The 126586-nt window shown below is 39.1% G+C and overlaps 1 protein-coding gene and 1 long non-coding RNA gene across 6 annotated transcripts; one reads left to right on the forward strand and one right to left on the reverse strand.

Moving 5' to 3' along the window:
- Positions 1–25496: 25496 nt before the first annotated feature.
- Positions 25497–81304, reverse strand: TMCO1 (transmembrane and coiled-coil domains 1). 2 transcript variants are annotated; one of them, XM_086393857.1, is made up of 7 exons: positions 81085–81304; positions 80594–80671; positions 71933–71992; positions 63785–63831; positions 62119–62186; positions 45344–45488; positions 25497–26082 (listed from the first exon to the last, which is right to left on the reverse strand). In XM_086393857.1, exons 1-7 carry the CDS (start codon positions 81152–81154, stop codon positions 25984–25986), a joined length of 567 nt encoding a protein of 188 aa, XP_086249983.1. In that variant the 5' UTR covers positions 81155–81304; the 3' UTR covers positions 25497–25983. The 2 variants fall into 2 exon arrangements, with proteins under 2 accessions (XP_086249983.1, XP_086249984.1); XM_086393858.1 differs by lacking the exons at positions 25497–26082; positions 45344–45488 and adding an exon at positions 46299–47306.
- Positions 81305–81342: 38 nt separating this feature from the next.
- On the forward strand, positions 81343–117562 carry LOC147377085 (uncharacterized). Of its 4 annotated transcripts, XR_015161318.1 has the most exons (5): positions 81361–81491; positions 82744–82833; positions 101789–101978; positions 110728–110961; positions 115243–117562. It is a non-coding gene; the product is annotated as an uncharacterized LOC147377085 (long non-coding RNA). The 4 variants fall into 4 exon arrangements; XR_015161319.1 differs by lacking the exon at positions 101789–101978; XR_015161320.1 differs by lacking the exons at positions 101789–101978; positions 115243–117562 and adding an exon at positions 113091–114432.
- Positions 117563–126586: the final 9024 nt, after the last annotated feature.

Consider the following 126586-nt stretch of genomic DNA (forward strand, 5'->3'; position numbering starts at 1 on the left):
AGTCAATGAAGCAGAAGTAGATGTTTTTCTGGAATTCTCTTACTTTCTCTATGATCCAGTGGATGTTGGTAATTTGATCTCTGGTTCCTCTGACTTTTCTAAATCCAGCTTGAATGTCTGGAAGTTCTTGGTTCAGGTACTGTTGAAGCCTAGCTTGGAGAATTTTCAGCATTACTTTACTAGCATGTGAGATGAGTGCAATTGTGTGGTAGTCTGAACATTCTTTGGCACTGACTTTCTTTGGGACTGGAATGAAAACTGACCTTTTCCATTTCTGTGGCCACTGCTGAGTTTTCCCAATTTGCTGACATATTGAGTGCAGCACTTTTACAGCATCATCTTTTAGGATTTGAAATAGCGCAACTGGAATTTCATCACCTCCACTAGCTTTGTTTGTTGTGATGCTTCCTAAGGCCCACTTGGCTTCACTCTTCAAGATGTCTGGCTCTAGGTGAGTGATCACACCATTGTAGTTATCTGGGTCATGAAGATCTTTTTTATATAGTTCTTGTGTGTATTCTTGCCACCTCCTCTTAATATCTTCTGCTTCTGTTAGGTCCATACCATTTCTGTTCTTTATTGAGCCCATCTTTGCAGGAAATATTCCATTGGTATCTGTAATTTTCTTAATCTTAAGAAAGACTTAAGGAAGAGATCTTAGTCTTTCCCATTCTATTGTTTTCCTCTATTTCTTTGCACTGATCACTGAGGAAGGCTTTCTTATCTCTTCTTGCTATTCTTTGGAACTCTGCATTCATATGGGTATATCTTTTCTTTTCTCCTTTGCCTTTCGCCTCTCTTCTTTTCTCAGCTATTTGTGAGGCCTCCTCAGACAACTATTTTGCCCTTTTGCAGTTCTTTTTTGTGGGGATGGTTTTGATCATGGCCTCTTATAAAATGTCATGAACCTCCTTCCATATGTCATGTGAGTGTATGTTCCTCGGTTCTTTGTCTCGTCACAACAAAGATTTGGAGTGATGGACATTGAAGCCCCCTCGGCGTGTCACAGCTCTCAGGTCTTGGATAGACCGTGTTATAGCTCTCAGGTCTCCAATGGACCATGTTATAGCCCTTAGACAAATCAGTGTTACAGCTCAGTGTTACAGCTCTATTTTATTTAGAAGATAGCAGGAAAATCCATCTTCGAGGTGTGAGGGCACGTCGATCCAAAGACACGAGGAGAAGAGCGCCCCAGTGTGTGGGAGAGAGAGAGAGAGAGAGCGTTTGCTTCTCTATTTATATGTTTATCTCTCCCTGGGCCTGTCCTATGTAAATTGGGCCAGCCAGGAGTGTTGTTTGTTTTACCTGAGGTCCTCACTCCGGTCCTCGGACCTTCTTTTGTTCTATTTTTGCGGCCTTTTCCCTTCCTTGTCTTTTAGCCATCTCCATTTTGGACTCCTTTTCCCTATTCTACCTACCTAACACATAGTTAGAGTATGTAGAATATATAGAATATATATATACCTATATATAGAATATATAGGTAGAATAGGCAGGAATCCCTCAGAAGAAATGGAGTGGCCATCATGGTCAACAAAAGAGTCCTAAATGCAGTACTTGGATGCAGTCTCAAAAACGACAGAATGATCTCTGTTCATTTCCAAGGCAAACCATTCAATATCACAGTAATCCAAGTCTATGCCCCAATCAGTAACGCTGAAGAAGCTGAAGTTGAATGGTTCTATGAAGACCTACAAGACCTTTTAGAACTAACACCCCAAAAAGATGTCCTTTTCATTATAGGGGACTGGAATGCAAAAGTAGGATGTCAAGAAACACCTGGAGTAACAGGCAAATTTGGCCTTGGAATACGGAATGAAGCAGGGCAAAGACTAATAGAGTTTTGCCAAGAAAATGCACTGGTCATAGCAAACACCCTCTTCCAACAACACAAGAGAACAGTCTACACATGGACATCACCAGATGGTCAACACCGAAATCAGATTGATTATATTCTTTGCAGCCAAAGATGGAGAAGCTCTATACAGTCAGCAAAAACAAGACCAGGAGCTGACTGTGGCTCAGATCATGAACTTCTTATTACCAAATTCAGACTTAAGTTGAAGAAAGTAGGGACAACCACTAGACCATTCAGGTATGACCTAAATCAAATCCCTTATGATTATACAGTGGAAGTGAGAAATAGATTTAAGGGCCTAGATCTGATAGATAGAGTGCCTGATGAACAATGGAATGAGGTTCGTGACATTGTACAGGAGACAGGGATCAAGACCATCCCCATGGAAAAGAAATGCAAAAAAGCAAAATGGCTGTCTGAGGAGGCCTTACAAATAGCTGTGAAAAGAAGAGAAGCAAAAAGCAAAGGAGAAAAGGAAAGATATAAGCATCTGAACACAGAGTTCCAAAGAATAGCAAGAAGAGATAAGAAAGCCTTCCTCAGTGATCAATGCAAAGAAATACAGGAAAACAACAGAATGGGAAAGACTAGAGATCTCTTCAAGAAAATTAGAGATACCAAGGGGACATTTCATGCAAAGATGAGCTCGATAAAGGACAGAAATGGTATGGACCTAACAGAAGCAGAAGATATTAAGAAGAGGTGGCAAGAATCCACAGAAGGACTGTACAAAAAAGATCTTCACGACCCAGATAATCACGATGGTGTGATCACTCACCTAGAGCCAGACATCCTGGAATGTGAAGTCAAGTGGGCCTTAGAAACCATCACTACGAACAAAGCTAGTGGAGGTGATGGAATTCCAGTTGAGCTATTTCAAGTCCTGAAAGATGATGCTGTGAAAGTGATACACTCAATATGCCAGCAAATTTGGAAAAGTCAGCAGTGGCCACGGACTGGAAAAGGTCAGTTTTCATTCCATTCCCAAAGAAAGGCAATGCCAAAGAATGCTCAAACTACTGCACAATTGCACTCATCTCACATGCTAGTAAAGTATTGCTCAAAATTCTCCAAGCCAGGCTTCAGCAATACATGAACCATGAACTTCCTGATGTTCAAGCTGGTTTTAGAAAAGGCAGAGGAACCAGAGATCAAATTGCCAACATCTGTTGGATCATGGAAAAAGCAAGAGAGTTCCAGAAAAACATCTATTTCTGCTTTATTGACTATGCCAAAGCCTTTGACTGTGTGAATCACAATAAACTGTGGAAAATTCTGAAAGAAATGGAAATACCAGACCACCTGACCTGCCTCTTGAGAAATCTGTATGCAGGTCAGGAAGCAACAGTTAGAAATGGACATGGAACAACAGACTGGTTCCAAATAGGAAAAGGAGTACATCAAGGCTGTATATTATCACCCTGCTTATTTAACTTCTATGCAGAGTACATCATAAGAAACGCTGGACTGGAAGAAACACAAGCTAGAATCAAGATTGCCGGGAGAAATATCAATAACCTCAGATATGCAGATGACACCACCCTTATGGCAGAAAGTGAAGAGGAACTAAAAAGCCTCTTGATGAAAGTGAAAGAGGAGAGTGAAAAAGTTGGCTTAAAGCCCAACCTTCAGAAAATGAACACCATGGCATCCGGTCCCATTACTTCATGGGAAATAGATGGGGAAACAGTGGAAACAGCATCAGGCTTTATTTTTCTGGGCTCCAAAATCACTGCAGATGGTGACTGCAGCCATGAAATTAAAAGACGCTTACTCCTTGGAAGGAAAGTTATGACCAACCTAGATAGCATATTGAAAAGCAGAGACATTACTTTGCCAACAAAGGTCCATCTAATCAAGGCTATGGTTTTTCCTGTGGTCGTGTATGGATGTGAGAGTTGGACTGTGGAGAAGGCTGAGAACCGAAGAATTGATGCTTTTGAACTGTGGTGTTGGAGAAGACTCTTGAGAGTCCCTTGGACTGCAAGGAGATCCAACCAGTCCATTCTGAAGGAGATCAGCCCTGGTATTTCTTTGCAAGGAATGATGCTGAAGCTGAAACTCCAGTACTTTGGCCACCTTGTACAAAGAGTTGACTCATTGGAAAAGACTCTGATGCTGGGAGGAATTGGGGGCAGGAGGAGAAGGGGACAACAGAGGATGACATGGCTGGATGGCATCACTGACTCGATGGACGTGAGTCTGAGTGAACTCCAGGAGTTGGTGATGGACAGGGAGGCCTGGCGTGCTGGGATTCATGGGGTCGCGAAGAGTCGGACATGACTGAGCGACTGAACTGAACTGAACACATAGTTCTTCAGGCACTCTGTCTATCAGATTTAATGCCTTGAATCTATTTCTCACTTCCATTGTATAATCATAAGGGATTTGATTTAGGTCACACCTGAATGGTCTAGTGGTTTTCCCTACTTTCTTCAATATAAGTCTAAATTTTCAATAAGGAGTTCATGATCTGAGTCATAATCATGTCACAGTCAGCTCCCGGTCTTGTTTTTGCTGACTCTATAGAGCTTCTCCATCTTTCGCTGCAAAGAAAATAATCATTCTGATTTCGGTATTGACCATCTGGTGATGTCCATGTGTAGAGTCATCTCTTGTGTTGTTATTACAAAGCATTTAATCTATCTGCTTTTATTCAGTTCCATGTCCCAGGGGCCATACTCAGAGTTCTTAGAGTCCTTAATCTGTTTCAGCACGTTGCTTCCTTGCCCCCAAGCTTCTTTTTCTCAAGTTAATGGTAGTTGCCTTGAAACCATCTGAAAGAACTGCAAATTTAAATGAGCTTTTTGTCTGACTAGATGTCTTAATGAGTGGCTTCTAAGCAGCAAGTCTTGTCTCTTGCTATTTATGGTTCTGAAGCAGTTGGCTTATTAATATCTACAAGGTCCAAAATTTCTAGGTTCTTTATTCCCTTATTCTGCCTGCAAACCAGTAGATTCTGGTGTGAGCACATTTCTATTTTGTAACGCCTAGATAAAAACAGGAAGCAGCATTACAAATAATAAATGCTGGAGAGGGTGTTGAGAAAAAGGAACTTTCCTATGCTGTTGATGGGAATGTAAATTAATGCAGGCACTATGGAGAACAGCATGGCGTTTCCTTTAAAAACTAACAAAAAGAGCTACCACGTGATTCAGCAATCCTACTTCTGGACATATATATGGAGAAAATCACCATTTCAAAAGGTACATGCGCCCCAGTGTTCATTGCAGCACTATCCACAATAGCCAAGAAACAGAAGAAAGCTAAATGTTAACATGAGTCCAGAGATGGATGGATAAAGAAGATGCAGTATGTTTATAGGATGGAATACTATTCAACCATAAAAAGAATGATGAATTAATGCCATTTGTAGCAACATGGATGGATATACAGATTATCATATAATTATGATATCACTATGTGTAGAATCTAAAAAAAAACACAAAAGAGGGAATTCCCTGGTGATCTAGTGGTTAGGATTCTGCAATTCTTCCACTCTAGGGGGCCTGATTGACTCCCTAGCTGGGGAACTAAGATCCCACAAGCTGTACACTGTAGCCGAAAAAAAGATACAAAGGAACTTATATACAAAACAGAAGTAGACCCACAGACATAACAAACTTACGGTTCCCAAAGAGAAAAGGGGGGCAGGGAGATATAAATTAGGAGCTTGAATTAACCGTTAACACCCTACTATACATAGAATAGATAACCAAAAGGACCTACTGTATAGCATAAGGAACTAGAGTCAATATTTTGTAATAACCATAAGTGAAAAGAATCTGAAAAAAAAATAACCTAATCATTGTGTTGTACACCTGAAACTAACGCAACATTGTAAATCAATTATACTCCAAGTTTTTAAAAATTTAAAACCTTTGGGCAACTCATGCATTCTGGATCATTCTGTCAGGCAAGTGTATGGTCCTCAGCTCTTGTCTCGTCACAACAGAGACTTGGAGTGATGGACATTAAAGCCCCGTCAGCGTGTCACAGCTCTCGGGGCTTGGACAGACCGTGTTATAGCTCTCAGGTCTCGAATGGACCATGTTATAGCTCTTAGACAAATCAGTGTTATGGCTCAGTGTTACAATTCCAACCACCTTCCCTCACACTACTGGCACTGTAAGGAGTGTGTCTGCCTTTCAAGTTATCATAGCATCAGTTCTATCAAAAGCTTTGCCATGGCAGAAGAGGAACCCCTGTATTCTCAGGCAGTGATGCCAGTCTCTAACTTCCTGCTATGCATCTATTAAGCCAATGCCCGTCTTTTATTTTTCTATTTTATGTCACACCAGCGCAGCTCATACCATTTTAGTTACCTGATCAGGGATCAAACCCTGGCCCTTGGCAATGAAAGCAAGGAGTCCTAACCACTGGACTGCCAGGGAATTCCCTAGGTGTTTATCACTCCACTTCAAAGTACTGATTTCTCTATTGTGTGTTAGTCGCTCAGTCATGTCCAACTCTTTGCGACCCCATGGGCTGTAACCTGACAGGTTCTTTTTCCATGGGATTTTCCAGGCAAGAATACTAGAGTGGGTTGTCATTCCCTTCTCCAGGGGATCTTCCCAACCCAGGGATCCAACCTGGGTCTCCCGCATTGCAGGCAGATTCTTTACCATCTGACCCAAGGTTGGGGAAGCGTATGCTAAATTAGTTTATGAAACAAATCCAAAATGTAATAGCTTGAACACAATAGAAATTTATTTACAACTTACCTAATAGTCCAGGGGTATTTAGGTTAGAATGTTTAAGATCTGTGAGGCTAGATGCAAGGAGGTGGGCACTTGAGTCCCTACAGTTATAGAAGGACCCAGGATGCCATTTGCAACACATGGTTTCCAAGGATGCCCTCTGTGTCACCTGGCCAGTCATTCAGAAAAGACACAGAGCAAGGAGGTGTAATGGGTCAGGCATGGAAGTCATTCATATTACTCGTCTTCCCACTTAAGTGGGGAGAATTTAGCTGCATGGCCACACCAAACTGCAACTCGTCATTGGTTACCTAGGAGAACAAAATATGGATTTGTGAAGACAAGTATCCATTCCCATCACAGATATTCTATTAGTCAGGATTCTTCCTAGAAACTGTCAGGGCAGTATAATCTCCTTGGTTCTGTCTCGTCTCAACAAAAATTTGAAGCGACAGACATTAAAGCCCTTGGCGCATCACAGCTTTTGGATAGACTGTGTTATAGCTCTTAGACAGATCAGTGCTACAGCTCCGTGTTACAGCTCAGTTTTATTTAGAAAATAGCAGGAAAATACATCCTAGAGGCGTGAGGGCATGCTGACCCAAAAGACGCGAAGAGGAGAGAGAGCCCCGGCCCTTTGGCCCCTCTTTTTATATGTTTTTCCTCCCCCTGGGCCTGCTCCGTGTAAATTGGGTCAGCCAGGAGTGCTGTTTGTTCTACCTGAGGTCCTCACTCCGGTCCTCGGACCTTCCTCTGTTCTATTTTTGTGGGCTTTCCCTTCCTTGTCTTTTAGCCACCGCCACTCTGGACTCCTGTTTCCTATTCTAACTACCTAACAAAACAGAATCAAGGTTATAATTCTATAGATGAAGTGAGGCAGAGAGAGATTTTAAGGAACTGACTTAGGTCAGAGGATGAAGGGGCTGGCGAGACTGAAGTCCTTAGGCTGGTGGGCAGGCTGATAATTCAGGTAAGAGTTGATGTGGCATAAACTATAATGGAAAATAATACGAAATACAATGTGTATATGTATGAATAACTGAATCACTTTCCTGTACAGCAGAAATTAACACAACATTATAAATCAACTATACTTAAAAAAAAAGAGAGAGAAAGAATTGAAGATTGAAGTGGCAGTCTTGAAACCAAATTCCACAGGGCAGTAAGCTGGAAACTCAGGCAGGGTTTCTATGTTGTCATCTTAAGGAAAATTTCCTCTTATTTGGGAAACCTGATTCTTTGTCTTCAGCTGTTTGCATGAGGCTCCAATCGTATTATGGAGGATGATCTGCTTTACTCAAAGTCTACTAACTGTAAATGTTTATCACATCTAAAAAGTATCTGCACAGCAACATCTAGGTGTGCCTTATCCAAACAAGTGGGCGCCATAGCCTAACCAAGCTGACACATAAAACAAACCATCACAGATATCCAAGTGTCAACAGTGGTTATTTTGGAATAGGCAGCGAAGGTGAAGGAAGACATAGGGAAGGGAGGCATAGACTTTTGCTATTTTTATATCTTTATAAATATTAGATGTTTTACTATGTGAATATATTAGTTTCTTTTTTGAAAAATTATTTTTTAAGAAGTGACATAAGACATTAGACTAGTAAGTCTGAAAAGAAGACAGGCTTCTTGAAAAATAGAGGGTATGGCAACAGGAAGCTAAGAGCATATCATCCCATCCCTTGGTTCTCAGATAGGAGTGTCAGGGAAACCGTAGCCTCTGTTCAAGAGAGTTGTGAATTACCATGTATTACCAAATGCATGTATGTAATCATATTTATATTTCCCTCATGAGAAAGTCTTCCCTGGTGGCTCAGACAGTAAAGCGTCTGCCTACAATGCGGGAGACCTGGGTTCGATCCCCGGGTCGGGAAGATCCCCTGGAGAAGGAAATGGCAAACCATTCCAGTTTTATTGCCTGGAAAATCCCATGGACGGAGGAGCCTGGTAGGCTACAGTCCATGGGGCTGCAAAGAGTCGGACACGACTGAGCGACTTCACTTTGACTTTCATGAGAAAGTTAGGTTTCTAGTTAACGTGGCTGGGGTATTCTGTGATAAAATTGAGGCTGCAGCGAAGTCTAAGCAAAGAGCAAGGCGTCAGAGGATTCGATGAACAGGAAAGGGGAAGCAGAAGGAAGAAGGGCTTGGCTGGAAAGAGATGGGCAATAAGAGAAGAAACAACGGTCGGGCCGCCAGTAGGTAAGGGGAAACTTTATGGGTCCACTTGCTCTCGTTCTCTCCTATTTTACCAAGCCAAGTCAAGTGACCAAGTCAAGGAAGGAACAAGTCTTTTGGGGGTATTGTTGTTATTCTTTTTTCTTGGAAGCACATTGAGAGGCTTGAGGAGTGGTGGAGAGTTTAGGAGGGGGAAAAAGGTCATACTTGCCATGCATTTATGAGATCTATGCCTTCATGCTCAACTACAGGGAGCCTCCCACTGGCCCTATTTGAGCACCCATTCTTGAATCTTCTCAGTGTGTGGTCCCTTCTGCTGTAGAGGGGCCAGGAGGCTCCAAGGACACAGCAACTCATTCTTCTGCAGAGCCTGCAGAACCCATTCTTACCACCAGGTGGCACACACACATAAGCCTGTGGAAAGAATAAAGTTAGACAAGGAGAAAAAGCAAACGCACACAGCAAAGAAGGAATCCAGGAATGAAGTCCACAGATTCAAATATCTATTGCATTTTCCAAATCTTGACCACCAAGTGGCATCTTCCGGAGTCCCCAGAATTGAGGCTGGATTCTGGGTCAAGATGGAAAGAAATATCTTTGTATCTGTGTTTATGCTCAGTCATGTCTGACTCTGTGACCCTATGGACTATAGTATGCCAGGCTCCTCTGTCCATGGGATTTATTAGGTAAGAACACTGGTGTGGGTTTCCATTTCCTTCTCCAGAGGGTCTTCCCAACCCAGGCATCAAACCCACGTCTCCCGCATTGCAGACAGATTCTTTACCCTTGAGCCACCTGGGAAGCCGTCCTTGCACCAGGTGGCAGCAAATAGCAAGATAGAGAATAAGAGAAGTTGATGACCCATTTAGGGCCACATTGCCCCCTCAGGCAGCCCAATTCTACCTTGAATGGCCTCCCTGAATCATTACCCACATTCTTAACTATTTATGTCCCACACAAAGCCATTTCTCCCTTTTTCCAGGCTTAAAGATCCTGGATTTTGTTCCAGTGTCTAACTCCTTTGCCACATAACTAGGGCAAATCATGAGTAGACTAAGCCAACAAGGATTGTCTTATTCCCTTTGGCACTGATGGGCTTGGGGGTGAGAATGTGACCCAGATCCAGCCAATGAGCACTACAGAAGCCAGGAATCTAATGAGAAAAGATTTCCCAGCTCTTAAAAAAATCCCCAATATGTAAGTTGGACAGCTTAATGTAAATCAATAAAGTTAGAACACACCCTCACACCATGCACAAAAATAAACTCAAAATAAGTTAAAGACAAGCATAAGACATAACACTGTAAAACTCCTAGAAGAGAGCATACACAAAACATTCTCTGACATAAACTATACCAGTATTTTCTTAAGTCAGTCTCCCAAGGCAATAGAAATAAAAGCAATAAAATAAAATAAACAAATGGAACCTAATCAAACTTACAAGCTTTTTCAAAGCAAAAGAAACTATAAAAAAAAAAAAAACAGAAAGACAACCCACAGAGTGGGAGAAACTATTTGTAATGATGCAACTGACAAGGGCTTAATCTCCAAAATATACAAACAGCTCATACAATTCAACAACAAAAAAACAACTCAATCAAAAGATGAGCAGAAGACCTAAATAGACATTTCTCAAAAGAAGACATACAGATGGCCAAACAGGCACATGGGATGAGTTCAATGTTGCTAATTATTAAAGAAATGCAAATCAAAACTACAAAGAGGTATCACCTCCAGTCCGAACGGCCATCATGAAAAGTCTGCCAATAACAAATGCAGGAGAGGGTATGGAGAAAAAAGGAACCCTCCTACACTGTTCGTAGGAATATAAGTTGGTGCAGCCACTACGAAAAACAGTGTGGAAGTTCCTCAGAGAACTAAAAATAGAACTACTGTAGGAACCAGCAATCCCACTCCTGGGCATATACCTGGACAAAACTATAATTCAAAAAGATACACGCACCCTTGTGTTCATAGAAGCGCTATTCACAATATCCAAGACATGAGAACAATGTAAATATCCACGGACAGATAAATCGATAAACAAGATGTGGTACATATATGCAATGGAACATTACTAAGCCATAAAAAGAATGAAATAATGCCATTTGTGGCAACATGAGTGCAACTAGAGATGCTCAAACTAAATCAAACAAGTCAGAGAGAGAGAGAGACAAACACCATATGATGAGACTGTTATTAGCTCAGTCATGTCTGACTCTTTGCAACCCCATGGACTATAGCCTGCCAGGTTTCTCTGCCTATGGAATATTCCAGGCAACGATGTGGAGTGAGTAGCCAATCCCTTCTCCAGGGGATCTTCCAGGCTCCCAGGAATTTCTTGCATTGCAGGTGGATTCTTTACCGTTGCCCGAGCCACCAAGGAAGCCCGATCTAAAACATGACACATGTGAACCTGTCTCTAAAACAGAAAGAGACTCGCAGACATAGAGAGCAGATCTGTGGTTGCCAAGGAGACCAGGGGGATGAGGAGGGACGGACCTCGAGTCTGGGGTTGGTAGATGCAGACTATTACATTTAGAATGGATAAATAACAAAGTCCTACTGTATAGCATAGGACACTATACCCAACTACTGGCATAAACCAAAATGGAAAAGAATATAAAGAATGCATATGTGTGTATAACTGAGTCACTTTTCTGTACAGCAGAAACTAGCACAACATTGTAAATCAGCTACACGTCAATTAAGAAAAAAAGGAGAGAGAGAGAAAAGGCCTGATGCAATAAGGACCTTTATTCTTTTTCCCAACAGCATGGAAAATAAGTTTGTCTAAGCAAGGAAGAGGTTTATCAGAAAGTCAAAGAAAGGGGCAAAGGGGAAGAAAGGGAAAGAGGAGAAAGAGTATCCTTTTGTTCTTAGTGGGTGGGACCCAGGGAGCAGTGAAAACAGGGATGCTCCTGGACATGGATAAGCGGCTGTGAAGCTCCCGTGCCGCTTCAGAGCTGAACCCGAGCCAGGGCTGTGCCCTCTTCCCGTCCCCTCCGCTTCTCTTTCCCAGCTCTCCGCATGTGGGTAGATTGAGCCTCAGCACTGATGTAGAAGAAGCCGAGCAGGGCTGGCCCCACAGAGCCCCTCTTGCCTCTCCCCTATTCTGGTTGCTTCTGAGGAGCGCGGTGCGGAGCATCCCAGCCGTGTGGCTCCAGGCAATCCCCGGACCCACGTGCCACACTGAGCTCAGCCAGTACTTGAGTTACTTCTTCAGCCTTTAAACAAATCCATGTTCCTCTCATCTAAAAATAACAGTCCCCTTCCATCCTAGCCGTGTGTCTGTCTAGCTGCAGATCTGTATGTCTCCTTCCTTCAGAACCAGGCTGATGGGAAAACAGTACACCTGCTGTCTCTACTCCTTCATCTCACATTCACTCCCTAATCCACGGTCCTCCCCTGCCACTCTGTTGAAGCCTCTTTGAATAATGCTGTCATTTTTAATTGGAGGATAGTTGCTTATCAATGTTGTATTTGGTTTCTGGACAAGGTGTTAATAATCTCCATCCTGCAAAATTCAGTGGATGTTCTTCTGACGTTTTCATATTGACAACTGTTGTGTGTGGCATTTGACTCTATTAACCACTTACTCATTTGTTCAGTAAGTGTTCATTAAGCCTCAACCATGCAGCAGTCATTGTTCTAGGTTCTGAAGATACATTAGTGATAAAATAGCCCCAAATGCCTGTGTTCATGAAGCATATAGTCTAGTGGGAAGAGATGGGCAATAAAATAAATCAATAAGAAACTTATATGGTACATCAGAATGTGCTAAGAGAAAGTGCTATGGTGCATCAGAAGGTGTATGGAGAAATATGAAGCACAAAATACGATAGAGTGTGAGAATGGTTTGAATGTAGAGTGTTTTAAGTAATGGGGCCAGAGAAGGGCTTACCGAGATGATCTCTGAGCCACGAAATAAAAGAAAGAAAGAAAGTGATAAAGAAATGCATGCAGAAAACTAGGGGGAAGACTTTTTCAGACAGAGGGGAAAGCAAGTGCAAAGGGGCTGAGGTAGAGTGTGCTCTGTGTACAGAGAACAGTCTGGAAGGCCCCCTGTTAGGATAGGAATGAATAACAGAGAGAGAATAGTAAGGGAAGCTGTCAGAGAGTAAGGAGAGGTGGTGGGGCTGGGGAGAGGGAAGAGGAGGGGAGGACACGTTTGTAGAGTCCAGTAGGATCTTTGCAAAGACTTTGGACTTAACCCTGAGTTGGGAAGTGTTATGGGTTCAATTGTGTCCCCTGGAAAAGAGAATATGACCTTATTTAAAGATAGGGTCTCTACAGAGATACCCAGTTATTAATAAAATGACGTCATTAGGGTGGGCCCTGGTCAGGAAGATCCCCTGGAGAAGGGAATGGCAACCCACTCCAGTATTCTTGCCAGGAGAATTCCATGGACAGAGGAGCCTGGTCCATGGAGTCAAAGAGTCGGACACGACTGAGTGACTAACACTTTCACTTTAATCCTATATGACTGTATCCTTTAAAAAAAAAAAAAGGAGAAATTTGGACACAAAGACAAGATAGGCACATAGAGAGGAGGCCTTGTGAAACAGGAGCTACGTTGCCACAAGCCAAGGAACTACCAGGAGTCAGGAGAAAGTCTTAGAACAGGTGCTTCCCTCGTGTCTTCAGGGGAACATGGCCCTGCCGACCCTTTGATCCTGGACTTCTTGGCTCCAGAACTGGGACACAACACATTTCTGTTGTTAAGCCACTAAGTTTGTGGTACTTCATTATGGCAGCCCTAGACATCGAATACAGGGAGACAGTGGAGGGCTTTAAACAGAGGATCTGCTGACTTTGTAAAGGAAACACACATTGTTGCTGTATTAAGACCAGAAGAGTGGAATCAAACGGACCCACTGCGATGCTAATGAAACAGCCTGGGAGAGGCAATGGTAGACCATTGTTACAATCTAGGTAGAAGTGATGAGAAAAGCACAGCCAACAGAATATGCTGGTTGATTGGGTGTGAGGAGAGAGAGAACCTAGAGTGTCTTCTTGTTAAAAACTTACTAATCTTCGGATGAATCATCTTCAGATGGCCTCCTGGGTTTCCTCCTTATTATTCTGTATAGGGCATCTTTGCCTCTGTCTCTTCTGTAAATGACAATGTTCCCCTGTATTTGTTCTTCTTTCTCAATCAGTAGATTCTCCTTGTAGTTCACAGCCAAACTTGAGTTCACCTTTCACTTGTATTTCAGTAACCCGAATGCACAGCTCCATCTTTGATTTCCCTTCTATGCACCAGAAACACACGTCGAGACCCTATTAGGCATTCCCAGCTAGCCTAGCTGCCCAAACTTCTTCCATCCTTTTCGTCTAAAGTTGGACTCACTTTCTCTCCAAAGCATGAGCCTCTTCCTCCTGTATTCCCTTCAGTGTAGCTGGAAAGTTCAAAGCTTTAGGCATAGTTAGATACAGAGGCCCAAATAACATTGCCAAAGCCGTTGTTTGTTTTTTTCTTTCTCTCTCTCTCTGCTCTATTTCTATAAGTTTATTGGATCCAGTCTCTGGTTCTCTACATTTATGAGGAAAGATGGTTCAAGCCATCGATCCTAAATAATAAGAGGCTGTCTCCTTTCTAGCACCACATATTCAATACCAGAGTAGTTACTGCTTGGTTTTGTTTGTCCACATGCCCCGCCTGGAGCCTATGCCCTGGGCCAGGAGGACACAGCATTCTAATTGGCTAACCCTGGTTACGCACCCACCTTTTAGGAAGAAGGAACAATGTGACCGACATATCACAGGGAGTCGGGAAGGTATGGTTCCCCAAAGAAAATTGTGAGAAGGAAGAAGGAATGTTAGGCATGAGCAACAGCAGAGATGGACCACGGTCGCACTGTCCTACTTTATCACAGTGATTATTTAGAATACTTATATTTTGTAATGGAGAGGAAAATGGCAACCCGATCCAGTATTCCTGCCTGGAGAATCTCATGGACAGAGGACCGCGGTGGGCTACTGTCCAAAGGGTCGCAAGAGTCGGATATGACTGAAGCAACTGAGCATGCTTCAGTGCGTGCATATTTTGTAAATAGGTATTCTTTTGACACCTACTGACCCCATTAGGATAGAACTCCATGAAAGTATAATCATGTATGTTTTTGATAACCACAGTATCCTGGCCCACAATAGGTATTTAATACACATGAGAGGAGAAGGCGATGGCAACTCACTCCAGTGTTCTTGCCTGGAGAATCCCAGGAGCGGGGGAGCCTGGAGGGCTGCCGTCTATGGGGTCGCACAGAGTCGGACACGACTGAAGTGACTTAGCAGCAGCAGAGAGGAATGGATGTCTTCCTAACTTGTTCACAGACTTTCTCTTCTTAATCTCTCTTCACCCTGTACCAGAGTGAGCTTAAAATGGAAATCTGATCATGAAAATTCTTCTTGTAATCGATGGCTTGTGTTTAGTTGTGCTTGTTGCTCAGTCATGCCTGACTCTTTGCAACCCCGTGGCCTGCAGGCTGCCAGGCTCCTCTGTCCATGGATTTCCCAGGCAAAAATACCAGAGTGGGTTGTCATTTCTTACTCCAGGCGATCTTCCCAACCCAGGAATTGAACCCACGTCTCCTGCATTGGCAGGCAGATTTTTTTTTTTTTTCCACCACTCAGTGGCTTAGAGCTTCCAAACTAAACCCTTAACTGGTCAGGAATTCGCTTCATGGCTTGCCAGTTCCCTGGGCATCCCCAAGGCTTCAGTCACCCAACTGCCTACTCTTTCTTGCTTCCTTCCTTACTTGTACATTATTTTTTCAGTCTCCAGTGGTTTTCCTTCCAATTGTTTACCAGCCAACTCTACTAATGACTCCGGAATTTGGTTCTTATCGCCTCTTTCAGAACCCCGACTTTAGCTGTGTTAGGCGTCCTCTGTGTCCTGTAGCACATTATGTTCGTCTCCGGTTGCCGTGCTTGGTTGAGTCAATCAAATGCTACCCCACCGGTACTGTAAGCTCTTTGAAGGCAGGGCTTTTGCTTTACTACTTTTTGCTAACCTGTTTCCTCAAACAGAATCAATGGTCTCCTCTCCATGTAGCTACCTCTATTGCAATATACACCACAGTCATTAGTGTTATTCATCCTTGCTTCTAGAGGATACTATGTATTATTAATCCCTGCACCTCCCTGGTGCTGTTGAGTTGCTCTGATGTGACTGACAAAAATCACCTTTGGGAGGTGATATCCACATTGTTAGAACCTTTAAGGATTGAGTATTACCAGAGTTATACAGATTATGACCTCTCTATCTGTAGTCATGTACTTTTTTGACAGCAGATCTAATAGTACTTTATTTTGAAGACTGCTGGGTGTTTTATTGTGTATCAATAAATCCTATCTACTGAGATAAGCAAGAAATTGGTTTATTATCATTTTTTATTGGAAGATAAGATTTTTAATTATCCTACGGATATGGGGTACAACCAAGATTAGAAGGAAATGAAATTTGTTCATCCACAAGTCTAGTGCTATTTATCAGCAAGATTTCACTAAATACAGTTACAACTTTTAGGCAAATTAACTTCAGAAATCTAGAGTTATATTACAAGTTGATGATTACAGGGGAAGAAAAACAAATTGTCAAATGATTGCTTAGTGTCTATAGAAATAAAACAAATGACCATTTTACTTAATGATTTTTTATTAATGTTCCCTTATCATTTACCAAGTATATATCTACTCCTCATTTCATCTCTGTAACAGTTTTGTGAGCAGCAGCCCACTGAAGGAATTACCATCCTCTTTTGTTAGATAAGGTAGCTGATATGGTAGTCACAAATTGTCAGTTGTTTGAACATAAAATCCTACTCACCTCACCTTTGTAGCCACTGTTCCCAGTCTTGCAAAAAGATGGTGCTGTTTGTGTGCTTGGTGGGTGGGTGAATGAATGTATATAATTATGTCTTGACATTAATTTCAGGTTCCTCTGTTTTCTCACCTTCCAGAAAGTGTCATTCCATCATCCCAGCATATCTGAGGAACGAACTCATACTTTGGCCATAGTCTTTCCAGGAACTTGATTGTTCTTCATTTTAGAGACCCAATTACTGATTAACATAATATAGTCAGAAAGTCTTAGATGAGTCCAACAATATCTAATTTGAGCAGTGTTCTTCTCTATTGCCCCAAATTTGGCTTCAGCCAAATTTCTTAATTCAACTTCTAAAAAGATCTTGCTTTCTCTGTGTCTTGTTTTTTTTTGGTTTTCTTGTTTGTTTTTTGTTTCCTTCTTCAAACTTCCTGGTACCACCTACTAGTAGGTGGTAAAAATCAATAGATTGAGACCCAAATTTTTTGCACATACAGTATTTTTATAGATTAAACAGAAAAACTGATGTGGACATGGAGAACAAACAGAATTTTAAAGGGATCTCTTCAGCAAGCTTTTTAAATGGCATTTTTATATTTTAAATATCACCCCTGAGTCAAGGGATATAAATGGAAATAGGGAAGCCAGTGGAATTTCCATTTTCCTGCCCAAGCTAACTTAACTGTTTATATCTGAGTATTCTTGGAGCAGTGTTACCAAAAAAGAGCAGAATTGCATTTAAAGAATGTAACCAATGTTTTTGAAAAATGAAACAGTATGAAATCATCAAAGAGCATATAGGAGGTAAACACTGTTTCATGAAACCTCAGTGTATGGGTTGCATAATGGTATTCCTCACCATGGATTGTGGTCAAAAAATTTTTCAAAATCACTGCTCTAAAGTTATCATCTTATTTTGCTTAAAAATGTGAAATTTCCTCTAGAATGGAATAGTCTGTCACCAGCTCAAGCAGGTTTCAGGCTTTTTCAACCTTCTTGGTATGGTCTCTATTTATGATCAATGACTTTTTTCAGCAAATGGTTGCAGCATTAATTACAAACCTAAAAATCACGTGTATAAAACAGGCCCTTGATTATGTTCACAAGGCCATGGATCCAAATATAATTTTCTGAATTTAAATATGTTTAGCTTCCCATCTGTAGAAAGCAACCATTCAAAATATCATCTCTGTGATAAGCCACAATGGAAAAGAATATGAAAAAGAGTGTATATATTTGTATAACTGAATCACTTTGCTATGCATCAGATAATAACACCTTGTACATCAACTACTTCAGTAAAATACATTTAAAAAATTAAAAAAATTTAAAAGCAATTTTGAAATTAAAAAACAAAACTAACTGTATCTTAGACTTACATTTATCCTCTTCCATATTCATCTGTGACAGCTGGGCAATTTCCTAATTGATTTAATAATTTAAAAATTTCTTCTAAGATTCACAAAGTCTTATCAATATGTACCATTCAGATGGTGAAATAGGAATATGGGAAAGGTTTTTAAAAATAGAGGGAAAAGAGATAGTGATAGTCACTTAAGTAATACTCCCTGGAAAGCCCAGCTTGCTTTACATGAAGACATTTTGCATACAGGGTACAAGTCCAGCAGGATTCCAGCTCAGCAGTCTCATATTGTAGATCCAGTGGAGTCAGCCTACTGGGTGCTCTGTAGGCTGAGAGTATGAAAGAGTATCCATACTCTGAAAGAGTGTGGATCCTGAAGTCTAAGGTTCTTCCTGGTTCTGCCACTTATTGTGATCTTGGAAACACCATAACATCTCATAACCTGATCTGTCACATATAAAATCCAGATAATAAAAAGATATCCTGTCTACCTTATAGGATTGCTGTGTTTGAAGATCAAATGTTTTTAATATGCCAGGCATAAAGTCAGTTGCTTTATATAATCCATCAGAAACAGTGTGAGGGAAAAACCCACGTGGCTGATGTGACTAGAACCAGTAATCTGTAGGTTGATATAAAAAGTTAATTACAGAATCATGAAAAAAAAAATTCTTATGTATTTCAGAAACTTTTATTTTAACTTATAACACATATATACCTCTTTACTTTTGATACAGAGCCAAGGCCTTTTCCCTGAATGCGAGTCTATTGCTTGGAGTCTCATTATTATTATTATTTTTTGTATATACCAAGCCTATAATGTATCACCTCTTGTTTGATTCATCATGATTGGCTCATTTATTTCAAAGAAACCTCTTCTTTGTTCTTCATGAATATTTTATAGCAATAAAACAATAAAATCAAACATCCGCAACTCAAAGCTTTCAAATATTGGAAGAACTGAAACAAAATCTGTCTTTTAAAATTAATTTATTTTTCTGTTTTGTTTTTTTGGCCATGCTATGTGGCAAGCAGGATCTCAGTTCCTCAACCAGGAATTGAACCCAAGCCCCATGAAGTCAAAGTGCAGAGTCTTACTGCTGGACTGCCAGGGAAGTCCCAAAGCAGAATTTGTGATAATGAAAACTCCATGTTTTGTGGTTAGGCATTCTTAAAATGTTTATAAGACCAAAATGTATTGCCTCTGGGGACTTCCATGGTGGCCCAGTGGCTAAGACTCCATGCTCCCAGTGCAGGGGGCCCAGGTTTCGTCTCTGGTCGGGGAACTAGACAGCATATGCCACAACTAAGACCCAGTGCAGCCAAATAAATAAAATAAATATTTTAAAAAATGCATCACCTCATTTCCAGTCTTGGTACGTTTAAAGTGAGGTATGGACTAAATAAAACACTAAGAATTAATGAGTCCTGAATCTTTCTAAACTTCTATTACTTCTTTTTTAGTTCCTGCAATTTTACCCATATGTTAAGTCAAAGCAATTATTTTTGGCAATTTGCTTTTACTGATTCATTTCAAACCATTCAAATTAGTTTTCATAGACACAATTCTCTTTTTTGCTTCATATTTCATTAATTTACATAATACTCAGTCAACATATATAAAGTTAACAAGTAAAACGAGTAATGTTTTACAATTCCCTGACAAGAGCTAAAGTGCATAAGCGCAGCTGACAGCATCCAGTGTGCTGTGGGCACCAGCCAGTAGGCTTTTCAGAGGGAACGAAGAGAATCTAGCTGAAGATTCAGAGAAGCGATGGTGGACATGAGAGTTTTAGTTGGAGGACTCATCTCATTTTTTAGATGAGGCCATTGAAAGTAAGAGATTTGCCCCCCTTTTTTTTTCTTAAAAAAATTTTTTTTTTTAATTTATTATTTAACTGAAGGTTAATGGGTGTACCTACAACAGATTCTAGTTGATGTTTGACAGAAAACAACAAAATTCTGTAAAGTAATTAACCTTCATGAAATTTGCCCATTTTTTATCAGTGACTTGTATATGAAATGTTCAAAGAGATACAGGGAAAAGAAACCTAATATGGCCACATAGAGACCAGAGAAAACCTTTAGGAGGAAGAGATGCTTAAGCGGAGTTGAGAAGAAAACATGAGAAAATCAGGCCAATAAAAGGAAGAACATTCCAGGCAGAGAAAAGAAAGGTAGTAAAAAGTTTTAAAAGAATGTGAAAAATGCAGAATTTAAAAAATAAATCTGCTTGACCAGAGCCTAGGATATAGGCAAGAAAGGAATAGGAGAGGGGTTGATCCTTGGGGTGAGACAGCCTGGAGATCCAGGATAGGATGATTTCCTATGCTAAATAGCTTGAGTTTACTTACAGGCTACTGGGAGCAAGTGGACAATTCTCCTTGGAAAAGCAAAATAATTAGGTTTATATTTTAGAAAGGTTATTTGCCTTTACAGGGCGAATGATGGAACAGAACCAGGAGAGACCTGAATAATGGAGACTAGCTGGGAGGCTGTTTCAGAGAAATTGAGGGGACAGTGATGAGGACATGGAAAAGTGAAAGCATCAGTCACTCAGGCACATCCAGCTCTCTTCCACCCCATGGACTGTAGCCCACCAGGCTCGACCCATGCAATTCTCCAGGCAAGAATACTGGAGTTGGTAGCCATACCCTTCTCCAAGGGATCTTCCCGACCCAGGGACTGAACCAAGGTCTCCCACATTGCAGGCAGATTCTTTATCGTTTGAACCACCAGGGAAGACATGAATGAGAAACTGAAAAAAGAAACTATTTCTATAACTTGAAACCTCAGTAACCTGCAACAGTGGGATGTATTTTAAAGAATCCCCTCACCACAAAAAAACTTCAGTTATTTTTCAGTAATTGTATTGTTGATTGATAGTAACATTGGTATTGATACTCTGAGACTTTTGGGTGGATATTGTGGGTTATGCTAATGACTAATTATATGGTATTCCATCATTTTTAGCAATGAAAACTGGTATTCTTAGCATGAGAATTAAAAGACATAGGTCAAAGAAAATAAGGGAAAACTCTGTGGCCCTAAATTTAAGTGAGACATAGAATATTAGCATAAACTCATGATGTATTTTATCTTAAAATACAAAACATATTACCTATCTTAGTCCACAAAAAAGGCCTAGAAACCTAGTAACCCAGTCTCTAGGAGAATCTTTAACGCTTTGCATTCTCCAAATACCATTCCCCATTAAAAAGAAACAGGCCTCCCTGAAGAAAGCATTGTCTTCCAGTCAGGCAGGAAATGTGAGGTGATACTGAAACATCCTATCCCTTAGCAAGGATGCCACCAACGAAAACTAAGGTCGTCAAACGGCCCCAGAAGCCAATTTAAAAAGCCTCTCACTAGCCAAAAATAGGACAATTTGAGCATCCATAAGAAAAATAACTTCAGTGAAGTGAAGCAAGTATGTCTAAACCTGTGAACTGCACGCACACACACACACACACACACACACACACACACACACATCTTGTTCACCCCTGGAAGATTAAACAGCTCTTTATTTTAAAATCACGCACTTATTCTGCTTTTCCTAAAAAATTTCAGTTCAGTTCAGGAAATAGCAAAGAATGAATGAGCAAGTGACTGAATCTGAAAACTATGGTATGTTCCACAGGTAACTAACTTAATTTCTAAGAGATACCACAGGTAACTCTTAGGAGAAGTATTCAAGGACATATAGGTGGGTTTCAATTTATTTTTATCATTTTAATTAAATGTAGTGAAAATATTGTGATCTACACAGTCACAGGCTTTGGCATAGTCAATAAAGCAGAAATAGAATGTGTGGATCACAATAAACTGTGGAAAATTCTGAAGGACATGGGAATACCAGACCACCTGACCTGCCTCTTGAGAAACCTGTATGCAGGTCAGGAAGCAACAGTTAGAACTGGACATGGAACAACAGACTGGTTCCAAATAGGAAAAGGAGTATGTCAAAGCTGTATATTGTACTCTGCTTATTTAATTTATATGCAGATTACATCATAAGAAATGCCAGGCTGGATGAAGTACAAGCTGGAATCAAGATTGCCAGGAGAAATATCAATAGCCTCAGATATGCAGATGACACAACCCTTATGGCAGAAAGTGAAGAGGAACTAAAAAGCCTCTTGGTGAAAGTGAAAGTGGAGAGTGAAAAAGTTGGCTTAAAGCTCAACATTCAGAAAACTAAGATCACAGCATCCGGTCCTATCACTTCATGGCTAATAGATGGGGAAACAGTGGAAACAGTGGCTGATTTTATTTTTCTGGGCTCCAAAATCACTACAGATGGTGATTGCAGCCATGAAAATAAAAGACACTTACTCCTTGGAAGGAAAGATATGACCAACCTAAACAGCACATTAAAAAGCAGAGATATTACTTTGTCAACAAAGGTCCATCTAGTCAAGGCTATGGTTTTTCCAGTGGTCATGTATGGATGTGAGAGTTAGACTATAAAGAAAGCTGAGTGCCGAAGAATTGATGCTTTTGAACTGTGGTGTTGGCGAAGACTCTTGGGAGTCCCTTGGACTGCAAGGAGATCCAACCAGTCCATCCTAAAGGAGATCAGTCCTGGGTGTTCACTGGAAGGACTGATGTTGAAGCTGAAACTCCAATACTTTGGCCACCTGATGCGAAGAGCTGACTCATTTGAAAAGACCCTGATGCTGGGAAAGATTGCGGGCAGGAGGAGAAGGGGATGACAGAGGATGAGATGGTTGGATGGCATCACCGACTCAATGGACATGGGTTTGGGGGGACTCTGGCAGTTGGTGATGGACAGGGAGGCCTGGTGTGCTGGGGTTCATGGGGTTGCAAAGAGTTGGACACGACTGAGCGACTCAACTGAACTGAACTGAAGATATATTTTATTATTTTAACGATTCTTTCCCATATATTATTGTATAAGTATTTCCCAACACTATTAAAATTCTCTAAGCATATTTATTTAAAAATTGCAAAGCAGGAAATGAAAGAGAGATGGTGGGGAAGTAAAATGTGAGTGGACTTTAAACCAGCCAATATCAATGTCACCTTGGAATTTTTTAGAAGTGCAAATTCTCAAGCTCTATTCAGAAACTCTGCAGTGGGGCTCAGGGGACTGTGGTTTAACAAGACTTCCAGGTGATTCTAATGTATTCTAGTTTGAGAATCACTACAATAGAAGAGATTTACAACACTTATCAACCAACTACAATATGGCAATCTAATATTTGCTCCAGATTAAAAAAAAAAAAACAACTGTAAAAAACTTTAACATTTATCCTATCAAGGAAGTGCTAAATTTTTAAAGTGTGAAAATGGTACTGAGATACAGAGATATAAATGTAGATAGATATTTTTTAAAGCCTTGAAATATCTGAGTAAAAAATACAATGCCTAGGATTTGTTTTAGAATAATGTAAGAAAAACAGAAGCAAGTAAGGGTAGACCTAAGATTGGCCACGAATGTCATCTCCATTAACTTGGTGATGGTCTGGATTTAGAGTCATCCAAATGGCTAGTCTTAAACATTTTTTGGGGCAAGTAATTAAGAAAAAAAAAAAAAACCGCAACAGCAAGGCTCCAGTAGCCCTTAAAATCTCCTTGAATTTACATTCCTGTGATGTAACAGCTTTGTTTCCAGTGTATACATCGTTGTTATTGCTTCCTTTTAGGAATAGGGTGAGTAGATGTTATTTCTCTTCCTTCCTTCTCCCTTTTTATTTCTCCGTCTTATTTATCCTCTTCCACTGAAATTTATAAAAACCTCAACATCCATTAGAAATCTGCCTAGAAAGCATCAGCTTCAAAACCTAAGAGGGTGAGTGGTAAGATGAACTATATATTTTCATTTTACCAGGTGATGGCAGAATTTTGAGGGTGGTTTCTTATCATTTTATGTTTTATTTTAGATATTCCATCATTTGTCATCATTGTTTTTATGATCATCACTTCCTTCATTGTCACCTTTTTAATTTTTATTTTGCCTGGAACAGTTAGTGATATGGAGAAAAAACCATTAGAAGTCATCACCATCCATTATCAGGCAGCTTTTTTGACAGGTGTTAGTCGCTCCATTGTGTCCAACTCCTTTGCAACCCCATGGACCATAACCCGCCAGGCTCCTCTGTCCATGGAATTCTCCAGGCAAGAATACTAGAGGGGGTTGCTCTCTCCTTCACCAGGGGATCTTCCAAACCCAGAGATCAAAGCTGCATCCCCTGTGTCTCCTGTATTGGTAGGTGGATTCTTTAACTGTCTGAGCCACCAGGGAAGCCCCCTTTTCTGAAACAGATTTCTGCTGCATTTCATCTGCATCTAATGAGTTCCTGCGGTGCTCTCTCCCACCATGGGATGTGATGGCTTCAAGGAAACAAGAACAAAAGAAGACAAAGCACCAGCTTTGGAGCTCGTATCTTCTGAGGAGATAAGGTAACGTGATGGGAAAAGACTCACCACATACTATATGGGGAAGTTATAATGCAACACAGCATTGGAGAGCTTGGGCTAGATGGCTTTTAACTGCTTGGGTTCAAACCCTAACTCTGCCACTCACTAGCTATGTGATGCTGATCAAGTTATTTAACCTCTCTTGCCTCAGTTTCTTCATCTGTTAAATGAGTGTGAGAACAGTATAATCTTGTGGTGCTGCCTTGAGATAATCCCTAGATAATCCATGAAACATTTAACTTTATCCATAGATTTTATCAATTTCTGTGTTGACCATTGTGCTTATATCCCACACCTTTCTCCTGGTATTTTTTTGTGTGTCTGAAAATACATCCTTTAATAATTCAACTATCTTGGATACCGTAGCTGTCAAAATACTGTCCACAGTTTTGCCCCCAAACTTATGGTTTAGCTGTACATAAAATTCTAGGTTGATAATTATTTTGTCCAGCTTTGAAAATATTATCCCACGGTCTTCTGGACTTTATGCAATTGAAAAGTCTGATGTTGGTTTACCAGCTGTGACTTTCTTACTGGTAGAAAACGTGCATCTGAGGACACTACTGATTAATGTAAATATTTTAGTAACTAGAGCTATCACTCCACACAGGATTTCCAATTCCACGGATCATGGAGGAAGATCATGGTATAAGCATTCTCTCATCCTTTATAAAGAAGCACAGAGGAACTGAAGGCCACTGTGACTACAAGGAAGCTCTGCAAATTAACCACATGCAACCATAAACTTGCCTCCAGGGGGAGAGCTAAGAGTGGGATCAACTTGAATCTTCTCAAGAACCCAACAGATTGTACTGGGATATGAAGGAAACTGCTGAGGAGCTCCACTGTTATACTCCCGTGAGTTACTACTTTCCTTTCCTCTTCTGCTTTCCAGTTCCTATAACAGGGCAACTTTATATTTGAGCATATGAAGCAAGAGTGATAAAATATTACTCTCAAATACTGCCCCATGGTGAGGCGAACGGGAGAAAAAGAATAAAAACAAAAACAGCATTGCCCCTTTCTGGCCAATGTTTACCCTTACGTTCAGATCACTAAAAATATGTATCTAGAAATATGGCAAATCAAAACAGATGTCTCCTTGTAGATGAAATAAGTAAAATTCTAGCCTCTTTTATTAGATCTCAGGTCATGTATTCCGCTTAAAAAAAAAAAAAACACACACACAACATATAGTTTCAACTAAGAGTTACATAAACTAAATTTTTCTTCCAGATCTCAAAATGCTCATGGAAAGCCAACTTCCAAGATACATGGCACACAGCACATACTTGAAAGTTGACCCCACAGATATATTCATGTAAGCAAAATACGAATTTGTTTCTCATTACATAAACATCACCTGGGCTTAATTAATCAACACACTTGTTAAAAAAAAATTAATCTGTAACCAAAAGCACTATCCCGTTTGTTAGGTACCATTCTTATTCAAATTATACCCCCCAAAAAGCCTAAAAATAACTCAAATCTAGAAATGAGCCCAAGTGCTAAGGCTGCCTATGGCTCTTGCTGTAAAATAGTTGCTGGGTCTGATTTGAATATCTGAAAAGAATGACAGAAATATAGGGTTCTTCTTGATTTCAAGAGAACTTCCCAGAAGGAGGTGGAGGGCCAAGAAATCCACCTGCCTGCTTTGTGGCAGCTCGCGAAGGGGCAAGGCCAAGAATCTTCTGGATGTTCTGTGAAGGAAACAGAATAAAAACTGGGTTTTAATATGAGATATAGAGAAAAGTATTTAAAATACATCTCATAAAGAGAAGTCTTACAAATAAAAAGTACTGATATCACCTAAAATAGAATGATTACTACTGTGTTATTTTTCTGCCTTTGCTGAGCCTTATAGCTGAATTCAGTCATTACTGCAACACCTGAAGCTAAAAGTGAATAGTCAGTATCAACATCTTCAAATAAGTGAAAGAATTAAGAATCTTGCAAAGAGATCTGAGTCCAGAATCCACCTATATTTTTAGCACAGCCCCTCATCTTTTTCAGTTGTCCCACTTAAATCTAATTCAATAGTTTTTTGGGTTTTTTTTTTTAGGAACTCAACTTTATGAAACTAGAACTCATAAAAAAATTATTTTTATATTCAGATTTCATCAGTTAATATAACATTAAATTAAATCACATAAATACAACAATGAGTAAAACTAACAAAAACAGTTTGGGAATAAACACATGTGGCTCTTGAAGGACAAGGACTCAACTAGCGGGAGCAGAGAGGTGCAGGAGCTCTAAAGAACAATCAGGAGTGGATGGTGTGATGTGGGGAGGAACTGGTTTGCTTTAAAGGTAGAGGAAAGAGGTAAATGGATTTGGAGGGGTAAGTAAAGGTCAGTTAAGATTTTGTACAGCATTTGTAAGAGGGAAAAACCTTAAAGATATCTAGTTATGCTTGCTAATTCCTTCATTTAATATTTGAGAAATCAATTAAAACCTGGAAGAATAGAAAGGCCTGTCCAAAATTATTGATAAAGTCCCACAAGCCTAAAAGCATGGCCATAGAGAAATAAATAATAAAAACAAATCTAAAAACAAGAAGAAAAAGAACCATTAGTAGTTCAGGTAAGTTTTCCTCAGTAAAGCTGGAGAATATTTATATTACTTTCATAATAAAAGTAGCTCCTTCATGCCCCCCTTAAAAATCCACTGCACAAAGCAGTAAGAAGACCAAATAACAGAATGCCACTCCTATTTAATCAGTAAGTAGTTCCTGACCACCTACAATGTATCCAGCAAAGCAAGGCATGATGGGAAGTTAAAGATAAAATCTAAAATAGTAAGGCATTACAGAATTAGCTACTGATAAACACATCTGTCTAGCTGACAAATACATTAATATAATCTAGAGAAAATGTACAAAGTATCCTTGCTCAGTTATTCTGTAGAAGGGTCAATTAAGTGAGTCCTTATCATTTTAGAGATAAAGACCAGTGTAAAAACTTCTGAGGCTCTTTAAATCACAGGTTTACTGTGATTTAAAGAAGACAAGTAAAAGGAAAATAGGAAATATTTCAAAGCACAGATTGAAAGGGTAGACTGTTGACAATCTCATTATGAATTTAAAACATAAATGACTACTGGACACAAGCCACTGTTCTGGATGGAAAACAGCCCTAACAGCAATGACCACGATGGTAACAGAAACGTTAAAACGAGGCACTTTGGTAGCCAAGACTGAAGTTCATGTATATCCAGGCAGGTTTATGCTTTGTTCTCCTCGTGGATCTCATTTCAGACTTCCTTTGTAAATACCAAATCAAGTTTATCAGTGGTACATTACTCAAGTATTTGTATTTTAATACCAACATTCTGCATTTACTATATGCAATTTTATCTTTTAGTGAAATTCTAAAAATGAGTTTGAATTCCTATCCTCTCACAATTGAACCCACAATATTTTATTTTTAATGTTTACTTATTTATTTATTTTTGACTGTGCTGGGTCTTTGTTGCTATATGAGCATTTCTCTAGTTGCAGTGAGCCAGGGCTACTCTCTGGGCTTCCCTGGTGGCTCAGATGGTAAAGAATCTGCCTGCAATGCAGGAGACCTGGGTTTGATCTCTGGGTTGGGAAGATCCCCTGGAGAAGGAAATGGCAACTCACGCCAGTATTCTTGCCTGAAGAATTCCATGGACAGAGGAGCCTGGTGGGCTACAATTCATGGGGTCGCAAAGAGCTGGACACCACTGAGTGTCTAACACTCTCACTTTCAGGGCTGCCCTCTAGCTGTGGCGCACAGGCTTCTCACCGCACTTGCAGTGGCTTCTCCCGTTGCGGAGCACAGGCTGAGGGGCACGTGGGCTTCAGTAGTCCCGGCTCCTGGCAGCTACAGAACAGGCTCAGTAGTTGTGGGTGCATGGGCTTAGCTGCCCCACAGCATGTGGGATCTTCCCTGGATCACGCATCGAACCCGTGTCTCCTACATCGGCAGGCAAGTTCTTTACCACTGAGCCACCAGGGAAGCCCCTCTCTACCTTAAAAAGAAAAAAGGTTTATTTTATGGACTAGTTTTTCTTAGATAAAAAGGTTCCCTGCTTCTCTGTCTATGAAGTCTTTTCCTCTAAAACATGGCTCGAGGCCATGGTTCTCTCCACAGTAGTAACAACATTCCATGTTTCTATAAATTCTAAGTGTGCAAATAGTTTTAAGGACTAGACATCAGTCCTTAGTTATCCTTGGTTTTGAGATGAGAAAGCTGGGGCAGATGGAGGTTATAACTCAGACACAGTTTTCCTCTATTAAACCACAACTCTCTAAAGGATATTTATCTTAGGAAGTGAAAAATCTTATAGCAGGCCTGACCTGTTAAAAACTTACAATTATGAAGACTATATAAGACTATAAAAGAAAAAATACATTACATTGTTAAGTGAATAAGTGCATATAAATCAAAACCCATAGAATGTACAACATCAAGAGTGAACACTAATATAAATTATGGACTTTTGAATGATGATGTGTCAATGTAGGTTTACTGACTGTAAAGAAATGTACCACTCTTTCGTAAGGTGTTGACAGTAGAGGAGGCTACGTGCAACTGGGGGACAAGGAATCATAGGAAATCTCTGTACAGTCCATTCAATTTGGCTGTGAACCTAAAACTGCTCTAAAAAAGAGTCTATGAAAATGCATATAAAGACTTAAGAATATATGAAAAAATAATAATTGTATTAAAAATAGTTATAAATCACTTTCTCATTCCTTGTCTTCAAGTTTTTACAATATTGCTGAACAGGATAATTTAAAATGAGAAATATCTCCATAGGTGCTATCTCAAAGTGGTAGGCATTGTTCTAAGCAATCCACATGTACATTCTCATTTAATCCTCACAGCAACTCAGTGACACATATTATCCTTATATGCAGATAAACAAAGGAGATCCAACTGTCAGGCGGTAACTCAATAAATGCTCACTGAGCTTCACACTGTATAGCAGGTTCATTTATATATATTTTCTCCTTTATATCTTTCAAGAACTTCATTAAACTCGACCGGACTGCTTTCCTATAGTCTCTCAATTCTCCTCCAATTTTTCAGGCCTTCTTACAAGATACAGTTTAGAAATATGCATTATGCTAAAAGATAAGAGTTTCAATATATTAAGAAGATGATACAGAAGACTGCTTAACAGAAATACAAAATATAAGATGTGGTCATGCTTTGGAAGTTATTTTTTGGAAAAATTATTTTGAATTTCTGTCTAGTCCTGTGTAATCGGGTAACAACTGAAGAGTGTGTGTCAGAAGGGAAAAACAAAGGAAAACCATTTTCCCGTAATCATGCCTTCTTTTGGCAGGAAACTCAGAAAAATACCACTACAGGATTTGCGTTCCTTCCTCTCTGCAAAGGATAAGGACTGGTGATCAAGAAAAGGAAGTTGTTGGTTGCTAACTGGATATTTTGGGAAGACACAGGTCACTGGCAATAAACACATTCTGCTAAATTTTATTTCTTAGTCATTTAGCTAAAATAACTCAAGCCATAGCCACCCTCACTTTGCTCTTTGTCAGTTTCTCTGGCATCCGCAACCAACCTTCCGTTCCAATTGATTACAATTTCTCATCAAGTTCCCATAACATAATCTTTACTTTATGCATAATGCTGCCTGTAAATCCAAACACCCTGAATGGCCCCATTCAACAGTCCCAGGATTTTCACAGGTTTTCACATTCAATAGTCCCAGGCTATTCAGGAGGATGACAAAAAGATTAAATGTTTAATGACAGTATAACACTTACGTAGCTGAAAGAGTACTGGGTAACAGTCAGAAGACTTGATTTCCAATACTGGCAAATTATGCAAAACAAACAAACAAACAAAAAAACAAAACCCAATACGCAATATCTTTTTATTGTACCAAATCTCCATTTTCCTTATGTTTAAAAGAAGAGGGCTTACTAGATCAATTATTTTTAGACTCTTTAGTCACAGAACCCTTTCTTTAAACAAAATCTCATGTAAAAAGTCAACAAAGAAAATTGATAAAATAGTTTTGGGAACCTGAAGCCCCTTGTTGGGCCCATCAAATTTTCCCACCAAGCACCTTGAAAGAAGCCACAGTCCTGTGTGGCTGTGGCACTCTAACATTCTTGAACACAGTTATGTTGTAATAGATTATATTGCTGACTTCCACACATATCTTGCAAGGTGAAAATCAAAATTCTAAAAGGATAAGTATATCAAATCTGCACCAGAATAACATCATTTCCTTCGTAAAGTTGAATGAATGAATATTTTTCTCTCCTTAGGTTGTCCAAAGGCCTCTTTTGTAAATAGGATCTCTTTTGGGAAGATTAGGGGATCAAGTGACAATTTGAATCAGTCAAGGAGAATGTTCTGAATTTTAGTTTTGTGTAAGAAGATAGATGTTCTATCCTTTTAAAATCTCATAACAGATAGTAGAACCCAGCTGGCACTATGTGGGGTATCGAAAACTCAGTATGAAATTGTAGTCTTACTAGTTTGAAGTACCAAAGGACAGAGTTTTGGGCAACCGTGAATGTGAAAGTGTTAGTCACTTTGTCGTGTCCAACTCTTTGTGACCCCGTGGACTGTAGCCCACCAGGCTCCTCTGTCTATGAAATTCTCCAGGCAAGGATACTGGAGAGGGTTGCCATTTCCTTCTAAACCATAGCAACTGAAAAAAATTCCTGGAAAATAGAGTTAACAGGGCCCTGTAAAATTCTGCATCTAAACTCTACCCAGGTGGCGCTAGTGGTAAAGATCCTGCCTGCCAGTGCAGGAGATACACGATGCAGGTTTGATCCCTGGGTCAGGAAGATCCCCTGGAGAAGAAATGGCAACCTACTCCGGTATTCCTGCCTGGAAAACCCCATGGACGGAGGAGCCTGGTGGGCTAGTCCATGGGGTTGCAAAGAGTCAGATAAGACTGAAACAACTTAGCATGCAAACTCCGCCCACTTCTCTGGTTAACTCTTAAGCTATTCATGGGAGAGACTGCCTTCAACCAAATAAGACTAAAATAACTTGAGATTTCCTAGATGTCTACCACAAAGAAAACAGACCTTGGAGTTTGAAGCTTTGAACCTTGGAGCCAACTTAACTGTCCACTTAAACAAACAAACAAACAGAAAAAAACACCCCTCTCTGTTAAGAATAACAGAATCTAGACTCTCTATGCCCACTCCAGTGTTCTTGCCTGGAGAATCCCAGGGATGGGGGAGCCTGGTGGGCTGCCGTCTCTGGGGTCGCACAGAGTCGGACATGACTGAAGCGACTTAGCAGCAGCAGCAATAGACTCTATAGCTTATCATTTACAATGCACATGATACAATCCAAAATTGAGACATACCAAGAGACAGGAAAACATGACCCAGACAAAAGAAAACAGGCAACAGAGTTCAACCTTGAGATGATCCAAACTTTGGAATTGTAAGCAAGGTTTTAAAGAAGCTAATTAACCATGACAGGGGACATAAAAGAAATATATTCATTCACAATAAATGAACAAATAGTAAACTTCAGCAAGGAAGGAAAAAGACTAAAAAATAACCAAATGGAAATCCAGGAGCTAAAAAATACTATGACAAGCTTAGGGTTAAGTCAGATTAGGGATAAAAGAGGAGTGTTGAAACTCCTTTTTTAGATTAGAGATATAAGAGAGGAGTCTGTGAACTTGAAGACAGATTACAAGAAATTATCCTATCTAAACAACAGACAGAAAAAGACTAAATAATTGAATAGACTCAGTTTTCTATTGGACAATACTAAACAGACTATAAGTAAATGGAATTAAGAGATAAAGAATGGGGCAGAAAAAAATAAGTGAAGAAATAATCGCTGAAATTCTCCCAAATTAAAAAAAAAAGCCATAAGCTATAGAGGGATAATTAAAAAAAAAAAAAAATACCCTTGGGGGGGCGGGGTTCCCTGCTGGTCTAGTAGTTAGGATTTGGTGCTTTCACCATGGAGGCCCAGGTTCAAGCCCTGGTTGGGGAACTAAGATCCTGTTAAGCTACCCAGTACAGCAAAAAAACAAAAAGTTACATTACAGTACCCTTAGGTACATAATAGTCAAATTGCTAAAAACCAAGCTTAAAGAAAAATATCTGAAAGCAGCCAGAGAAAAGTTATTATTATCTACAGGGATACAAAGACATAAAGGTCTTCTCATCAGAAATACCTGAAGCTGTTTCACCAGTGGCCACGGGGGCCACACTGTCCTGATTTCAGAAGCGACGGCCCTGCGCTTCCCTCTGGGTGAGAGCTCCCGGGCCCCGCAGCCAGGCCCTGCCCAGGCGATGCTGCCCGAGTGTGCTTGTCCCAGCCCCGGCCTGGTCACCACCACAAGCGATGGCGCACTGCTCCCGACTGCTCACTTGCTGCGGCCCCACTGCCGCTCCAGGGAGATGTCCCACCCCACCAGGAGCCAGGCTCAGGCTCTCCTGTCTGTCCCCGCCTCATCCACAAACGTGTTCTTTCTTGTGATCAGGTATAGGTTTCAGAATATAAGATCCGACTGTATATAATTGTAATAAATACGGGTTGCCACTATTAAAAGAAAATAAACCTGAAGCTGAAAGGATTAAAACAAACAAAAGCAGTCAATCCAGAATTCTATATCCTATGAAAATATCCTTCAAAAGTAAAGATAAACAAATATTTGGGGATAAATGAAGAGTAAGAGAATCTGTCGCCAGCAGACTTAAACTACAAAAAACACATGCAGGGAGTTCCCTGATGGTCCAGTGGTTAGGATCTGGCACTTTCGCTGCTTGGGCCTGGGTTCAACCCCTGGCCAGGAAACTTAGAGCCCATACGTCACATAACAGGGCCAATAAATAAAGGAAAAAGAAACACATAGAAAGAAGGAAAGAAACACAGGGAAAAGTCACTTACCACTGTGCTGTGAAGTACAGACATTAAGCAGTGACATTCACCAACAATTCTGGACTCGGTGATCTCTATGTTTATTATATACTTTCAAGCCTTCATGTTTTTACTCAAACTATGCTAAGAAAATTCTGATAAAATTGGAAAACTCCTACTCACCCTTCAAGATACAATTTAAATGCCCCTCCTGTATAAAATCTTAGTTTCACAGAACTAATTCCTATAGTGATTTCACTTCCATAGCACACTTTCCCCCCTCCCAAACCATTTTATATATGTATACATACACAAAAGTTATCAATCACATTCTGCTATTATTTATGGATCTGTCTTCCCACATAGACTGTGGGTTTCACAAGGGTAGAGATAATCACTCCTTGCTCTTGCATCTCAGCATCAAAGAATTCCTGGCATAGTGAAGAACTTGAATTATTCTTCAACAAAGACAGGAATATTCTAAATGAAGCCTTAAACTCACTGAAACAATTCAAAGGGATCAGATTAAGATGATGCCTGAATAATCTGTTCTCACTTAGTACTTACCTATCACTTTTCAAACAAAATGCATTCTCTAACTGATTTAAAGTTAAATACTACAAATGAAAATACTTTGCTTAAAGATGAGCTATACTGGAATTAATGAATTAAGTTCTAATCCTTAAATAAAGTGACATAAATTAATGATGAGATGCAGGAGATGGCAGGCATCTACCATTTTGATGACTTTAAGATAAACTGACATGACATAATTAGAACCTGTCCTTACAGACATACAAGCCATATCAAAATTCTTTGCCCTACGGAAGCCAAAAGTGTGATAAAAAATTAAACTTACTTATTTTTATCCCTGTCCTAAGCACATATACCTGTTGAAGGAGACAATGACAAATTCTCACTGACATTTCTTCAGATCATAGCCATATATCCATATGGTTATACATTAAGATGTGGGTGACAAAGGAAAAAAAATATAAGAAACTCTTTCTTGTACTTTTCCTCATAAACATTAATTCTTTTTGCTTTTGAAGTAAAGAGAATTCTGTCATGGCTTTAACTATCATATACATTTATAAGAAGAGACCCGTTTTCCCTTAGCTGTTTACCAGGTAAATTTGCTGGGATTTTCACTAAGATTTAGAATACTTTCTATAGAGGAGATCATTTACTCAATCCATTACTGACTCATAATAAGAAAAGAAAAAAAAAGCAAGTTTTTTATTTTAGGAATTAAGAAAATTTCCTTTTATTCTTAAAATCCGTCACTACACTGGACTAACTTAACACCTCTGATAAAAGCTGGCAGACCTACCATTTCCGCTGTTACAAATTCACACAAAGGAAACAGTGATGTGAAGGTCAAGGCAGCTAATCACTAATCACCACACATTAAGGAAGTAAACAAAAGGAGAAAGATAAAACAAGGAAAGGTAATTAGATTTATTTTCAGTTAATATGACATATTACCACCATGTTTTAATCTATGAAAAGAACCAGTCCTATCTTGGGCTGGGAAACAAACACTAATTTAAAAACATCCCAAGGGCAGGGGCAGGCGCTAACTTGTTAAAAAAAAAACACAAAACACAAAAACCTACCACTTTAAGAATAACAGCTAACTTTCTATATCATTGGCATCTGATTATCATGATGTGGTGAGGTTGCACACTAAACCCTAAACCTGATTTCATTTTCGTGAAAATTGAGACTCAGAGCAGTTATATGACTCCCAAGGACATTAGGCTAGTAAGTGGCAATAAGAATCAAACCTTGGTGTTTTACCTCCAAATATTGTATTTCCTTAGGCTTAAAGAATCCACCTGCAATGTGGGAGACCTGGGTTTGATACCTGGGTTGGGAAGATCCCCTGGAAAAGGGAAAGGCTACCCACTTCAGGCCAGAATACTTCCCGATCCAGGAATCAAACCTGGGAAACAGGGAAAAATTACCGAAGCAGATAGATATCCTTATTCAACTTAATATTATACCTCTATAATAATAAGGGGGCCTATTATGATAAGTAAGTGTTAGTAGCTCAGTCATGTCTGACTCTTTGTGACCCCCATGGACTATAGCCCACCAGCTTCTCTGTCCATGGAACTCTCCAGGCAGGAATACTGAAGCACGTTGCTATTTAGTCCTCCAGGGACCTTCCTGACCCAAGAACTGAACCCAGGTCTTCTGCATTGCAGGCAGCTTCTTTACAATCTGAGCCAACGTTGTAAAGGGAAGCCCTGATGTTATTATAATCGTGTGACAATGCTATATAAGTTAGCAGTTGTTGTTTTTGTTTGTTTGTTGCAGTTGATCTTGAGGTGATGCTCTCTTTTAACCAGTTAGTACACTCCTACCCTTGGGGTATTGTCATGAAGGGACTAGAGCTAGTCTATTCAATCACACTATCACTCGCAGTAAAGGAAGTGGATTCTGGTTAACACTGTAGAGATGTTATTAACTGATATACGTAAACGCCATAATCTTTCATAAGATTATGGTCTCAAACTGGTGGTAAACTGAGACTTCAGATTAACAGTGCTGGGTGAAAATGGGGACCAGTTATGGAAAACAGTGTGCTGATGTCTCAGAAAAATTAAACACAGAATTGCAGTGTGACGGCAGTTCTACCTGTGGAGTATAAAGGAAAAAGAAGCGGAAACAAGAACTCGGACATTATATACCTGTGTCCACAGTAGAATTTCTCACAACAGCCAAAAGGCAGAAGCAGGCCTTTGGCAAATGAATAGATAAAAAAACGGTATACACACACATTGGAAAGTTTGTTCACTCTTAAAAAGGAAGTAAATTCTCACATATGCTACAATATGGATGAACCCTGAAAACATTCCAGTTACAAAAGGACTTAAGTATGATTCTACATTTATGAGGGCAAATTCACAAACATGAACAGTCAAAAATCACAGAGATAGACATTAGAATGGTGGTTGCCAGGGACTGAGGGGAGAGGATAATGGAGATTTAGTGTTTAATGGGCACAGATTTTCAGTTTGGGAAAATGAAAAAATTCTAGAAATGGATAGTGGTGATGGTTGTACAACAACACGCAATGTACTTAATGTCAAAGAAATGAACAATTTAAATGGTTAAAGCAGTGTATTTTAAGTGATATTTATTTTACCACAATAAATGAAAAAGATTAAAAGTACTGGAATTACTGAGTACAGGAAATCAGAAAGTAGTTTCTGGGCATAAGAGAGCACTGCACTTTCCTTGGGAAAACTGCTACCAGGGCAGTCACACTGACAAATTTAAACCCTGAGACTCTCCAAGTATGACATGTATGTTCTGACCCACTCCTTCATACTCTTTTACTCTAGGATCTCAGATAACATTGTTTAACCCATCCTACGGCACCCAAATCCAAAAGACCTGATTATCTACACTAGGTGTGAAGAAAGGAGGAGCATCCCTAGTCAAACACAGATGTTCAAATTTCAAAGAGAAAATATTAATTAATAATTTGACAGGGATTCACCCTATTCAAATACACATCAAATTCAACAATTATCATTCACCTCACTGCATCTTCCGACCCTCTAGCTTCTTGGTCTTTGAAAAAAACGGGGAGGCAAACTTTGATCTCAAATGAATCCATATTTTCACGTTTTTCCTCATAAAAATCACACAAAAGTTGGCAAAGAACGAAAGAGAAAAGAAAGAATAAATGAGGTATGCCAGTATTAACTCCAAATGGACTGAGCCATGACTATATAAGAAACTAACAGATAGTGGTAGAAAACAAAGATGAATTTCTGTATAACTTTAATAAAAGACTAATAAGAAAAAAAAAAAAAAAAAACTCCACCAAATAAAATTTTGCATGGCAAAAACCATACTAAGTAAAACTGAAACACAAACAACAGTTTGCAAAAATTATTAGTAACTTAGAGCACTCAGGGCTAAACTCCCTAAGAGCTAAAAACTAAGAAAATGACCCAATAGTGAAATAGGCAAAAAGCATACACAGTGTCCCACCTACCAAAGAAAGAAAAAAATACATGAGTAGCTCTTAGACAAATAGAGATGCTCAATCCAAATGCAAATTAAAACTACAATGAGATAGCAATTTTTACCTAATACACAGTAAAAACGCCAAAGTTTGACAATTTCTACTGGAGGTTGGGGGCAATTATGAATTTTCACACATAGCGATAGGGAGTAAAAAGTGGTATAACCTCAATTTGCCAAGTTTATAAGTTTATATTTGGGTATAGTATCTACTGTTTTGTTTCACACATGCCTTTTAGGTGCATACTATGTACTCTATATAGATTCTTTAAGGTATATACAGGAAATTAAAAAATCTCTACCTTAAAAGAATTGGGGAGGAAAGGATAACATAAATGAAAATTACAAGTAGACAAAAACAAATTAAAAAATCTTGTAGTGTAAGGCAGAGTATGACCAACCACTATAGAAATTTGAATCATTCTGTGTTAGTTTCCTCATCACTTAATCAATTTAACAACCTCAACACAAAAACAATTCATTATGTTCTCTCAAAACTACTTTATGCTACAGTATATATCTGAAATTAAGTGGCCTATTTCTTTGCCTAAGAATGGTCTCATTGAGGGAATTGTATTCTATACTCTGAAAGCCTCATATTTTATGATGGCTTGTTTCACAGGCATCTACAAAGTCAAATCTTATATAACCTAAGATCCTAAAGAGCAAATAAAACAACAAAAGAAAATATGGAAAGAGCAAATGAATAAGGATTTTAATTAAAAGAAAGAAGCATATATTCCACTGAAAAACTTCAAATACTGAACTATTTCAGACTGGATATAAGTTCATAATCCTCCTGTTACATACTAAGAAGTGGGGAAAGGAATATAGAAACTTTTGGCAGCTAATAAGATAAAAATTATAAAAGTAGGTCATTTTAGGGATTTTTAAAAGATTTTTAATATCTCAGAATACCTATACTATAGCTCTATATGCTGCTGCTGCTGCTGCTAAGTCGCTTCAGTCGTGTCCGACTCTGTGCAACCCCATAGACGGCAGCCCACCAGGCTCCTCTGTCCCTGGGATTCTCCAGGCAAGAATACTGGAGTGGGTTGCCATTTCGTTCTCCAATGCATTAAAGTGAAAACTGAAAGTGAAGTCGCTCAGTCGTGTCCGACTCTTAGCGACCTCATGGACTGCAGCCCACCAGGCTCCTCCGTCCATGGGATTTTCCAGGCAAGAGTACTAGAGTGGGCTGCCATTACCTTCTCCGATAGCTCTATATACTTTTCTCTTATTAATATCAGTGCAGAGAACTGGACAAACAGAAATTAAAAGTATGAACATACATCCTCCTTGGCTGAAAAGAAATACTGAGTTTTTTTTTTTTTTGGCTGCCCATTCTCGCCTCCCACTCTTTTTGGAGTATTCAGTAAGCAATTACTTCATTAAGCTCTACCAGTCTAGTATCTGTAGATACTCTAACTTTATAGCACACATTACCAACTCTTGGTTCTCGGAGTAGCGTGGTTGGCTGCTCTATCGCCTGTTTTTAGAAATAAAGTTCCACTGGAATACAGCAACACTCATTCACTTACTTATTTTCTAGGGCTGTTTTCATAACACAGTGGAAGAGTTTGCAAAAGTCTGCCTGAACGCTGTTGCCTGTTTTTGTAAATAAGGTTTTGTTGGAACACAGCCCCACTCGTTCCTTTACATATTGTCTAGGGCTGTATTCATATTATAATGGCAGAGTTGAGTTGCTGTGATAAAAATTGTATGGTCTGAAAAGTAAATACAAAAATATTCATCACCTAGACCCATACAAAGTAGTGAGTAAATACAAAGTTTGCTGACTACCATGGAAAATGACCTCATGAAATTAACTGCTATACATATACCTCACCAGAATTTCTGAAATAACTGAAAGCAGTTTAAAGACTAGCTTGAGCTGAACTTTCTCAACAATCATTCTTAACATTTATTTCACTTAAGAAAATGCTACAGTTTTCAGATGGTGATTTCTAGGTAATGAAGTCCAGCTAGCAGTACAAATCCGAACAGGCAAAATGGTTTTCTCAGAAGGCCTTACAAATAACTGGGAAAAGAAGAGCAGTGAAAGGCAAAGGAGAAAAGGAAAGACATACCATATGAATGCTAAGTTCCAAAGAATAGCAAGGAGAGATAAGAAAGCCTTCCTAAGTGAATAATATGAAGAAATAGAGGAAAATATCAGAATGGGAAAAACTAGAGATCTCTTCAAGAAAATTAGAGATACCAAGGGAACATTTCATGCAAAGATGGGCACAATAAAGAAAAGAAATGGTATGGACCTAACAGAAGCAGAAGATATTAAGAAGAGGTTGCAAGAATACACAGAACTATACGAAAAAGATTTTCATGACCCAGATAACCACGATGGTATGATCACTGACATAGAGTCAGACATCCTGGAGTACAAAGTCAAGTGGTCCTTAGGAAGGAAGCATCACTATGAACAAAGCTAGTGAAGGTGATGGAATTCCAGTTGAGCTATTTTAAAACTTCAAAGATGATGCTGTTAAAGTGCTGCACTCAATATGCCAGCAAACTTGGAAAACTCAGCAGTGGCCACAGGACTGGAAAAGGTCAGTTTTCACTCCAATCCCAAAGAAAGGCAATGCCAAAGAATGCTCAAACTACTGCACAACTGCACTCATTTCACCTGTTAGCAAAGTAATGCTCAAAATTCTCCAAGCTAGGCTTCAACAGTACATGAACTGAGAAATTCCATATGTTCAAGCTGGATTTAGAAAAGGCAGAGGAAGCAGAGATCAAATTGCCAACATCTGTTGGATCATAGAGAAAGCAATAGAATTCCAGAAAAATATCTACTTCTGCTTCACTGACTATGCTAAACCTTTGACTGTGTGGATCACAACAAACTGTGGAAAATTCTTAAAGACACAGGAATACCAGACCACCTTACCTGCCTCTTGAGAAACCTGTAAGCAGTCAAGAAGCAACAGTTATAATTGGACATGGAGCAACGGACTAGTTCAAAATTGGGAAAGAAGTATGTCAAGGCTGTATACTGTCACCCTGCTTGTTTAACTTATATGCAGAGAACATCATGCAAAATGCCAGGCTAGATGAAGTACAAGCTGGAATTAAGATTGCCAGGAGAAACATCAATACCCTCAGATATGCAGATGATACCACCCCCATAACAGAAAGCAAAGAGGAACGAAAGAGCCTGTTGATGAGGGTTAAAGAGGAGACTGAAAAAGCTGGCTTAAAACTCAACATTCAAAAAACTAAGATCATGGCATCCAGTCCCATCACCTCATGGCAAAATAGATGGGGAAACAATGGAAACGGTGATGACTTTATTTTCTTGGGCTCCAAAATCACTGCGGCTGATGACTGCAGCCTGAAATTAAAAGACGCTTGCTCCTCGGAAGAAAAGCTATGACAAACCTAAGCGAAGTGAAAGGTTCTCAGTCCTGTTCGACTTTGTTTGTGACCCCGTGGACTACACAGTCCATGAGATTCTCCAGGCCAGAATACTGGAGTAGGTAGACATTTCCTTCTCCTAGGGATCTTCCCAACCCAGGGATCTAACTCAGGTCTCCCTCACTGCAGGCAGATTCTTAACCAACTGAGCTACAAAGAAGCCCAAAAATATTGGAGTGGGTATCCTATCCCTTCTCCAGTGGATCTTTCTGATCCAGGAATTGAACCAGGGTCTCCCGCATTGTAGGTGCATTCTTTACCAGCTGAGGTACCAGGGAAGTCTAGACAGCATGTTAAAAAGTGGAGACATTACATTACTGACAAAGGTCTGTATAGTCAAAGCTATGATTTTTCCAGTAGTCATATATGGATGTGAGAGTTGGACCACAAAGAAGGCTGAATGCTAAAGAACTGATGCTTTTGAACTGTGATGCTGGAGAAGACTCCTGAGAGTCCCTTGGACTGCAAGATCAAGCCAGTCAATCCTAAAGGAAATCAGTCCTAAATATTCACTGGAGGGACTGATGCTGAAGCTGAAGTTCCCATATGTTGGCCACCTGATGAGAAGAGTCAAGTCATTAGAAAAGACCCTGATGTTGGGAAAGGTTGAAGGCAGGAGGAGAAAGGGATGACCAAGGATGGTTGGACGGCATCACCGACTCGAGAGACATGAATTTGGGTAAGCTCTGGGAAATGGTGAAGGACGGGGAAGCCTGGCATGCTGCCGTCCATGGGGTTGCAAAGAGTCAGACACGACTGAGTGACTGAACAACAACAACTACTGTGAGTTTCCTGGTGGCCTAGTGGTTAAGATTCTGTATTTCACTGATGTGCTGAGTTTAATCCCTGGCCAGGGAACTGAGATCCCAGAAACCTCGAGAGATGGCCAAAAAAAAAAAAAAACAACCCTGGCCTTCCTTGGTGGCCTAGTGGTAAAGAATTCGCTTGCCAATGCAGGAGACACAGGTTGGATCCCTGGTCTGGGAAGATCCCATAGGTGGCAGAACAAAACTCAAACTGAGTGCCACAACTATTGGGCCTATGCTCTAGAGCCCAGGAACTGCAACCATTGAACCCACGTGCCACAACTACTGAAGCCTGCATGCCCTAAAGCCTGTGCTCTGAAAAAAGAGAGGCCACTGCAGTTAAGAAACCTGCACAATGCGATGAAGAGTAGCCCCTGCTTGCTGCAATTACATAGAGGCCCACACGGCAACAAAACCCCAGCACAGTCCAGGTTTGATGTAGGATACAGGATGGTTGGGGCTGGTGCACTGGGATGACCCAGAGGGATGGTACGGGGAGGGAGGTGGGAGGAGGGTTCAGGATGGGGAACACATGTACACCCGTGGCAGATTCATGTTCAGTTCAGTCGCTCAGTCGTGTCCGACTCTTTGCGACCACATGAATCACAGCACACCAGGTCGCCCTGTCCATCACCAACTCCTGGAGTTCACTCAGACTCACGTCCATAGAGTTGGTGATGCCATCCAGCCATCTCATTCTCAGTCATCCCCTTTTCCTCCTGCCCCCAATCCCTCCCAGCATCAAAGTCTTTTCCAATGAGTCAACTCTTCGCATGAGGTGGCCAAAGTACTGGAGTTTCAGCTTTAGCGTCATTCCTTCCAAAGAACACCCAGGGCTGATCTCCTTTAGAATGGACTGGTTGGATCTCCTTGCAGTCCAAGGGACTCTCAAGAGTCTTCTCCAACACCACAGTTCAAAAGCATCAATTCTTCGGTGCTCAGCTTTCTTCACAGTCCAAATTTCACATCCATACATGACCATTGGAAAAACCATAGCCTTGACTAAATGGATCTTTGTTGGCAAAGTAATGTCTCTGCTTTTCAATATGCTATCTAGGTTCGTCACAACTTTTCTTTCAAAGAGTAAGCGTCTTTTAATTTCATGGCTGCAGTCACCATCTGCAGTGATTTTGGAGCCCCCCAAAAATAAAGTCTGACACTGTTTCCACTGTTTCCCCATCTATTTCCCATGAAATGATGGGACCAGATGCCATGACCTTCGTTTTCTGAATGTTGAGCTTTAAGCCAACTTTTTCACTCTCTTGTTTCACTTTAATCAAGAGGCTTTTTAGTTCCTCTTCACTTTCTGCCATAAGGGTGGTGTCATCTGCATATCTGAGGTTACTGATATTTCTCCCAGCAATCTTGATTCCCGCTTGTGCTTCTTCCAGCCCAGCGTTTCTCATGATGTACTCTGCATAGAAGTTAAATAAGCAGGGTGACAATATACAGCCTTGACGTACTCCTTTCCCTATTTGGAACCAGTCTGTTGTTCCACGTCCAGTTCTAACTGTTGCTTCCTGACCTGCATACAGATTTCTCAAGAGGCAGGTCAGATGGTCTGATATTCCCATCTCTTTCAGAATTTTCCAGTTTATTGTGATCCACACAGTCAAAGGCTTTGGCATAGTCAATAAAGCAGAAATAAATGATTTTCTGGAACTCTCTTGCTTTTTCAATGATCCAGCGGATGTTGGCAATTTGATCTCGGCTTCCTTTGCCTTTTCTAAAACCAGCTTGAACATCTGGAAGTTCACGGTTCATGTATTGCTGAAGCCTGGCTTGGAGAATTTTGAGCATTACTTTACTAGTGTGTGAGATGAGTCCAATTGTGCAGTAGTTTGAGCATTCTTTGGCATTGCCTTTCTTTGGGATTGGAATGAAAACTGACCTTTTACAATCCTGTGGCTACAGCTGAGTTTTCCAAATTTGCTGGCATATTGAGTGCATCACTTTCACAGCATCATCTTTCAGGATTTGAAATAGCTCAACTGGAATTCCATCACCTCCACTAGCTTTGTTCGTAGTGATGCTTCGTAAGGCCCACTTGACTTCACATTAATATTTTGTCTCTAGTTATAATTTTAATATCTCATTCTTAATCACGTTTAAGAGCAGTATTCTAGTTATCAATGACCTCTATTAAACCAACAAAAAGAATCATGTTGTCACTGTCTTGGGTTTTACCTTGGATAAGCCAAAATGCTAAAGATGCTGGGAAAGACTGTGGGCAGGAAGAGAAGGGAGCGACACAGGATGAGGTGGTTGGATGGCATTACCGACTCAATGGACATGCGTTTGAGCAAGTCTGGGAGATAGTGAAGGACAGAGGAGCCCACTGTGCTTGCAGTCCATGGGGTCACAAAGAGTCAGACACGACAGACTGACTGAAGACCACCACAAGAATACAGCTTCCTGCTGGACACACTCACTTAACTGCCCCACAGACAACTCGAACAGCATCTTCCTACCAACCTACTTCTCTTTCTTCTTTTCGCATCCTCCATTTGGTCACCAAAGCCATAATGCTGAAGTCACCTTAGTTTCTTCTTTCTCACATTGAATCAATCATTAAGTTCTGCTAGCTTACCTCTATTTCTCAACTTTGTCCCCTCTTCAATCATTTCAGCACTGTAATAATTTAGAACAAAGTGATTTTTTACTAGACTACTCTAATAGTTTTCTGTTATTTCTGCATGTGGTCATGTCCCCCTCACATCTATCCTTCAGAAGCAGTAAGTATCAGAAAATGATTCCAAGAAGCCTGAATACTTGGTTGCATTTAACATGCAAAAGAAGAAGGTGGGAAACATCCAAATAGAAGAAAGAGTATTCACAAAAAGCAAGTCTGGGTGAGTGGAGAATGAAAACTGCCAGATACGTCAGAATGGCTGGAGTGCTGGATGAGGTGAGAGATGAGGTAGGGAGAGCATTAAGTGCTAAGATCATGAAGATCTTTGTGAACTTCTAATTAGAATTCCATTTCCTACTGATTCACACGTCAGACCAATCAAAAACCTGCTGCTGCAGACAATATTCAGAGGAAGAAGAAAAACAACTCTGGATCATTTATGCAACAAACATTGAAATAATCATGTTCATACTTGCATGTGCCAACCTCCCCAATATAATGCCTACTGAATGACAGTATGTTCAAATACTGAATAATGCCCTGAAATATGAAGAGTTCTAGAGCAAGAGACTTTAACCTCTCTTATTTTTTAAAGTCCCATCTCAAAAACCACTTTATTGTTTCAACCTTGCTGCCTGAATAGTCTGCCACTAACTGAATGCTAAGTCTCTCTTCCAGGCTCTCACAATACTATCTGACTTAGTTCTCACTCTTTTTCACTATGAATATCTGATCATCGTGTTGCCTGAATGTAAACTCTACAATGCAGACTTTACCTCAACTGTGACTAACTTAAAGTCACCAAATTATTGTTTACTTGTGTTCCTGAAGAGCCAAAAGGCACTGGTGAATAATAAAGAAGTAATGATAGTGGGAAGGCAAAGTCCACTCTTTACTTTTCTACCCTTAGATAGCCGCCATAAAGAAGAGACTTGAGAGCGCTCTTCAAAATGAGATGAAAACCACGTTTGACTTTATGACCACTTTCCATCCCTAAGGATCGGGGATCTAAACTATATACATTTAAAACAGTTTCAGATGATATGCTGGAATTCTGAAACAAGCAACTGAAAGATCTCAGTAGCAACAGGTAGACACTTCCAGTATTACAGAAATAGGCATTAATTTAGGGTGTGAGAGCAAGAAAGGATGTACATATGCAACAGATGATGTGGGCACTCACCTGTCGAATTGACATGGTACAGAGAATATACAGGAAGATGAAGGAACAGTCTGTGGTGTCATCCCCGAGCAGATTTCGGTGAGACAGTCCCTGGATGTAGGACAGGGGGGTGAAAGGCAGCTTTGCCACCACTCTGCCATCAAATCTAAAGAGGAAAGAACAGAGGACTGTTATTTTCAGAAGGCTGACAAACTTAGTTCCGGAGAGAATCTGGGACAGAAACAGAACTTTAAGTCTCTTGATCTCTAAAAAACCAAGAAATGGTGATATTCTAAAAATATATCTGTAGTATAAGGATATAAGGAGATTTTTTTCCCATTAATCTTTTTCTAAACTAGAGATTCTTAGTTTTTTCAATATCAGGATATTTAACATGCTGAAAAAGTATTGAGGACTCCAAAAAGGTTTTATTTAGAGGTTTCATCTATTATCAATATTACTATTTAATAAATTAAAACTGAGAAATTTTAAAATACTTGTCAAATCATTTAAAAGACAGTAATACTCAGTATATGTTAACACAAGTATTTTTATGGAAAATAACGTTATTTTCCATACAAAAAAAGAATTCACCAAGAAGAAAGGCTTCTTCCTTCCTCCCCCTCAATGTCATAGCTGCTTCATTACTTGGGCTGTTACAATATTATACACCCTATGAAGCCTTTGGAAAATTCCACCATACATTCATGAGAGAATGAAAGTGAAGAAGGCAAGGAAAAAAATCTTAGAATTATTACAATAATTTTTACCTCAAGGACCTCCTAAAAGTCTGAAACTGCCAGCATTCCCCAAACCATACTTTTGAGAAGCACTGTTCTAAACCATGAGATCAATAAGATTTTAAGAATCCTCTTTTCTAAGAGTCAAAGATTCCCAGTATACACCTTAAACATGAAATTCATGGAATGTACACAGTGGTGAATGAAAAATAGTATACATAATATTCTGAGATAACTTTTTTGTTTTAATAAAACTTTATTTTTTTAAATTTAAATTTATTTATTTTAATTGGAGGTTAATTACTTAACAATATTGTATTGGTTTTGCCATACATCAACATGAATCCTCCACAGGTGTACACATGCTCCCCATCCTGAACCCCCCTCCCACCTCCCTCCCCATACCATCCATCTGGATCATCCCAGTGCACCAGCCCCAAGGATCCTGTATCCTGCATCGAACCTGGACTGGCGATTCATTTCTTATATGATATTATACCTGTTTCAATGCCATTCTCCCAAATCATCCCACCCTCTCCCTCGCCCACAGAGTCCAAAACACTGTTCTATAACTTTTAACATACTTCTAATATTTGAAATTAATTCCTTTTATTTTTTCTAAAACAGAAAAGAAAGATGTTTTGAAAAGAGGAAAAGCTTATAAAAAAGCTAGAAGTACATATCACTGTTTATTTTGAGGTGCTGGGGATATGAGCTTTTTTTATACTTTTCAATAAGTTGTATAATCAGACAAAGAGAATTATAAAATTAATGTGATTAAGGATAGTGATACTTCACAGTATTAGAAAAGTATATGACTGCCATCAGTTAAATTATCCAAATAAAGTCTCTACTTCCAGTTAAAATGTCTAGAACATTTGCTTGTAGAAAATATGTATTTATCTTATTCATCTTTGGTTGTGCTAGGTCTTCATTGCTGCCTGTGAACTTCCTCTAGCTGTGGTGAGCAGAGGCTAGTCTCTGGTGTGACACATGGGCTTCTCATTGCGGTGACTGCTCTTGCTGCGGAGCACAGAGCTGGACGCAGACTTCAGTAACTGCAGCAGCTGGCTCAGCAGTTGTGAAGCATGGGCTCTAGAATGCAGGTTCAGTAGTTGTGGTGTATGGGTACCGTTGCTCTGCGGTATGTGGAATCTTCCCAGACCAGGGATCCAACCTGTGTCCCCTGCACTGACAGGCAGGTTCTTATACACCATACCACCAGGGAAGTCCAAGAACATTCCCTTAAAAAAAAAAAAATGCTTGGTATTTAGAATGTTTCTATAGAGGGAGGGGGAAAAGAGAGGTAGCATTACTATCATTTCCTTTGGAGAAAAAAAATTCCTAAATATCCATCCATATAAACTTGTGAGTTTTGAGGCGCCAGAGATATGGAGCTTTATAAATATATAATATTTTATTTCTATATATTTATAAATATTATATATTTATAAATGTATATTATAAAATATAAATATTGCGAGCTTCATACATAGCTGAACTCCACAGAAAATAGAACAGAATGAAATAGACACATTCTATAAATATATATGATTATACACTTACTACTTTGAACTGCCTTCCTAGTATATATTTACATAGGGAAAGGGCTCAACCATAAAGTGCTGTTACTTGGATATGACAAAAAATATTGAAAGATCCATAAGAAGTAATCATTCTTGTCTACTAAACTCATAAAAGCAAAACAAAAGAAATAACTTTTCCAGGAGGAGATATTCCCATTTACTCATAAGAAGTATGACATATAGTTGTTGCGATATTTCCTTGTTATATATATGCTGTTTACAGTATGCTGGTTCTACCTGGTTCTACATATGACACTCTACTATTTTTCTATAGAGTTAACTGTAAGAAGCAGGGCTGAAATAAATATAGACAAAAATGTTTATCCTTCTTATTGCTAACATATGCACACCCAAATTCACCTTCTATAGTCATTTTATTTCTTGTTATTTTTAATTTGAAATTGTAACCAAAATGAAAACCTTTTACAACTAATAAATGAATTCAGTAGTTTCAAGACAGAAATCAACCTAAAAAAATCAATTGCACGTCTATGTGAAGTGAAAGTTGCTCAGTCGTGTCCAACTCTTTGCGACCCCATGGACTATACAGACCATGGAATTCTCCATGCCAGAATACTGGAGTGGGTAGCCATTCCCTTCTCCAAGGGATCTTCCCAACCCAGGGATCAAACCCAGGTCTTCCGCATTGCAGGTGGATTCTTTACCAGCTGAGCCACAAGGGAAGCCCAAGGATACTAGAGTGAGTAGCCTATCACTTCTGCAGAGGATCTTCCAGATCCAAGAATCAAACTGGGGTCTCCTGCATTGCAGGTGGATTCTTTACCAACTGAGCTATCAGGGAAGCCCTACACACACACACAAAATCCCATTTACAACAGCATTATTAATGTAATTAACTTATTTAATCAAAGTTAATCAAGGAAGTGAAAGATACGCTAAAAACTGTAAGACACTGATAAACTGAAGATGACACAAATATATGGAAAGATATCCATGTTCACAGATTGGAAGATATAATATTGTTAAAATGTCCATACTGGGACTCCCCTGGTAGTCCAGTGATTAAGAATCTGCCTTTCAATGTGAGGGCTATGGGTTTGACCCCTGGTTGGGGAACTAAGAGCCCATGTGTTACAGGGGAACTAAGCCTGTGCACTACAACTACTTAGCCTGAGCACCCCAACAAAGATCCAACCAGCAGAATAAATAAATAAATAAATATTAAAAAGAAAAAACATGTCCATACTATCCAAAGTATCCCTAGATCCAATATAATCTCTTATCAAAATTCTACTTTTTACAAAAATAGAAAAATTAATACTAAAACCCATAGGGAATCACAAAAGAGCTTGAATAGGCAAAGCAGTCTTGAGAAAGCTGGAGGCATCAAACTTCGATTTCAAATGTGCAGTCACCAAACAAATATGACACTGGTATAAAGACAGACATGTGGACCACTGGAACAGAATGAAGAGCCCAGAAATAAACCCTGTCAACTAGTATTTGACAAGGGAGCAAAGAATTCTCAAGGAGAGAAGAATAGTCTCTTCAGTAGATGATGCTGGGTAAACTGGATATTCACACACAAAAGAATAACACCAGACCCCTATCAAAAACCACCCACAAAAATTAGCTCAAAATGGATTAAGAATTTAAACATGAGATATGAAACCATGAAACTTTCTAGAAGGAAACATTGGGAAAAAGCTCCTTGACACAGCTCTTGGCAAAGATTTTTTGGGTATGACACCAAAAGCACAAGCAACAAAACTCAACAAATGTGACCACATCAAACAAAAAAGCTTCTGCTCAGCAAATGAAACAACAAAATGAAAATGCAAACCATGGAATAAGAGAAAATATCTGTAAACCATATATCTGTTAAAGAGTTAATATCCAAATTATATAAGGATCTGTACAGTAGCAAAACTCTTCCAAATAGTCCAATTAAAATGAGGGCAGAGGATCTGAATAGGCATTTTTCTGAAAAAGACATACAAATGGCTAAGAAGTACATGAAAAGATGATCAATACGACTAACCATCAGGGAAATGCAAACTAAAGCCACGCGATTTCATCTCTCACTTGTTAGAATGACTATTACCAAAAGGACAAGAGATAACAAATGCTGGGCACTGTTTGTGGGAATGTAAATTGGTACAGCCACTATGAAAAACACCATGAATGTTCCTCAAAAAATTAAAAACAGAACTACCATATGATTCAGAAATCCCATTTACAGCTATTTAGCCAAAGAAATTGAAATAAACTACTATCTCAAAGAGATCTGTACTCCCATGTCACTGCAGTAGTATTCATAATAACCAAGATATGGAAACTACCTAAGTGCCACCAACAGATGAATGGATAAAGGAAATGTATATATATATACACACACACACACACACACACACACACATCTATACATGTATATATATACTGTGTACACGTCTGACAGAGAAAGACAAATACTGTATGACATCACTTATATGTGGAATCTAAAAAAAGCTTAACTCTTAGAGAAATAGATTGGTGGTTGCCAGAGGATGGGAGGTGAGAGAAACAGTATGAGACTTTAGACCAGCCACAAAAATGAATAAAATGAATTAAAAAAAAAAAAAACCCTTCAAATTAAGTTTTTCAGGAGATTGGAAGCTTGCTACAGGAATAGCTAAGTGAATTGGTGTCTAGCCTAATAATGAAAAGAGTTGGGGAGAGAAAGAAAAAGTACAGAGAGAGACATGGCTTATAATAGGTTGATTATCTCTCCAAGTGTACTTACTCTCTGCAATTCCAAAGGGAAGGACCACTACTTATGAACAGAATAAGAAGGTGTATTTTGGCCCAATAAAAAGAACCATTTTCAAACCCTACATACTACTGATAAACTATATTATGTTAGAAACCATCAAGCTCCTCACTGTTGAAAATAATTAAAAAGAGGATGGAAAAGTATCTGCTAGAGGTATTATTGGAGGGATTTCTGTACTGACATAGAAGTAATGTGTTAAATGACTTTAAAGATCGTTTCTCTAAGATTATAATGTTTTGACTGTATGGAAATAATCCAGAAGAGAAATTAAATAGAAATAAATAATTGATAATAATTAAATACAGTGCCTCCTATTGCTTCTCTTGCAATCTAGGAGCTCAAGTCCTTCCCATACAGTCTAAGCTGAGGCTTTTTTCTTATCAACACATTTTAAGATGAAAATGGGTATTACAGGTAATATATTCTATTCTACAATAAACAGATGATCAAGGTGAAACTAAGAGAAATTATGCGAAAGAACAGTGATTGTTCAGTACAATCAAAATATGTACTAGACCTTTAAGACTTTTTTTGATGTGGACCATTTTTAAAGTTTTTACTGAGTTTGTTACAATATTGTTTATGTTTTGGGTTTTTTTGGCTGCAAGGCATGTGGGCTCTTAGTTTCCCAACCAGGGATCGAACTCACAACCCCTGCACTGAAAAACAAAGTCTTATACTGGGGAAGTCCCAAAATATGCATTAGATTTTTAATTTCACATGAGGGCCTATAAAAATAGTTACAGCCTTTAACTTCTAGGTGCTCACAATCCTAGACATGAGAAATATATATGTACAGAATAGTAATTATATTTAATATTATTGTATTATATACTTGAAATTTGCTAAGAGAGTAAATCTTAATTAGTCTTACCACCACCACAACAAACTGATATTTATGTGAAGGATTTGTTAACTGATCTTATTTGGTAATCATTTTGCAATATATGCACCAATGTATGTATCAAACTATCACTCTATACATCTTAAACGTACGTAGTATTCTATATTATATGTCAATTATATATCTCAATAAAGCTGGAAAAAGGAAGCATTATTCATAACTGCCAACTGATAAGTTACGATGGTACTTTACTATTACCCAAACTCCATAGTTTACATTAGGGCTCACTCTTGTTTCTTTCTTTTTTTAGCACTTATTTACTTATTTGGCTGTTCTGGGTCTTCACTGTGGCATGAAGAATCTTTACTGGTGGCATGCAGGATCTAGTTCCCTGACCAGCGACTGAACCAGGCCCCCTGCACTGGGAGTGTGGAGTCTTAGTCACTGAATGACCAGGCAAGAACCATTCTTGGGTTTTAATAAATGTATAGCAAAATGTATCACCATTAAGTATCACACAGAATAGTTTTACACTAAAAAAAAATCCTCTGTGCTCTGCTTATTCCCTCCCTCATACCTGATTCCTGGCAACCACTGATCGTTTTACTACTATCTCCATAGTTTTGTCTTTTCTATAATGTCATGTAGTTGCAATCATATAGTATGTAGCCTTTTCAGATTGATTTATTTCACTTAATAGTATGCACTTAAGGTTCTTCATGTCTTCACATGGCCAATAGCCTATTTCTCTTTAGCAATGAATAATATTCTATTGTATGGATATTCCCACAGTTTATCCATTTATAAACTGATTGCTTCCAAGTTATGACAATTATCAATAAAGCTGTATCAAAGTTTCTGGGTGGACATAAGTTTTCAACTCATTTGGGTTTACTTTCACTTTTTATTCTATATTATTCTATATTGTGTGAATTTTTTAGAAGTATTTGTGTCTCACTAGCCTAAGAAAATCCTTGTTTTAGAATTTTGGAACCAAAATTCTTTGGTTCTGATGTACATTCCTGGTTAAGATCTACAGCATAAGCTTTAGAAGCTACGTGATATAAACTAGTCATTTCAAATCATCAGGGAAAACAAATTATTTACTCCCTGCCTAGTACTGACAACAGCAAAGAGCTTGGTAAAGTTGGAAACTAAACACCAAAATAAATTACAGATGAAACAAAATTTATTTAAATATAAAAAAGAAAAAACTATATAATCGGGTATAAGAAAGGTACTATTTATACAACGGAAAAGTGACATAAAAATAAATATTTTCCATGTATCTTCAAAAGGAGAGTTTAATATGTAAAGAAGAGTCTTAATATGTAAAGACTTCTTATAAAAAGAAAATAAGGGGAAGAACATGAACTAGAAATTTAGAAATAGTAAAAGCATAATAAATAAATGAAAAGATGCTAAACATCACCAGAAATTGCAAATTAAAAAAACATATTATTTTTCAACTATTAGATTTACAAATACTAAACAGATACATAATTTCTAGTGATGACAAATATATACAGAAAGAACCATTCACAAGCCCAGAGGACAGTAATCTAAAAACATAAATTAATAAAAACTTTTCTAGGGGAATTTCCTGGTGGTCCAGTGGTTAGGGCTCTATGCTTTCACTGCCATGGGTCCAGGTTCAATTTCTGGTTGGGGAACTGAGATTCCCCAACACCACAAAGCATAGCCAAACAAAAAGCAACATTCTGGAGAAAATTTCTATCAAAACTTTACCCAAGCAATATTTGTAGGATATACATGGGGAAAAAATAAGTATAAGCATACCGGTGTATATACTACCTGTGAAAATTCTGTGTGAAGATTTATAGAAGATTATATAGGTAAGGGTACATCCATTCAATGGAATACTTACAGGCAATAAAAATGATATGCAAAGTTCACATGTACTGTATTTTGAAAGACAACCGTAGGGGGACTTCCCTGGTGGTCTAGTGGTTAAGAATCTGCAGTGCAAGGCAGGGGATGAGTGTTCAGATCCCTGGTTAAGAGCTAAGATCCCACAGAGCAACTAAGCACATGCCCCACAACTACTGAGCCCACGTGCTCTGGAGCCTGCACACCACAACTAGAGAGTCCGCGCACCATAGTGAGAGAGTCCGCGTGACGCAGTGAGAGTCCGACATACTACAGCTGACGCCTGACATGGCCAAACAAATACACGTTTTAAAAAATTAATAAAAATTAACAATTACCACAGGTAACTATAGCAGACTACAAAACAGCCATTTTGGGTTATAAAAATTAATACATACAAATATCTAAATGTTTGTATATATACTGAAAAAATACAAGCCTGGAAAGGACATTTCACGAAGGCAGAGTGATTTTTACTTTATATGTTACACAATTATACTCTACTGGAATTCTTCCAGTAAGAACCTATTCAATAATAAGAGAAAAAATGCACTAAGAGATTCCATTTTGGAGGAAAAATATGACATTAGGAGAAAAATACATTGGAGGGACTTCCCTGATGGTCCAATGGTTAAGAATCCACTTTGAAGTGATAAATCCAAGAAGATACAACAATTATAAATATTTATGCATATAATATAGGAGCACCTCAATACAAAAGGCAAATGCTAACAACCATAAAAGGGGAAATTGAGAGTAAAACAATAATAGTTGGGGATTTTAACACCCCACTTACACCAAAGGACAGATCATCTACACAGAAAATTAATAACAAAAGCCTTAAAGTACACATTATACCAGATGGCCCTAATTGATATCTTTAGGACACTTCATCCCAAAACAGCAGAATCCACTTTTTTTCTCAACTGAACAAAGAACATTCTCCAGGACAGAGCACAGCTTGGGTCACAAATCAAGCCTTGGTAAATTTAAGAAAACTGAAATCCTATCAAGTATCTTTTCTGACCACAATGCTATGAGACTAGATATCAATTACAGGGAAAAAAACCTGTAAAAAAACCCACAAATACAAGGAGGCTAAACAACACACTTCTCAAATAACCAAGAGGTCACTGAAGACACTAAAAGAAAATTTATAAAATACCTAGAAACAAATGACAATGAAAATATGACAATCCAAAACCTAGTGAAAGTTGCTCAGTTGTGTCCGACTCTTTGATCCCATGGACAATACAGTCCACGGAATTCTCTAGGCTAGAATACTGGAGTCGGTGGCCTTTCTCTTCTCCTGAGGATTTTCCCAACCCAGGGATCGAACCCAGATCTCTCACATTGCAGGCACATTTTTTACCAGTTGAGCCACAAGGGAAGCCCAACGATACTGGAGTGGGTGGCCTATCCCTTCTCCAGTGGATCTTGCTGACCCAGGAATCAAACCAGCGTCTCCTGCATTACAAGAGGATTCTTTACCAACCTAGAGGATACAGCAAAAGCAGTTTTAAGAGGGAAGTTTATAGTAATACAAACCTACCTCAAGAAAGGAGAAAAATATCAAATCAACAACCTGATCTTACACCTAAAGTAACTAGAAAAAGAAGGACAAAAAACCCCCAAAGATAGTAGAAGGAAAAAAATCATAAATATCAGAGCAGAAATAAATGGGAAAAAATGAAGAAAATAGCAAAGATCAATAAAACTAAAATAACTTTGAGAAAATAAACAAAATGGACAAGCCACTAGCCAGACTCATCAAGAAGAAAAGGGAGAAGACTTAAGTCAATAAAATTAGAAATGAAAAAGAAGATGTTACAACAGACAATGCAGAAATACAAAGGATCATAAGAGGCTACTAAGAGGAACTATATGCCAATAAAACAGACAACCTGGAAGAAATGGACAAGTTCTTAGAAAAGTACAACCTTCCAAAACTGAACTCAGAAGAAACAGAAATCATAAATGACCAATTACAAGCACTGAAATTGAAACCGTGATAAAAAATCTTCCAACAAACAAAAGCCCAGAGCCAAATGGCTTCACAGGTGAATTCTACCAAACATTTAGAGAAGAGCTAACATCTATCTTGCTCAAACTCTTCCGGAAAACTGCAGAGGAAGGAAAACTCCCAAATTCATTCTATGAGGCCACCATCACCCTGATACTAAAACAAGACAAAGATACCACCAAAAAAGAAAACAACAGGCAATATGAACATAGATGCAAAAATCTTCAACAAAATTCTAGCAAACAGAATCCAACAACAGATTAAAAGGATCATATACCAGGATCAAGTGGGGTTTACCCCAGGTATGCAAGGATTCTTCAATATATGCAAATCAATCAATGTGATACACCACATTAACAAACTGAAAGATAAAAACCATACGATCATCTCAACAGATGCAGAGAAAGCTTTCAACAAAATTAAACACCCATTTATGATTAAAAAAAAAATCTCTTTAGATTAGGCCTAGAAGGACTCTATCTCAAAATAATAAAGGCCATATATGACAACCATACAGCAAACATTATTCCCAATGGTGAAAATCTGAAAGCATTTCTTCTAAGATCAGGAAAAAGGGTGCCCTCTCTCATCACTATTTGTCAGCATAGTTCTGGAAGTCCTAACCATGGCAATCAGAGAAGAAAAATAAATAAAAGGAATACAGATAGGAAACGAAGTAAAACTCTCATTGTTTGGAGCATCAGTTCAGTTCAGTTCAGTTGCTCAGTCATGTCCGACTCTTTGCAACCCCATGAACCACAGCACACCATGCCTCCCTGTCCATCACCAACTCCTGGAGTCCACCCAAACGCATGTCCATCAAGTCAGTGATGCCATCCAACCATCTCATCCTCTGTCGTCCCCTTCTCCTCCTGCCTTCAATCTTCCTCAGCATCGGGGTCTTTTCCATTGAGTCAGCTCTTCCCATCAGGTGGCCAAACTATTGGAGCTTCAGCTTCAGCTTCAGCATCAGTCTTTCTAACGAATGTTCAGGGTTGATTTACTTTAGGATTGAGTGGTTTGATCTCCTTGATGTCTAAGGGAGTCTCAAGAGTCTTCTCCAGCACAACAGTTCAAAAGCATCAATTCTTCCACGTTCAGCCTTCTATACAGTCCAACTCTCACATCCGTACATGACTACTGGAAAAACCATAGCTTTGACTATATGGACCTTTGTTGGCAAAGTGATGTCTCTGCCTTCTAATATGCTGTCTAGGTTTACTATAGCTTTACTTCCAAGGAGAAAACATTTTTTAATTTCATGGCTGTAGTCACCAGCCACAGTGATTTTGGAGCCCAAGAAAATAAAGTCTCTCACTGTTTCCACTTTCCCCCATCTATTTCCCATGAAGTGATAGGACCAGATGCTGTGATCTTAGTTTTATGAATGCTGAGTTTTAACCCTGCCTTTTCACTCTCTTCTTTCACCTTCATCAAGGGGCTCTTTGGTTAGTTACTCTTTGCTTTTTGCCATTTGGGTAGCATCATCTGCATATCTCAGGTTGTTGCTATTTCTTCCAGCAATCTTGATTCCAGCTTGTGAGTTATCTAGCTGGCATTTCACATGATGTACTCTGCATATAAGTTAAATAAACAGGGTGACAATATACAGCCTTGACATACTCCTTTCCCAATTTGGAACCAGTCGGTTGCTCCATGTTCAGTTCTAATTGTTGCTTCTTGTCCTGCACATAGGTTTCTCAGGAAGCAGGTAAGGTGGTCTGGTATTCCTATCTCTTTGAGAATTTTCCACAGTTTGTCATGATCCACAAAGTAAGTCTTTAACGTAGTCAATGAAGCAGAAGTAGATGTTTTTCTGGAATTCTCTTGCTTTTTCTATGATTCAATGGATGTTGGCAATTTGATCTCTGGTTCCTCTGGCTTTTCTAAATCCAGCTTGTACATGTGGAAGTTCTCAGTTTATGTACTGTTGAAGCCTTCAAAATCCTTCAAGCATTCTGATCATTACCTTGCTAGCAGGTGAAATGAGTGCAAATGTGCAGCAGTTGTAACATTCTTGGGTACTGCTCTTCTTTGGGATTGGAATGAAAACTGACCTTTTCCAATCTGTGGCCACTGCTGATATATGGAAACACAAAAGATCCTGAATAGTCAAAGAAATCTTGAGAATGAAAAATGGAGCTGGAGGAATCAACTTTCCTGACTTGAGACTTTACTACAAAGCTATAGTCATCTAGACAGTATGGTACTGGCACAAAAACGGATATACAGACCAATGGAACAAGACAGAAAGCCCAGAGACAAACCCACGCCCCTCTGGGCACCTTATCTTTGACAAAAGAGGCAAGAAAATATAATGGATAAAAGACAGCCTCTTCAATAAGGGGAAAATGGACAGCTACATGTAAAAGAATGAAACTAGAACACTTCCTAACACCATACACATAAATAAAGTCAAAATGGATTAAAAACTTAAATGTAAGTCCAGAAACTATAAAATTCTTAGAAGAAAATGTAGGCAATACACTCTGACATAAATCACAGGAAGATCCCCTTTGATCCGTCTCCTAGTAATGGAAATAAAAATAAAAATAAACAAGTGGGACCTAATGAAACTTAAAAGCTTCTGCACAGTAAAGGAAACAATAAACAAGATTAAAAGACAACCCTCAAAAATAACTGCAAATAAAGCAACTGACAAAGATTAATCTCCAGAATATATAAGCAGCTCATACAGCTCAATATCAAGAAAACAAATAGCCCAATCAAAAAGTGGGCAGAAGACCTAAACAGACACTTCTCCAAAAAAGACAAACACATAGCAACAAACACATGAAAGGATGCTCGATATCAGTAACTATTTGAGAAATACAAACCAAAACTACAATGTGGTATCACCTCACACCAGGCAGAATGGCCATCATCAAAAAATCTACAAAGAATAAATGTTGAAGAGGACATGGGGAAAAGGGAACCCTCCTGCACTGTTGGCGGGAATGTAAACTGATACACTCATTATGGAGAACAGTACAAGGTTCCTTAAAAAACTAAAAACAGAACTACCATATGACCGTGCAATCCCACTACTGGGCATATACCCTGAGAAAACCACAATTCTAAAAGACACATGTACCCTAATGTTTACTGCAGCACTATTTACAATATTATTGCCAGGACATAGAAATAACCTAGATGTCTACTGATATATGAATGTATAAAGAAGATTTGGTACATATATACAATGGAATATTACTCAGCCATAAAAAAGAACGAATTTGAGTCAGTTCTAGTGAGGTGGATGAACCTAAGAGTCTGTTACACAGAGTGACAGAAGTCAGAAAGAGAAAAACTAATATCACACATTAACAGATATACATGGAATCTAGAACAATAGTATTGATTAACTTCTTTGCCGGGATGGAATGGAGACAGAGATGCAGACAATGGACTTGTGGACACAGTGCAGGAGGGAGAGAGTGAGACGAATGGAGACAAGTAACACCGACATATATACACTATCACGTGTAAAGTGGATGGCTGGTAAGAAGCTGCTGTATAACACAGGAAGCCCAGCCTGGAGCTCTATGATGACGTAGAGGGCTGGGACTGGGGGAGGGTAGGGAGGCTTAAGAGGAAGGCAATATGTGTCCAATTATGGCTGATTCTCATCATTGTCCCGCATTCTCTCAAATGCGGGAGACCAGGGTTCAATCCCTGGGTTGGGAAGATCTCCTGGAGAAGGAAATGGCAACTCACTCCAGTATTCTTGCCTGGAAAATCTCATAGACGGAGGAGCCTGGTAGGCTACAGTCCATGGGGTCGCAAAGAGTCAGATATGACTTCAGTTCACTCATTGTTGTATGTTAGAAACCAATACAACATTGTAAAAATTTTAAAACAAAGAAACAAACAAAAAAAGAATCCCCTGTGAAATGCAGGGCACATGGGTTCAATCCCTGGTGGGGAGAACTAAGATCCCATATGCCAAAGGGCAACTAAGTCTGTGCATCCCAAATGCTGAGCCCATGTGTGCCACAACTAAAGAGTCCATGTGCTGTAACAGAACATCCCACACGACACAGTGAAGATCCCATACGCTGCAACTAAGACCCAACACAGCCAAACACATAAATATTAAATATATATATATATATATATTTGAAGCAGATGTCCCTTCCATAGATCAGCCTTTCACACCACAATATGTTCACAAATAACATTAAGAAAGGGAATTACATGATTATAATATAGCATTATATTCATGTGATTCCAAAGAATATTCAGTACTGATTTCTTTTAGGATTGACTGGTTTGATCTCCTTGAAGTACAAGGGACTCATTCTCAAGTCTTCTCCAACACCACATTTCAAAAGTATCAATTCTTCTTGCACTCAGCCACCTTTATGGTTCAACTCCCACATCCATACATGACCACTGGAAAAACCATAGCTTTGACTCTATAGAACTTTATTGGCAAAGTAATGTTTCTGAGTTTTAATATATTGTCGAGGTTTGTCTTTTCTTCCTAAGAGGAAGCATCTTTTAATTTCATGTCTGTATTCACTATCAGAAGTAATTTTGGAGCCCAAGAAAATAAAAGCTGTCACTGTTTCCATTGTTTCCCCATCTATTTGCCATGAAGTGATGAGACCAGATGCCATGATATTAGCTTTCTGAATGTTGACTTCTAAGTCAGCTTTTTCACTCTCCCCTTTTACCTTCATCAAGAGGCTCTTTAGTCCCTACTTTCTGTCGTAAGGGTGGTTTCATCTGCATATCTGAAGTTATTGATATTTCTCCCAGCAATCTTCATTCTAGCTTGTGAATCATCCAGCATTTTGCATGATGTACTCTGCATATAAGTTAAATAAGCAGGGTGACAATATACAGCCTTGATATACTCCTTTCCCAATTTTGAACCAGTCCATTGTTCCATGTCTGGTTCTAACTGTTGCTTCTTGACCTGCATACAGGCTTCTCAGGAGTCAGGTAAGATGGTCTGATATTCCTATCTCTTTAAGAATTTTCCAGTTTGTTGTGATCCACACAGTTTACTAGTTAACTTACTAGTTAAGCTTCCTCAGTTCAGTTCAGTTCAGTCACTCAGTGTCGTGTCCGACTCTTTGCGACCCCATGAACCACAGAACGCCAGGCCTCCCTGTCCATCACCAACTCCAGAGTCCAACCAAACCCATGTCCATTGAGTCGGTGATGCCATCCAACCATCTCATCCTCTGTCGTCCCCTTCTCCTCCCACCTTCAATCTTTCCCAGCATCAGGGTCTTTGCAAGTGAGTCAGCTCTTCGCATCAGGTGGCCAAAGTACTGAAGTTTCAGCTTCAACATCAGTCCTTCCAATGAACATCCAGGACTCATCTCCTTTAGGATGGACTGGTTGGATCTCCTTGCAGTCCAAGGGACTCTCAAGAGTCTTCTCCAACACCACAGTTCAAAAGCATCAATTCTTCTGTGCTCAGCCTTCTTTATAGTCCAACTCTCACATCCACACATGACCACTGGAAAAACCATAGCCTTGACTAGACAGACCTTTGTTGGTAAAGTAATGTCTCTGTTTTTTAACATGCTGTCTAGGTTGGTCATAACCTTAAGCTTGCTAGTTTACTATAAAATCTTTCAGTGTTTGGTTTGACTGGTAATCCATGGTGAAATATATCCAAGAAAGAAGAGAAAGCATAGCAGTGAAAAAGAATACTGAGATTAGAGTTTTAAATTAGAAATTATGAGACTTCTATAATTATGAGATTTATATTTCTATAAGTTAGAAATTATGAGACTTCTAATTTCTATTAAGTTAGAAACTATGAGACTTTCTAACTTTCTCATAAGTTAGAAATTATGAGACTTCATAACTATGGGCAAGTTATTTAATCTTCCAAAGATCCTTTTCAAAATCACAAGTGGAAATTTTGTATTGAAATAATTTTGGACATTTCCTTTCGTCTCTCACCTAACCAGTCCCCCTTTTCCCCCTACTATACTTCATATACACACGTCTGGTAACATCCATTAATGTATTGATTTATCGGTCTTTCCTTTCCATAAAATTTTGATACTATTGAGGGCAGGAAACACATCTTATTTGTTATATTCTGATACCTAGCACAATTCCTGGCACAAAGTAGGTACTTAACAGGTGTGAAGAGAACAGACTAGCGTTGGGGGGATGAGTACAAGGGAAGGGAGAGACAGAAATGAAGCAGGGAGTGGGGGAAGAGAAGCAAGAGTAAGAGGACAATCCTAGTACGTGTGGGATAGCCCCGGTGAGCTTTCAAAGGTAATAAATGACTGCTTGTCATCTTTGGCTATTTTCCCAGCTTCTGTCAAAATCAGTCCCATAATCATTCAGGCCTGCTATATGTTAGTTTAGAAAACAGTAACTTACCTTATCGTTAAACAAGATTACAGTTGTAAAGATTATTTTAAAAGTCAAAATATCTCTGAATGACTGACTACCTTCATTTGGAAGCAGTTTGCTAGTAAGGAACTTAAAAACCCAAGGGACATACTAAACTCTTTTTAGAGGCCTCATAATAGCTTAGTCTTCACTTTATACATAAGATATCCTCAAAATCAAGAGGGTGAAAAAGTTACCATATAACTGTATTCTAACAAAATTAAATTTGCCTGAATTTTGACAACTGGATTGAGGACAAGAGAATGTCCATGTTCTTAGGTAACACATACTTTTAGTAGTTATGAATAAAGGGGTATGAAATCCACATCAAACTTCTGCAAGATTCAGAAAAATATACAAATAATATATGAATGAGCACAAATATTTATGATCTAGAAAAACAAAAAAAGAAAGCAAATGAGGAAAAATGTTAACAATTGTGAACCTGGTTAATGGATATACTAGTCCTATAACTTTTCTGTAAATATGAAATATCAAAATATTACAAAAAAGTTAATTGTCCACACAGAGCAAGTTAGATAAAGCCATAGAAAAGGATACTCACATGGAATTAAACATTCCCATTAAGGCAGTAAAACAAAAGCCAATTGCAAACATGGATTTCATTCGAACCTGTAAGGAGATCAACAAATTGTCACTTCACACTAAAGGAAAACACTACTACAGCATATCCCCCCAAATTTTGATGTCATATCATTTTTAAAAGGTGCTCCTTGGCAAAAAACTGTCTGTTGTCTAACCCACCCTCCACCTCCAAGGCCCCTTCTCCTTGTCACCTTCTGATGAAGCGTACTGGAGTGGCCACATGACCTAATTCTGGCCAACAAGTGACAAGTTCAAGTACTAACCAGAACTTTAAAAAGGGCTAACTTGGTTAGCATCCCTTTAAGCCTTCTGCCCATACTTCTTGTCCGGAATGAAAAACGTAATTCCTGACAGTAAAGCAACATCAAACAACCAAACCACCATAAGCTAAGGAAGACTAACTGGAGTCTTTAGTGACACTACTGTGCTGCCACACCAGCCGGGACTACCAACCTCTACCTCTCGATCAAGTGAAAAAACGATTACATGTTCAAGTATATAAGGTATTTTGTTTCTTGAGGCTAGCTACTTTCTTAGTTACATGTGCCATAAAAGTATAAATAAACAAAAGATCATAAAGACATGACTAACAGTTTATCAGAAAGTTTTCTCTCTTCTTTCTGCAGTTTTCAAATTTGGTCTCTTGAACGTGGAGTAACTATGACAACAGAAAAGCTATTTTCAAAAAAATATACTTCTAAACTATAAACTTTCTTAAAAAGAATTTCAAGGCACTGCTCTGGTGGTCCAGTAGTTAAAAATCCACCTTGCAATGCAGGGGATGCAAGTTCAATCCCTGGGTGGGGAATTAAGATACCCACATGCCATGGAGCAACTAAGCCTGTATGCAACTAGAGAGTCTGTGAATTGCGATGAAAGATCCCATGTGATGCAAACTAAGACCTGACAGCCAAATAAACGAATAAATAAATAAATATTTAAAAAAAAAAAAAAGAGTTTTAAGAAACAGAAGATAAAATAATATAGCAAAGGTCTCTCGGTAAGCAAACGGTAACTGTTGCACAGTTTAGGTGTCTTGTGATGAATATACAGAAATTAGGCAGAAAAATTAGTCAAGCCATATAATTCGCCTACCTATGCCTACCTATGCATATATTCGCATACCTAAAGACATGCTTGAACAAACTCTACTCTTTATAAATAATGAGTAAATTGCTAATAAAATCACTTTTCCTTACACTTTATGATATGCCTGACCTTCAGAACAAAAGGCCTCTTAAAGAATAAAGGCCATCTATGATGTTCCAACTCTTACAATAGGATTACCAGGTCACCAAAAGCCAAAGATTCAGTAATAACATAAGGAAGAAAAAGAAAATAAATGACTTCATTTGAAAACCTAAGGGAGAAGCTAAAAAAAAAAAAAAATGCGTGAAAATGACCTCAAGATACCCTTAAAAAAGAAGCTATTCATATTACCAACATGAAGCTTCAGCCCTATAGCACATTTTCACTTCTATTTGGTCTAGGAACACCCATTATATTATTTATAGCATGCATAACTATAAATTTCTGAAAAGGTAAGTGCAATGTACTTGATGCAAATCATGGTCTTTTGCTGAAAAACATGCGGTTTATCATGAAGTTATATTTAGGACTCTTACCATTGACAGATCTCTGTTGTTATTCTTCAGTTTCTCTTCTTGCCGCTCTACAAGGAATTAATGAACTGGTTAATATACACAGCGCTGAGCAGGAAGCAGATGTTAAACTGTCACTGACTGGTGACTACAACAATGTTTCTGTCTCAGTTATCACTTAATAAGATAAGCTGAATACTTGGAATACCATATACTTTGTACTAACAGAAAATTCAAGTGCAGGAGAGCACTAAAATAGTTCAATTTAAATAAATAAAAATCTTTAAAGTTTAATTTTTAAAATTACCTCTGGTATTAAGTGTTTCAACTCTGTACATTGAGATATAATATTATTATTACATCAATGGGAGGTATAATCATAATGACTATACTTAGATTTCAAATATTAATTACCCATCTCAAATTTCTTTCCCACTTTTTCAGTTTAAGAGAGCATAGCATCTAAAAATTAAAAGCCAATTAAGATAAAGTTAGGTTCAGCTTGTTTCATCTTACAGTCAAATGAAGCTAAAAATAAGCATACTTTCGTATTTAAGTCACTTGGAAAGCTAGGAAATTTGACATATATTTCAAGAAAATTGTTATATACACCAAATCTAAACTGCTAAAGAAGTTTCAGCTACACATTAATGCTCTTATCTACTGTATCCCATGAACAATGTTGTTGTTCAGTTGCTAAGATGTGTACCATTTTTTGCAACCCCAGAACTGCAGCACACCAGGTTTCCCTGTCCTCCACTACCACCTGGAGTTTGCTCAAATTCATGTTCATTGAGTTAGTGATGTCATCCAAGCATCTCATCTTTCTGTCGTCCCCTCCTCCTCTTGCCCTCAATCTTTCCCAACATCAGGGTCTTGTCCAATGAGTCAGCTCTTCGAATCAGGTGGCCAAACTACTGGAGATTCTGCTTAAGCATCAGTCTTTCTAATGAATGTTCGGGGCTGATATCTCTTAGGATTGACTGGTTTGATCTCCTTGCTGTCCAAGGGATTCTTAAGAGTCTTCTCTCGAGAACCACCACAATCCAAAAGCATTAAAGCTTCGACTCTCAGCCTTCTTTATGGTCCAACTCTCATATCCAAGCATGACCACTGGAAAAACCATAGCTTTGACTATACGGACCTCTGTCGGCAAAGTGATGTCTCTGCTTTTCAATATATTTCCTAGGTTTGTCACAGTTTTCCTTCCAAGAAGCAAGTGTTTTTTTAATTTCATGGCTGCAGTCACCATCTGCAGTGATTTTGGAGCCCAAGAAAAGAAAATCTGTCACTCTTTCTATTGTTTCCCCATCAATTTGTCATAAAGTGATGGGACCAGATGCCATGATCTTAGTTTTCTGAATACTGAGTTTTAATCCTGCTTTTTCACTCCCCTCTTTCACCTTCATCAAGAGGCTCTTTAGTTCCTCTTTGTTTCCTGCCATTTGGGTAGTATCATCTGCATATCTGAAGTCGTTGATATCTCTCCCAGCAATCTTTGATTCCAGCTTGTGAGTCATCTAGCCTGGCATTTCACATGATGTACTCTGCATATAAGTTAAATAAGCAGGGTGACAATATACGGTCTTGAGGTGCTCCTTTCCCACTTTTGAACCAGTCTGTTGTTCTATGTCCAGTTCTAACTATTGCTTCTTGTCCTGAATATAGGTTTCTCAAGAGACAGGTATGGTGGTCTGGTATTCCTGTCTCTTGAAGAATTTTCCACTGTTTGTTGTGATCCACAAAGTAAAAGTCTTTAATGTAGTCAATGAAGCAGAAGTAGATGTTTTTCTGGAATTCTCTTGCTTTTTCTATGACCTAACAGATGTTGGCAATATGATCGTTGGTTCCTCTGCCTTTTCTAAATCCAGCTTGTACATCTAGAGGTTCTCGGTTCATGTACTGCTGAAACCTAGCTTGAAGGATTTTGAGCATTATCTGCCTCGCATGTGAAATGAGAGCAATTGCACGGTAGCTTGAACATTCTTTAGTACTGCCCTTCTTTGGGACTGGAATGAAAACTGACTTTTTCTAGTCCTGTGGCCACTGCTGAGTTTTCCATCAACATATTGGACTTTATTGCTGTGCTGATGAAGAAACTGAGGTCCAGAAAAGGAGAAGTGACTTCTCAGAGCCCATACAGGCATTTTATGGCAAAGCCAGGACTAGAATCCAAGTTTCCCAACCTCTAATCCAATGATCTCTATATATACCATGCTACTGCTTTCTTTGATCATGTATTTTTATCACCAGGATTAATTCACTCAACAAATACTTACTGATTACCTACTACATGCCAAGCACTTTTCTGGGTACTAGGGGTAAATGAATGATCAAAACACACACCAATTCATACCCTCACAAGAATATTATGAAATAAAAATATTAAAAAACCCTCTAAAATACAAAAACATACAATTGGAATATATTAAAGTGGTATGAGGGCTGGCAGGTTCAGGCAGGTGAAAGGAAGGAAGGAAGAAAAACAGGCCTACAGGGACTGCAGACTGGACCGCAGTTTTCAAACAACACATGGGTGAGATGAATACATGACTCTTTGTCTTAAACAGTTCCTACCCAGTTTGTTCTCCATGGAGGAAAGGATACAAGCAGGAAAGAGTTGAAGGTGAAGATATATGGAAGAAAATGAACAAAATGGGATGGAGCTAAGGTGTATCTCAAGGGCTAGAGCTCCTTTTCTATTGAGCAGCTCTCTTACAATATAATAAGACATTTTAAAACTGGGGGTTTGAGGACTGGGGTAAGAGATGACTAGAAGTTAAACAGGCAAAGAACAAGTAGAAGTGGAAAAGGACTGCCACTGAGACATGAAAAGGAAGGTATAGAAAAGCATCTGTGCTAGAAACCTGCACATCCTTGACTTCCTACTCTATCTTCAATCAAACACCCAGTTCTATTAATTATTCCTCATACTTATGAAATCTACCGCCTCCCCTCCTCCTTCCTATCACTTCCTTAGTTAGGGTTTCCAACATTTCTTACCTATATTACTTTCAAACCTCCTAACAGACCTCACTGTCTTCACACTTGTCTCCTCAAATTCACGTTCCACATAAACGCATATCAGATCTACCGAAAAGGCAAACTGAACAAGATCATGATACTCGCCAGCTTAAAATCCTTCCCTGGCTTTTTATCCCTATAAGATCATGTTTATTTCTTTCTCTTTTTTGGGGGGGGGCTGTGTCATGCAGTATGTGGGATCTTAGTTCCCTGACCAGAGATCAAACCCTTATCCCCTGCAGTGGAAGTGCAGGGTCCAGAGGAACTGGACCACCAGAGAAGTCCCAAGATGATGTTTCAATATCACTTGCAAGTCCTGTATCTGGCTCTTGTTTCCTTCTGAAGCCACATTTCTGACCACTCCCATAAATGTTTATGTTCTTACATCACCAAAGTTCCTTTATATACGATGATTTTCTCTTGATTCAGCATCTTTGTGCATAAAGTTCCTTTGACCTTGGGTAACCAAGTGTCCCAGCTTTCCTAGATTGTTTCAGTTTTAGCTCTGAAAATCTCACATCCCAAGAAACTCCTTGGGTGAAACAAATTGGAATGACTGGCTACCCTACTTCTACCTAGACTATTTCATCCTATCCCATCAAATCCTTTCCTGGCTAGCCTATAACTCAATTTTTAAGCCTCAGCTCTTATGTCACCTCCTTTGGAAAATCTTGACTCCTTAAGCAATACTATTCTCAAGAACTTTCTACAATTATAAAAGTATCTTATATCTGTGCTATCAATATAGCTACATATAGCTACTGAGCAATGAAATATGACCAGTGTGATTGAGGTCCTAAAATTTCAACTTCATTTAATTTCAATTAATTTAAAATTTAAACGTCAAAGGTAGCTAGAGGGTGCATAATTGGACAATACAGTCTTAGACACTGGATTAGAACTCCTGATTCAGTAAAACCTAGGAGTAAGACTCAGACTCAATACTCTGTTCACCTGATGTGAAGAGCCAACTCATTGGAAAAGACCCTGATTCTGGGAAAGATTGAAGGCAGGAGAAGGGGACGACAGAGGAGTACATGGTTGGATGGTATCACGGACTCAATGGACATGAGTTTGAGCAAGCTCTGGGAGATGGTGAAGGACAGGGAGGCCTGGTGTGCTGCAGTCCATGGAGTACAAAGAGTTGGACACAACTGAGCAACTGAACGACGACAAAGACTCAGAACCCTTCATTTTAACAAGTATCTCAAGCAAAACTGATATGGGTGGCCTAGAGACCATGTACGAGCAATACTATATAGAAAGAACTGCAGGATACAAGCCAAAGTTAGGTGCATGCAAAAATTAAATCCTAGGAAGCACTGCATACCCGAAGAGGGAAAGGTACTATAAACGTATAGTGAGCCCAATGTCTGGCTTATCCCAGGGCTTGCTCTGTCTGCAGGAATTGCTTTAACACAGTTCTTGCCTTCCTGTAACCAGTTAGTTCAGCTTTTCCTGAGTTCTTGATCACATATACCCTTAAATTCCTTATTACTTGAGATAGCTTACTATAGCCAAAGAGCTAAATAAAATACATCAAAAGTAGTTTATCTGCTATGAGAGGGAAACATAAAATAACCAAAATATCTGCTCCTGAAATTAAGAATGAAAAATATAGTCTTCAGACACCTCAGTTTCAAATTAATGGCTCTACCTAAGACCACAATCTAAGAGCATCACCTAAGTGATATCAATGACATTTTGATTTTCTGAAACACTGAATGTGCTGACCTTTCCCCTTTTACTAAAAACTCCCTTCTTTCAAAGCAGCAATATCCCTCTTTATAGTCCCCTCATCACTATGTGTGTGTGTGACGCATACTAACTCGCTTTAGTCATGTTCAACTCTCTGCGACCCTATGGACTGTAACTCACCAGGCTCCTTTGACCACAGGATTCTCCAGACAAAAATACTGGACTAGGTAGCCATTCCCTCCTCGAGGGTATCTTCCTAACCCAGGGATCAAACTACTATAGTTTATAATCATATGATGCTAAACTCTATTTGTAGGTGCTTCCCTGGTGGTCCAAAGGATGAGATGGTTGGATGGTATCACAGACTGAATGGACAAGAGTTCGAGCAAACTCCAGGAGATACTGAAGGACAGGGAAGCATGGCATGCTGCAGTCCACAGGGTCACAAAGAGTCAGACACGATTTAGTGACTGAACGATAATATCCCTGGTGATCTAGTGGTTCAGAATCTGCCAGCCAATGTGGGGGACAGGGGTTCGAGGTTCAATTCCTGGTCCAGGAAAACCCCGTATGTCACAGAGCATGCACCACAACTACTGAGCCTACACTCTAGAGCCCTTCGAGCCCCAATCACTGAGCCTGTGCACTGCGACCCCTGAAGTCTGTGTGCCTAGAGCCTGTGCTCTGCAGTAAGAGAAGTCACCTCAATGAGAAGCCTGCGCACTGCAATGAAGAGTAGCCCATGTTCGCTGCAACTACAGAAAGCCCTTGAATAGCAATGAAGACCCAGCACAGACAAAAACTAAATAAACTTTCAAAAGTAATAAAGAAAGAAACTCTATTTGTAGCCTTTACCTCTCTGCCAGCTCCAAACCATACATCCAATGGTGTACCAAATATTTCCACCCTATTGTCACACAGGCACAACAAATCCAACATGTTCAAAACTGAAATCATCCTCTCTTCTTCCTTATCCCAATCTGCTACTCTTCCAATATTTCTTGTTCTAATCAGAAATCCAGGCTTCTTCCTAGACTCATTTTTCTCTACATACCTTACATCTAAAAGGTCATCAAGTTGTGTTACATCTACTTGCCTAAATTCTTTGAATATGTACCACCTACTCCAGTCCCAGTACCACTGTTCAGGTTCTTGCTATGCCATTTGTATGCCAAGGATACCTGAAAAATCTCATAACTTTCCTACCTCCAGAATGATCCCCTCTCTGGTTTATCCTCCAAATATTGCCAGATTTGTCTTCCTTAAAATGTAATTTCACACCTGTCTAATTTCCTTTCTACATATGTTAACCTCCTTACCTGAGTTTAATTTATAAGGACCTTTATGGACTAGGCACTACTCATTTCTCTAGGCTTGTCTGCTTGTATGTTACACATACCTTTTTTTATTTGTTATAGTACACTGTTTATAGTTCCAGGTATATACCTTGCTATTTGACTGCTCTATGCTTTTGCATATGCCTATCCTGCCAAGAATATACAAGACTTAAAAATGTGGATTCTAAAATTATGAATGTACAGGTTCAAATCCCTTCTCTACCACTGACTTAATTGCACCATACCACTGATTGACCAAGAGCAAGTTACTTAACCTCAATTTTCTCATCACTAAAAATGAAGTAACACTGTTCACTACCACATACCATTGTCAAAAGAGTTAAAAAATATGTAAAGGCTTACTTCAGGGTTTTGCAGATGGGCCAACTGACCAGTATTTTATTTATTTATATTTTTACTTAGTTAATACACACTAAAGCTTTGAGATTCAACTTAAAGCATTATCTCCAAGAAAACTTGATCCCCTAGATTGGTTTGAATATCCTTTCTCTTTACTTTTATGACACTCAGAATGTATCTCTAAAAAATATGTATTATACTGCATTGGTTTGTTTTCCCTCTTTAGATCTCTTAAAAGACAGAATTATTTTTCTACTTTGGTGCTTCAACGCCTACCAGAGTGACTGGGTATACAGAGTAGTACACTGGTATACCCATACAGAGTATATGTACAATAGCATTTTGCCATGGAACTGAATGATCAGGCCATTAAGAACACATCTAATATCCCTACACTAAGTTGAGAAGCTTTAACCAGAACAGGAAACTGGGCTTCCCTGGTGGCTCAGTGGTAAAGAATCTGTCTCCCAATGCAGGTTCGATCTCTGGGTCGGGAAGATCCCGGAGAAGGAACTGGCAACCCACTCCAGTATTCTTACCTGGGAAATCCCATGGACAGAAAAGCCTAGCAGGCTACAGTCTATGGGGTTGCAGAATCAGACTCAACTTAGTGATTAAACAACAACAATAACTAGTAAAGGACACTGGTATAGTCAAGCCTGGTAGAGTAATCTTCCAGGATTTAACAGCAATGATCCAGGTATAGAGACATAGTTTTTGATCCAAATACACAATTTCACAACAATTTTTTCCTGATTTTAGAATCAGGAAGCGTCATAAAGTACAAATACAAATTATATATAGCCATTTATAAATTGTCTTTTTGGAACAGAATTACATTCTGTAATTAAATTCAAATTACACTGAAAAGCCAAAAACAATTATTTTGCAGAGTAGGTAAAATTATTCAGCAGAAAATTTCCTACGTGTTGGTGGGTTTCCATCACCAGTCAATTCTCAGTAAGGAAGTCATGGCAACAATAAACACATGTAACTCAGACTTAACTGAAAATAATCATCTCAGATAAGAAAAACAAAACACTTTTACAAACTATGCCAAGAACCTTCAGCCAAGTTCAAAAGCCATGATTGTCAACATCATTTTACTAAATTGAAATTTCAAAGCTAAGAGCAAAAATAAGGAAGTGCTTGAACTTGTCCTACAATATGGTAGAAAGAATCAAGTAAGATAATGTACAAGGCTTCCCAGGCGGCACTAGCAATAAAGAACCTGACTGCCAATGCAGGTTAGTCATGAGACACAGATTCGATTCCTGGGTCATTCCCTGAAGGAGGGCATGGCAACCCACTCCAGTATTCTTGCTTGGAGAATCCCTTGGACAGAGGAGGCTGGCAGGCTGCAGTCCACAGGGTCATACAGAGTTGGACATGACTGAAGTGACTTAGCACACATGCATGCAAGATAACGTATGCAAGTGCTCTCGTGACTATAAAACTATACAAACATGAGTTATCACTATTGAAAACTTTATTTAAAAAAAAAAAGCCCACATGCCCTAGAGCCTGTGCTTCACAAGAGAAACCACCACCACGAGAGGCCCACACACTGCAACTCGAGAGGAGCCCCTTCGCCTGCTTGCTGCAACTAGAAAGAAGCCTGTGCAGCAACAAAGAACCAGCACAGCCAAACATTTTTTGAAAAAACAAAAAAAAATTTCTTATATTTTCATTATCTAAGAATTTATTTTTCCAAGAAAACCTTAATATTGTATATACCAATAACTCATCTTACCAATTTTCTTTTTTTGTTGTCGACCAGCTGACTCTGTTATTGTTTCCTTCTTCTTTTCCACTGTAAACATAATGACATCATAAAAATTAATTATGCATTACACTCAAGAAACAAAGACTATATTTTATCACAGCTGAACCACTGAAAGCAGCTTACAAGAAAATTACACATTGGCTTTGATGGTGGTCGTGATTAAGTTAACTGGCGTGCTCCCACACCTGCTGACAGTAAAAGGTAGACACAATATTCTAAGAATGTAACAGCAACATTGTAAGCATCATTAATCAAATACCCAAAAAAGACTTCATAAAGACAGTCATAATCAAAACTGAGATGATTTTCAGGCCATTAGCTGAGACTGCCTTAGACAGTATCTAAGCACAATTTAAAATTCTGCTTCCCTGGTGGCTCAGAGGTTAAAGCGTCTGCCTGCAATGCGGGAGACCCCAGTTTGATCCCTGGGTCGGGAAGATCCCCTGGAGAAGGAAATGGCAACCCACTCCAGTATTCTTGCCTGGAGAATCCCATGGAGGAAGGAGCCTGGTAGGCTACAGTCCAGGGGTCAGAAAGAGTGGGACACGACTGAGCTACTTCACTTTCAAGCACAATTTCAAATTCTGCTTCCTCAGGTGATTAATTGTAGTTCCAGTTTCAAATTCATTATAGAAAATGGGCATTCATTCATTCAGTTATTATCTGCCAAAGTAATAGGCTCCATTCTAGGTAGATAAAAAGATAAACATGATCCTTGTCATCTAAAAAGCAATCTAGTGAGGGCACATAATCAAATAACAATTACAGTATAGAATGCACAGGGTAGGAAGATCAGGAGTCAAAACAGCTAAGATGAACATTTCCTGAGACTTTTCAATTAATATGAGGATAGAGTAAGAGTGAGTTTTGGAAGAAGAACAATGTAACATATTTAATCACCTATGGAGCTTTCCTAGTGGCTCAGATGGTAATCAATTTGCCTGCAATGCAGGAGACCGAGGTTCCATCCCTGGGTCAGGAAGATTCCCTGGAGGAGAACCACCTATGAACGGACTAGCAATATATACAGTAAAACCTTTATTTACATTATTTGCAATGGCACCCCACTCCAGTACTCTTGCCTGGAAAATCCCATAGATGGAGGAGCCTGGTAGGGTGCAGTCCATGGGGTCGCTGAGGGTCGGACAGGACTGAGTGACTTCACTTTCACTTTTCACTTTCATGCACTGGAGAAGGAAATGGCAAGCCACTCCAGTGTTCTTGCCTGGAGAATCCCAGGGAAGGGAGAGCCTGGTGGGCTGCCATCTATGGGGTCACACAGAGTCGGACACGACTGAAGTGACTTAGCAGCAGCAGCAGCTTCTTATATTATCTTAGTATACTTCCTTTACTAGAACATGGTACAGAATATGTATTATTTCTAAAAGTTCATTAAAGAGAATTGCAGGTAGAAATCTTTCCCTTACTATATTAAGTATGCTGCTTGAATTTTAAAAGCAAAATTGGTGTTACTCCTTTATCAGAGATGTAAAATTCAATTTAACTCCACTATTACAAATAAAATGGTAAAATTCTGACTAAAATAAAATCTGAGTGTGTGTGTAAATATACACATTGGATGCCTAAGTGATAGGTACTATTCCAGGTAGATAAAAAGATAAAAGATGACATATATAGGGAGAGAAAGACAGAGATTTAGAATGAACTACTAGTTTGAGATCATAAAAGGAAAGAGTCATATTCTACAAGATGTTACAGAAACAAAAAATATTTCTCCCCATCCCAGAAGGACTATAACACAACTACTACTTGGCATTTAACCATGGCTACATAAAAACCCGGGGGGGAAGGTGGGGATATCAGAAGGCTAGAAAATAGAAACATAAGATGATATTATGAACATTACCTGATCTTCTGGCACAATGGATTAAGACTAGATAAATCTTTTCCAGGGATAATACAATGTTTTTTTTTAACTTCATGAAGTTACAAAGAAACTCTAAGAAATGGAGATATCAGAGTTGACCAAAAAAAAAAGATGTCTACTATGAAACAGATTTTTGCCTATGACCTGGTATTACTGCATTCTGAATTCCAGAGTTGTCAAACAGTTTATAAATTACTCTAAAACCTTTATCATGTTTCACTGTAAACCAAAGAAATTCTTCATACTTTACAATAATTTGTACTTAGTAAATGTTCTCAAATAATTTTGTTACAAGAAGCCAATTACATATAGTACTTTAATCTTTCTCATTTATTGAAGTGTTCTTTCATTAGTCTATATTATAAAAGTAAAACAATGAAAAAAGACTTACTGATATTTAGAGCACAGTCATCTAGAGACCACCTCAATCAAACAACTTGGTACCTTTAAGAAAGCATCTTTCAACAAGGATGTCCACCACAGTAGCACAGGTTTCTAGATAACATCAGTATTCTCCAAATAATGCCTAAGATCAGATCTGCACAAGATGAGACTTGAATCTGTGATTCAAATCTATTTATATTTCATATTCCTCAAAAGCGCAACAAACCTTTTTTTTTTTTAGATTTTAATTATTTTATTCTTTTACATTTTGAGTCTGTGCTCAAAATGTGAAACCACTTAATTACAGAAAAAGAGCAGATGAAACAGCAAGGCCTCCCTTCAGTTTGGTTTATTACTATTGGTTTGTTTGAAATGTGTGAAAATACACTTGCTACTGCTAAGTCGCTTCAGTCGTGCCCGACTCTGTGAGACCTCATAGACGGCAGCCCACCAGGCTCCCCCGTCCCTGGGATTCTCCAGGCAAGAACACTGGAGTGGGTTGTCATTTCCTTCTCCAATGCATGAAAGTGAAAAGTGAAAGTGAAGTCACTCAGTCGTGTCCGACTCTTAGCGACCCCATGGACTGCAGCCTACCAGGCTCCTCCATCTATGGGATTTTCCAGGCAGAGTACTGGAGTGGGTTGCCATTGCCTTCTTCTCGGTTGTCTCCATACTTATCACTAATTCAGCCCCAAATTCTTGGCTAGCTGTCTGCATCTTTCCAATATAAAATCAGATCATTAGGAATTATAAGTTTTTCTAAAGAAGTTCTCCTAGCATCTTCTAACAAGCTCAGCATGGTGCAAAGCTGACATTCTTAAGCATGTCAGATCTAAATCTGCCTTCACCATTGTCCAGGGGATTCCCTTTACTGGAATCCTGTGTTGGTGCTTCTATTTCCTGGAGTTCATATCTTCTTCTTTTTTTGGTTTATTCATTTGCTTTGATGTAGTGTATTTTCCAGTAGTTTGCTGAGATAAAAATGTTAAGACCTTGTGTATCTGGTAATTTCCTCAAAGGATCCTTTATGTCCAGTTCAATCCAGTCACTCATTTGTGTCCGACTCTTTGCGACCTCATAGACTGAAGCACGCCAGGCCTCCCTGTCCATCAACTCCTGGAGCTTGCTCAAACTCATGTCCATCGAGTTTGCGGATGCCATTCAACCCTGTCGTCCCCTTCTCCACCTGCCTTCAATCTTTCCCAGCATCAGGGTCTTTTCCAATGAGTCAGTTCTTTGAATCAGGTGGCCAAAGTATTAGAATTTCAGCTTTAGCATCAGTCCTTCCAATGAGTATTCAGGACTGATTTCCTTTGGGACTGACTGGTTTGATCTCCTTGCAGTCCAAGGGACTCTCAAGAGTCTTCTCCAACAATCACATTTCAAAAGCATCAATTCTTCAATGCTCAGCTTTTTTTATGGTCCAACTCTCACATCCATACATGACTACTGGAATATGCTTTTATTACTGCTATTTCCATGTGATTCTTTCTTATAGTTTCCATCTCCTGAAAATCCCCATCTGTTCATGCATGTTGTCTACCTTTTCTACCAGATCCTATGACATGCCAATCATAGTTTTGTACAAGTTCTATACCTGGGCTCTACAAACTTTTCTTGCCTTGATGCATACCAAATTTTGAACACAGAATGTCAGAATGGCTTATGTTTGCAATTAAGACATTTGCTCAAAGAGGGAATTTATCTTATTTCTTCCTGTTACGAATATCTAGAGAAAGGTATCTACGCCCCTTCATTCTATACTGCACTCTTCACGGTAAACTCTATAAAGAGCAAGCAATCATAAGTTTCAACTGATTGTATAAATGAAAATAATACATGCTCACTGAGGTTTTGTGTTTTTTTTTTTAAATTGAAGTGTAGTTGATTTACAATGCTGTGTGAATTTCTGATATGCAGCAAAGTGATTCACTTCTTTTTCAGATTCTTTTCAATTACAGTTTACTACAAGATATTGAACAGTTTCCTATGCTATACACTAGGACCTTGTTGTTTATCTATTTTATATATACTTCTAATCCCAAACTCTTCATTTACTCCTCCCCTACCCTTCCCCTTTGGTAACTATAAATTTGTTTTCTATGTCTGTGCATGCTCACTGAGTTTTTATAAAGTAGAGGACATAAGACCATAAAAAAACACCAAGAGACTTTCGAATCACTGTCAACCTACCTTATACTTATCTTCAAAGAAAGAACATTAGTCAATCACATTAAAAAATACAACTATGGAAGCTGTGCCTGGCAACTATACTACTTTGAATTTAGGTGTCAGGTGAAGGAGACAATGTTTATAATACAGATAACTACTATAAACAAGGTAATTAATTGTGGACACTAAGAAAGCCCAAAATCTAGAGTAAATTCATGTTCATATAAGTATTTAAGGAATGAGAATATTTATCTAAACAAATTCAAAGTTAAACGTGTTTTATATTTCATAAGACTACTCCATGATACATATGACATGAAGAAATTTGTCTATGGATGCTACTACATGCTGGCTAACTAGCTTATGATCAGAGCAGGACAATTTCTCACAAAGAATATATGTGGTGTTATGTTACAGAAATAGTTTATTCTTTAATATATTCAACACACTTTTATCAAGCATTGAGAGAGCTAATCCTTAGGTAGGCTGATAAGGAATCTGGGGCCCTCAAGGAGGAAGAGGTCCAGGGTTCTCAAGGAGGAGAAAAGGACAAACATTTTTTTCTAGTTGCTTTGTCTTAGTCAATATAACAATGAGGACATGTTTCTCCTTAACAAGAACCTTCTGACTAACCTTGTTATCTTAAAATGAATATTGTGGGAGTGGGCCTGGTAAGACCTTTCTATTGTTAGCTCTTATCTTGTTAATTTAAGATGTAGGTTGCAAGAGTGGGTCTGGTAAAAGTATATAAGGCCTTGATAAGACTAGTAGTGAGTGGGGGCACTCTCCATCCCCCTTCTGATGTCTATGTCAGAACCTTTCTCTGTCCCTTTTATACTTTAATAAAACTCCTACACAAAAGCTCTTGAGTGATCAAGCTGGTCCCTGGTCCTGAAGCTAAATCGTCTTCAGAGATCACAAATCCCAACATTGTTCACCGTAATCTATCAGTATCAAATCTATGTCAGGCACTGTGTGTACTAGAGATATAATGGCCTTTACTGTCATAGAAATTATAGTTTAGTTGGGGAGAGGATATTATTCAAACAATAATAATCATACACAGACAAAATTACAATTATGAGAAATTCTTTAAGGAGAAGGAGCTGTATAAATTAGGGATCATGATAGGGGAGACTAAATAAGGCTTTGAGATCTGAAGAATGAGTAGGAGTTCATTATACAAAATGAGAAAGGAAAATTATTCCAGAGAAAAAAGCAGTGCAAAAGCCCAACTGCATAGTAGGAAAAAAGCAAAATTGCTTCAGACGACGGCTAGAGAAAGAGTAGGGAAAAACATGATACAAATGTGGTCAGAGAGGAGACAGGGAGGCATATGACCATGCTGGACTTTGTAGGACACACCTTTGTCCTCAAAGCAATGGGAAAAAATTGAGTGTTTTAAGAAGGAAAAGTAACATAGTAAGATTTGTGTTTTGAAAAATTACTCCAGGTGTTTCTGTATGGAGGAAATTTGAGCAGCAGCAGGTAGATCAATGAGGAGGCTGTCACAGTAGACTAAATTAAACTTGATGGAAGTTTAGACTGGGTGATGGTGGAAATGAAGAGATGTGGAAAGACTGAAAACAATTCATGAGGACAATAAAGTAGCAGGGCTTGAGAATGGACTGCACATACAGGGTGACAGAAAAAAGTATCTGAATCAACAAATATTTATTAGACATTGAGCATGTGCCAACTACTGTTCTAGGAGTATAGGATAAATCAGTACGCAAAAACGATTAAAAATAAATAAATAAAAGCATCCTGCTCCAGTGAAGTGTCATTCTAGCAGATGACTCAAAACAAAACAGAGCAGGATAAAGGAGATAAGTAGCAGTGGTAGAGGAGGTAAGCTGACTGCAGTTTTAAATAGGGTGGCCAAGTTAAGACTCACTGAGGTGAGCTCTAAACAAAGATTTAAAGAAGATATGAAGATATGGGCTTCCCTGGAACCTCAGCTGGTAAAGAATCTGCCTGCAATGCAGAAGACTCCACTTCAATTCCTGGGTCAGGAGGATCCCCTGGAGAGGGGATAGGCTACCCACTCCAGTATTCTTGGGTTTCCCTGGTGGCTTAGCTGGTAAAGAATCCACCTGCAATGAGGGAGACGTGGGTTCGATCCCTGGGTTGGGAAGATCCCCTGGAGGAGGGCATGGCAACCCACTCTAGTATTCTTGCCTGGAGAATCCCCATGGACAGAGGATCCTGGCAGCATACAGTCCATGGGGTTGCAAAGAGTTGGGCATGACTCAGTGACTAAGCACACATGAGGGTTAGGTAAGATTTGATAGGGAAGAACATCCTAGGTAGAGGGCACAGCCATTAGAAAGGTCTTGACACAGGAGTGAGGCTGATGTGTAGTGAGGAACAGCAACAGGTCAGTGAGAGTGGAGCACAGTGAGTGAGAGGGAAAGAAGCTCAGAGCTGTAACTTGGGACCTCTGCAAAAACTTTGTGGTTTTTTTCCTCTGAGTCAAATGGGACACCATCATAGAGTTATAAGTAGAGGAGGGACATGAACTGATATAGTACAAGAAAGGATTATCCTGGTTGCTATCTTGGGAATAGACACAGGGAAACAGGAACATTTGTTCGAGGCTATCATAATAATTCATGCAAAGAATGATGGCAGCTTAGACTCTGGTAGTTAGCAGTGGAAATGATGTAAAGTGGTTAGGCTGTGGATATATCTGAAGACAGGCCAACAGTACTGGATGTGGCTGTGAGAGAAAAGTTACAGATAACAACAGGAGGATTATGTGCTGAACAACTGGAGGGACAGTATTACCAATGACCAAGATTGTGAAGGTTACATACATAACAGGCTTAGAAGTGAGTAACAAGAGTTCAATTTGGACAGGTTGGGTTTAAGATGATTATTAGACATTTCAGTAGAATTAACAAGTTGATAATTGGATATCTGAATCTCGCATTAAGGATAAATGACTAAAGACATATATTTGGAGGTCCATGGCAAATAGAGCACATAAATGAGTTTATTAAAAGAGTGAGTACACACACCAGTCAGAATGGCTGCTATCAAAAAGTCTACAAACGATACATGCTGGAGAGAGTGTGGAGAAAAGGGAACCCCCCTAACACTGTTGGTGGGAACGCAAACTAGTACAGCCACTATGGAGAACAGTGTGGAGATTCCTTAAAAAACTGGAAATAGAACTGACATCAGTTCAGTTCGGTCGCTCAGTCAAGTCTGACTCTTTGCAACCCCATGAACTGCAGCACGCCAGGCCTCCCTGTCCATCACCAACTCCTGGAGTCCACCCAAACCCATGTCCATTGTGTCGGTGATGGTTTGGATTTGGTTTCTAATTCTTTGTTTGCTCTGAGACATTAACATGTCATTTAACCTTTCTGAGTCTCAATCTCCTTTTTTTACAAAGGGAGAAAAATATTTATACAACAATATTTACACAAATAGTTGCTATGTGGATATTAGAAATGGCATGTTGTAAGAAAGAAGACTTCAAACTCCTATGAATACATACAGAAAAGTTATGGAATACAGAAAGTTAAGATGTGAAAGTTAATCTTTATAAGACAGAAGACTGAAAACCAGACCAAACCTATAAGGAACCATCCATATTATACCTCTAGCAGCTCCCTCAGCTGTATCCTGTGGAATTCCTGTTTTATTTCAAAAACAACTCAACTTGCTCTTAACCCTTTTCTCAAATATTCCTTCAACCATCAGATCCAACAGAAAATTGGGCTTATCCCTAAAGACACCATTTAACTTTGACACCAAACATAATGACCTAATGTTCTCCAGACACACCTTAGGAGTTAAAATTTCCATATTTTTTGCACATATGCTATCTTCTTTGCCTGGAATTCCTTCCCCATGTCATCCTCTGTCCAAATTCTAACTACCCAAGAAGGACTCCAAAGCTATCTGCATCACAAAGGCTTCAATGGCCCCTCACAACTGAACAGGATATCTTCTTTAGAACTGCCAAAACACATAACAAGTACGACTCCCGTGACTTGCTCTGCTGTTTGTAGTACATATTTTGCACAAAAGTCTTACATTTCTAAATAGACTTCAAGTCGGATTCACCTACTCCTATAAAATTTTATAACCGTTGGTGCTCCTAAAATACGTCCTGTGAACATGCACTTCAGTAAACCTGACTTGTTTCTAAAGGATGTTGGCATACTTACATTTTTTACTCTGTTTTTCCACTTCTGCCTTCAGTCTCTTGTACTTGTCTGTCCTGTAAACCAGGACCCAAGTTATACCTGAAACATTAAAAGCAGAATGCTAATAAAGAAATGTTTGGAACCGTAACAAAACCCTTATTAGTGGTTACTGTTAGATAAGAATGGATTTTGACTTTTTGCCTTATATTCACTAGTGCTTAACAACTGATGTTCAACCAAAACAACCATGACACGATTCGAAGTTGTCGCCACAAACACGCAAATGAAATCTACTCTGGACCGGAGAAACCTGGCAATGGATTCCACACTGGATTCTCTCACACTCCTGAAGGTAAGATTCCCTGAAGTAGAGTACATGAGACGCATCCCCACCGCCACCAAAGGAAGCAAGGCTCGTGACCTCTCTCTTGGAGGCTCGAGGGACCCGGGGCCTAGGATCCTTCCCTTCCCTCGGGGTCTGATCACACGTCAAAAAAACTAGCTGCTCTCACCCTCGGCAAGCAGAGCGGTGCACACGGAGATAAAAACGATGAGCAGCGTGTCTGCGAACATCGTGCTCATCTCGCGACGGTTCACTCTCTGCACTCCCACCCTGCACGGGGGAAGCCCTTGACAGCCAGGAGAAGCGGAGCGAAAACGATTTTCCTAGATTTCAGGACCGCGGAGTAACACACCGACTCTGACAGATAGGAAGCCTCACTTCCGCTTCCTGGGCGCAGCGCCGGAAGTGCCCATTCTGGCGTGCCCTGTTGCCGCGAGAATCCTGCGGAAACCGCGCTCCAAGTTTCTGGGGCGGATGAGCTGGCTTTCAGGCCCAACCTCGCGAGAGTTGGACCTGGTGTGCTTGAGACTACTGTAGCGGCGGGACTTTGGTAACGTCTGCTAGTGCGGTGCTGAGGTGCTCTTTCCTCTCTCCCCGACTGTGCGGTTTTTGACTCGTCTGCTCGTCCGTGTTTCTGTCTCAGTCCCACATTTAAAGCCGAGTAGATAGTTTAGTTTCGGTTTGCCTAAAGTGGGGAAATTGGCTTCCAAACACACGTACTTAAACTCTGTTTAGGTTCCAGGTCACGGATTTGGGGCTGGAAGCGCGAACATCAATGAGCCCCGGGCCGCTGGCTTTCAGGCACTCCCATCCTAGCAAAGGAGAGAAACTTGTGCATACGATGTGATTAGAACTTTTACAGAAGTGTGATCAGAATGCTGCGGTGACCTGGTTCAGCAGGTGGTCAGAGGGAGCTAATAAAAGGAACTGAAGCAGTGGCTAAGAGGAGGCAGTGTTTTGAAGAAAGGCAAAGATGCAGTCCTTGAAAATACCTGATGTGTAGTAGAGCAGTGAGTGGCATGTCTTAGGAGGTGGTCATTCATACACTCATGAAACTCCAATACTTTGGCCACCTGATGCGAAAAGCTGACTCATTTGAAAAGACCCTGATACTGGGAAAGACTGAGGGCAGGAGGAGAAGGGGACGACGGAGGATGAGATGGTTGGATGGCATCACCGACTCAATGGACATGGGTTTGGGTGGACTCCGGGACTTGGTGATGGACAGGGAGGCCTGGCGTGCTGCGGTTCACGGGGTCGCAAAGAGTTGGACTCGACTGAGCGACTGAACTGATACGTACACTCAAATAAACACCATTACACAGGGTGGGCTTAAGAAAATGGTGGGAGGTACTACGATGAGTAAGGGAGCAGGAACTTGATCTGAAAGGAACCATTGATGCATGTAACCAATTTACCTTGGAGAATGAGCACCCAGTTTCCAGTATCTTCCCATTTTTCAAGAAAATCCCCAAATCCTGAGTTATGTGAAATTTTAAATGTTCTAATCTATAAATGCTGGTAACTCATTAAAGGGCTCCCCTGGTGGCTCAGAAAGTAAAGAATCCACCTGAAATACAGGAAAAATGGTTGAAGAAAGAAGTTGTCTTAGCAGCTTAGTTTAAGCCTTTTCAGCTTTTCCAGACTGATTATGTCTGTGTGAGTGTGTATGAAAATCGGGAATCTGGCTGAACTATCTCCCCTTAACTTGTACTTTCTATTCTTTGTTCTTTTCTCCTAAACACCAATGCACTTTATTTATAATTTCCCTGTAACAACTGTATTTGGCCTTTATTTCTTATATATGCATTTCTTGTCTCCTCTTTAGACTTAGTGGCAGACATCCTGTTTCCTTTTAACGACATTGAGCTTCTACATGTGTGAGGATCACTGGTAGACACTACAGTGATTGGAAACGGTAATTATCAAGATACTATTTCTGACCTCCTTGGAAGTTACATGTTATAATAAGATATAAGAGAGGTGTTGATTGAAAAAAAAAACAACAACAAAAACCACCTTACAACCTCAAAGTTGGGAGTTAACATTTTTGTTCAGAAGTCTTTCTGAGGCCTTACGCCCTGAAGGCAGCCAAGGAGCTCTGAGGGACTGATCCAAAGGGGTATGGGAGGAGCCAGGAGGAGTTTTTACAACAAAAACCAGGTTGGAAGTCAAGTGATCACTGCTAATTAAAGAAAAACCAGACATCTCAAGTTAATGAATTTAGCCATATATGGGAAGATGCAAGAGTCTGGGCTTATTGAAGTTATTCTTTCGATATGCACCTTAACAATCTAGGTCCAGTTGTTGTGTTTTTTTTTTTTCCTAACTCCTTCCTGAATCCCCTCAGGGTGCACCATTGCAGTGGCTGACAGCTTGGTGGTGGGCAGCCTGTTTGTCTCTTTCCTGAGCTCCCCCTGGGCTCAATAGTGGCTGATGGCTTGATGGCTGCAGCATCATGTGTTTGCTGATATGGCAAGTGACATTTTACATTCACAGAGATGTTCATAAAATGTTACAAGCACAGATGAGGGCAAGATTGGCTCTTTCTGGAGGAGCTGGAAAAGCTTCATCTCATTTGAACTGTTCAACTTGGATGGTTTTTATTCAGCTTTGTATCACCCATGGTAAATGTTAAGGTACAACAGAGCATGACCTTTGAAGTTAGACTTGGTTTTCTCTCTTGATTTCCTTTCTGTCTTTTTTTTTTTTTTTTTTTTTTGCCATCATGCCACAAGACTTGCTGATCGAACCTGGGGCCAGGCAGTTAAAGCACTGAATCCTAATCACTGAACCGCCAGGGAATTCCCCATACCTGGTTTGTAGTACTTGCTTTTCCACTTAATTGACAGCAGTCCTTGAACATATTAACATCTTTGAGCCTCAGTTTCCTTACCTGTAAAATAGTAATAGCATCAACTACATGAAACCATTATGAAGATTAGAGTATATTATAAAACATATAAAACTGTGGCACACACATTTGATCAAGTCCAACATGCTATTTTATGTACTACTAAGAAAGAAAATAACTAAGAAAACCATGATTGTAAGATGCATCTCATCCAGAGGTGTTAAAATGTAATAAAAAGCCTTTAAATTATTCCTCAGTTAATATTTACTACAAAACTGTCTACTGTTGGGATAACATTTCCTTCTCTGTGTATGTTAGTTGCTGAGTCATGTCCAGCTCTTTGCTACCCAATGGATGCATAGGAGCCTGACAGACTCCTCTGTCCATGGAATTCTCCAGGCAAGAATACTGAAGTGGTTGCCATTCCCTTCTCCAGGGTATCTTCCTGACCAGGGGATCGAACTCTTGTCTTTTATGTCTACTGCATTGGCAGGTGGATTCTTTACCACCAGTGCCACCTGGAAAGCCCTCTCTAGGGCAATGATGTGACCCTTTTGCTGAAGAACAGTGCTAGAGGCAATTCAATGACATCTTTATTGCATGCTGCCAGATTCATTTATCATGTCTTTAAGCACTCAGTTGTACTGATTTTTAGGTTTCAAAGTTTTGTCCCTGAAGACCACTCCAAAAAGTCACTGTACTGCTCTTAATTTCTATGATTATTACAAGGCTTATGTCCTGGGACTTCCTCTCACTCTTCTCTAGGATAGGAGTCACTATTTCCTGAACCAACATCTTCTGCCTTAGTTTATACTTTTTTTTTTTAAGTTGTGGTACAACCTCAAGTAACTTTCTATGAAAGGTAAGTGGGAGCTAAACTTCAGTGTTCTTACATTATTATTAGTAATAATTATATTTACTACTAGGCTCAGCATTGTAAAAGATTATGAGAGAAATTAAATCACTTCTCTTAACTGAGGTATGAAAGAATATGGTCTTTAGGTTTAAATTGTAACCCTACCTCATGCAACCTGTATTATTCTAGGAAGTGAATTTAATTTCTCTGAGCCTCTTTTTTTTTTTTTAATATGTGACATGGAGGTAAAAATATCTACTTTGCAGAATTACTATGAGGTTTATATAAGGCTAGGGGCAAAGTTCTGGAGTCAGGCTACCTGTCTTCAAGTCTTAGCTTCACCACTCAAGTAGATGTGCACTTTTAGGCAAATTATTTCACTGCACTGTCCCTTGGTTTCCTTAAATGATATAATAATAATAGCACCTTAGTCCAAAGGGTTTTTTTTTTTTAATTATGTGAGTAAAGTATTTAAAATGGTACTTGGCTCCTAGAAAGTTCATAGTAAGTGTTAACTATTACTATTATTGGTTCTTATTAAACCACCTAGCACATAATCCTTGGACTAGCTTTTTCTCATTTTATTCATTTTCCTGGTGACCTTGCTTTCTTCAATAGCAGTTACCATCTATCCACTGGTAGCGGAAATTTTTTTTCTGATTCTCAGACCTAGTATCTAACTGCCAACTAGGCATTTTCATGTGGATATTCCAAACTGAATCTATGCAGTTCTTTCACCCAAACTCCAGTTTTCTCTTCTTCCCTTATACTTACATATATACTTACACTTCCCTTATCTATATATACATATATATATAATTATTAAGTCTTAAAAAGAACATTCTAATACATACTGCAACATAGATGAGCCTGGAAGACATTATGCTGAGTGAAATAAGCCAGTCACAAAAGGATAAATACTGTGTGATTCCAGTATGAGGTGCTTAGAGTTGCCAGTCCAAAGACATAGAAAGTAGAATGGTGGATGATCAGGACTGGGAAGAGGAGAGAGAGAAGAGTTATTGTTTAATAGGCACAGAATTTCAGTTTGGGAAGATGAAAAGTTCTGAAGATGGATGTGGTGGCTGATTGTTGTATAGCAATATGAATGAATTGGACTCTTGTTGACTAAGAGGGTTACTCCATTCCTTCTAAGGGATTCTTACCCATAGTAGTATACATAATGATCATCTGAATTAAATTTACCCATTCCCATCCATTTTACTTTACTGATTCCTAAGATGTCAGTGCTCAGTCTTATCATCTGCTTGACCATTCCAATTTACCTTGATTCATGGACCTAACATTGTAGGTTCCTATGCAGTATTGTTCTTTATAGCATTGGAATTTACTTTCACCACTGGACACATCCACAACTGAATGTTGTATGCACTTGAGACACATCCACAACTCAGTGTATCTGCTTCATGGTTTTTGGCTTTTGTTTTTTTTTAGCCACTTCATTCTTTCTGGAGCTATTAGTAATTGCTCCACTGTCATATCTTTTTGCCTTTTCATACTGTCAGTGGGGTTCTCATGGCAAGAATATTGGAGTGGGTTGCCATTTCCTCCTGCAGTAGACCATGATTTGTCAGAACTCTTCACTATAACCCATTTGTCTAGGGTGGCCCTGCACGGCATGGCTAATAGCTTCATTGAGTTATGCAAGCCTCTTCAACATGTCAAAGCTGTTATCCATGAAGGGGGAACTGTACCCTAAGACACAGTTAAAAAGGTAGGCTTGATATTGTGCATATGGTACCATAAATTTTAAAAGACTTTGTTAATTGGACCATATCTAGAGGATATGGATCAGCAGAGTCTTTTGATCCTTGTGGGAGTGTAAATTGGTACCATCCCCTCCAAAAGTTTGTCATTACCCTGTGGAGATAAACATTTGCGTACCCCATGACCTACCATTTTGCTCCTGGGTATATACCCAAAAGAAACTTGAACAAGTACCAGGATATATATAAGATTATTCATATGAGCATTCTCTTTAATATCAAAATCTAAAAACAACCCAAATGCCCAGATACAAATAGAGGATAGATAAATTAGGATATATACTCTAGATTTTACAGTACTACAGTTACAGTCCTTAATAATGGGCTTTCCAGTTGGCTCAGTAGGTAAAAAATCTGCAGTGCAGGAGACGCGGGTTTGATTCCTGGGTCAGAAAGATCCTCTGGAGGAGGGCATGGCAACCCACTCCAATATTCTTGCCTGAAGAATCCCATGGACAGAGGAGGCTGATGGGCTACAGTCCATAGGGTTGCAAAGGGTCAGACACAACTGAAGCAACTGAACATGCACACAAGCATGCCTTAATTAATCCTAGCAATACGATATTGAGTGAACAGAATGTAAGAATTATATACAGCATGAAGTAGACTTTGTATTGTTAATAACTTCTAAGTTCCCCACCCAACACTATTTAGGAATATATATGTGTGTATATATATATTCATATATATATACATGTATATATAGGTGATAATAAAAAGAAAAGCAGGAAAATGATTGTTTTTAATATATACTTTTTTTTATAAGTATAGTTGACCTACAGTGTTTCAGATGCACAGCAAGGTTATACATATACACATATATTTTTGAGATTATTTTCCATTATAGGTTATTACAAGATATTGACTAGAGTTCCCTGTGCTATACTGTAAACCTTTATTGCTTGTTGCATATTTTTAAAATTAGGAATCTAGCATTCTTTTCATACTAAGTCAAATAAGTGGAATCAAAATGTCATAAATGTTTCAATTAGGCAAAATTTCATAAGTTCTCTAAAATATATATATATATTATACATTATTATATGTATGTGCTGCAGTCCACTGGTTCACAAAGAGTTAGACACGACTGAGTGACTGAACTGAACTGAAAATATATATACACAAAATATATATATATATATATATATATATATATATATCAAGCTACCATGCTTGATAAAGGCTTGGGAAAGGACATCCAAAAAAAAAGGAGATGGAGAAATTAAAAAAAAACTAATTGAAATGGGAGCACTGAATATGAAATAGAAAAAGTGAAGCAAACTAGATAAAGTAAAAGATCATCATATAGTACAGTTGTTTTTAAACATGGATGCTCATTAGAAAGATATCTGGAGCTCTGGAGAAAGTAAAACAATACATGGGTGTTTGTATTTTTCAAAAAATTCCAAGATAACTAGGATATGCATCAGGATTTTAAAAACTGATTACAGGTTTTTCTATTAAATAGTAGTTTTGCTGATATAGAGTTCTATTATTTTTCTGTTGACCAGTCATGCTACAATGGTATTAAGTGAGTAACAGTTACATAATCACAATAGTAAAAAATATTTATCAGTTTTCACCATCAGTAGACAAAAAATAAAAGATCATTACGATTAACCTAACAGTATAAAACAGTGTATGTAATACAGTTTGGGGGTGAAACAAGTGATGTGGTAAGTGGAATTGCATACATGCACATATAACTACTGGGGCTTCCCAGGTGGTGCTAGTGGCGAAGAACCCACCTGCCAGTGTAAGAGACATAAGAGAAGTGGGTTCGATCCCTGAATTAGGATGATCCCCTGGAGGAGAGCATGGCAATCCACTCCAGTATTCTTGCCTGGAAAATCTCACGGACAGAGAAGCCTGGTGGGCTACAGTCTGTAGGGTTGCAAAGAGTTGAACATGACTGAAGTGACTTAGCATGCACACACATATATCTAATATACATTCTATATCTGCCCAGCCAGACTCTTTTGGTTGGTGCATTTAATCCATTTACATTTAAGGTAATTATCTGTATGTATGATCCTATTACCATTTTCTTAACTGTTTTGGGTTTATTTTCTGTAGGTCTTTCCCTTCTTTTGTGTTTCCTACCTAGAGAATTTCCTTTATCATTTGTTGTAAAGCTGGTTTTTTGGTGCTAAATTCTCTTAACTTTTGCTTGTCTGAAAAGCTTTCAAATCTGAAGGAGAGTCTTACTGGGTATAGTAGTCTTGGTTGTATATTCTTCCGTTTAATTGGTTTAAATGTATCATGCCATTCCCTTCTGGCTTAAAGAGTTTGTGTTGCGAAATGAGCTGATAGCCTGGTGGGAGTTTCCTGGTATGTTATTTGTCACTTTTCCCTTGTTGCTTTTAATATTTTATCTTTGTCTTTTTGTCAGTTTGATTACTATCTGTCTTGATGTGTTCCTCTTTAGGTATTTCCACTGTGCTTCTGCAACTTGGTCGACTCTTTCCTTTCCCATGTTAGGGAAATTTTCATCTATTATCTCCTCAAATATTTTCTCAAGTCCTTTCTCTCTCTCTTCACGTTCTGGGACCCCTATAATGTGAATGTTGGTGCACTTAATGTTGTCTCAGAGGTCTCTCAGGGTGTTCTTTTCTCTATATTCTGCTCTGCAGCAGTGATTTCCACCATCCTGTCCTCGAGGTCATTTATCCATTCTTCTGCCTCAGTAATTCTGTTTATTCCTTCTAGTGTATTATTCATCTTTATTTTCCTGAGATCCTGAATTTAGTTGTTTTTTAGTTGTTTAAGTTGTTTTTTTTTTTATTGTTTTTTCTGGGGTTTTATCTTGTCCCTAAATCTGGGGCATAACTTTCTGCTCTTCCATACTCATTAACTTTCTATAATGTGATTTTTGTGGGACTGTAGTTCTTCTTGCTTCTTCTGTCTGCCCTCTGATGGAGGAAGCTAAGAGGCTTGTGTAAGCTTCCTGATGGGAGGGACTGATGGTGGGAAAAACTGGATCTTGCTCTGGTGGGCAGGGCCTTGCTCAGTTAAGCTTTAATCCAATTACCTGCTTGATGGGTGGGGTCATACTCCCTCCCTGGTAGTTGTTTGGCCTGAGGCAACCCAGCCCAGGGATCTAAGGTAGGATTAATGGCAACCTCCAAGAGGAACCTCCAACTGGGATATTCCCAGACAGGTGCTGCCAGTCCCTGCATCCCTTTGGTGGCCCCTGCTGATCCCGCCTCCACAGGAGATGGTTCAACACTAGCAGATAATTTTAGTTCAGTCTCCTGGGGGTAACTGCTCCTTTCTTCTGGGTCTTGGTGTGTGCAAGATTTTGTTTGTGCCCTTCAAGAATGGAGTCTCTGTTTTTCCCAGTCCTGTGGAAGTCCTATAGTCAAATACCGATGGCCTTGAAGGTGGGGATTCTGTGGGGATTCCCAGTCCCTTTGTTGGATCCCCAGGCTGGAAAGCCTGCTGTCGGGTTCAGAACCTTCACAACAGTGGGAGAACTTCTTTGGTATTATTGTTCTCCAGTTTGTGGGTCACCCACCTTGCAGGTATGAGATTTGATTTTATTGCAGTTGTACCCCTCCTACCATCTCACTGCGGCTTCTTCTTTGTCTTTTTACCTTTTTGGGGTTGGGGGGGGCAGGGGCAGGTGGCTTCACTGATAGCTCAATTGGTAAAGAATCCCCTGCAATGCAGGAGACCCTGGTTCAATTCCTGGGTTGGAAGGAGCCCCTGGAGAAGGGAACAGCTACCCACTCCAGTATTCTGGTGTGGAGAATTCCGTGGACTGTATAGTCTCTGGGGTCACAAAGAGTTGGACATGACTGAGCGACTTTCACATCACATCTTTTTTTTTGTTTGTTCCACAGTCCTTCTGTTGAATGTTCAACAGCTAATTGTGATTTTAGTGCTCTCACAGGAGGAGATAAGTGCATGTCCTTCTACTCTGCCATCTTGGAGAATGATGATTTAGATAGTGGTACCTTGAATAGGGGGGCTTCCCTGGTGGCTCAGATGGTAAAGTGTCTGCCTGCAGTGTGGGAGACCTGGGTTCGATCCCTGAGTCGGGAAGATCCCCTGGAGAAGGAAATGGCAACCCACTCCAGTACTCTTGCCTGGAAAATTCCATGGACAGAGGAGCCTGGTAGGCTACAGTCCATGGGGTCGCAAAGAGTCGGACATGACTGAGCGACTGGATGATGCAATGGAAGGTCAAAGAGGTGAATGTAAATGTAAATTCATGTTCTAGTTTTCACGTTGGTAATTTCATGGGTATTTTTTTAAGTAATTAATTTTTGGCTACACTGGATCTTCATTGCTGTGCATGGGCATTCTCATTGCCTTGAGTAGGGGCTACTGCCTAGCTGCAGTGAGTGGACTTCTCAGTGTGGTGGCTTCTCGTGTTGTGGAGCACAGGTTCTATGGCACACAGACTTCACTAGTTGTGCTACAGAGGCTTAGTTGCCTCTCAGCAAGTGGAAATTTCCCAGGGATTAAACCCATGCCCCTGCATTGGTAGGTGGATTCCTAATCACTGGACCACCAAGAAAGTCCTGTTGTATTATTTTAAATGAAAGAATTGTTGACTAAAAAAAAAGATGTGCAACTTGAGAGTTATGAGTTAAGTTTTATTTGGGGCAAAAAGAGGACTGTAGCCCAGGAGGCAGCATCTCAGAGAGCTCTGAGAGACTGTTCCAAAGTGGCAGTGGGGGAGAGTCAATATATAAGGTTTTGGTGAAAGGGGAGTTCAATACCATGAAGCCCTCAATTTACAAAAGGTTTTTTGTTAGTCTTGAGGGTCTGATGTCACCATGAAGGGAGGAGATGCAAGGACTGAGATAATAAAATCTGTTCCTAAAAACATCCAACTATCTAAAGACCTGTCCCACCAGATTTCCTGGAGCACAGAGCGCCTCACTCCACCCTGAATTCCCTCAGGGGTTGTTGAAGGTCAACAGCTATAGCAGTGGGGTTCAATCTCAGTAGAGGCAGATGGCAAATGCCTTGTTGTTCAGGCATTGGTGATGCTCTTGGTAAGTGCCAATTTGTAGTTGACAGAATGAATGAAGGTTCTAGCCTTGAATGAACAATTGGTGAGAATGTGTCAGAAGCCAAGAATAATAGTAAATCTAATTCTGTGCATCTGAGCTTAAAAGTATTTTTCTTTTTTGCATTTAACTATATCTGCTTGATATTGTTGAAGAACAGGAGGGGGGAGTAATCTTTTAAACTACTTGCTATCAAGTAAAAATGACACTCTAGAAAAATTTCACATTTCTTATGTGGCTTCAAGTACCCTCTGATTGACTGCCACACTTTTGCCTGAGCATTTAAATATCTCAAGTGTAAAAGAGCCGTGATAGTGGAAAGACACCAAAATATCTTGAGTTTGGATGGGAATTTTGCAAAATAATCTCTGTTTCTTTTTAAGAAGATTAGTCTGCCAACTTTACAAAGGATAGATTTATTTGGAGGAGAGTTGCAGTCAGTAAAACCAACTATGAGGCTATCATCATGATACAGTTTTTCCAGTGAAGATGCCCTGAACTAAATTGCATAGTAATCAGCAGAAACTGACAAGAGAAGAAAAATCCAAGAGAGTTTTGAAGGATGAAATATTAATTCTTAGAATTAAATAAAATGAGGTGAACAAGAATTCTAAAGTTCTAAGAATTCTGAGGTTTATACCAGAGACATTTCTAGGTATACTGAGACCTAGGGAAGTGAAAGTCACTCAGTAGTCTCTGACTCTTTGTGACCCCATGGATTATACAGTCCATGGAACTCTCCAGGCCAGAATACTGGAGTAGGTTGCCTTTCCGTTCTCCAAGGTATCTTCCCAAGTCAGGGATTAAACCCAGATCTCCCACATTGTGGTTAGAATCTTTACCAGTTGAGACACAAGGGAAGCCCTATATATATATATATATATAGAGAGAGAGAGAGAGAGAGAGAGAGAGAGAGAGAGAAGGGCAGGGGGTGGAGAGCTCTAAAGCTTTTACAATTCTTGGGGTCTTTTAAAAGGAAAAATATAGAATTACAGTAGTATTCACTTCTTCAAAAGTGAATACTTCCTTATTTAGAAGGAACCAGTGCAAGTGAGGATCCCAAAAGCTTAAGTTTCTTTCGTTGATTTCATGGTAAATATCTCTGAATGTTTTTATTTTTATTTATTTATTTATTTTGGCTGCACTGAGTCCTTTTTGCTGCATGCAGGCTTTCTCTAGTTGAGGTGAGGGGGCATGACACAGTTGCACTAGGGTGTGTGGGCTTCTTATCACAGTGGCTTCTCTTGATCACCAGGGCTTCCCTGGTGGCTCAGAGGTTAAAGTGTCTGTCTGGAATGTGGGAGACCCGGGTTCGATCCCTGGGTCAGGAACATCCCCTGGAGAAGGAAATGGCAACCCACTCCAGTACTGTTGCCTGGAGAATCCCATGGAGGGGGGAGCCTGGTAGGCTACAGTCCATGGGGTCACAAAGCGTCGGACACGACTTCACTTTCACTTTCTTTCTCTTCATACAGAACTTGGGCTCCGGGCACACTGCGTCAGTACTTGTGGTGCACCAGCTTACTTGCCCCATGGCATGTGGGATCTTCCCAGACCATGGCTCAATTTGGCAACTGGGTTCTTAACCACTGAACCCCAAGGGAAGTCCAGTCTCAGAATTTTAACCTTTATTTTGACAAGTGTGACAGAGTGTCTGGGTAGCCTTTTAAGAGAGGAAAATACAAAAAATTCAGTTTTGACAATAAACTTCTATAATCCTAAGAATTAGAAGAGGCCTTTGAAAATGCTTGAATACCTAAACTAATCCACATTCCTTTTCTGATGTGTGACTCTGGGCCATCTTAATAGAAGACTTTAAAATATGAGGTGACTTTTGCCTTTATGAATACACATTGTCACGCTCACTCAGTATCCCTATAATAGACTATTGGCCAATAATTCACTCGCACTCACTATTTAGACTCATAACCACCTTAGTAATTCACTTTGCTACCAAAAAGTCATGGGTTTTATTCACAGAGAAACATAAATACCATAAACAATGCTATTAATGTTCATAGCTTCATTTCTCTGAGTCCAGGCCATTTTTAGGATCTCATTGACCTGTGCATTTAGTATAGGGCATATTAGTAGATACACAAAAATATTTGTCACAGAGATGAAATACATATTCTACACACAAAAGCATTCCACCAAAGCACAGGGAAATTTTAACTTTCCATTCTTGTGGTATAGGTCATTCATCCTTTCCCAGACAGAGGGAAATTGTTCTGTATGGGACAAATTAAAACTTTTTCATTCATTTCAATATGATTCTCATACATTTTTGTGTCTCAGGGTTCTCTCTTGAGTCTCATGCAAATAATTCATTCCATAATGTTTTCAACAGAGAGGCCAGTTGGCTGTTTCACATAAAACTTCCTAAATGAATGTACCATAGTGATTTTACTTTTATTTAGGTCTGATCTTCAACTTTGAAAGTTCAGAAACTTCATTATATGGATTTGTATGAAGTTGATCAGATTTCCATGAAACTACGTTGAAAGAAAGTGACTTTATCCCTGGCATTTAGATTAATGTCACATTGTAGGGACTTCACTGGTGGTCAAGTAGCTAAGACTCCATGCTCCCAACACAGGGGGCCCAGATTCAATCCCTGGTCAGGGAACTATATCCCACATGTTGCAACTAAGAGTTCAAATGCTACAACTAAAAGATCCTGCATGCTGCAACAAGATCGAAGATCCAGTGTGCTGCAGCTGAGACCTGGCACAGCCATTAGTAAATAAATAAATATATTTTTTCAAAAATACTACATTGAATATTCTCAGTAACTGTTTTCATTAATGACAAAGTAAGAGGCAATAAAATGAAGGTTTGTTAGAATTATTTCCAGATAATTTAGTACAGGCATACCATAAGACTTATAAAAAGCTAGAGAAATAAGTAGGACTTTGAATTGCAGGTGAAACATAGTCCAAATTTTTATTCAGAAGACAGCAGATCCTTTGAAGATTTTAGAGCAAAAAAAAAAAAAAAGTGATATGATCAAACTGGTGCCTTAGGAAAAAGAATTTGGCAACACAATTCAGAATGGAAGGCAGATTAATTTGAAGACCATACTGACATCTAGACAAACAAAAAAGCCAGAACTAGGGTGTCAGTGAAAAGAATGATGACTACTAGAAACCAGGAAGGTTATTCATGGGACTAACTTAGCATGGCTTAGGGAATAGAGAAAGGAGAAATGGCAAAAATTATTTTGGTGTTTCTAGTGTGGCTGATGGGAAAATACATCCATAAAAATCTTGTTTTATAAACTCAGCTTGGTCTTGTATGCTCTTTGCAGTCTTTTTAATCTCATTTGCTACACCCTTATTCCATTCCCTTTGTAGAATCTTTCTCACATCTTTCATCACATTGTAGCTCATCTTATTTTTATTCAATAAGTTCACCTTTTAGTTCTCAGAAACTTTAAGTAGTTTGTGGTAGATTTCATCTCTTCCCTGTGTTTCATTTGGGATGTTTTCTAGTGCTTTAAATTCACTAATCAGTCTTCTATAATACCTAATGTACTGTCTCTTTTATACTGTGTGTTTCATTCCTATGAGTTTGATTTTTGATCTTTTTTCTATATCTTCCATGTCTCTGTTTAGCATATTCAGTCTTTCCTAGCTTCTTGCAATTCAGATATAACACTGTTTTATACGTTTTTAACTACCTCCCTAGATCCAAGTATCTCAATTGATGCCAAATAGGATAAGTTAAAGAAAAAGGCACATCAAGGCACATTACAGTTGCATTGGTGAAAAGCACTGATAAAAAAGAAAATTGAAAAGCAATAAGAGGAACAAAAATACACATTATACACAAAGAAACAAAAACAAAATGACAGCAACTTTCTCATTAGAACCTAAGCAAGTCAGATCATAGAATATTTTTAATATGCTGAAAATAACTGATTCTTCCTGTAACAAAAATATTCTTCAAAATTAAGGTAAAATAAAGATATTTTCAGACAAATCTGAGATAAATGGTCACTAACATATTTTACTACAGTAAAAGAAGTATTACTCCAGGCTGAAAGAGAATGATACAAGATTAAAAGCTGGATTTGTACAAAGGAATGAAGGTGCCAGAAGTAATAAACCCAGTAAATATACTGATTTTCATAAATAAAGCAGTGAGAGATTTTCTCTTCTTGGGCTCCAAAATCACTGCAGATGGTGACTGCAGCCATGAAATTAGAAGGTACTTGCTCCACTACAAAAAAGCTAGTGGATGTGATGGAATTCCAGTTGGGCTATTTAAAATCCTAAAAGATGGTGCTGTGAAAGTGCTGCACAGAATATGCCCAGCAAATTTGGAAAACTCAGCAGTGGCCACAGGACTGGAAAAGGTCAGTTTTCATTCTAATCCCAAAGAAAGGCAATGTCAAAGAATGCTCAAACTAGTGCATAATTGCACTCATCTCACGTGCTAGTAAAGTAATGCTCCAAATTCTCCAAGCCAGGCTTCAACAGTACGTGAACTGTGAACTTTCAGATGTTCAAGCTAGATTTAGAAGACGCAGAAGATCAAATTGCCAACATCTGCTGGATCATGGAAAAAGCAAGAGAGTTCCAGAAAAACATCTACTTTTGCTTTATTGACTATGCAAAAGCCTTTGACTGTGTGGATCACAACAACCTGGAAAATTCTTCAAGAGATGGGAATACCAGACTACCTGAACTGCCACCCGAGAAACCTGTATACAGGTCAGGAAGCAACAGTTAGAACTGGACAAGGAACAACAGACTGGTTCCAAATAGGAAAAGGAGTATGTCAAGGCTGTATATTGTCACCCTGCTTATTTAACTTATATGCAGAGTACATCATGAGAAATGCCAGGCTGGATGAAGCACAAGCTGGAATCAAGACTGCCGGCAGAAATATCAATAACCTCAGGTATGCAGATGACACCACCCTTATGGCATCATAAGTGAAGAGGAACTAAAAAGCCTCTTGATGAAAGTGAAAAAGGAGAGTTAAAAAGTTGGCTTAAAACTCAACATTCATAAAACTAAGATCATGGCATCTGGTCCCATCATTTCATGGCAAATAGATGGGGAAACAATGGAAATAGGGACAGACTTCATTTTGGGGGCTCCAAAATCACTGCAGATGGTGATTACAGCCATGAAATTAAAAGACGCTTACTCCTTGGAAGAAAAGTTATGACCAGCCCAGGCAGCATATTAAAAAGCAGAGACATTACTTTGCCAAAAAAAGTCCATCTAGTCAAAGCTATAGTTTTTCCAGTATATGGATGTGAGATTTGGACTATAAAGAAAGCTGAGTGCTGAAGAATTGATGCTTTTGAACTGTGGTATTATAGGAGACTCTTGAGAGTCCCTTGGAGTGCAAGGAGATCCAATCCTCCATCCTAAAGGAAATCAGTTCTGAATATTCAATGAAAGGACTGATGCTGAAGCTGAAACTGTAGTACTTTGGTCACCTGATGCGAAGACCTGACTCATTTGAAAAGACCCTGATGCTGGGAAGGATTGAAGGTGGAAGGAGAAGGCAATGACAGAGGATGAGGTGGTTGGATGGCATCAGTGACTCAGTGGCCATGAGTTTGAGTAAACTCTGGGAGTTGATGATGGACAGAGAAGCCTGGCATACTGAAGTCTATAGGGTCACAAAGAGTTGGACACAAATAAGCAACTGAACTGAACTGCTTCTTGGAAGGAAAGGTGTGATACACCTAGACAGTTTATTAAAAAGCAGAGATATCGCTTTCCTGACAGAGGTCTGCATAGTGAAAGCTATGGTCTTTTCAGTAGTCATGTATAAATATGAGAGTTGGACCATAAAGAAGGCTGAACACCAAAGAATTGATGCTTTCAAACTGTAGTGCTGGAGAAGACTCTTGAGAGTCCCTTGGAAGTTAAGGAGAGCAAACCATTCAATCCTAAAGAAAATCAACCCTGAATATTCATTAAAAGGACTGATGCTGAAACTCCAATACTTTGGCCACATTATGCAAAGAGCCAACTCACTGGAAAAGACCTTGATGCTGAGAAAGACTGAAGGCAAAAGAAGAGAGTGACAGAGGATGAGATGGTTGGATAGCATCACTGACTCAGTGGACATGAACTTGGGCAAAGTCTGGGTGATAGTGAGGGACAGGAAAGCCTGGTGTGCTGTAGTCCATGGGGTCACAAACAGTGGTACGTGACTTAGCAACTGAACAACAATAGTAAGCTGAAGTTAATAACTTGTATAAAAGTGAAATGTATGACAAGAATAGCAACAAAGGATGTATGGGAGAAATATAAGTATACTCTTGTATGATTTTAACATTTTATCATATAGTATAATAGTGTTGGGGCTTCCCTCATAGTTCAGTTGGTAAAGAATCTGCCTGCAATGCAGGAGACCCGGGTTTGATTCCTGGGTCGGGAAGATCCCCTGGAGAAGGAAATGGCAATCCACTCCAGTATTCTTGCCTGGACAATCCCATGGACAGAGGAGCCTGGTGGGCTACAGTCCATGGGGTCACAAGAGTTGGACACAACTTAGCTACTAAACCACCACCACCACAATAGTATTTGAAGATAGAGTATAAGTTAAAGATGCAGTTGTAAACTCCAGATCAACCATTAAAAAACTAATACAAAAATACAGCTAATAAGCCAGAATGGAAATTAAATAGAATTTAAAAATTGATTAAAGAAAAAGGAAAAGACAAAAAAAAGGAGAGAATGAACACATTAGAAAAATACAAAATAGTAAAATGTTAGATTTAAACCTTACCATATGGAAAATTACACTAAATATAAATGGTCTAAACATCAAAATGGAAAGGCAGAGATTTTCATACTGGCTTAAAAAAAAAAAAAAAACCAATGAAATATATTAACACAAATTTATATATGGAAGAATATAATATATTCTTAAATTCATGTTAAAAAATATGCAAACATTACTCTTAAGAAAGGTGAACTGTATTAATATGAGAGAAAGTAAACTTTAGGGCAAGTATATTACCAGGGGTAAAGAAGACATTTCATAATAACAGAAAGATCATTTCAACATAAAGACATAACAGTCTTCAATGTATATGCACTTGTCAGAGCTTCAAAATACATGAAATAAAAGCTGACAGTCTAGAAAAGAAAAATAGATAAGTCTACAATTATAGTTTGCTACAAGTAGATAGAAAATCAATAAGACTATAAAAGACTTGAAAGCATTATTAGCAAAATAGGTTTGAGATCTAAAACCAAAAAACATGAAAACATACAAATACCAGAAGAAACTGAGATGAATTTCTTTTGAACTAGAGAAGAGAAATCTGTTCTTAACTATTAAGCCAAATCAGAAGAAATGATAGTTAAAAGACTGATACATTTAAGTACTTAAGGATTTAAAAAAAATTTTTTTTGCGTGGCAAAAAGTGCTACAGACATAGCAAAAGACAAATGAAAACTAAAAGACAATAATTGCAGTTGTGCCACAGACAAAGGGTTGATTTAAATAAAAAACAGAAAACGAGAGCCAAACCATGACGAAAATGGAAAAAAATCACAATACACGGTTCATAAAGACAATATCTTTTAAACAAATGAAAGGATAATCACGCTTACTCACAATAAGAGAAAGTTTAAAACAATATTGAACACCATTTCTCAAATCTCATCCATCAGAAATCGAAGAATTTGACAACACACTCTGTTAGCATGGCTGTGAATTATCAAATACTGTCATATATTGCTGATGGTAATGCAAAATTGTACAACAGCATTGAAAGGAATTTGGCATTATGTGATAAACTTATTCAAATCAACTTTTAGGGAACCATTTTGGGTAAACAATGTGAGAAGGAAAGAAAAAAATCACAATTCTTACCTAGAAATATCTACTTTCATGATACTGGCCCTCTTACATATTCAGATTGTCATTTCTTCCTATTCAAGAACTGATAACACAATTTTTTCTCCCCTAGGCTTTTCTTAGAGCTATTATGTAAAGTTCTGGAACCTATCAACATCCTTCTTTCTACTATGGCATTTTTACATATAGTCTGGAAAAGGAATACCTGCCCAAGTTTGCTGCTGTGTCCCCAGAGGGTCATTTTTGAAAGATATTTTACTTTTCAAAAGACTTTCACCTTTATTGAGGTATCATTGACAAATGAAATCATAAGATATTTAAAGTGTACATTGTAGTGATTTGATATATATGCACATTTTGAATGATTCCTTTCATCTAGATAGTTAACATATCCATCACCTCACATATTTTTTTGTGTGCATGTGTGTGTTGAGAACATTTAAATTCTACTTTCAAAGCAAATTTTGATTATGCAATACAGCATCAAGTTAAAAAGGCCCAAAATGGAGTCATTTTTCCCCAAGGCAGCAATCCAAGACTTTTAAGTATAAACAAAGAGAACAAAGATTGTGGCTCATCACCCCATTTATGAAAGGGTTAAGTTGCAACTCAATGAGGTTGCCTGCCATCTGTACACTCTTTGAAGGGGCCGGAATGGGGTGAGGGAAACAGCATAAAACATTTTCTGCTTTGGGCCTATAGATAACTAAGATCCATATTTAAGGAAGAATTTTAATGACCCTCAGTTCTTGAAACTTCCCATACACAGAAAAGCATCAAAATTATTAACTTGAGATATCTGTTCTTTGTAATTAGCAGTCATCTTTTACCCAAAATATGTTTGTCAACATGTATTTATTTCCCAGGCCCCCCAAATCATATATATAATGGCTCCTCCCCTATGTCTTTGGAGTAGTCCCCACAGAATTACTGAGAGGCTATCTCCTGGGCAATAGTTCTCTGTAAAGTCCCTGAATAAAAGTCAACTCACAACTTTTACATTGAATGTTTTTCTTTAATTTGAAACAGGCATACCTCATTTTGTTGTACTTTATGTTATTGTGCTTTGATTTTGACAATTGGTTTGTGGAAACCTCGTGTCCCCAGTGGCTCAGATGGTGACGAATCTGCCTGCAATACAGAAGACCCAAGTTTGATCCCTGGGTAAGGAAGATTCCCTGGAAAAGGGAATGGCTACCCACTCCAGTATTCTTGCCTGAAGAATTCCGTGGACAGAGGAGCCTGGTGGGCTATAGTCCATGGGGTTGCAAAGAGTTGGACATGATTGAATGAATAACACAGATACATTTTTTTTAGACATAATGTTATTGCACGCTTAACAGACTATGTGCTTAGTCGCTCAGTTGTGTCTGACTCTTTGTGACTCTGTAGACTGTAGCCACCAGGCTCCTCTGTTCATAGGGATTCTCCAGGTAAGAATACTGGAATGGGTTGCCATGCCCTCCTCCAGGGGATCTTCCCAGCTCTGGGATCGAACCCAGGTCTCCCTCATTGCAGGCAGATTCTTTACCATCTGACCCACTAGGGAAGCCCTTAATAGACTATGGTATAGTGTAAACCTAACTTTTATGTACACTGGATAAGCAAAAGTTTCACGTGACTCACTTTATTGCAATATTTGCTTTATTGTGGTGGTCTGGAACTGAGCACACAATATCTCTGAGGTATGTCTGTAATTGCAGTTTCAGCATTCACAGAAATGTGACCTTTAAAACAGTTGGTCTGAAATTACAGGATAAAGACTCCTGCTGTTTCCTTCCCCACCCACCCAAAAAGGTAGCCTGGACTGAAACAATGTTTTCTGTTCTTTTGCTAATACCTTCTTGCCCCACTCTCCTGCTGCCTATAACCTTCCAAGGCTGCCTGCTGCCTTGTAACCCTCCATTTCATACAACTCCTCAAAACACTCTTTTAGTTGCTAGATGGCTTCTTTTTTTTTCTTCTTTTCTTGCACTGTATCCTTCAGAATAACCCCACCCCACTGGGGAGAGATGATGTTCAAGAGGCAGCCAGAGCCAGGTCAGTGCTGGTGTTCAGTCATATCTGATACTTTGAGACCCTGTGGACTGTAGGCTGCCAGATTTTCCAGGCAAGAATACTGTAATGGGTTGCCATTTCCTTCTCTAGGGCACCTTCCCAATCCAGGGATCAAGCCTGCGTCTCTCGTGACTCCTGCTTGGCAGGCAGATTCTTTACCACTGCACCACCTGGGAAGCCCATTAGTTGCTAGATGGGATCCTATCCAATTCATGAATTGCCTTATATTAAATAAAACCAATTAATTTTAAAATTTACTTGAAGTTTTTTTTTTTAAACCAGTTACCAGCTATAGTCACCATGTTTTACGTTTGATCCTCAGACTTTATTAATCTTATAGCTAAAAATTTGTATACTTTTACTAACCTGTCTCTATTTTCCCCACCCTCAGGCCCTGATAACAACTTTTCTTTACTCAGCTTCTCCGTGTTTCTCTCTTTTTTTTTTAAAAGATTCCACATATAAGTGATACATGAGACACAGAGGGAGCAGATGGTGTTGGAAAACACAGTCACATCTAACTCTTTGTGACCATGTGGACTGTAGCCTGCAAGGCTCCTCTGTCCATGGGATTTCCCAGGCAAGAATACTGGAGTGGATAGCCATTTCCTTCTCCAGAGGATCTTCCCAACACAGAGATAAGTGAGAACAATACAGTATTTGTCTTTTTCTGTCTGATAGATTTCACTTAGCACAATGTCCTCAAAGTCTACCCACATTCTCACGAATAAAATGATTTCCTTCTTTCTCACAACTGAGTAATAGTTCACTGTGTAGTCATGTATGGATGTGAGAGATAGATCATATAGAAAGCTGAGTGCCAAAGAATTGATGCTTTTCAACAGTGATGTTGGAGAAGACTCTTGAGAGTCCCTTGGACTGCAAGGAGATCAAACCAATCAGTCCTAAAGGAAATCAGTCCTGAATCTTCATTGGAAGGACCGATGCTGAAGCGTCAATATTTTGGCCACCTGATGCAAAGAATTGACTCATTGGAAAAGACCCTAATGCTGGGAAAGACTGAGGGCAGGAGGAGAAGGTGACGACAGAGGATGAGATGGTTGGGTGACATCACTGACTTGATGTACATGGGTTTGCAAGCTCCGGGAGTTGGTGATGGACAGGGAAGCTTGATGTGCTGCAGTGCATAGAGTTGGACAGGACTGAGTGACTGAACTGAACTCTGTGTGTGTGTATATATATGCCACATCATTTTAAAACTTATTTATTTAGGCTGTGTTGGGTCTTCCTTGCTGCCTGAGGGCTTGCTCTGGTTGGGGCGAGTTGGTGCTACTCTGTAAGTTGCTGTGCATGGGCTTCTCCCTGCAGTGGCTTCTCTCTGTGGAGCATGGGCTTTAGGTGCACAGGCTTCTGTAGTTACATTCCGCAGGTTCTAGAGCTTGGGCTCAATAGTTGCGGCACACAGACTTAGTTACTGTGTCTGGAATCTTCCCATACCAAGGATCGAACCCATGTCCCCTGCATTGGCAGGCAGATTCTTACCACTGGACTACCAGTAAAGTCCATGCTACATATTCTTTATCCATGCTCTATTCATTCGTCTATTTATGGACACTTAGGCTGTTTCCATATTTTGACTATTGAGAATAATGCTGCAATGACATATAAGTCAACAGGTGTATCTTTAATATCCTATTTTAATTTTATTTGGATATATATCCAGAAGTAGGATGGCTAGGTCATATGGTAGTTCTAGTTTTATTGTTTGAGCAACCTCTGTGTTATTTTCCATACTGGCTGCACAAATTTGCAGTCCCACCCACAGTGTACAAATATTCTCATTTCTCTGCATCCTCACCACCACTTGTTGGTTTGATAACCATTTTAACAAGTGTAAGGTGATATTTCATTGTGGTTTTGATTTGCATTTCCCAAAGTGAAAGTGGAGAGTGAAAAAGTTGGCTTAAAGCTCAACATTCAGAAAACGAAGGTCATGGCATCCGGTCCCATCACTTCATGGGAAATAGATGGGGAAACAGTGGAAACAGTGTCAGACTTTATTTTTCTGGGCTCCAAAATCACTGCAGATGGTGACTGCAGCCATGAAATTAAAAGACGCTTACTCCTTAGAAGGAAAGTTATGACCAACCTAGATAGCATATTGAAAAGCAGAGGCATTACTTTGCCAACAAAGGTTCGTCTAGTCAAGGCTATGGTTTTTCCTGTGGTCATGTATGGATGTGAGAGTTGGACTGTGAAGAAGGCTGAGCGCCGAAGAACTGATGCTTTTGAACTGTGGTGTTGGAGAAGACTCTTGAGAGTCCCTTGCAAGGAGATCCAACCAGTCCATTGTGAAGGAGATCAGCCCTGGGATTTCTTTGGAGGGAATGATGCTGAAGCTGAAACTCCAGTACTTTGGCCACCTCATACAAAGAGTTGACTCATTGGAAAAGACTCTGATGTTGGGAGGGATTGGGGGCAGGAGGAGAAGGGGACAACAGAGGATGAGATGGCTGGATGGCATCACTGACTCGATGGACGTGAGTTTGAGTGAACTCCGGGAGTTGGTGATGGACAGGGAGGCCTGGCGTGCTGTGATTCACGGGGTTGCAAACCGCTGGACACGACTGAGTGACTGAACTGCACTGAACTGGTGATTACTGATACTGAACACCTTTTCATATACTTGTCTTTTTTGTGTCTTTAGAAAATTATCTATTCAGTTCTTCTGTATGCTTTTAATTAGATTGTTTGATAGTTTTTTGTTGAATTGTGTGTTCTTTATATATTTTGGATATTAATCCTTTATCAAATGTATGATTTGCAAATATTTTCTCACATTTCATAAGTGGGCATTTCGTACTGCTTGTTTCCTTTCCTTGGTTAGATGTAGTCTCACTTGTTTATTTTTGCTTTTGTTACCTCTGCTTTTGGTGACAAATCCAAAAAATCATCACCAAGACTGATGTCAGAGTGCTTACTCCCTATGCTTTTTGCTAGGAACTTTATGATTTCTGGTCTTACACTCTAGTCTTTAATCCATTTTGAAATGATTTTGGTTTATAATGGTAGATAGGGATCCAATTTCATTCTTGTCCAATTTCATTCATTGATTTCATTCTTGTCCAGCTTTCCCAACACCATTTATTGAAGAGACTATTTTTCCCCATTGTATATTCTTGGTTCCTTTGTTGTAAATTAATTAACCAAATATGCATGAATTTATTTCTGGGCTCTATTTTGTCCCTTTGAGCTATGTGTCTGTTTTTATAACAAAATGATACTGTTTAGGTTACTATAATTTTGTAATATAGTTTAAAATCAGAATATGTAATACAGCTTTGTTCTTTCTCAATTTTGTTTTGGCTGTTTGGGGTCTTTTGTAATTACGTATGAATTTTAGAATTGTTCATTCTATTTCTACAAAAAATGTCATTGGAATTCTGTAGGGATTGCACTGAATTTGAGATTTCTTTAAGTAGTATGAAGAACATTTTAAGAATATTACTTCTCCCAATCTGTGAGCACAGAAAAACTTTCCATTTATTTCTTTCATCAACATTTTATAGTTTTTAGTATACAGACCTTTTATTTCTTTGGTTAAATTTATTCTTGGATATTTTCTTTTGATGAAACTAAGTGGTGTTGTTTTGTTATTTTCTGTTTTGTATAGCTCATTGTCAGTGTTTTTAATACAATTAATGCTTACATATGGAGTTTGTATCCTGCAACTTTGATGAATTCATTTATTAATTCTAACAATTTTCGTTAGAGTCCTTGAGGGTTTCTATATATAATATTATGTCATCTGCAAGTAAAGACATTTTTACATATTCCTTTCCATTTTGAATGCCTTTTCTTTCTTTTTCTTGCCTAACTGCTCTGGCTGGGACTTCCAGTACTATGTTGAGTAAAAGTAACAAGAGTAAGCATCCTTTGCTTGTTTCTGATCTTAAAGTAAAAGCTTTCAGCTTTTTGCCATCAAGTATGATGGAAGTGAGAAATAGATTTAAGGGACTAGATCTGACAGATAGAGTGCCTAATGAACTATGGTCGGAGGTTTGTGACATTGTACAGGAGACAGGGATCAAGACCATCCCCATGGAAAAGAAACACAAAAAAGCAAAATGACTGTCTGGGGAGGCCTTACAAATAGCTGTGAAAAGAAGAGAAGTGAAAAGCAAAGGACAAAAGGAAAGATATAAGCATCTGAATGCAGAGTTCCAAAGAATAGCAAGAAGAGATAAGAAAGCCTTCCTCAGCGACCAATGCAAAGAAATAGAAGAAAACAACAGAATGGGAAAGCTAGAGATCTCTTCAAGAAAATTAGAGATAGCAAGGGAACATTTCATGCAAAGATGGGCTGGATAAAAGACAGAAATGGTATGGACCTAACAGAAGCAGTAGATATTAAGAAGAGGTGGCAGGAATACACAGAAGAACTGTACAAAAAAGATCTTCACAACCAAGATAATCACGATGGTGTGATCACTCACCTAGAGCCAGACATCCTGGAATGTGAAGTCAAGTGGGCTTTAGAGAGCATCACTATGAACAAAGCTAGTGGAGGTGATGGCATTCCAGTTGAGCTATTTCAAGTCCTGAAAGATGATGCTGTGAAAGTGATACACTCAATATGCCAGCAAATTTGGAAAACTCAGCAGTGGCCACAGGACTGGAAAAGGTCAGTTTTCATTCCAATCGCAAAGAAAGGCAATGCCAAAGAATGCTCAAACTACCACACAATTGCACTCATCTCACATGCTAGTAAAGTAATGCTCAAAATTTTCCAAGCCAGGCTTCAGCAATATGTGAACCAGGAACTTCCAGATGTTCAAGCTGGTTTTAGAAAAGGCAGAGGAACCAGAGACCAAATTGCCAACATCTGCTGGATCATCGAAAAAGCAAGAAGTTCCAGAAAACCATCTATTTCTGCTTTATTGACTATGCCAAAGCCTTTGACTGTGTGGATCACAATAAACTGTGGAAAATTCTGAAAGAGATGGGAATACCAGACCACCTGACCTGCCTCTTGAGAAACCTATATGCAGGTCAGGAAGCAACAGTTAGAAATGGACGTGGAACAACAGACTGGTTCCAAATAGGAAAAGGAATACGTCAAGGCCGTATATTGTCACCCTGCTTATTTAACTTCTATGCAGAGTACATCATGAGAAACGCTGGACTGGAAGAAACACAAGCTGGAATCAAGATTGCTGGGAGAAATATCAATAACCTCAGATATGCAGATGACACCACCCTTATGGCAGAAAGTGAAGAGGAACTCAAAAGCCTCTTGATGAAAGTGAAAGTGGAGAGTGAAAAAGTTGGCTTAAAGCTCAACATTCAGAAAACCAAGATCATGGCATCTGGTCCCATCACTTCATGGGAAAAAGATGGGGAAACAGTGGAAACAGTGTCAGACTTTATTTTTTGGGGCTCCAAAATCACTGCAGATGGTGACTGCAGCCATGAAATTAAAAAACGCTTACTCCTTGGAAGGAACGTTATGACCAACCTAGATAGCATATTGAAAAGCTGAGACATCACTTTGCCAACAAAGGCCCGTCTAGTCAAGGCTATGGTTTTTCCTGTGGTCATGTATGGATGTGAAATTTGGACTGTGAAGAAAGCTGAGCACCGAAGAATTGATGCTTTTGAATTGTGGTGTTGGAGAAGACTCTTGAGAGTCCCTTGGACTGCAAGGAGATCCAACCACTCCATTCTAAAGGAGATTGGTCCTGGGTGTTTTTTGCAAGGAATGATGCTAAAGCTGAAACTCCAATACTTTGGCCACCTTGTGCGAAGAGTTGACTCATTGTAAAAGACTCTGATGCTGGGAGGGATTGGGGGCAGGAGGAGAAGGGGACGACAGAGGATGAGTTGGCTGGATGGCATCACTGATTCGATGGACATGAGTTTGAGTGAACTCCAGGAGTTGGTGATGGACAGGGCAGCCTGGCGTGCTGCGATTCATGGGGTTGCAAAGAGTCAGACACGACTGAGCAACTTAACTGAACTGAACTGATGATGTTAGCCGGAAGTTTATCTTAGTGACCTTTACTTTGTTGAAGTACATTCCTTCCACACCGACTTTTCTCGAAGTTTTTTATCATAAACGGATGTTGAATTTTGTAAATGCTTTTTCTACATGATCGTATAATGTTTATCCTCCATTTTGTTAATGAGGTATAGCAAATTGATTGATTTGAAGATTATGAGTCATCCTTACATCCCTGGAATAAATCTCACTTCATTATGGTATATGGTCCTGTTAGTAGATTGTTAAATTTGATTTGCCAATATTTTGTTGAGGATTTTTTCATCTATGTTTATCAGGGATATTGATCTGTAATTTTCTTTTCTTGTAGCATCTTTGTCTGATTTTGGTATCAGGGTAATGTTAGCCTCATTAAATGAATTTGGAACTGTTCCCTCTTTTTCTGTTTTTTTGGAAAGGTTTGAGAAGGATTGATATTAATTCTTCTTTAAATGTTTGGTAGAATTCGTTAGTAAAGCCATCTGGTCTAATGTAGGAAATGCAGTGTTTCCTTATTGACTTTCTGTCTGGATTACCTATTCATTGTTGAAAAGGATTATTTTACTATTATTATGTTGTTATTTCTTCCAGGTCTGACAGTATTTGCTTTATATATTTAGGTGCTCCTCCTATTTTGGATGCATAAATATTTACAAATGTTACATCCTGTTTTCGATTGACCCCTTTATCACTATATAATGACCTTCCTTTTTTCTTCCTACACGTCTTTGCCTTAAAGTCTGTTTTATCTGATTGAAATAGAGCTTTGTACTTGTGCTCAGTTGCCCAGTCGTGCCCGACTCTGTGACCTCATGGATTGTAGCCTGCCGGGCTCCTCTGTCCATGAGGATTTTTCAGGCAAGCATACTGGAATGGGTTGCCATTTCCTCCTCCAGTGGAAGTATAGCTTACTCCTGCTTTCTTTTGGTTTCCATTTACAAAGAATACATTTTCCCATCTCTTCACTCTTAGTCTGTTTCCTTAGAGCTTCAGTGAATCTCTTATAGGCAGCATATAGTTGGGTCTTGTTTTTTTAATTCCATTCAGACACTCTGTGTCTTTACGAGGCAGGGGACTGCATCTTTTAGCATGTGGGATCTTAGTTCCCCAACCAGCAATGAAACCTGTGGCCCCTGCAGTGGAAGCGTGGAGTCTTAACCACTGGACTGCCGGGGGAGCCCCAAGACATTCTATGTCTTTTCATTAGATAATTTAGTCTTTTATATTTAAAGTAATTATTGGTTTAGGTGTGGACTTACTGTTGGCATTTTGTTAATTGTTTTCTGGCTGTTTGTAATTTCTTTGTTCCTTTCTTCTTCTTTTGCTCTCTTCCTTTTGATTTGATGATTTTCCATAGTCCTATGCTTATTGGTACCACTGTTATCTTTTGTATATCTGCTATAGGGTTTGCCTTAGGTTACCTCGAAAATCCCATGGACAGAGGAGCCTGGTGGGCCACAGTCCATGGGATCGCAAGAGTCAGACACGACTTAGCGACTAAACCACCACCACCCCCACCACCACCACCATGATACATAAAACACATATTTTACTTTTCTTTTCCATTCAAATCATTTTCTTGTGAAATGCCACTATGCTTTTGGAATTTCTCATCTTCAATGATTAACTAGTATATTTCCACAACATTCTTATTTTCATCTGTGGTTTTGCTTGTAATCTGAGCAATTCTCCACTATTACTTTCCAAAACTTCATGAAAGTCCTACATCTTTTGCAAGAAATTTGCAATTTCATTTTGAAAACAGTTTGGAGTGAATTTTCAAACAGGCTAATGGGAACAGAAAGATGTTATGTAAGGAAGGATATCTAATGACTAATTTTATAAGTGACTGATTTACTGGTAAATATAGAGCAAGGCAACTTTTGCTCAATCTCTCAGCTGTGGGGACTTTTAATGAAGCCTTGACTAATAAAAACCCCCTGCAGGCATGTAATAGGGTTGTGGTAAGTTTTATATGAAATAGTAACCATGAATGCTTAACACTGAGTTAGACAAGGCTGTGGTCCTAGTGTGATTAGATTGACTAGTTTTCTGTGAGTATGGTTTCAGTGTGTTTGCCCTCTGATGCCCTCTTGCAACACCTACCGTCTTACTTGACTATGCCAAAGCCTTTGACTGTGTGGATCACAATAAACTGTGAAAAATTCCGAAAGAGATGGGAATACCAGACCACCAGATCTGCCTCTTGAGAAATTTGTATGCAGGTAATGAATGAGTAAGTGAAGGAATCATAGTGAATGAGTCATAGTGAATGAGTAAGTGAATGAGTGAATCATAGTGAATGAGTACGTGAAGGAATGAATAAATGAATGTCTCCTTCAACTTTTTCTTATTACAGTAATCTCACAGTATCTACTGAGCCTTCCTCAAAAGTAATTTCCCCTAAGCCCTGAAAATGTTTTGTTCTGTGCTTTTAATTAAAAAAAAATTTTTTTTTATGAGGCAGATACCTCTGTAGTAATAGGGAATAGTCTCTAAGATACAGTGATAAATACAAAATGTAGAACAATTTGTAGCATATGTTTTTGTTTTTTTTTAATTGGAGAGAGAACACACACACATTTTTTGTCTGTGTGTTTGATATGTGCATAGACAGTCTTAAGGATATGTAAGAAACCATTAAGAGTGACTGCCTTTGGATAGTAACATTAGGAACACACATAAGATTTATTTTTTATTGTATACTTTTTATTGCTTATTTTTTTACTTTGTGAATGTATAAACATGTGTATGTTGCTTATATATATATATATATATATATATATAACTTGATAAATTTTTTACCATTTCTAAAACCAAAATAAATGGTAAGCAGGAGGACTGCAATAATGTGGGATTATTACTAAATCCATGTTAGAAAAATATTTAATATGAGTTTGTTACATGTATATATAGACGCATGTAAGGGTTTAAAAAATATTTTTTCTAGGTCTTCATCTGCCTGAAGCTTTACACATTGTACATTTCAAGTTGGCCTAAAGGGTTCAGTTCAGTTCAGTCGCTCAGTTGTGTCCAACTGTTTGCGACCCCATGAACCGTAGCACACCAGGCCTCCCTGTGCATCACCAACTCCCGGAGTTCACTCAAACTCATGTGCATTGAGTTGGTGATGCCATCCAGCCATCTCATCCTCTGTCGTCCCCTTTTCCTCCTGCCTCCAATCACTGCCAGCATCAGGGTCTTTTCCAATGAATCAACTCTTCGCATGAGGTGGCCAAAGTATTGGAGTTTCAGCCTCAGCATCAGTCCTTCCAATGAACACCCAGGACTGGTTACAGACATATAAAAATTGGATAGGATTTAATAGTTATACTTTTTATTTTTAAAAAATATTTCCACTTATTCATCATATAATTTGGTTTTTGACAGAAACTTAGACCCCTGGCCTTTCTTTGGGATTGGAATGAAAACTGACCTTTTTCAGTCCTGTGGCCACTGCTGAGTTTTCCAAATTTGCTGGCATATTGAGTGCAGCACTTTCACAGCATCATCTTTCAGGATTTGAAATAGCTCAACTGGAATGCCATCACCTCCACTAGCTTTGTTTGTAGTGATGCTTCCTAAGGCCCACTTGACTTCACATTCCAGGACGTCTGGCTCTAGGTGAGTGATCACACCATCGTGATTATCTGGGTCGTGAAGCTCTTCTTGTACAGTTCTTCTGTGTATTCTTACCACCTCTTCTTAATATCTTCTGCTTCTGTTAGGTCCATACCATTTCTGTCCTTTATCGAGCCCATCTTTGCATGAAATGTTCCCTTGGTATCTCTAATTTTCTTGAAGAGATCTCTAGTCTTTCCCATTCTGGTGTTTTCCTCTATTTCTTTGCATTGATCACTGAGGAAGATTTTTTTATCTTTCCTTGCTATTCTTTGGAACTCTGCATTCAGATGCTTATATCTTTCCTTTTGTCCTTTGCTTTTCACTTCTCTTCTTTTCACAGCTATTTGTAAGGCCTCCCCAGACAGCCATTTTGCTTTTTTGTGTTTCTTTTCCATGGGGATGGTCTTGATCCCTGTCTCCTGTACAATGTCATGAAGTTCATCAGGCACTCTATCAGATCTAGTCCCTTAAATCTATTTCTCACTTCCAATGTATAATCATAAGGAATTTGATTTAGATCATATCTGAATGGTCTAGTGGTTTTCCCCACTTTCTTCAATTTAAGTCTGAATTTGGCAATAAGGAGTTCATGATCTGAGCCACAGTCAGCTCCCAGTCTTGTTTTTGCTGACTGTATAGAGCTTCTCCATCTTTGGCTGCAAAGAATATAATCAATCTGATTTCCATGTTGACTAAGAGTGATAAAGTTGGCTTAAAGCTCAACATTCAGAAAACCAAGATCATGGCATCTGGTCCCATCACTTCATGGCAGATAGATAGGGAAACAGTGGAAACAGTGTCAGACTTTATTTTTGTGGGCTCCAAAATCACTGCAGATGGTGACTGCAGCCATGAAATTAAAAGACGCTTACTCCTTGGAAGGAAAGTTATGACCAACCTAGATAGCATATTCAAAAGCAGAGACATTACTTTGCCAACAATGGTCCGTCTAGTCAAGGCTATGGTTTTTCCAGTGGTCATGTATGGATGTGAGAGTTGGACTGTGAAGAAGGCTGAGCGCCGAAGAATTGATGCTTTTGAACTGTGGTGTTGAAGAAGACTCTTGAGAGTCCCTTGGACTGCAAGGAGATCCAACCAGTCCATCCTAAAGGAGATCAGTCCTTGGTGTTCATTGGAAGGATTGATGCTGAAGCTGAAACTCCAGTACTTTGGCCACCTCATACAAAGAGTTGACTCATTGGAAAAGACTGATGCTGGGAGGGATTGGGGGCAGGAGCAGAAGGGGACGACAGAGGATTAGATGGCTGGATGGCATCACCGACTTGATAGACATGAGTTTGAGTGAACTGCGGCAGTTGGTGATGGACAGGGAGGCCTGGCGTGCTGTGATTCATGGGGTCGCAAAGAGTTGGACATGACTAAGTGACTGAACTGAACTAGACCTCTGGCCACACAAAGTTTTGTTTCTGTGGCTTTTTTTCCATCATGGATTTTACAGTATTCTTGCATATATAACCTAAAAAATATGCTAAAATATTCAAATTAAATGTTGCATATATGATTTCTTCCTAAAGCATAGTATACTTTGTCAGTGCCCTACTCATCCTCAGGTCTGATTGTTGTATTTATGCCACCAACTTCTTGCTGCCTGAGGTCTTCTGGCATCTGGAGCCTTCCTTTCCTAGTGAGGTCACTGGAGGCTAAATTAGTTTAAACTTTAAAAGCAATTTAGCAGGTTGTATCAAAGGCCCTAAAAATGTGCATACCCTTTGATCCAACTAGAGGAAATAATCAGATAGATGGGTCAAGATATGGGTCAAGAAGTATATTTAAGGGTGTTTTCATATTCTTACCTAATTTAAAAAACAGTATCTAAATGTTAAAAAAGCAGACTGTTAAATAAATTGTAACAAATTTGTGCAGTAGAATACTGTTCAGTACTTCAAATGATACAGATGTTTATCGGTTACATTGAATGCTATTAGTTCATTGGTAAATATGTGTTAGGACAATCTTTGCTTCTCACTTCAATCTCTTAATTGTAGATACTAGACTGATGAGATCTTGACTAGAAAGGACCACTTTTAAAAAAGTTCTACATACATATAATGCATAGAAAAACATCTAGAATATTGACAATAACCTGTCATTTGTTGTCTCTATTCTAGATATCCCAGGTGGTGCAGTGGTAAAGAATCCGCCTGCCAAGGCAGGAGACACCAGAAACACAGATTCAATCCCTGGGTCAGGAAGATTCCCCTGGAGAAGGAAATGGCAACCCACTCCAGTATTCTTACCTGGGAAATCCCATGGACAGAGGAACCTGGTTGGCTACAGGCCATGGTGTTGCAGAGAGTCAGACACGACTGTGCATAGCACAGCACACTGCAGGTCTTGCATACGGTGGCAAATATTTAGTAGCTTATTAAATAAATAATGAAGAGAGTCAATGATGAGAATGTGTTACAAAGTAAGAGTTTTGATTATTTCAAATTTGTACAGTTGAAGTCCCTTTTAGAAAGTAAAGAAAAGAGGGGAAAAACCAGGTAGCAGGTTATACACTAAACTGTTAATGTGAGTTATATCTGACTGGGACTTTAAGGGTGATTGTTTTCTTTATACTCACTTAAGAGTTTCTAATTTGACTATAATTCTATATTACTTTTATAATGGAGAAATAATAAAAGTCAAAACTATTACATTTAAGATTAAAAATACTCAACAATAACAACAGTGAAGCTTTATGGTCTTAATACACAAAAGACTATTGTCTGTGTTGGCCAATTATGTTCCTTTGTAACAAATGTATTACACTCATTTGTAGGGCATCCCATGTAGAATACAGCTGAAACATTTCTGTAAACAATGCATAAATTATATTGGGTTTATTTCACCTATGGCGGGCCAGTTTTGCACAGTACTTAGAAACTTAGGAAAATTGCAGGGTTGTTTATCAACTAATAAATAAGCTACTATTAAAGCCATTTGGAAAATATTCTCCTGGGTTGTAAGATGTTATTGATATGGAGGTGTCTGAATGTACTTTTTTAGGGAAAGGAGAATTTCTAATGTTTTTAGTTAAATTACTTTATCTTAAATAAAGGAGAACTGGGGCCTTCCCTGGTAGCTCAGTGGTTAAGAACCTGCCTGCCAATGCAGGAGACATTGGTTTGATCCCTGATCCAGGAAGATCCCATGTGCCACCGAGCAAATAAATCTGTAATTAAAAAAAAAAAAATTAGAGCTGCAGATGTAATTTGTTTAAATGTTCAAAGTTTCAAATAGTGAAGTCAAAGGTTATTTTAAAAACTTGAGGTTGCTTTGGGATGTGGTTAGATGTCTCTGCTAAATATTCCCTAGTGTTTTCCATAGGATCACATTTTCTTGTCATAGCGTGTTCAAGTACCTGTACCAGTCTTTAGATTGTAAGCTCAATAAGAACAGAAATAATATCTGTCTTACTGGCAAATTACAAGAACTTAACATTTAAAAAAAAAAAGAATGTATAAATGAATGGAGTTGTGATTTTAAAAAAACGTTTTATTAGAGGACAGTTGATTTACAACGTTGGGTGGTTAGTTTCAGGTGTACAGCAGATTGAATCAGTTATTCAGTTCAGTCAGTCATGTCCAACTCTTTGCAACCACATGGACTGCAGCATGCCAGGCTTCCCTATCCATCACGATCTCCCGGAGTTTGCTCAAACTCATGTACATCGAGTTGGTAATGCCATCCAACCATCTCATCCTCTGTTGTCCCCTTCTCCTCCTGCCTTCAATTTTTCCCAGCATCAGGGTCTTTTCCAGTGAGTCATTCTTCACATCAGGTGGCCAAAGTATTGGAGCTTCAGCTTCAGCATCAGTCCTTCCAGTGAATATTCAGGACTGATTTCCTTTGGGACTGACTGGTTTGATCTCCTTGCAGTCCAAGGGACTTTCAAGAGTCTTCTCCAATACCACAGTTCAAAAGCATCAATTCTTTGGTGCTTAGCTTTCTTTATAGTGCAACTCTCACATCTATACATGACTACTGGAAAAACCATAGCTTTGACTAGATGGACCTTTGTTGGCAAAGTAATGTCTCTGCTTTTTAATATGCTGTCTAGGTTAGTCATACCTTTTCTTCTAAGGAGCAAGTGTCTTTTAATTTCATAGCTGCAGTCACCATCTGCAGTGATTTTGGAGCCCTCCAAAATAAAGACTCTTACTGTTTCCATTGTTTCTCCATTTATTTGCTATGGGATTGGATGCCCTGATCTTAGTTTTTTGAGTATTGAATTTTAAGCTAACTTTTTCACTCTCTTCTTTCACTTTCATAAAGAGGCTCTTTAGTTCTGATGCTGAAGCTGAAGCTCCAATACTTTGGCACAGAACTGACTCATTGGAAAAGACCCTGATGCTGGAAAAGATTGAAGGCAGGAGGAGAAGGGGACAACAGAGGATGAGATGGTTGGATGGCATCACCAACTCGATGGACATGAGTTTGAGCAAGCTCTGGGAGATCGTGATGGACGGGGAAGCCTGGCATGCTGCAGTCTGTGGGATTGCAAAGAGTTGGACACGACTGAGTGACTGAACTGAATGTGTATATGTCAGTCCTGATCTCTCAATTTATCTCTCCACTTCCCTCCTCCCCACCATAACCATAATTTTTTTTAGATTCCACATATAAGCAGTATCAGATGATAGTTGTCTTTATCTGGCTTACTTCACTATGTATGACACTCTCTAGATCCATCCACCACCTCTGCAAATGACCCAATTTCATTCCCCTTTTTATGACTTGAGTAATATTCCATTGTATATCTGTATTACATCTTTTGTATCCACTCCACTGTTGATGGACATTGAGGTTACTTCCATGTCCAGGCTATTGGAAGTAGTGCTGCAGTGAACACTGGGGTGCATATATCTTTTTGAATTATGGTTTTCTCCAGATATATGCCCAGGAGTGCATTATATGACAGCTTATTTTTGTTTTTTTAAGGAACCTCCATACTGTTCTCCATAGTGGCTGAACCAATTTACATTCCCACAAACAGTGTAAGTCTTTTCCACACACTCTCCAGCATTTATTGTTTGTAGATTTTTTGATGATGGCCATTAGAATTGTGATTTAGAACAAGAAAATAAAAGGTTAGAGTTTTGAAATGCACTATGGATATGGTTCCTTACACACTGATGCAGAGGTATATGTTTCATTAAGATTTGAGTTTTTTTTTGTTTTTTTTTTTTAAGATTTGAGGTTTTAAGGTGAGATATTTACATTTGTAGTATAGCCAACTGCAGTACGTGAAATGCCAAGATACAAATATACTACTAAAAATTCCTATGAGGTGTAACAATGTAGAGAATAATGGTAGATAAGCTCCCTCAGTTGTGTCCGATTCTTTGCGAGCCCATGGACTGTAGCCCACCAGGCTCCTCAGTCCGTGGGATTTTCCAGGCAAGAGTACTGGAGTGGGTTGCCATTTCCTTCTCCAGGGGATCTTCCCAACCCAAGGATCAAACCCGGGCCTCCCGCACTGCAGGCAGACGCTTTACCATCTGAGCCACCAGGGAAGCTCAAGCTACATATCATAATTATATAAATTCAGAGCTGGGAGGGAACTAAAGAGCATCTAAAAGTCAATCCTTTCATTTTATATGTGAATAAATGATAACCAATAAAATGTAAATAACTTACAAGGTGACATAGCTCATTACTGGTAATACCAGACTATGTGCCAGGTCTCCTGACTTGTTGGTCTAGATCTCTTTTCCGCCTAAACCAAGGCAAGCAAGCCAGTGGGGTGTCATAGGCAATCCTTTTGTTCTTTGAACATGGTAGTCCAGATTAGCATGGTTCTTTAGCCACAGAGAGCAACACCAATGTGAGGTCATTAGGAAGGGCATTGTAAAAGAAACAGAAGAGTTCTCATCCAGAATACTGTACATAGCTCTGTGTCCACACCAGAGGAAAGATACGCTAACGCTGGAGAAGAACCGCAGGAGGACATGAAAGTAATCTGACAACTGGAAGAATAGGATATAAATGTTCTGATATTTCAGCCTGAGAGGTTAAAGGAAAATAATTGTGGGGACTGGACCTGAAACTTCGGAAGTTGCAATACAGAAGAAAATGAGACCCTTCCACAGAATAGGCCTGGATGCCATTGTCAGAGGTGGCGATGAGTCAGATGATCCAGAACACTGAGCAGTGTGATAATTCCTGTGGCCTTATTTACAAAACCCTTTCTCTCGTCATTTCAACTCCCACCTGATCCCTGGAAACGTCACCAATGGAGAAGGGACAGTGAGTGCCTAGTTGTCTCCCTTGGCGACAGTGGCGCTCCAGCTGCCAACAGGCTGACACTGACTTGGAGTTCTTCCTCTGTTGACCTTCATTTCATTCCAAATCCTGGATTATTGTGAATGAGAGACATCTTCTCTCCATCAGTCATAACTGTCAACTACTCATGTCTTGTACCCATTTTCTCTTGTCTGCTAAACTAATTTTATGTCTGTGAATACTTTCCTGTGTAAGTATGCCTTGATTTATAATAGCCATAGTGAAAACTGTTTGTTATGAAACTGTCGGAACATTCAAAAATGTGTTTTGTGTATCCAAAAAGAAATAAATTATCCCAGTTTGTTTCCCATCTTTGGTGTGTTCCATGTCTTCCTTAAAGTTAATCAGATGTCATAGTGTTCAGCTTTCCTCTCCTGAGGGTTTTTTCCTTCTTTTATCTTCCCTTTTACATTTAACATTTTTAAATATTTAGTGTTATTTGTTTGGCTGTACTGGGTCTTAGTTGTGGCATGCAGGATCTTCAGTTTTCATTTTGGCATGTGGAATCTCATTCCTCAACCAGGAATAGAACCCGGGCCCCATACGTTGGGAGTGTGGAGTCTTAGCTGCTGGATCACCAGGGAAGTCCCTGTACTTTAGTACTCTTTCATGCATATTTTGTGTATATATATATATACATCTGGCTGCATCAGGTCTCAGTTGTGGCATGTGGGATCTTGACTGCATCGTGCAGGATCCTTCGTTGTGGAGCGTGGGCTCCTACAGTTGCGGTGTGCAGGCTTAGTTGCTCTGCAACATGTGGGATCTTAGTTCCGAGACCAGGGATCAAACCTGGGTTCCCCACATCTCAAGGCAGATTCTTAATCACTGGACCACCAGAGAAGTCCCTTGTACATATTTTTAAAAACTCTGATATTTTCATATTTATTTGAAAGCTTAGAGGTATTGATATGTCTATTTTTCATTAGCAGAAACTGATGAACTCTTCTGCTAGTGGGCAATTATTCTAAAAAAAGCTTTGCAAAAAATATGAATATTAAAAACTGAATAATAACACTAAACTGATAATAACAATTATCTCTAAGGGAGGAATTAAAGAGAACTTCAATATTCCATATAAAAATTTTCTTCATTGATTTTTATACACTAAACATCTATAACCTAAGCTAGAAGACAATTATAATAAATATTAATAACATTAAATATGTGATATCTAATAGCTGAAGTAAATAGATATCTTTCTTAGTGTGAATAGGTCTCTTACAGCCTCTTTCAAGCTAGCAAAATACTGTTCTTTGTAAGAGATAATTTGCTGTATGGACTCTTGGTTACTAGCACTTTGAGCTCCACAAAATATTGGCTCTGCCTTTTAGTAATAGGCATACCAAGAAAAGGATTCTGCACTTTGGTAAAGCACTGGCTTCAACAAACATAAGTGAGTTTCTTTATTGCAGTATTTCTCAGGGTGTTTAATATGCTAATGTGCCCTGTCACTCCCGCCTAGAAGTTAAAGTGGGAACAGAGGATAGTACACAGGTTTTTCCAAACTTACTTGTTTCCAACACCTCTTTTCCTCCCAAAACCACTGTTCCAAGGCACATATTTTGGGAAATACTGCTGCAGGATATTAAAGAAAGAGTTCATTTCATAGAGATAGGTAATGAAGGACACTAACTCTTCTTATTGCAGGATTTATCCATATCTAAATATACACTGCTCTCTGCACATCGTTTTTGAGCCAGATCTAGAACATTGAAGGTATAGATTTTTCCAATATTAAACTAACCTTACATTTTTAAAATAAACCTTGTTTGTGATAGACTATTCTTTTATGTGTTGATATATTTAAAATTGGGCTTCCCAGGTGGCGCTAGTGCCTGCCAGTGCAGGAGACATTAAGAGACACAAGGTTCGATCCCTGGGTCAGGAAGATCCCCTGAAGGAGGGCATGGCGACCTGCTCCAGTATTCTTGCCTGGAAAATCCCATGGACGGAGGAGCCTGGAGGGCTACAGTCCACAGGGTCTTACAGAGTCAGACACAACTGAAGCAACTTAGCATAGCATGCATATTTAAAATTGTGATTTATATTTAGGATTTTTACTTACTATGCTTATAGGAGAGACTATATGCTTATAGAAAAACCCTTTAATTTTCCATTCTTGTCCTGTGTTGTCAGGTTTTGGTGTTAAATTTCTTGCTGGTCACATAAAATGAATTGTTAAATGTTCCATCTTTTTTTTTCTCTCTGGTAGTTTGTGAAATCTTGGTGTTAACTCTCCTTTGAATGTTTGGTAGAATTCCCTGAATAAAGTTTCAGAGCCTGGAATTTTATCTTGCTGTGTTTTATTTCACTGGACAGTTTTCAATTTTGCAAGAGAATCTCATATCGGCAAGAGGAGTCAGATCCTATTCAGTGTAGGGACCACAGTCCTACAAACCTCGCCAGTAACAAGTAGTGGACTTAGCTGGACTCAGTCAGGGCTTCCCTGGTGGCTCAGAAAGTAAAGCATCTGCCTGCTATGCGGGATACCTGGGTTTGACCCTTGGGTCGGGAAGATCCCCTGGAGAAGGAAATGGCAACCCTCTTCAGTACTCTTGCCTGGAAAATCCCATAGACGGAGGAGCCTGGTAGGCTACAGTCCATGGGGTTGCAAAGAGTCAGACACGACTGAGCGACTTCACTTTCACTTTAGTTGGACACAAGGGAAAATGCTTCAAGCATCCCTGCAGCTTGAAGATAAGGTTCTGGTTCAGAGCAAGTGGTGAAGCAGCCAGAAATTTAACAGGGCAATCCTGGAATTGAAGCAGGGATAGAAGAGCTGAGATAAGCTGCTCACCCTCTTGGCTGACTGGGACACTACACATGTATAGAAGAGATCCAACAGACCTTGGAGAATCCAGCAAAAACTAAAAGATGAGGGAGACTTGAGTACAGGCTGAAGCTTTGAATGCATTCCATAATCCACACATATCAATCAGCAGAGCCTAACTGGCTCAAGGTATTTGAGTACAACCTTTGCCCAAAGCATTGACTGACCACTAAGCAATTAGTCATAGAGGAAATCACTAGGGAGCTAGGCTGAGCAAACACAGCAAACTAACAAGCAAAAATAAAACAGCAGAAGGACTTTCCCAGCGGCACAGTGGTTAAGACTGTGTCTTCCAATGCATGAAGTGTGGGTTCGATCCCTGGTCGGGGAACTAAGATCTCACATGCCACAGGGTTAGGCCAAAAGAAAAAAACTAATTAATTAAAAATAAATATAACAGCAGAGACAGGAGGCTGTACATCAGGGAAATGGAGTCTGCAGTTTAAGCATCTTATTAAACAAAAAATGAAAAATCCAATAACCATCAGAAATATAAAATGGAACTCAGAGTAGCTAAAATATATTATCTAAAATTTCCAGTTTTTTAAAATAAAAAATTACTAGACATGCAAAAAGACCTAGGAAAGTTATACGCATATACAAGAAAAACAAACAAAAAAAAAACAAAAAGAAGAAACTAGGAACAGACCCAGCTTTTACTTTTAGCAGAGAAACACTCCAAGGCAGCCATTATAAATTTGTTCAAATAACTTTAGAAATGCTAACAATGAATCAACACAAAGCAAATCTCAATAGGAAAATAGTATTAAGAAGAACCAAATGGAAATCCTAGATTTGAAAAGTATAATAACTCAAATGAAAAATTCATTACATGGTTTCAACAGCAGATCGGAGATGACAGGAGAAATAATTGGTGAAGTTGAAGACAGACTAATAGAAATTGTCCACACCTAAGGACAGAGAACAAAGAGGATTGAAGCAAATTAAACAGAGTCTTGGAAACCGTGGAGTCAAGTATTCCAGCTTTAATGGGAGTCCCAAAATGGGGAGGGAGAAAGGAGAAGAAAACATATTTTCGAGAAACTGGCCAAAAAACATCCAAAATTTCATGAAAAACCTTAACTTACAAATCCTAAAACTCAATGAAATTTCAACAGGATAAAAGAGAACCACACCTCGACATGAGGCAAATTTCTGAAAACCAAAGGCAAAGAGAAAAATCTTGAAAGCAGCAAGGGAAAATGACTCATCATATTTAGGGGGACAACAATTAATAGCTAACTTCTCACTAGAAATAATGAAGTCCAGAAAGACAGTAGAATGACATATTAAAAGGGCCAGGGACAAAGTACCATGCTCTTAACCAAGAATTCTATATCCAATAAAACCATTCTTTGAAAAGGAAATTGAAATAAAGATATTACCAGATAAGCAAAAACTGAGAGGAGATGTTACTAGCAGACTTATTATACTATACTGTTAGATCTACTACAGATTGTCAGGCTATATAAAAAAGCAAGATCCAAGTATATACAGTTCATAAGACATACATGTTAGATTCACAGATACAAATAAGTTAAAAGATGGAAACCGATATACCATGCAATCGGTAATCATAAGAGAGGCGGAGTGGCTTATTAATGTCAGACAGAATTGGCTTTAGGACATAGAATATTCTGAGAGATAAGCAGGGACATTTCATAATGGATCTGACCCCTCATAAATGTATACATACTTAACAAAAGAGTCCTAAAATACATGCAGCAAAAAGTGACGTAACTGAAAGGGAAAATTGATAATTCAACAATTTTAATCAGAGATTTTAAGACTTTGCTCTCCATATATGGTGACCACGAGAAGCACCTCAAAGAACTCAGCCTGCAAGCAACATAACTGACCAAGAGCCCCAGCTAATTAATGTCCCTACTGCCAGCAAGTTGGGATAGTGCATGTCATTTCAGCCGGCTGAATACAGGCTTAGAGCTCAAAACTGAGCTTGTGTTGGTCAGCCAAGGCAGGACCGGTAGAAAGATGTCAGGGTCTTGGTGGTAAACACCTAAGATCCTAAGATATGGGTGGGGACATCTGGATAGGTGCCTTTGAGGATACTGTCTTTGCAAACACTATGCCCCTGGGCCCTCTGTGCTGGCAGAGGTGACCCAGATTCCTTAAAAAGAGCTAACACTTCCATTCTGCTGGCAGTGGGTGCTCTCCTCTGAAGCTGCACTTACCCCCACCACGTCCCCTGGCCAGCAGGCTGTGTCAGACCTAAGTAAATTACACTCAAAATTCTACTTGTGAGTGTGTGTGTGTGTGCCTGGGGAATCTGTTGCTTTTTTTAGTTTTCTCAGTCTCTGACTAAAAATATTTCTGAAACACTAGGTTCTATCACTCAAACTTTTAGGCCTCTCTGCCACCAGGAACAGCTGTAATTTCATTATGAAGCAGAGTTGAATTAATTTTCTCTCCTAATGATCTGGGGAGAGTTTGCTTTGAGATACCGAAGTAACTTTTCAGCAACATACCATTTGAACACCGAGCAAAAACTAATCTGCTAAATCTGCAATCTCATTTAGCCTCCAACACAAACTGCCATCCGTGGCCACCAGTCTAAATGTAGCTACTCCTCTGAGATTGATGCCATCAGCTGTACCATCTTCTGCTTCTCCTGTTGACAGTTACTAGGGCTGGGACTAGAGAGAGACAAAGAAGACATTTGGAACAAACACATATGGAAGACTCCTTTTTAAGGCCCACCCTACACTAGCTTCCCTGGTGGCTCAAGACAGGAAAGAATCTGCCCGCAATGCAGGAGACCTGGGTTTGATCCCTGGGTCGGGAAGATCTCCTGGAGGAAGGCATGGCAACCCACTCCAGTATTCTTGCCTGGAGAATCCCCATGGACAGAGCAGCCTGGTGGGCTGCAGTCCACGGGGCTGCAGAGAGTTGGACACGACTGAACGGCTAAGCACAGCACAGCTACTCTAGCACTTGCTCCATCCGAGAGTCAGGGCCTCCTTACATTTTGACACCCTTGTGTCACCCTAGTCCCAGCACTGTACATCACCAACCATAATGTCCATTATGGTGTAATGGACAAAGCATCAGCCCTAGGGTGAAGGGGGAGAGGTAGAAGTAGACTATTTACAGAGAAAGTGACCTCGGAGCTAATTGAGGAAGGTGAAGGAAGTCACTGCAGAAAAGTGGGATGGGCAAGGTGGTCTGGTGATAGGCAAAGAAGCACAGGGTCAGATACAGGTCTGGGATAAGAACTGGGAACAGAATAAAGGTAAATGGCTTAGAACACAGTGTGAACAAAACAAGGATGCTGCAAGCTTGCTGGGCAAGACAACTGAACTGACTTTATTTTCATAGAATCACACTAACAAATCATGCTATAAGGTAGGGAGAGAAAATAAATCGCTATAGGACTAAAATTTGTATGTTAACTTTTTCAAAGTCTGGGAAGAGTTCTAGGGACATGTGGGATTTCTGAAGTTGGGCCAACTAAAGTTTAAGGGCCCTTGTATGACTATTATCTTTCTGAGGAAGGGGAAGGGCATATGTGCAAAAATCAGTATACTGAATATAAAAAAATTAATGACTTGCATCTGGGCACTGTTTTTTAGGTTACAAAATCCCTTAACATTGTCTTTTTAGTTCTGTCTTTTTTTCCCCTGTGCCTTTGTTATTTCTGTTACCAATTCTGCAAAACTTCTTTCCCCTCCTAGACTGCAGGTTGAGACCTATTTTTTGAAATTGCTCTACTGAGATACAACTTACATACCATATAATTCACCATCTTATATGATTAAAAGGTTCTTATGCAAAAGTTGCACAACCACCAGACAATTTCAGAACATTCCCTTTACTCTAAAAAGAGATCCCAGACCCATTAGCCGCCACTCTCCATTTATCCCCAACTTCTCCAACTGCAGGCAAGCACTACATGTAGAGTTACTTATTTTGGACATTATCTTTTTCATTTTAGTTTAAAGTGTCCACAGGGATTAGAAGTCCTTACCTTTGGAATGCCTAATCTCTAATGGTGTGACTCTTGCAATAGTTAGAGACTTGTGACAGAAATAGGAGGGAAAGAGAAATGATACTTAACAACCATTATATGTATACTGATAATATTTTTATTATTTTTTACAACCATCCTATGAGCCAGGTACCATTTAACAGTTAAAGAAACTGAGGTGTGTAGAAGGTAACTTGCTAAAGGTTATAAAATGAGTAAGTAACAAAGCAAGGATGTAAACTGCGCTTTTCTAACTAGAGCTCACACTGTCTTCTTTCCACTAAATCAGGAATGCTCAGACTTTGGTAAGCACTTGAATTATGTGTACAGTTTAAGAAAGACAAATTGCCTGGCCCACGAAGTTTCAAGTTTACTACTTCTGGGGTGGGGACCATGGATTTGCCTTCAGAGGCTGCTGATGCTGCTCTAAGACTGCTATGTCCTGCAGCCTAACAGTATCTATCTGAGAATGTGACTGATTAAGATCACAGACGATAGGATGGTTGGATGGTATCACTGACTTGGTGGCCATGAGTTTGAGCAAGCTCTGGGATTTGGTGATGGACAGGGAAGCCTAGCGTGCTGCAGTCCATGGGGTCGCAAAGAGCTGGACACAACTGAGCGACTGAACTGAACTAAAGATTACAAAGCCAGATATTGGGGAGCTTTCATATCATCTGGTCATCTTAGAACAGTACTTATGACCTGTCAAAGTAATTGCTGATTAATAAAAGACAGGAGGTAAATAGAAAGGCATAACAGGGAACTAACATGCTGCAGAAGACATACTGAAGTGTGAGAACATTTTTTTCTGGTTGGGAAATGTGATAAGCAATTAGAGAACTAGCTATGGTGTGTGAAGCACCTGGTGGTAGCATTTGTCAATTGGAGGCAAAATGTAAGGTTGCTTGTCTAGCTCAGAACTGTAGCTAAGGATATAAGGGAGGCAGAGGACTGTCAGTAGCAAGTTCTTTTCTTCTTCTTTAGCTACAGCTGTAGTTGCACATTCATGCTGATTTCATTCCCAAATGTTAACTAGGCCAGAACTTGATCAGACTGAATCTCTGTACGTATAAGAAAATTCTCACAGATACCAAGAAAATGTATTCCCGTGCATCTGTTCTAGCTCTGGATTTTATTGAAAACATTTGATTTTTTTTTTTTTTTCTTCTTAGCGGGAGGGGAAGGAGGGCATCTGGAAATCACTTAATCCAGAATCTGCAGTGTAATTGCTGCAGGAGGCTCAAACGTGATTTGAACATCCTAAGCTGTGGGATTTGGTGACCAGGCTCCCAAGAGAGGATGACACAGCACAGGGAATAGCACAGACAGCCTACCTTGCTTTATAGAAAGCAAAGATGCAGAAGTCCTTGTTGAGGTCACCAGTGCTGAGAATATTTTTAATAATTTAAATGGACAGGGGAACTTCCTTCTTTGTAGGTGAGCCTGCCCTAGGGACAAACAGAAAAAAAGAAAATAGCAAAGTGAAAACAGGGAGTGCAGAGAGCAGCTGGATTAGGCCTTTATAGATAGCTTTTGTTTTTTTCAGAGCACTTTTATGTATATTAACTCATGTCAAATATTATTATTATTATTAAACAGGGTGCAGATAAGTGTAATGAGTTAGCTCAGTTAAGGAGTTAGTTCCACTAGTTAACAGATGCACATACTAGGATTAGACGTAGACAGTTACTTGGAATGACAGGAAAACAGAACATTCAGAAATAATAGTAACCACATAAATGCAATCTAGGGAAAACCACATTTTCTTCCAAAATGGTGGAAGTGATATTTACTTGTTGGTATTTGGGCTTCCCTGGTAGCTCAGCTGGTAAAAAATCTGTCTGCAACGTGGGAGACCTGGGTTCAATCCCTGGGTTGGGAAGATCCCCTGGAGGAGGGCATGGCAATCCACTCCAGTATTCTTGCTTGGAGAATCCCCATGGACAGAGGAGCCTGACAGGCTCCTGAGGTCCATGGGGTCACAAAGAGTCGGACACAACCGAGCGACTAAGTACAGCACAGCACATTTTCTTACCTCTTTCATATTTGTTCATTCATTCATCCAGTACTCAACAAACATGTATTGTGTGAGTGCCTCCTACCCGCAGTTATTCTGTTCTGTGGGCCTTAAGAATGTAGAAATGAAGTATGGTGTCTCTTTACTCCCTAAGGCTATGTGTCAGAAACTGTTTTAGGTGCTAGGATAGAAAATAAAGACAGACAAACAAAGCAAGAAATGTGTAAACCAGTTTGTAGTAAGTCACTTAAGGAAGGGAAACAAAAGGTACAATGTATAGATGTGATAAAGCAAGTATAATACAATGTTAACAGGAGAATCTAGGTGGTGGCTATATCAGTCTTTACTGTAAAATCTTTCAACTTTAAGTTTGAAAATTTTTATGATTAAAATGTTGTAGAAAAAAGTTATTGGAATGATAAAGAAGATGGGAATTTGGGAAAAGTTCATGGAGAATGTGGCATTGTTTTATTATTCTTCTTTCTCTCAATTACCT

The sequence above is a fragment of the Bos grunniens genome, chromosome 3 (assembly GCF_055505025.1).
Source record: "Bos grunniens cultivar Pamir isolate PY7600 chromosome 3, Bosgru_T2T1.0, whole genome shotgun sequence".
Lineage (NCBI taxonomy): Eukaryota > Metazoa > Chordata > Mammalia > Artiodactyla > Bovidae > Bos > Bos grunniens.

What these genes read in the sequence shown, in the direction of transcription:
- TMCO1 (XM_086393857.1), bottom strand. Translation starts at nt 81,154, where the DNA reads ATGAGCACGATGTTCGCAGACACGCTGCTCATCGTTTTTATCTCCGTG. An exon ending in CACCGCTCTGCTTGCCGAGG is followed by an intron (nt 80,672 to 81,084) that starts GTGAGAGCAGCT and finishes TTAATGTTTCAG; the next exon opens with GTATAACTTGGGTCCTGGTT. An exon ending in ACAACAGAGATCTGTCAATG is followed by an intron (nt 62,187 to 63,784) that starts GTAAGAGTCCTA and finishes ATCTCCTTACAG; the next exon opens with GTTCGAATGAAATCCATGTT.